The sequence below is a fragment of the Ptychodera flava genome, chromosome 7 (assembly GCF_041260155.1).
Source record: "Ptychodera flava strain L36383 chromosome 7, AS_Pfla_20210202, whole genome shotgun sequence".
Classification (NCBI taxonomy): Eukaryota; Metazoa; Hemichordata; class Enteropneusta; family Ptychoderidae; genus Ptychodera; species Ptychodera flava.
The window spans coordinates 40,610,421-40,717,688 of record NC_091934.1 but is presented as its reverse complement, the minus strand read 5'-3'; the positions used below and the strand labels follow the sequence as shown (position 1 = coordinate 40,717,688).

At 37.3% G+C, this 107,268-nt stretch overlaps 4 protein-coding genes across 7 annotated transcripts; 3 read left to right on the top strand and 1 right to left on the bottom strand.

The window, feature by feature from the left end:
- Window positions 1-5,584: 5,584 nt before the first annotated feature.
- On the bottom strand, window positions 5,585-50,172 carry LOC139137559 (cilia- and flagella-associated protein 74-like). 4 transcript variants are annotated; one of them, XM_070705726.1, is made up of 36 exons: window positions 50,057-50,172; window positions 46,588-46,762; window positions 45,243-45,383; window positions 43,550-43,753; window positions 42,677-42,850; window positions 42,089-42,199; window positions 41,264-41,366; window positions 40,803-40,960; window positions 39,615-39,861; window positions 38,724-38,891; window positions 38,030-38,209; window positions 34,901-35,019; window positions 34,273-34,339; window positions 33,779-33,868; window positions 31,873-31,996; window positions 30,716-30,765; window positions 30,128-30,314; window positions 29,167-29,322; window positions 28,306-28,508; window positions 27,134-27,384; window positions 26,390-26,477; window positions 25,647-25,820; window positions 24,281-24,414; window positions 22,180-22,456; window positions 21,048-21,206; window positions 19,654-19,677; window positions 16,964-17,118; window positions 16,339-16,464; window positions 15,309-15,474; window positions 14,218-14,337; window positions 13,594-13,749; window positions 12,563-12,758; window positions 10,406-10,621; window positions 9,574-9,704; window positions 6,851-6,985; window positions 5,585-6,381 (listed from the first exon to the last, which is right to left on the bottom strand). In XM_070705726.1, exons 2-36 carry the CDS (start codon window positions 46,731-46,733, stop codon window positions 6,283-6,285), a joined length of 5,235 nt encoding a protein of 1,744 aa, XP_070561827.1. In that variant the 5' UTR covers window positions 46,734-46,762; window positions 50,057-50,172; the 3' UTR covers window positions 5,585-6,282. The 4 variants fall into 4 exon arrangements, with proteins under 4 accessions (XP_070561827.1, XP_070561826.1, XP_070561829.1 ...); XM_070705725.1 differs by having other exon boundaries at window positions 50,021-50,160; XM_070705728.1 differs by lacking the exon at window positions 19,654-19,677.
- Window positions 50,173-52,927: 2,755 nt separating this feature from the next.
- LOC139137558 (uncharacterized oxidoreductase YrbE-like) lies at window positions 52,928-68,037 on the top strand. The gene is made up of 8 exons (XM_070705724.1): window positions 52,928-53,256; window positions 56,550-56,754; window positions 58,890-58,960; window positions 63,325-63,433; window positions 64,270-64,394; window positions 64,948-65,171; window positions 65,662-65,827; window positions 66,303-68,037. The coding sequence occupies exons 1-8, from the start codon at window positions 53,244-53,246 to the stop codon at window positions 66,458-66,460; spliced, it is 1,071 nt and encodes a 356-aa protein (XP_070561825.1). The 5' UTR covers window positions 52,928-53,243; the 3' UTR covers window positions 66,461-68,037.
- A 4,793-nt stretch (window positions 68,038-72,830) lies between these two features.
- LOC139137556 (uncharacterized oxidoreductase YrbE-like) lies at window positions 72,831-90,386 on the top strand. Its single transcript, XM_070705721.1, has 8 exons — window positions 72,831-73,083; window positions 74,506-74,710; window positions 77,815-77,885; window positions 79,968-80,076; window positions 82,330-82,457; window positions 87,242-87,465; window positions 88,032-88,197; window positions 88,365-90,386. Exons 1-8 carry the CDS (start codon window positions 73,068-73,070, stop codon window positions 88,520-88,522), a joined length of 1,077 nt encoding a protein of 358 aa, XP_070561822.1. The 5' UTR covers window positions 72,831-73,067; the 3' UTR covers window positions 88,523-90,386.
- A 2,856-nt stretch (window positions 90,387-93,242) lies between these two features.
- Window positions 93,243-97,127, top strand: LOC139137555 (uncharacterized). The gene is made up of 2 exons (XM_070705720.1): window positions 93,243-93,459; window positions 94,883-97,127. Exon 2 carries the CDS (start codon window positions 94,910-94,912, stop codon window positions 96,326-96,328), a length of 1,419 nt encoding a protein of 472 aa, XP_070561821.1. The 5' UTR covers window positions 93,243-93,459; window positions 94,883-94,909; the 3' UTR covers window positions 96,329-97,127.
- Window positions 97,128-107,268: the final 10,141 nt, after the last annotated feature.

Sequence of the window (107,268 nt, the reverse complement as noted above, 5' to 3'; positions counted from 1 at the left end):
ATTATGTAGCAAAATTTGGCTTGCAAATCCCAGTTGTTGAAGTTTTCATTGTTGACTGCTATCGAGTCTAACAATTTTGTCGTGATTGTGTATGACATGGACAACACATGATATAATGAAATTCGTCCTCAACTGAGTTAGTATCACACCTATTACAAATTCTGTCCTCAGCTTTTAGTTTTGGTCTCATGTGTCTACCTTTCTCAATCATCAGATTATGGTCACTTATTCTCAGCTTGGTAATGTATTTTCTGTCATTTTTATCCTTGATACAGCTTAAATACTTTTCCATTTTAAAATCTGTTTTAAACTTTCTATAAATGCGTAATTTGTTATTCTCTCCTGATGATGTCTTTTCTGCATTAACTTCATTTTTCCATTTTAAAATGGAAAAAGTAGCCTATTTGTTATGATAATAATTGGAAAAATCATCACAAATATAATGCCTAATCGACCTGTGGTTTCAATAGCTGCCGTCGCGGCTATCGATAGCGGTCTGATCCGTGCATATTGTTTAGCACTAGAAGTTCAGCTTATGCATGCAAAACTGTGAAATCGCGGAAGGCTTTTCTGAATAACCATGCGTCGGGCGGGAGATATGGTTTCCGTGTTGGAAAGTTGTGCACAGCTCCGTATAGGCCTAACTACGTTTGCAATAGGAGTTCACCGGTACCACAATTCAACTCTTACTCGGTATTAGCTCCATGATAGAGCGACCAGAATTGTATAAAGATATAAAGATGGTTTTAGCTTTACATTTAGCCCTTTCAATTACTGTTTCCAACTGTTTGCAAATCGACTGACGATGGGATACATGCGTTTGTCTACCCATAGACGTCCATAGTCTGGTCTACCGTACGTCCACGCTTACTTTGGAGATCGGAAGGTTCATTCGCCTTTGATCATAAACAGTCAAGGGGAAGACTCATTTCCTTTAATGTTTCAAAGTGTTATTTGTTAAAACTATAATTACTTGAAACGGAGGGTCAGCAAGTTGAGAGAAAGCTATTACTGCTATTACCTATGTCTTTGTTCAATTGTTAGAGAATACCGTGATTAAGAAAAAATAAAGACGATTGTTTTGAAGTAATTTGCAGTCCTCATTCATCCTGATAACAATCCCTGAATAATCTTACCAACATTGGTTCTGGTGGTGGGTCCATTTTTACCTGATTTTTGCTGACAGAAAGGCAACTACTTTATTAACATGATTCCATCGATCTTGTCTTTAAGTCTACGGATATGTCGAAGGCTGTTGCATGTTACTGATAACACTGTTTGCTGCAATTTGAAGGTATTGACAGTAATCTTTATTGTACTGCAGGTCATAAGTTAATTTATGCAAAGTAATATGCAAATTATTATGCTAATTAGACACCCCTTTGACAAAAATTTCCGTGGAGAACCCTGAAAAGTGAATGTGTGGTATCGAAAAGTGAATGAGTGATATCGAAAAGTGAATGAGTGATATCGAACAGTGGATGGATAGTTTCGAAAACTGGTTTGAGTAGTGTCAAAATCTGAAGTGAGTGGTATCGATAAGGGACTGGTCAGTGTCTTCGGGCCTGGGGGGGGGGCGCGTGGATTATTTTTTGCCGACGTCAAAGAGTGCACAAGAGTGGCTGACCCCCCTATTCCAAATTTTGAAAACAGGGTGACCCCCCCTATTCCAAATTTCGAAAACAGGGTGACCCCCCCCCCGCACGCGACAACTGTAAAACAAAAGGTGGACAACAAATTTTATATATATATATATATATAATATATATATATATATATAGATATATATATATATATATAATTATATATATACATATATATATTATATATATATATAATATATATATATATATATATATATATATAGTTGACATGTCAGTTGTAAGATAGGAATTTCAAAGTGTCAATCTTAAAGTTTGAATACAGTACATTTTGAATGAGCTGTTAATTTATTTCACATTTTCTATGCTTAACCAGATGTCCTGAACAGAAATGGATGTCATTCATTAATATCAGAGAGGAAAAAGCAGTAAATCAAAAATTTTGATGGATGTTAAGACTTGCCAGCCATCAAATTAAATCTCCTGTCGAGCCATAGAGAGGCATTTTAGCCAAATCTGATGTGTGCAGTGTCTGAGATGACCTTTTCTTGTAACATTGAAACCATAAAAGCACAGCTAATAATGACAAAAACTGCCTTTTTTAACTGTTATTTTGGTCATAAAAAAGCATCATTCTACAGAAAACCTGAGACACAAAGGAAAACAGTTGCATCAATGAGAACGAAAGATATCTTGTCATTTTTCCATCTCTAAAATATTAAAGTCACTGTACCAAATACCGGGTATATATTGTGAAATATTTGTGCATGTTGCTTTCTCATACTGAATTGTCATAGAGAGAACAGAAAAGTATCAGGAATTTGTCTTGCTTATCATATGAAATGTAGATTTCATAACGGTACACCTTCACTTAGCAAACATCAAGATATCTCTGGCATATATCTCTGATTTATTAAAGTATGGCGCCCGAAGGGCACGGAGAAAAATATGAAACATCCTGATATCTCTGATATACAGTATATGTCTTGTATATTAAAGTCATGCACAGGAAGGGCGTACTGAAAAATGTCTGATATATTTAAGTAATGCGCTCGAAGAGCATGCTGAAAAATATTGAACATACAGATATCTCTGATATATGTATGCCTGATATGTTAAAGTTGGGCGTGCTGAAAAATATGTCTGATTATTAAAGTTACGCGCCCGAAGGGCTCGCCGAAAAATTCGACTGAATGATGAAATTTGAGGCTGACACGATGCATTTTAGGCAATGATGAGCCTGTGTCGAAATTCAAAAACACACTGACCCCCCCTATTGGGCATTTCAAAAACATGGTGACCCCCCCTGTCACCAAAGTCAAAAACAGGGGACCCCCTGGCTGAAGAAACTGACCAGTCCCTAAGTGAATGAGTGGTATCGAACAGTGAATGGGTAGGCCTAGTATCGAAATGTGAAGTAGTGATATCGAACAGTGGATGGGTAGTTCGAAAATGGTTGAGTAGTGTCAAAATTTAAATGAGTGGTATCGAAAAGTGAATGAGTAATATCGAAAAGTGAATGGGTAGTATCGAAATGTGAATGAGTGGTATCGAAAAGTGGATGGGTAGTTTCGAAAACTGGTTGAGTAGTGTCAAAATCTGAATGAGTGGTATCGAAAAGTGAATGGGTAGTATCGAAATGTGAATGAGTGGTATCGAACAGTGGATGGGTAGTTTCGAAAAACTGTTGAGTAGTGTCAAAATCTGAATGAGTGGTATCGATAAGTGAATGAGTGGTATTGAAAAGTGGATGGGTAGTTTGAAAAACTGGTTGAGTAGTGTCAAAATCTGAATGAGTGGTATCGAAAAGTGAATGAGTGGTATCGAAAAGTGAATGAGTGGTATCGAAAAGTGAAGTGCTAATTTTGGCATGAATCACACTCCATAATAACAAGTCAGTGCAACTTCTGAGGCTAGCTGTGGGTCCATAGCTGTGTGTTTTCGGACGGGATTCCTGCCTTTTACGGGCTGGTTTTGACTTTTCACGATTGGTGGCGGGGTTAAAATCGTGAAAAGTCAAAACCAGCCCGTAAAAGGCAGGAATCCCGTCCGAAAACACCACAGCTATGGACCCACAGCTACTTCTGAGGCAAGTTTTGGAACAACTTTACAAACCAATTACACAAGTGTGGCAACATTTAGATCAATTTCACTGTCCATTCTTATCTGCATACCAGTGTAAGACGAAAACATGACGACACAGATCGGGATTAACGAGTTGACACCGGCATGGCAGCGACCGGTGACGGCAGCGTTGTTTGTGGGCATAAACATGCAATGAGGTATACTCTGTGTGTCATCGGACGGAATCTTTCGAGCTCGCCTGGTCGTAAACTTGTGTGATATTTTGAAAAGCCACGGAATCTCTGAGAATGAGAATTACTGTTTCGATCGTGTCGTTGCATTTACTTCATAAATCTATTTGTAAATATTCTGAATAACTCTGAATACTATGGCTATCCGTCGCTAGCACAATGAAAGTTATGTCCACCGTACCGATGGCCTACTTACCTTGGCATCCGTAAAGCGCGAGACAATGATTGACAGGTTCACGTGACAGAATCCGTATGTCTGGTTGGTGGAGATACCATTTGATGTAGCAATTTCAGCTTGATGGGATTTATGAATGAAAGTATCTCCTGGGTAACGGGCCGCTTTACTCTTATATGAAAGTAATCCGTGTAAGTAAAACACAAATCGCGACGAAATTCATGCAATTTGTTACGATAATTTTGATCCATCTACGTCAAAAGAAAAATAAGAAGACTGTTCATGTGATAAATATATATCCCATGGTACTTTCGGCGAGAAGTTGTGCGGCTCCGCGAAAAACACTCGTATACGATGACGTCAAACAGAGAAAAATACCATGGGATTATATATAATTATGTCTCAGCAGAAGTATCTAAATAGCGATCAGAACCATTTACTTAGTGATATACATATCTAAATCATTTAGAGAAATATAGAATAATTCAGAGGTCTTTAGTTTCCTAGCACATTCGGTTGACATGTTCTCTGAAATTGTCAAAGTATAGAGAGGAGAACTGCCAATAGTCAAATTGGTTAAATACCAGTGGGAGGTCATGAGGGGTTTTGAGTTTGATAATATGGTCAGCTCAAATGTAAGTCTTAACTTTTGCAGTTAACAGCACCCATTAGGTTGATTTTTATGTGGTTTAATGCGAGGAATAGTGTGATTTTGAAACTTACCACAGCCCTTTGTAAAACTTCAGCGATGTATCCTTGGAGAGTGAAGGGAGGAAGGGAATGGATAGTCCTCACACTTTGTAATCTAAACCCTGGGCGCTCATCAGGTACCCATGTACTGTTGATACACCAAGCGTACACAATGCCTGGTCTAAACTTTGTCAAGTCATAATTGGAGCTAACAATGAAGTAATCACCTTTTAAGTCTGCATATGAGAGTACCAACTTTTTGTGAGAACAGCAACTTTTTAAGAGGGAGGGCCATGCCAAGATACCATCAAAGCTTACAAGAACTTACTTGAAGTTAACGTATTATGGGATGCAAATATTGCTTTGGTATACAGGTCAAAATTTCAAGAAGAAATTGAGAAATCAGGAAAATTGGGTACACACAAACTCTGACCTGCAAAATAGTAATCACTTTGGAATTTTTGGTAGGAAGTTCTTGTGAACATCTTGTTTTCGAATGTAACAATGTCAAATAGAATTAACAACCAGAATACAGAATTGTTATCATTGTAATGCACTTATCCTTTCCTGAAGTTGTCATCTCACTGTAGGGTTGTAGTCTGGGTACATTCTTTTGATGAATTTTCAAAGTAAAATGTCTATAGACTTTGACATGCAGATTAACATGTAAAGAAATCTTTTGGTCCTCCATAGACATCACTAAAATTTGGCTGCTGGGAAATTTTGCACACCTTGTCTGTAACGCATCACACCATCACAAGAATACATTCTATTATGAATAATTAAAATGACATGAAACCCAATACTGTGAAATAAATGGTTTTTATTTCCAAAAACTTATTCTCTTCACTCAGAAATCATTATTACTTCAATAAACTATAGAAAACAATGAACAGTTCAAAATCTGAAGAAAATTACACAATGACTTCAATAAATTTTTACATTGTTAGTGAGTTACTTTGATGTGATATGATGCACTGTAGGCAATAATAGTAAAATCCTATGGTTATGAATAGGGAGTTATTCTTCATGAAAACCAAACACGAATAGGAGATAAATTTCACAAAATCCAGAAACGTTCATGGTTTCATAATCATACTGCATTTGTGCTCCATTGGGTAAAAAAAAACACGACAAAGTTGTGAGTATGGAATGCTTACCACCCCTGTGTTATGTTATGGTTTACTCCAGTTGTTCTAAATGAAGAGGACGGACTCAGAAAACAGGATGGACTTAATTTATTGCAAAACAGGGATGTGTCAGTGTGTGTTATTATAATGAACTCCTCCAGGAAATTGTCATTCACATACCATGGTCCAGATATTCACATCGCGGCAAGTGCAGGATTTCTTAAAGTTTGTTATTTTGAACAGAGTGAAAATACAGGGAGACCAAGCTAATGTTTGCTGTTCTGGCATTGAATGAAAGTGAACTATCACATCTCTTTGTACACAGATATACGCATTAAATATTACAAAAATTTACAGTATGTAGAAAAAGTTCACTCAGAGACCACCATGGCTCGGAGTAGGACATTAAATCTTTCAGCAATATCTCCTTTCATGTTAAGTACAATGCTTGCTTCCACTGTGGCATTGGGCTGGAAAAGAAATAGAAAAAAAACCATTAAGTCAGCATTGACATTAACAATGGAAATGGTAGCTGCAAAGATGGTCAATACTGAGATATATTTACCCAGGTTGGTATTGACAATCACCATGGAAAAAGTTTGGAAATGGCAAATATCAGGACAGTCAATGTTACTGTAACTCTCAAGATTCAGTAACTTTCAAAATTCATTGGATAAAAATTCAGAGATTGTTCACCATGGAACAAAGAGTGTGTTCAGTCTAATTTCTTATCAGACAAAACAAATCCTTGCTCACTAAATAATTTCAAGAATTGCCACTTCGAGGTTATTGTCTCATGATACACATTGATTATTCCTCAGAGCTGACTCAGTGTTTCTTAACCTGTTCACCCCCATTCCCTGTAAACAGGTCCAAACTTGCCATTGACAACAATGAGTTTGGGCCAAACCATGGTGGTGCAGGGGTTAAGTCACTTACATCATGTCCAGGTTGGGGAACCCATGTGAAATTGACCGTCTTAGTTGCGCCGGCTTCAACCATGCCTTTCTGGTTGTCTATCTGAAATCCCTTGGCTGTAATTGCATTGATGTTGTCAAATATGAACTCTCCATTCTGAAAGGAAAAATATTGTATCGTACTTTGTTAATATTGATATCAGTGTTTGTTTCAGCCCTGTAAAGGTGAGACAGGATTCATCACAGGTTTTTATGTACAAAATATGGAGGCAATGATGGAGACATTAGAATGGCTGACATTTGAGCAAAGATCACAGACTCATCTTAATCTGAGTGAGGAACAGTGTTCCCTCTAAGGTTTCCAGGGGGTGCGCAACTTGAGATACACCTAATTGCCTCACAGCTGGGTCCGTTCATGTATATGCTTATTTATTGAGGTATGTCACAACGTACAATGAACGTTGGTGGCAACTGCGCCACCAACGGGCGCTAAACTCAAAACGCGGAAGTAAAATCTACGCTGAGATCGCACATTTCGCGTGAGTTATCGTTTCCGAAACTAATACCGATTGAAATGACTGAGACTAAGGTTGCGCAAAACATGAGATTTCACTGCGAGAGCATCTGAGACATTGCGCAATTAGTGCGCAAATATGCCTTAGCGGGAACACTGGGGAGGAACACCTGGGGAGGGGAGGAGGCAGAACAAAGCTGTCTTGAAATAGAGAACATTGTAACAGTAAAGCTGATTGAGGGATGGAGATCAGGTAAGAGTGGCACTGTGTCTGTAATGATTTGAACATCATTCAGAGTCTAGCTCAAACTATGGAAGAAACTCTGGCCAGTTTGTATAAGAAGGTTAAGCTCGATGCAGAGAAAACGGCTGTGATGTGTAAATTTTACATCTGAATATTTAACAAGGAAATGATGCAGTAGACACTAGCGCACTGTTTAAGTTGCATCAAGGAAGAATGTCATCATCGTGTTGAAAACTATCACTGGGTGGAGTGGAAGATTTTATGGCAGCTTTGCCTGTTTAGATACTAGCAAAACAAGTGGTAACCTTCTCATCATGGCTGTGTGGAATGATCCCATTGTTTTCAATAGAGCGGTTGATTCCACATACATTGAGATGGGGGTGCTGGGTCTTATATTGACCTCGGAAAGATGTAAAAGACTAAAGTACCTGTTACCAGTTTACACAAACCACCACTTTAAAGATGAAACCTTTACATGAAGTAAGTATCATGTTAATGACATGACGTAACTATTACAGGGACAATGTGATCACTTTTTGACATGATGTTGTTTGCTTTTGTTCTGTGTAAGAAGTTTAATATGTTGTTAAATATAGTAAAGTTTCATGAAGAAATGGTAAACCTATTATTTCTTGCTCACAAACACAACATAAAAACACTTCAACAACCCAGATTGTTGTGTGGACCAAATATTATATAAGTCATTGGAGTATTTCTGTAATAAATAACTCTTCTGAAGTATAATAGCAGAGACTGGGCAGCCAGAGACGTAAATGGCCAGAAACACATGAATAGGACCAAAATGATCAAAATTACGTCAAAAAATGTCATGTCTGTCCCTGTAATAGATAGCACAAAGATGAGAGATGAAATTGAAGAACCATAGTACTATGACTCCCAGACAAAAGACAACCATCAATCCTTTGATGTGACATGGACTGTTAACATAACTCTCTTTTGTTAAACTGACTCTGTCTCTCTCCTGTTTTCTTGATACCAATTCAGGATATCATGCATTTTTCAGCATCAAATCAGTAATCTGTCTTTGACATGCAAAAATATCAATGTGCAGATGTCATATCTATATCATGCAAATTGTTCCTGGTTCAAACATTCTATTTCTGCCATGCATAACGTAGATATTTGAATCTAAAATCAAGCCTTCTGAGGCTTTCTTATATGAGCATCTGAACAGAAACATCTTAAAATATAATCTTCTGATAGGAAACAACACGTTTTACATCTATTCATGTCTCTGTAGCACTGATTTCAAATTCTTTGTGGAATACAGACAACTGCTACACCATAGACAGTCTCACTTCAACTGTCTATGGTTACACCAGTGATTCTTAGGCAGCAACACATGAAGAGATGCCATGAACTTTGACCTTAACTGACATGCAAATTTCTGATCTTTGACCCTAAATAACTGCAACATCAAATCAGTGTATGATAGTATTACATGCAATATTTTGAATAATGTGAAAAACACACACTTCAAACCTTGTTAGCATATGAATTACTGTAACATTTCACGACATATTATCATATTTTGAAATATTTTATTACTATTAATGAAATGAGGTTCACACAAGACAGGTTACAAAATGGTCAGGGTAATTTTTTCACTGCTTCTTCCATAGTTTTTTGGTGCAACAATGACGTTTCAGATCAGTTGTATTGTTCAGTGTTTTCCACTTCAAGAAATCAAATTGGAATTGTTAAAAAAAAAATTTTATTTATGAGAGACAATAACACATTAAGCAGTGAAAAATCCCCAAACCATTGAAATAACGTATATTTACTGGGAAAACATTACAACATGCATGAAAAGAGTTATATTATTAGTACCACACACATGCACTTTTTGTATAAAAGATCAGAAACATGCAGAGTTGTACCAAGAGTCTAGAGACACACAGTCAGTATTTATCAGAGTTAAATTTACAGTCACACATATCGATTTATCTGAATTTTCACTATAAACCTTTTTCTGACTGACAGCCATAGTGCGTATGCACCCAATTTCTATGGATCTAGTTGCTGGTTGGTGTCCCTCTTCCTTGCCGACACTCCGGAATGTCAGGAGAACCGGTACTGCCTGTGGTTTGGCCTCACCTGTTGGAACAGAAAGTCACACAAACACACATCATTTCATGGTATAAACATTATACGGGAAGTATCTTCATTTGAAAATGTTCCATTGTCAGCATAGCTAACATTGAAATGTATCAACTATGGAAATTAAAAACAATCTTTCTTAGTATACAATCTCTGCTTTCTACTTTTCACCGTTCCTTACAAATGTGCCTAAAATTTCATTGTCCACTGATTTGAAAAATACAACGGGAACTAACAAATATTAATTTACGCTCTGTGCTGTCGGGAGATATTTCTTTCTTTCTGTTTGACAAGATGTTATGAACACTTGACATAATATTCATACAGCACGGACATACATGTAAATCAAAATTTATAGCATAGTGGGCGACTTAGTTCCATGAAATTGGACTATTTTGAAAAAATAACTCTTCAAATCGTTGTGAACTCCTTTCTATATACCCTGCTGGAGTGTTCATCTGATGAGAAAACTGTTCAGCTTGGAAGCACAGTGATATGCAATCTAAACACAAACAAAAGAATCTGACGCCATTTTATATTAAGAATAAATAAACGATGTGAAATTGATGTCTGACTGTTATTCTCAATCAAGTTTTAATGCCTGTCAAGTACAATATATATTTCACAGCATAATTTTTCGGAATAATTTTCTATGGAGCGAATAATTGAATTAAAGGGGCCAAAGGGGCAATTTTTACCTTCTTCCTCTTCTGGTAATGGGCCTGCAGCGAGGGACTCCACACATGGAGTAATCTCATCACCCCCTAAGACATACATGGTATGTTCCCTGGATTTACCAATCAGGTGGATGACATGTGACTCGTCTTGTCCAAATAAGGAAAGCCTTGCCCCATCTGAGAAGTAGTCGCTGGAATGATCCGGTGCAAAGGTAACCGTGATTTCCTGGTTGCCACCTGTCAGTTTCAATGCAAAGAACTCATTTACTTGACATAAATGGCGAGTTGGTTGTTTTGAAAATGTAGATGATCAAAGGGTGAGAAATACAGATGACTATTGTGTAATGAACAGGCTACCAAACAAATGTGGCACCACACAAATGAATTAGACGATCAGTCTATGATGTGGGTACTGATTTAAAAGCTAGGGCTTGAAAGACCTACCCCGGAATGAATAGAACCTGCTGTGTTCTACAGATTCAGTACACCCAAAGATCACATGACGGTGGTATAAAAAATTTGTGTGTATTAACACAGATGGAAATACACTTATTGCATGTGCGTTTGTGCACGTGGTTTTGTTTGCACCATGGTCCATTCGAATTCTGGTATAACCTGTTACAACCTTGACTGATTCAGTCCACTCCTCTGTAAACTAGGCTAACCATACAGTAATAAACAGTGAGAAAATTAATGGGCAAGTGTCTATAATTCAGTGTCATTACACAAGTGATCATTTCCATTTTAATAGCTTACATGCGAGCAAGCTTTGTAAAAGACAAAAATCTTTGTTTGATAGCAATGTAGCCAACACACATTGACAAAATACTTTATCCTGGTATTAATCAGCCTCTCAATATATTTTCAGTGTAAGGATCTAGAATCAGTGTTCTGTCATATTGGTAATGACTTGTTTTTTGTCCACTGTTTTACAGTGGATTACTTCATACTTGAGAGGTAGGACAATGAGAGTTTGTGTTGGATCAGTGGTGTCAGAGGCTCAGTCATTGGATTGTGGGGTACCCCAGGGCTCTGTCCTTGGTCCTGTTCTTTTCAGTCTATACACGACACCCCTTCAGGACATTATTACAAGACATGGTTTAGAAACAATGTTCTACGCTGATGACTCCCAGCTTTATATTACTTGTTCTCATGCTTCTGTCCCCATTTCACAAATTGAAAATTGCATCGAGGAGATACGTCAGTGGATGTGTAACAACATGTTGGCTCTGAATGACAGTAAGACAGAGGTTATTAGATTTTCCTCAAAGTTTAGCAATCTGGGACGATCACGAACTTGTAATATACAGGTTGGTGAAATCAGCATCATTCCTCTCCTGTAGTTCGTAACCTTGGTGTAATTCTAGATGCATCAGCATCCATGTCAGCCCATGTTAACAATATTTGTAAATCCGCTGCATTTGCTCTATGGAAAATTGGTAAAATACGCAAACTTCTAGATAGTAATTCCACTGAAAAATTAGTTCATGCATTCATAACATCCAGGCTTGATTATTGTAACAGTTTGCTTTTTGGCTTACCACATTATCAACTCAAGAAATTACAATTGGTTCAAAATTCTGCTGCACGTTTGGTCACACTGACTAAGAAAGCACATCATATTCAACCTGTTCTGTATAGTTTACACTGGCTTCCGGTTCATAAGCGTATCGAGTTTAAACTTTTATGTTTAACTTACAAAGTTTTACATGACATTGCTCCTCTGTATTTGAAAGAACTTTTAAATATCCGTGTTCCTGGTCGCACTCTTCGGTCGACTGCTGAGGGTGCACTAAGTTTGCATCAGCCAATTGGTAAAACTACTTTTTATGGTTATAGGTCATTTGCTATTTCAGCTCCACAGTTGTGGAATAAGCTTCCATCTGAGTTCCGCTGTTTTAACGACTATGATGTTTTTAAATCTCATGTCAAAACTTACCTTTTTAAAGATTGTTTTTATTAGTATTTTAAATCTGTAATTTTTTAAACTTTAGCTTGGTATGTTCTGCGCCTTGAGGTGTTGTTTTTACACGGAAGGCGTTTTTAAAGAAATAAATATTATTATTATTATTATTATTATTATTAAATTTGCATATTTATGTACAATTAAAGTCAAGAAATATGACAAATCTATAGTTTTCCTTGCCAGTGCAAAAAATTAGTTGAACACTGTTGTACCTGGTGCTATGACCCCTTCCACTGGTGTGCAATCAAAGACACTCCTTCCGTTGAAGTTTGCCGTCCCAACCAAGGATTTCATCTTCTCATCTCTCTTAATGAACAGTGGCAGTCCTTGCTGATCTACGTGTTTCGTCAGTGACAAGCTGTCCATTTTGATGGCATAACTCACAGACAGTGAAGAGGTGTTCTCAATCTGGTCAAACAGAACGGTATCATTGTCATGAATAGAAGTGATTGACAAGACTGAAGAACAGTGGATCCATACTGACTAGATTGTACATGTTAACATAATGCTAGGGGGGGGGGGGGTCAAGTGGATTCATGATGTATAATAGGCTTCCCTATCAAAAGCCTAATGTTTTTATGGTGAAGATAGGGCCCAGTGATGTTTGGTACACATATCCACACAAAGTTTGAAACATTGTAAAAATTTCTCCATCAAGCACATTAATAATTACCCAATGCTATAACGAATGATACATGTATATTTTGACATGGAATGGAAAAGACTGACTCTCTATCATCTCATAAGTTGTAAAGACAACAACTGGACTTGGAAGCCACAACCCTTCTGTCTCCTTGTATGGTTGTATACTAGAGGTAACCCAGTACAATGACATAGGAACACTGGTATCGTTTTAACACCGGCAAGACTGCAGTGTGCTGTATCTGAGTCTGTTATTGCATACTGGGGCCACCAATATTTGAATTGCCCATTACTTTTGTTTTTAAATAACATGAAGGTAAGAGTGTGACTACTATTTTTCTCTTATTCATAGAGTTCCCCCATTGCTTGTGTCAAGTAGTAGATTATCATTTACGCTTATTTGCATGACTTCACATCAATAAATTTGGATGTCCTAAATGCTGACAACTCCTCAAGCTTTTAATAAAATGAAAACTGAATGTTCCTACTGCCGTCCTGAGTAAACCAGGACTCATAAGCTGATATTACTCCCTTGACACAATAACCTCTCAAAATGCTTGAATCACCATGGTGACATTCTAGTTCACATTCTAAACCTCACCTTAAATGTCTCTACATTTTCTTCACCAGCCAGGACATAGCCCATGTCTAACAGACCATCCTGGACACTAAGGCTGACCTTGGGGCTCACCCCTTGACCTTGAAGGGTGATGGGCAGGGTGGAGGTCGGGCAGCGGATCTCCAACACTTCATAGAACTTCAACAAAACAATTTGCAAAGTTGAGTACAAAAGATATTGTGACATATATTGGTAAACAATATTCTTCATGGTTTGAAATTGGTGAATTTTTCTGAAATTGTATATGTTATTGCCGTAGGGAAAATCAAAATTCAATCATGGTTGTGACTTTAAAGAAAAGAAAGTTTCTATATCTATTATTCATCTTTCCATCTACATAGCATGAATTAATCCATGCTGTGTTTGTATGGCATGATGAATTTTACACTGGATAAAGTGGGGGAAAGGCTGGCTTAATAGTTTACATAGCACAAGATAAAATATCATGTAATGGGGTGGAGTACCTTCAGGGCCACTGTGTCATCAACTCTTGTGAATTCAGTTTCATGTAGGACATGAGATTTCAGCTTGGTTACCTAGATCACATGGACAAATTTAATACATATACAGTCCCTTGGTGGGTACTGCAACATAGACTGTACTCACCACTTTGCCTTGCTTTGGAGTAAATGAAATCAGCAATGTGTGTGTGGCATCGGGTTGTAATGGACGGAGAGCATTAAGCAGTACAAAGGGACCAACTGTGTCCAACATGGAAGATTTCAACTGATGTTCTTGTCAAGGAAAAATGTCAGTAACATTAAAATTACTAATGCAACGTCAACTTTCAATCTCTTTTCTCTCACTCTGTATACAACATTACATTATTCATTTCTCAAGGTATGTATCTAATAATTAATGCATAGTTGTGTCATGTGAATGCGAATCTTTTAAAAAGATTTAATGTCACAACTTAAAAGTCTGAGACATCCTCATTGATTTGAGTTTACTGATTAATAGCATGAAGTGCTGTATACTATTGTTACTGAGATTTAAGGTAGAACGCACCTAGGGGACAGACGTTCGAGACTCTCAAACTTTTACAATTCTCTTCTTCTGATATACCACATGTGGGGGTTCATTTTAAAGCTCTTGGTGAAAGAAAACTTTACATCGGCTTAGTTTTTCGGAAATTTGAAAATTTTTATTTTTCTCTATAGAGTTAACACAGGGATGGCGGCCATTTTGAATTTCTAATATTGGTAAATCTTGGGTAATTTGTTTCTCTAGTACCAAAATTTGCACGGTGACCCCCTATTTTTATTCTTGATTTTGAAAGAGAATGATTAAAAGATTCCTTGAGGAAAGTTAGAGCAAAAGTTTAAGTCTTTCACTTTCGAGGTGCATACTAGCTGTACGGTACTGTAGTGCAATATTACCAGTAACTAACAGATAATGGTAACTGATTTTATAGTATTTGCATATAATAATTTGTGTCTATTTGGCAATTTCAGTGAAAGATGTCTATTGACATCTATAAAATGGCAAAGTCTCCTTAAAAGGGAAATGTCCTTTATGGACCAATAAACTACCATTCAACTTGTAACTTTTGATTTGGAAAAATCTGTTCTGAATAGAGTGGTGTCTGATAGGATATATTTCTTTTTAAATTCAATTCTAAACTGTAAGTCTCTCTAACAAGATGGTGGATCATATTAGCCATTTTCACTCTAAAGTGTGAAAATTGAAAAGGATACATCCAATTGTTGGTCTGATATGTTCTGTATGGTAATTGACTTGATAATATTCTGACCAATGGAGACTTCGCCAAAGTCTGTTGTTGTCCTTCCATGGTTTGAGATGACAACCACCGATGGTTTGACAGTTGGACAGTGGACTTCTAGGTACAAAGTGTTATGAACACTGTAACAGAAAATATCGCATTAAGCATGTGTACAAGAATGTGTAAGTTTATGTTAAACTGCCTAAGATTCACTCAATCCTGTTATTTACAGGAAATTTGTATTCAGAGTCTTCACTCTCAGCTTAATAAAACTTAAAGAAGAATGTATCTTGGGGACAGATACTCAGACTCTCAACTTTTACAATATTCTTTTTGTCTACCACTTGTGGGCACTCATTTTGAAGCTTGCGGAGAAAGTAAAGTTTTAATCAGCTCAGTTTTGTGAAAATCAGGAATTTTCATAGAGAAAACACGGGGATTGCGGCTATTTTGAATTTTGTATATCGGTAAATATTGGGTGATTTGTATCTCTAGTACCAAACTTTGCATAGTAACCCCTGATTGTTATTCTTGATTTTGAAAGAAAATGGTTGATTATGAAAGTTTTGGCAAAATTTTTGAGGTGCAAAGTCCCTTCAAGAACAAATATTATGAATATTTACTACACATCTCATGAATGTACACAATGTGTTTGGGAATATACCAGTGTTGTCCATGGTTTAGGAACACTGGCAATATTTCTAATGTTCCCTGATATGATTGCTTTGAAATACAGTAGGGAACCCCAGAAACATGACAGGGGAAATGCAAGTAAAATTTACCAGCTTAACATTAACATGGGCACAAGAGTCACCCATCTATTTGCGGAGGAATCACCATTCACAACAAATTTATATAGTACTGAAATTTTCAATTGCGTCGCTCTTTCGCCTCTACAGACATATGTAGTAATGACTAAGGATTAAGTTAGATGATGTGCTACAGTCTTGCATGAAAGAGAAACATTACTAGAGCTGACACCGTTCATGGTTGCACAAACCTACCTGTACGGTAAAGTTCCTGGATCCCCTGGACTTCCGGAAGCTACAAAGCATGGAATGGAATAACTGCTAAAATTGCCACGGTAATTCCGCAACAAGGAACCTCTGGCTGCTGCAAAGTCATCAGAACTGAGGGGGACAGAAGAAAGAGGACAGGAGTTAAAATCTAGATCAGATGTGATCACATTTTTGTAGACAGTCTTTCAAACTGCATATATATATGTATTCATTGGATCTTGACATTGCCAATGTAAAGTACTGTGAACTCTTGGTCGTGACATTAAAAGTATGAACTGAAATTCAAAACTGAAGGTTTGTATGTGACAATATGTCATTGTCAATGGTACAGACCCTACTTTAAGTCATTGACTATCCACTGAATAACTGTGGTGCTAATATGCATATGAAAGGCACAAGGACCTTTATTGAGTTTTCTATGCGGGCAATCCCCATCCACAGATAGATAAATGTCTGACTTTAGATCTTCAGGTCAATACCAGGATCAATTTTGTCAAATATCTTATTTTCTCACTTAGACTAAATGTTTAATTTATTTTGGATCACGATCTGACTTACTTGAGTCATTATCAATCTTACACAAGTCAATATAGAATTTACTTGGACTTACACTGGGTCAATATCTTCAGGATTTGGTGGTGTGACTGGTCTAGGTCCTGACATGGATGACGGACTCTGCAGAGATTTACCACCTGGTGTTTTACCAGGTGACTTGCTGGTTGCTCCAGGACCACCCTTCTTACCACCACCTCCCTTCTTACCCTTCTGAGGAAACAAAATGGAATAACCCAAAATGAGTTGACTAGGAATGGCATAAAACATTTATTGTGATGGGTAGTAGCTGTAACTTTGGACGTTTCATCTGTATTTTTGTGACAAATTAGAACTTTTAATGGGACTAATGTTACTCTTATAGCTGAAGTACGAACTATTCTGTTCAAATATTGGGTAAGACTGAAAAATGTTTGGTCTACACAAAAATATATCACACATCAACATGATGCAAGGGGGCCCAATTTTCATTAGTATGGAAAGGTCCCTTTAGGAAACTGATTTATTTTCATTAGGAAGATTGGGCCTACTGCTCTTTAGATGCACAGAATAGTATTACAATATCATTTTCAACATTCTATCAAAAAAAATTTGAATCCTGACTTCAATTACAATTGTACCACATACATGATCAGAAGATTTCTGGATGTTCAGTGGTTGATATTTTGAGAAACAAAACTGGGAACAAAATGGCTGCCTGGTGGCCATATTAGATTGTATCACAAAACCAATCAACGTGCATATGTATGCCATAGTTTATCATCAAAGTTTAAGAGAACTCAACCAGGGCATATCTAAGATATCTGCATGGACAAATGGGCACATGTGTCCACTAAAAAATATTGTAGTCCACAAATTTGATGAAAATCTAGAAACATATCAAAGGTTAAAGCTACTATCCCTCCAAGTATGTAAATGATCAATGTATCATTTTGATGAAGTAAATTTAATAAGTGCTTCAGGCTTAAAAGGCATAACTGCATTTCTTCTGAAACTAACAACACAAATTTGCCTCCACAAACATAACAGTCTAGTCAACATTGTATTAGTAATGAAAAGAGCTTGTTGTTATTTACAAGTGAGCTTATTAACTAGATGTATAACATACATGTATTGACAATAAAACATACTCCTTACAGTACAGTTACTATATTATTTAATTTTTATATCACAGTGTATTCTAACTCCTTTGTAACATAATTCATTTTTCTCCATAGACATGACTATATTACAAAATCTTTAGATGCAGATAGATGCAGATACAGAAAGATTACAACAATGAAGTACAAAAATGTAAAGGTAGATACAGAATGTGACGCAAGTATTTGTAAATTACTGGTACTTCTAACAAAAACTTTCATAATTTTGAACAAGTTATTATGACAATCACAATCATTTGAATTTGTTTAAAACTTTAGGGATTAATATGCTATAAATCATATTTTGTAACTGACTCTAGAGAAATAGAGATTGGCATGACACATTTTGTAGACAGAATATTGGGAATTATCGCGATTTATTTAAACTGAGACTTTGAGTGTTGATATTAGTGAGACAGTTTAATTAGAAACTTGCTGTGAGGTTTTGGGAAAGCCAGTTTTCAGATTAGTTAATCAGCTTTTCACTCAAACAATTTTGGCTTTCTTTTATCAATCATTAGCACGGCATAGCAGCTATTTTTGGTAAAGCTATCAATTACTATTTGCATGGAGATTGTATAAAATCAGGCATGAGAGATGACTGGCCAGCTTTATATTTCTAGTCTTTCTAAAATACAATAACCTTGAACCAAAGCTTGAGCTTGAAATCATATTGCTAAGACATGTGTATTTGACCCCGATGTGACATTTGCCACCAAATCACAGTTAAAGTTCAAAGGGCAAAGTTCAATGATTATAACACCTTAAGTTACGCTTAGACCACAGAAAATGAGGTTTTGCTTTGAATTCAAGGCGATGTGTTTCGCTTCTCAAGTACAAGCTAGTCTGAAGTCTTGCTCTGCATTTTTGCAATAAAAATGTTCACCATAGCATACATTGAGATTTCTGTGAGCACCTGTACACAGCTTTTTTTTAGTATTTTGCTGTTTCAAACAAAGCTATAAACCACAATGTGTTAATAACCTTTCAACCCTTGTTTCCATGTGGTGTAAGAGTTCACATCAATAGAACCCAGCACTTTTGTTGTTCATCCCCCTGTTGATTTTGGTATGGACCACTTGGTGAACAAGTCATTTTCAATGACACAGTCCCCACTTGGTTGATGAATTTGGAAATCATTGAGGGAAATGATGGTCTTATTGGATTGTGTCACAAAACAAATCAATGTGCATATGTATGACATGGGGAGTAATTCTTGTACCAAGTTTGAAAGAAATCGCAGGAATCTATCAGAAATTTGCATGGATGGATGCATGGACAAACGCACAGACATAACCAAATCTATAAGTACCCCCAGACTTCTTTGTCCTTGGGGACTGAAAACTTTCAAGTATGGTACAATACCACAGTGGATACAAGGGGTGACTGGTTTATTGAGCTGGTTAATATTTCAAAACATTTATTAGCATTTTTCTAAAAAATCAACAAATAAAATGAAAATGGTTAGTATTGTGAATTGATTAACACAGCAAATGGGCAGCTGGAATAGTCAGGGTTTATTTTGTAATCCTAGAAACCAGAAAAGAAGAAACACGCATTACAGAGTGTAATTAGGCAAGTGACGGAACTGCACTGCAAGCCCACCAACCTTTCCTTTAGAATCACCATCATCCTTTGAAAGCAAAGAATACAAGAATAGATGAGGACAGAATGAACAAAATTGAGAGAGGGATTAAGAGAATGAGAGAGAAAGATCAAAAGACAAAGATTGGGAGTGAGAGATTGAGAGATCAAGAGAGATTGAGAATTGGAGAGATCAAGACGGAGATCATGATCCAGAGATTGAGAGATAGAGAGAGAGAGAGAGAGAGAGAGAGAGAGAGAGAGAGAGAGAGAGAGGGAGAGTGTAGGGGGTGTCACATAGAAGAGAATCTGCCATTAAAAGTGTCCACAATCAAGTTACAACTGAGTTTTTTCCAGTCAAACAGTCCAAACAAAATGCATTATGGATGAAAAACTGTAAATTCGTCATATAAAATTTTGAAATAGTAACAAGTTTCTTGCTTCAACATTCAATGATGAGTAAAGGGAAACCAATACAAAAGTTGCTCCAACTATTGTCAGCCTTTTGTATCCTCTCCATGACTGTAGACTGGACACTTCTAATAGACAGATGAAGTGAATACCAAAATAATATAATTCTCAGATATGAGTATAAAGATGAAAATTTATTACCAGTTTATGACAGTGAAGATAATGCATGCATTTAAATCTCAAATTAACAGGTAAGTTTTCCATCTATCCACGCAAAACTTACACTTCATCCATTATTGTAAAATTCAACATTCTTTCTAAAAAAGGGGCAAATCGTAGACGTTAGAGTGAGGTAAATTGTTTTCCACTGTGCTGTTTGTAAATTTGAAGGATTAATGTACCACCCCATGACTCAATATTAAATGTGGAATGTGGCATTTGGTGAAAATGAGTTCATCTGGATGCAAGAAGTGTTCATATTATATTGTGTGTACTGATGAATTAATTGATTTGATGAATTAATTGATTTGAAGGGATAAAGTTGCTGTTTTTGGTGTTTTCTACATCATGAAATAACTTTTTATATAAAGTAGTACATAAAATAATTTTGAACGATACATGAAATCATCGTGGGTGTAAAATATAACCTTAACAATTTGTAACATTGGAAACTAGAAATTGTATTATTTCATTTGTCTGTTCTGTTTGTAGCCAATTCTGCAGGAATATTTTAGTGACCCATCTTTAAGCATGTTTTACCCCTTACCCCATCAGGGGTTTGTCCAGTTCTATTGTTTTAAATGGTAAAGCTTGACCTCTGCACTAGAAAATGTGGGTGACAGGCTGAAATGTTATCACCTATGTACACTGCTTTTCAAACAATACCAAACTGATCAAAATGATTTCAAAAGGACAGCATCTTTTTCCCATAAAAAAAGCTGAGAAACATGTTACATAACAGGGCACATCATATTGGATAGTATAGCTGTAGATTGTGTGATAACTCACCTCAGCAGCAGCTTCAGCGCTCCTAATTGCGGCTAGCTGGGCATCTTCAAATTCCTTTCTAGCTTTAGCTTCTAGGTTTCTAGTGATCATTCTAACAGCTTCATCTACGACGGCTCGATCAGTCAGAATCGGCGTGAACTTCACTGAGACGCAACATTTCTGCCGTGATAATCACAGATACATCAGTGATTTTCACACAGAGTACATACATACATACATACATACATACATACATACATACATACATTACAGTTGCGATCTAACGCAGATTATATTACCTTGCCCTGCCCTTTGCATTTTGATTGGTCGACCTGAACCACGTCATTGACCACATATACACAGTAATGGTTTGTTTACATGCCCGTGAATATGAATAATAAGATTAACAACTCAAAATATCGTAACTTTACAGCTCAAACGTAAATCATAATCAATCACAAAATAAAATGGAGCACTTGTAGGTCAAGCTGAGATACTTTTTTCTGAAAACATCTCTGGATTTGCCAATTTTTTACAGTGCGCGTGACAGTGCGTAGCGTATTGCTCAGTTTCAGGGGCCCAGTTGTCGTTTGCTCCTGCAATTTTCGGAAATTTTGACGGTTTTCTTGGGTTCGCTGATAATATAATGGAAATAACAGACTCCGCGCTGACCATACGTTTATTTATGGACGCTGGCTCGGAGGAAAGCCAAATCAAGGGGCTTGGCAAGCCTCGCCCGTTAATTTTTGGCTTTCCTCTCGCCCTTGCCCACAAATAAACGTTACCGTAATGGTCAGAGCGTCACCCATTATTTCTATATTATAAGGCAAGTCTGATGAATACCAGGATTACACTTTAACCATATTGTAATAAAACACCATATCACGTTTCTACTATAAATTGTGATGGGCATCCTAGATAGGACACTACCATACAATATGGCCGATCAGATCAACTACTACCAGGTGTGTTTATTGAAGGTAGTACGTGCCTAGACGTTGAAAGACACAAAAACAACATGGTGAATATTTCATTGACTAAGCATGCTTCAAAATGAGCCAACACCGATGATAGACCAGAAGAGTATAGCAAAATGTGAGAGCTGAATGTGTCCCAGAAATGCATTTTACTGTAAATTTTTTCACAAACTTACCTTGCCAGGCATGACTGTCGCCACTCTCGGAGTAATCGTCAATGGTGTGTCTTCTGGTACAACAAATTCAAATGATGTTGGCCCAACCGGTGCTATCTCTCCCTTCCCAATCCTTGGGACAGGATGGGTAAATTCATTAGCACTGGTGTGGGAATTGACCACATAGAACGAGGCGAAGGAAGTGTCGCACAGTGCAGTGGCTGCAAAATGGATGACTGTGTTGGATAGTTCTAGAGGTGGATGGACTCCGACAGCTTTGCACTGGATTTTGAAATCCCTGTGAGCGAAATAAAGTTTACAACATGGTGAGTTGATCATTTCACAATGCATACTGCATGTTTGCAAAGGTAAGGTGCACAAATGATAGCTTGATAATTCAATGTCCATGCCTGTTTATATCACATTTGCATGTTAGCTCAATATTGCAAACCCACATACATACCTGTTTATATCATATTTGCATGTTAGCTCAATATTGCAAACCAACATACATACCTGTTTATATCATACTTGCATGTTAGCTCAATATTGCAAACCCACATTCATACTTGTCTATACCATATTTGCATGTTAGTTCAATTTGCAGTGTTTTTGCCCAGAGTGCGTTCTTGCGTCTTTTGACGCAAAATTAGCAACAATGTCCCGCAAAAATACCGGACATGGGTCACAGGGACGCACTAAAATCAGGGCTAGAATTGTAAGTCCAGCGTCCTCAGACAGACTACATGTTTAGCTATTAAATTACACACTTGATAGCCCGTACAGTTATTGCTTCTCTATTGAGAAAATGAAACATGTAAAATTTAGTCTATTTTTTTCGTCACAATGTAAACACTTTTGAAAAATCAGTTAGTCTGTTACAGTCTATGATTCATGGTATGAGCAAGGCGATGTGCGTCCACTCGCCCTGCAGCCTTGGGGACAAAAATCAAATGCCGGTGCATCACACGGAATGGTTCTACTCCGGAATAAAAAGGACGCGATGCGTACGCCGTTCTACATACTCAGTACGCCCAAATAATCACGTGATGCCGGTACAAACAAACCCACATGTGTACTGAACGCGTATGGAAATACACGTACGTCTGTGCGCGTTTGCGCACATGGCTTTGTTTGTACCGTGGTCGATTCGAATTCCGGGTTTGGCCTATTGACTGCACATGTATTTGGTGTACTTGAAGCTCGTGACTTCATCTAAAAATATCATCAACCCCCCATTTTTTGTTGAAACATTTTATGCCTGACTTTCAAAGTAGTAATTTGCCTTAAATTTCCCCGAAGGAGTCTCATAAAATTCTCCGATCGTCTGCAAGCCAGCCCACCTGGAGATCGAGGTCACGCTGAATTCGTTATATAGTCAAGACCCCCTAGCTCGATTGTAGCTGATCTTAACAAGAACCACCTAGCTTGTCAAAACAGCGTTATGGCTATGTGCTATTGCTATCATGATGATCAAGGAGTTTTCCCACATACCCGGTATTTGTTTTCAAACTATATTTTTTGCAATTTTCAGGGAAAAATGTCAGTCATTGGAGCAATTATAAAAAGAAGAGAACTTTATAGCAGTAATAAAAAACCCAGGTTACAATGTGCATCAAACTATTGTCTTCAACCACTTCTAGTTCTGGATTCATAAGTGTAATGAAACATTCTTCTTTATTTCTGTTAAACACAATGCAGGATCCCCGTAAAAGAAAAATGCGCATGAAATTGATTTTATCATGATGATGTCTTTTTTACGATTCAAAACTGTAAATATAACCAGTTAAAATGACTTTGTCACAAACCATTATAGGAGACGTCCAGCGAATCTTAATTTTACAATGAATGTATGTATTCATGATATCAATTTTTTGATTGAAAACAGCAGCCCTACATGTTTACAAAACCTTTCTGCCTTGGTGACTTGACTTTGCTTTGCGTTCTTCGCTCACACATTGACCCCCATTGTAGCTTTAATGTCCCCCTATTTTAACAATCGTGGGACACTGTGTCCCACCTTTACAATTCCTGGGCAAAACACTGATATTGCAAACTCACATACATACCTGTTTATACCAGATTTGCATGTCAGCTGAATATTGCAAACTCACATACATACCTGTTTATACCAGATTTGCATGTTAGCTCAAAGTTGTACTCCTTAGCTTTCTTAGCATTGAATATGATATCCAGCTCTAAGGTCTCAATGGGTAACAATGTACCAAAGCCATCATTGGGTTGTACGTCAACATACTGAAATAAAGCAGACAGAAACATTGAGTTTAGGGCCTTAAATGCACTGCAATCATTGTCAAAGAGAAGGAATTATGTTTTCTCCATCTACAGAAAATGGTTTTAATAGTACTGTACATATAGGATGGATACTACAAGGAAAGTTATATCATCACATCCCTCTATCCATAGTTACATGGAAATCCATGAAATATACTGAAGAACTGTACAAAATAAATATACAACTTGCAGTTGATAGCTGGTGGCAGATCAAAAAGTACTGAGGCTTTGACCATCTATAATGTTTTTAACTAAATTGATTTTTTAATGGCGGCGCCTCCCTTTAAAAGGACGCGAAGCTATGGCAGCGTTCATTGTGTAAGTGGACACCAAACAGGCAACACGTGGGCACACGCTCCAGAAAATGCCACTTTTTAGTTTTCCCCCGCCGCAAAAACGCAGACAGACTGCCAAGCGGTCAGCGCGAAGTTGCTGCCGATCGAACTCTGTGGTTATATTCAAAGTCTAATGCGACTGGAAGACAATTTTTAGGAAATTCGAGCGTTTGTGGTGGGGAATCAATGACCGTTGGCGATTTGAACCGACCGTCAATCAAACGCTTGTATAAACTCTGTTTGCAGGATTAGCAAAGGTGACAAAAGGTTGAGATCAGTTTGTGTAATTAATGTTATAGAAATCAAACATCGTACTGGCCAAGTGTTTGACTGGGAGGAGAACTCCACTAATGCGAGAACCTGGGATTGAAAAGTGATTTTTTAATGTCCATGGTATGTTCACTGCCTCCCTCTATGTAAATTCCTTGCCTGCTTTCAAGAAAACTTTTCTACATCACTGCTATTTAGAGTACAGAACAAATGCTATCAGAGTTTCATCTCATATTTAATATATGACTTTTTGAGGCAAAACATTTTTATCAAAATTCATATGGTATGATATTTCCGAGGACCCTCACAGCCCCTTGTTGGTAATACTGTTTAGCCCTGTCCTACCCTCAGATTACAGTAACTCGGCTCAACAAACTGGCCCAGCCCTGGTTTCCCAAGATGCTTGCCCTCAGGCTGGCTTAGCCGGGTTGTTTAGGGCATATCAGTGTAGGTAAGTGATAAAAAGCAGTGTAGTGAACAGGAACTATGAAAGAGTCTAACAGTATGGTAATTCTGCTAAGAATTCATCCACCGGTATGTTGTCCAATTCAAGCAAGATCAGTTGACGTGAAAGTTGTTGATACTCACATCAGGTAGATTGACAAATCCAAAGCTCTGTGAAAGGATAGACTTGTTGGTTAGCTTCACCGTGGTAACCACAGATTCATAGATGCTACAGAAACCAAAGTCAATGAACTCTGTATCAAACTCCAAGTCTGATGTCGTCACAACTGCATGCACTATGAACGGTACTGGAGCGGTCTGAAAAACAATAATAGAAAATATTCATTATTTCTGTGAAGTAGCAGTTCTACAGGAATACAGGAGACAGAACTTTACTGAGGCATTTACCAGAATATAGTGTTCCAATTAGTTTCTGGTTTATAGTATGCTAAGTAACAGAGTTTTGGCAGTGCACAGATAATTTGAAACTCAAAATAAATTTAAACAAATCAATGCAAAAATAATATGACAAAACACTATTTATCATTTCCTCAAAAACATGTAAATTTTCACCAGCTATAAATATCAAAATCATATTTTCAGTATTATCTGAGTTGAAATAGCGGAGCTAGGTTTTACTACACGTGACTCTTTCACCAAAATTTACCCACTGTAGAGGTCTACACATCGGAATGAAAATGACAGGAATGTACCATGAAGTCTTTCTTATATGTAAACAGGTCCACAAACACAATTGATAACAATGAGTTTGGGCCAAACCATTGTGGTGAAAGGGTTAACATGAGTAACTTTCAGTCATAACTATCTAAATTGTGACCTGACAATAATTCTTTACGGTGGCAAAGAAACATCTATATTTCACTTACCTGATCAGCTACTCTGATGGTCATGGGTGCTTCAAGTACACCGGTTTCCTTGTCAAAATATCGTCCGCCTTCTTCAATCAAAGAGTGCCTGGGCAGAAATCAGAGGAACAATAGAAGTGTAACTGCAAGCTCACAACATCAGCATTCATTCAAAATGCATGAAACTTCACTGAAACTCAGTTTTCTAGGGTTATAATGAACAAAAATGTCCTCTTAATCAAAAGTGATTTAAATGTAAATGCTGTGCCTGAAAAGAGTTGAAATTTCATACCATTGGTGAAAGAATAAATAATGTTGTTCATTGTAAAATATCGAAAGCAATAACAATGTAAGTTTCCTTGATATTCCTTTGCTATGTTTTCCTTGGGTGAACTTCTTTGTCTTACACAATAGAAGACAAGGATGTTCAACTTCAAGGGAATTCTAAATCGCTGGGACTGAGATTGTCTTCCTTACACAGCATGAACTGCAATGTGCATATGCTGCAAGGGTAAAGGATTTTTCTCATTTGTGCAGAAAATGATTTCTAACGTGATTTATTTGTAGTTACATAAAACAAAACTTGGGAAGGTACGCTGATAAACACAGTACTTTTACTAAATTATGGGAATATATCAAATATATCCACTTCTACTGAATAATTGACATTTCATATTTTTCCTTTCAAAAGTTGCTTCACATGAGGAATGCATTCATAAAATCAGACAAATCTCAAGAAATCAAAGATCATCTGAAGGAGCTCACCTTGGTAGAAATTTCATTTGAGCAGAGAATTGTGACTGTGCTTGGATGTATCCTGTCTTTGGTAACAACTCCAAGTGATTTCTAAGTTCTTTACAGACTTCAAATCGGAGTCTCAGAGCAGTGGTAGCTCTGTTGTTAACTACGATAGAATCCTGATAAAGTCTGTCAAACATACAGATCTTCAGATCCACGTTCTGTCTCTCAACCCACACCGGCACATCAATGGCTAGAGCTGTTGCTTTCACTGATATCTGTGAATTATAGAAAACACAACCTTTATAAGTCAATCTTCTGCAACCTTGTTCACTTTTGATATTTTTTTACTCACTTCCATGAAACTTTGCCTCCAACCCAACATTAAAGGGACAAAGTCGGCCATTTTTCATGAATTTGTTTTATGCAAAATACTACTATTTGACATGTTGAAAGATACTGAATGAATGGGTGATCATGCATACATGTATATTCGACCCTGGTTTTAGTCAAGATAAACAAAACCATTGCGAAAATGAATTAATGGTCATGACCATTAATTCATCTTCACCATGGTTTCATTGATCATGTCTAAAACCGGGGTCGAATATATGCATGGTCACCCATTCATTCAGTATCTTTCAACATGTCAAACAATATACGTAGTATTTCACATCAAACAAAATTCATGAAAAATGGTCGGACTTTGTCCCTTTAACTTTACTCCTTGTGAAATTATAAAATGTTAGAAGAGATTCATCATCTCAGAAATTCAAATCACACACAAGGAAGTTTGACCCAATCAAGCAATTACATCATGCCCCATAGTGTGCTCAACTTTGTACTTTTTTGCTAACAACACTCAAGTCACAAAAATACAACTGTGTCATTCATAAAATGCCAGTATTTGTTTCTGTGGCAGATTTCAGAAATTCACTGTGATTTCTCCTGCTATACAACTAACAATGTACAAAAGTTAGGGACCAAATTTCAATTGAAATCTTGAAAGGTATCCATAACAGTAAAAAATATTATTTTTATTTTGCAGTTATTGAAAGAAATACAATGGAGAAAATTGAGGTTGTTTCAAGGATAACTTAATTGTCGGCAGAATTGTGTTGTGTAACTAGTATGTAATACATACATATTCAGTACACAGAACAGTATTATGGGCTGTTCAAGATTTGTCTTGTACTTACATTTTCTGAAAGAGGATCTGAAAACCTGATTTCAAAATCTGTCTCCACTTTGCCAGGGATAGTTGGGGCAAAGATGACTTCCAGTTTGACAGATGAGAATGGTGCGATGTAACCGATGGCTACTGTCCCAACCTTCATCCCATCCAAGTTGGAAATGTCTTCCAGGTCGTCTGGACCAAGTGAAACACTGCCGGTACTAACATCTGTTGAAAACCACAAACATTCATTGAGAAACCAAATAAGTGCTTGTTCTATTTCATTTCTAAATTGACACCAAGAAGGCCAAAAGAAGGGTAAGGGTTTGTTTCTCATGCTGTCACATAGAGATTGTGTCAGCTTCATAAAACTGACAGTGAACAGCCCACAGCAGAGAAGGTCTATGAGTTCACATGTGCGATTGTCAAATTTTGCTTTGACATAATTTTTTGCACATCAGAATTACCACTGCATGTAAATCTTCCTGTTTTGTTGCCTTTATGAGGCAAGTTGGAATTCATAACCTCAAAACAATGTTGTTAAATTTATGACCTCAAGAACAGCAAAGTAAATCCTGACTCACCACATCATTCATGTACAAGACCTTTGATGAGAAACAAATCTACTGTTTTATCTTTTTGTTTGTTTGTTTGTTTGTTTGTTTGTTTTTTCTTTCCTTGATAGTTAAAGAAATGTAAACACAGTATAATATTTCAGATGCTCTCTATGCTGGTCACTGAACAAGTGTAAGTAGCAGTGATACAACTTTGTTGAAAAGGTCACTGCTGACTCTTGGATATTAGATAAATTTCTTGACAAAGACATAGAGATGATACATTTGTTAGGATGAATTCACAAGGAATTATCCCAACATTATTGACTTACCATCTCTGTCTTCACCATCAGTGATCTGTGTCTGTACCTCACTCTTCCCACTCTTAGCAGAGCTTGGTTTTTCCTCCAGGCCTTTCTCACTCCCTGCAGTTTCATCTTTTTCTTTCTCTTCTGGTTCCTGTTTGCCTTCATCATCAGCAGCTTCATCTGTAACAGAAAGGATGAGAACTTGTCAGTTGTCTGTTTCAGAGTGGATGATAGTTTTACTGGTAATTGATCTGACTTCATAAATGAAACTTTGCAAGTCAGGAAAACAAGGACACGTCCTAACATTCTTGTAAAGTTCAAATACTTGATGGTGTTAATGTTCATGTTATGTGCATCAAAAATCAGCATGTTAAAAAGAAGTGTGTGAAATTGCATTTTCTTAAATGGTGAATCACAGGAATCTGATGATTCGTTTATAAGGTTGTCACTATCTTTGTTCTGCTTGTTAAACAATGTCTTAATCTACTCTAAGTGTCATATCAAAAAGCCTACCGTAGTGTTCATCTTCTCAAACATGTTATTGTTGACAATGACATATTTTTCCACACCATGATTTATTTGTCACCAATAACATTTCATAATTTACAAATCATGTTGGCAAGGCTAACATTTTCAGTTCATATGAAATGTACTTTACCATGAGTAAGAAGAAAATAATAAATTCCCGAACAAAAATAATGAAAATGTCAACAGTTTAAGCCATTTTCCCTTTTTTGACAAGCAACTATTAAGGAGAGCTGTTTGAGCTTTGAGATTTCACACTTTAAGAATGATTGAGATTCATTTACCCTTTCATCACAATGGTTTGACCCAAACCATTGTTATCGATGATGATGGTGGACCGTTTTACAGGAAATGGGGGTGAACAGGTTAGAGTTGACATTATAATTTGCAATACTACTAACATTACAAATTTCATTGACCAATGATAACCTCTAGGAATACTGTAGAATGACTAACTTACTTTCAGGCTGTGGGGCTCCACTAACAGTCCCTCCTTCTTCCTGTATGGTTGTTGGAGCTCCGTGTTCCGATGGTTCCGGTGTCTTTTCATCCTTCTCCGAGACTCCATCTCCTTCCTTTGGAGCATCTTCCTTGTCTACTTCTTCCTTGGCAATGGTGCTGGCAGATTTCTCTGTATCAACTCCAGTCTGATGGGGAAAAAAATAAAAATACAAACTTTGCTATAGAGAGTTTATATTAGAGATTCATACATCCTATTGACGTGTATTAATTGAACAAGAAATGCCATACAATAGACCCCTCAAATAAAAACAACTGAATAAACTATCAAAAATTGATGATTGAAGTTCTCTTGATGTGTGCAGGCCTCAATGAATCATTAATGGTACAGAAATTTTAACAATGTTCAAAATATGCGCTCATTTTATGTTAAATTACATGTACTTAAATACAAAAAAAATAGCTACATAAACTGAGCACAATGCCATAGGTTTTTGTATCATCTTAGTCAAGTTGTTTAGTTTAATAACTGAGCAATTGATATTACTGCCATTATCAAAGAATGAAATCATTGAACTAGTGTACATACCATACCACCGATGGACGCCATTGCTGATGTCATAGTTGTGGGTCTCATTCCTAGTTTGATGGTAAAAGTACAGAAACAGTAAGCTTGGGTTATACATGAATAAAGTGTGTGGTTATAATCAGACTGAGACCATGTCTCCTGTCTATTACCTTGGCAACGAGGCATACAGAGCTTCTGGACACATTTGGCATGAGTGCAGGTTATAGGAAACAAATCTTTGGACACAAACTTAAAGGGTTTTCTTGGGAAGCATCTAGGTATGTACTGCATCCCACACTCAACACGAATGACTCCCTAGGTTAGTAGTGATTAATGTATAACACTGTCTGTGTTCACTCATCTTCATTCTCGCTCATCTATTCCTATTGTGAACTTAAGGTAGTATGCACATCGAAAATGAAAGACTTTGCTCAAACTTTCCTCAAGGAACCATCCAACCATTCTCTTTAAAAGTCAGGAATAAAAATTGGGAGTCGCCATGCAAATTTTGGTACTGGAGAAACAAATTACCCAAGATTTACCGATATTAGAAATTCAAATGGCCACCTGACACCTGTGTAAACTCTATGGAGAAAAATTAAAATTTTCGAATTTCGAAAAACTAAGCCGGTGAAAAGTTTTCTTACACTGAGAGCTTTAACATGAACCCCAACATGTGGTATAACAGAAGAAAATCGTAAAAGTTTGAGAGTCCAAATGTTGGTCCCCGAGGTGCGTTCTTTCTACCTTAAAAACAGTCTTCTTGTGAAGTATCACCAATAATACTAGTGCATGCTGTGTATCTTTTGTAAATTGTTTAAATTGAGCCACATTCATCCAATTTTTAAAGATAGGGAAAGCATTCAAGACTCATGATGGTTATTTAATGTAATCACACACATGAATGTATCAAGACATCAACAAGGGAAGGCAAAGTTGTAAGTCTTAATGAACAAAATTACTTTAAAACATAAGATCAATTGCGAATGTACATCAGATGTGGAATGCCTAAATTTGATATTTGCTATTCTGACTTGTAGCCTTATTATGGGATATAAATTTGTACATGTTTAGCTTACTTTACAATTGATATACATTATTTAATGATAATCATATTTCACACTACTTTATTTTATTCTTGTGCAGCCAACTTACATGAATCACGGCAAAGTATTTACCTGTAGTTTTCACAAATTCAAACTTTGTGCCAAGAGCTCCTTTGTTTGTCAGCATTATACTTTTCTTCAGTGTCTCACCAATGACTTGAGTGCTGAAGTCAATCAGGTCTTTGTCAACAGACAGCTGCACATTGAGAAAAAAAGAACATGGTTATCTTATATTTATTTACAAAGATTTCAGAGAATTCTCATAAACTGATTAATATTCATCTAAATTCTCTACATGATTCTCAAACAAATTACAATCTAATTCAAGTTCTGTTATAGAACATTGTTTGATAATTACTGATGTTTGCACACAACATGGAGAGCTGATGGGTTAACCTTTTGAACCTTGACCCCCTGATGCCCTATGACATGACATAGAGATTTTCATTCAATGTGGATTCAAAGGGTTAGACAGGTATACCTACAGGATGTTTTATTTTGAATAACTGTATTAAAGGGGAAATTTACCCTGAAAATTAATTTTGGAATATTAAACCTATATGGTCATTGAAAGGCTTTCGAGTCGATTTTATTCACTTTCACTCACTGGCTAACAAACAGCGGTGTACTAAAATACCGGAAGTGACGTCGTAAACTTGGTCATTGAAGCAGTCGACGTATGCAACTGTAAGCTTTTCCACTTAGCCTACAGTGTATAGAATGGCTACAGAATATAGGGGCCAAGCACTCGGTGTCGATGTTTAAGTCAAGCAGAAATAAAGTTTTCTGCGAATATCACTTTCAGAAGGGCTGCTTTTAGCGAAAGTTGCAAGTCCAACTACTGAACTACAAGCCTAAAAGAAAACTGCCCGGGGCATATCCAGGCCCAAGTGCTTTGCTTGTACATAGGGGGACTGTACGTATGCTCAGGCACTAGAAACGGAACGCTGTAGACAGGACTGCCGGTTCTAGAATAATCATGGCTACATCAGGGTGTTCTGTAACTTTCATGTCGATGTCTTTAGAGCATTGGCATTACTTCGGTGTCGGCATGATTTCACAGCGATTGGGTTGACAATTGACAGGCATGATTGATCGCCGAGAGTAATTTGAACTTCGTCATCGGAGCTAGAATATTCACTTCCCGAACTCGAGTCGCTGTAACTTTCTGACGATGTCAGTCTTGGATCATCGATTGCTTGTTCAGGTTTGAAGTTATTACCGATTATCTTCGCCATTATGATTTTCAGTCGAGCGCTGAAGTTTGCATACCGCGTACGCGTATACTCCACTTGGCGTAGAAGAGCTTGGTTATAAGTGACCTCGCTTTGAACCCGCTGTGACTAGCAAGTTTGGTACGTCACTTCCGGTTTCCGTGCGTTCAGTTTGTGGCCACTGCGCTAATACGCGCAAGTGAAAGTGACTGAAACCAATGCTAGTTTGCTTATTTTTCACTAAATAACGACCTGATTACCTAAGAAAGTCTGGGTAAATTTCCCCTTTAAAGGAATTCAGTCACATGTATTTGAGGTGGCTAGTCATTGATATTCAATTGGAGGACCAACCAAAAATTTACTGCAAAAATGATGTTCCGATACTCCTCTTACCACACATGTTGTCTGAAATTTGTGTTCACTGAGTAACTTAAATGTTTCTTTTAGTTTTGGGAATCTATGCAAGACTCTTCAACAACCTTGCGTTGAATATTCAAAGCTTTCACACCAGCACACATTAATTTATTTATTTCATTTGATCCATCATGCGGCACGTGAACTCCCAATTACAGGATGAGGTACTTTAAACCCACTACCAAATGGAGTATTGAGAAGTAAGTATCTTTTATTGAAATCTTGAGCAAGTATTTCTATTGGAATAACACTCATATAGAGAGGCCATCTTTGTACACACACAAATATCATTTGAAATGAAAATAAAGGGCAATAGGTAGACTGCAATGAGGTCCTTTGGTCATACTTACATCACATTTCTTTGTGCTACAGATCAGAGGTATTGAGAAAGGTCCAGTCTGAGCCAGGAAACTGACCTCTCCTTGCAAGTCTTCATTGATCTAGATGAAAGAAGAAGTACAGCTTGGTCCAATCTTGTAGGCAAGTATCTAATTTTGAAGTTATCAAATATTAAAATAGCAAGCGATCTGGGTGAAAATGATTCTGAAGTTTGTAACAAATATGTAAATTTGTAATAAACAAGTCATACAAAAAGAAAATAATGGATGCTTTACATTCACACTGTTAAAATTGTAACTGTTATTTGTGTGTTAAAATACTGGTTTTGTGCCTTTTATTTTTCAGAATAATATATTTGGGATTTTATCATACTGCTCATAGTAAATTCCTCCTTGGATTTCATACACCGAGTGCCATACTTTTTTAAGAGTATTGCTTTAAACAGTTCAATACACAAAATTTCCCATAGAAGTGTCAAGTTTTACAGGATGTCTGACTGACTCACCATAGGTTTGAATGTGACAAGCATCTCACATGTCAGACCAGCCGACATCTGACCAGGTGGGTCGAAGCTGAAACAGAAAACAAACAAGCAAATCAAATCAAGAACTTACAACGTCAGTGTACTAGCTGCAGACAACTGGTGGCGATAGAAATTACTTGCATTACGCAAGAACTTACACTGAATTTAACCACCTTGATCAACTTTGCTTGTTGTTGAAACACTTTAGCTTTATGAACCCACTCTCCTTCTTAAGCCCCATTGTGTTAAAATAGTATTTATAAATCTAAGTTCAGGAAGCCTGGGAGGAGCAATTCACTTTGAATGTGTGTTATAGTTATCCAGAGATATCACACAGAACTCCTCAATCTCAGATTCTTTGTGTATCCAGTTGTAGCATTGCAGTTCATTTGTGTGACCAAACAAGGCAATGAAAACATAAAAGAGATTAAATAACAAAGTAATGTAATAGTTCTTAATGTATGAGATTTTTAATATTCCATAGAAAAAATACTGTGTAACCGAACACATAAACCATAACTACCACTATTACGTCACTTTTTTAGGTTACATTCTGTGTTTTATAACAATTGCTAATAATTGTATACAAATTAGCATAATTTGTACTTACTACACATTGACAAAGTTCTTCAGATGCTCTGATATATCAATCAGTTTGAGAAAATTGACGCTGTAGGATACATTTGTCAAAATCACTTTCTTCTTGTAGGTTTTACCAACATCGAAATCCTGAAAAATTAAAAAAAAGGAATAATGAATCTGATGGAAAGAGTTAGACAATGACAATGGTTTCAATATATATGTATGATATAACTTAATGCATGTAAAAACTGTAACATGATCTATCAAAATTTGTTGTATCAAGTTCGGACTGGGCCAACACTATTACAGACGAGAAAAGGCTTCATCTTGATAATGTATCAAACTTTTCTGTTTTGGCCAAATTTCCATAAATTTCACCATAATCCCGTTCCATAGATGACACACTACTCTGTAAACAGTCAACAAATATTCATAAAGTTTCATGGACTCATAATGACTATATTTGACTTTATTTTTCCATAATGTCTCATTTTCCAAAGTCTTGTCAGTCTTTCAGGTTCCTTTGCATGGGGGCTGGAGGCCTAACATGCAATGAATGAGACATAACTTTTGCATTATTCTACAATATTTCACCTTTTGATCATATGCAAACATGTTTTTCAGGAAACAACATGTTGTCACATTTCACGCTTGTATTGGACCTTTGTGTAATCTGGAAGGTTCTAATGAATTATTTACTCATTACTGTGAAAACACCACTGCAAACAGTTTTACCTAAATTTGATACCTCAGGGAAAATAGCTGCCATTTTTCATCAGATCTGCACAATTTTTATTCCACAAAATTAATGCCTTATCTTACTCTTTCCAAAGAATAATGAAAACATACTGTACTCATTATTCCAATGATAACGGTAATTCAAGGACCCACTATGAGACTGGTTAGTAAGACATAAATTTAGATATATTTGAAGCATGCCACTCAACAGAGGTGTCTACACTGTAGCAGTCTGTTGTTACGATATCTCAGTTTAAATTTCTGACCTTATGCCCAGGTACGTGTAGTGCCATATAATATTCAAATTAAACCTCTTGCTGTAGGGAAAGTGCAACATTAGCTTGTAAGCACGTCACCACGAAATTTAGAAAAAAATTTGTTTTGTTGATCAAGAGTTTTCAATCAAAGTGGTTGATTCATTCCAAAGAACAGGAATGTAATTTATGGGGGATTAGGAACACAGATGTCACCATCTGTGGTACTGTGATGTGGTTATGCCTATTTGTGAGATAATGTTATGTATTTTCATAAATGTCAGATACATAAGTGTTTGGTGGCAGCTGTAGGATCACAGTTGACGCAACGCCTGTCAAATCACCATGCACGGATGGATCAGTATGGATCTGGTCTTGCTGAATGGACAATGTAGCATTGTCTTGTTGATTCCTACTTGCCTTAAAGGTCTGGTGAAATGCCCATGTTGCAAAATCACAGAAATACAGTTGATGGTCTATAAAACAGTTACATTCATTTCTTTTTTCGTTTAGCGCGCGTGATTATGAAATATGGCAAAAGAAAAATGCAATGTGGGCGTGTCCCCCGAGCCTCTCCAGTCGACTTTTTTCGGCTTTCCGAAGTTTGCCCGACGCCGTATCTCATAACGGGAATAAAGTATTTCACACCTCCGTAAGCTCCCTACGGGGGGTAACTTCTAGGGTTTCCGCTTACATGATCAGGACAGTGTCCTCCTTCACTATGGGAGAACGTTGTTCTTTTGGTGGCTGTGACAGCGGCAAGAACATGAACGGCTCAACTGTAAACTTTTTCAAGTTCCCGTCAAGTGTTGAGTGTTTGAACCATAATGTGCTTGTCTCTGCTGGTTCGTACGATCGGCCACGGTCCCTTGGCTGAGCCTGCCTCGCTACTCGCTACACAGAAGGTTGGGACCGCAATGCAAATCAACAGCATGAACACCAACACTGAACGTTGTGACTGCCATTAAAATGCACTTGTCTTCAACACGGAACGTCGGGAACGCAATGCAAATCGACAGTAACTTAAAACGTAAATGGGACCGTGATTAAAATGCACTATAACTACAAATCAGCTGCATGAACAGCAACACTGAATAGACTACCATTAAAACGAACAACAATACGGAACGTAGAGATCGCGATACAAATCATGGAGGTAGAGTCCTTCATGATACAAATCGACAGCAACACGGAACGCGTCGTTGGGACGGCAATTGAAGAACAACGGGGAATACCGGGCCACGAGGACCGCGATGCAAATCGCCGCAACATGGAATGTTGAAGACTGTGATTAAAATGCACAACAAAGAACATCGAGACCGCAATGTAAATCAACTGCAACACCGATCCTTGTTGCCTCGATTAAAATGCGTATGTCTGCTATGTATAGCAAAAGTTTCAATTCTCGCGAGCGAGCGTTCCTATGCCCGCTGTACACTAGACAAAATGACGTCAAATTTATCGCGAGGGCTCGATTGCGTGTGTCTAAGTTTCAATTCTCGCGAGAGCCATTTATGCATGCTGTACACTAGACTAAATGACGTCAAATCTCTCGCGAGACTTGGCTCGATTGCAAATACGTACGACGGAAAGAACGCAATAATACGGAAGTAGACACAGTTTTTGCGAATCGCCGAGAGAGAAGCGCAGATTAAACAAAAGACTAAAAAACCAACGTTTTTTCTTTATTTTACCATATTTTTTAAACAAAATCAGTTTCGCCGCTGTGGCGAATTAGGATCGATTTTTTTTCGCCACTTCGGATTTCGATTCGCATTGGCGAACGTGGCAAATGGGCAGCGCGAACACTGGAGCTGCCTGTTTTGTTAGCGGATACCGGGCAGAGATAAGGCGGCGTTGGACCGCTATTCGATGTAAATGAACACACCTGTGACGTCACAGACGGCCAACTATTATCCCCGCTATGGGCGTGACCTGAGTGTCGCAAATGACCCCATGAAAGCCGCGCATAGAAATATCAAAAAAATTAACACTTGCGCGTACTTTTAGGTTGCAATTCTGTTGCGAGTGTAATAGTATTGACCCCCTGGAAGATATTCAGTCACACGAACGGGACCATTTCACCAGACCTTTAAAACTGTTCAAGGTGGATCATGTTTACCATAGAATTGTCAGACCATCGCTGATTAGAATATAACACTTACCTTGAAGTGGATCACATCTGGTTTGCTGTAAAAAGGACACCCTTTGAACTCTTTGCCGGCTGCTACTTGTTTCTTAACAACTCCGGATCTGTGCTTTTCCAGGGCTTCCGTCATGATGGCCCTTTCCATTTTGCTTTGATAGTGAGTCAAATTAAACTTCTGTTCTTCATCCTTAGGCACCTGGAAATGAGACAAGGTTTCAATAGGTGTCAACTGCAAGGCTTGCAACATCAAAGCAAAACAACCTCAACTGCTTAAGATAAATGCCTCGTATGTGGTGCTTTTTTGTGATCAAATGCAAAGTGAAGGACTACAGAAACAAATTACCTAAAATTTACCGCTATTTAATATTCAAAATGAGCACTATAGTCTGTGTTATTAAACTCTATCAGGGAATTTGAAATTTCTGAGTTTCATCAAAACAAGACCATGACAACTTCATTCACCCTTATAGGTTTCAAGATGAATCTGAACAAACAGCAAACAAGAAAAGTATTGACAAATGCAGGTGAACAAAAATTTGCCTCTGATGCACATTCTACCTTGAGGAAACACAAATTCAATAAATGGATGTGGACTTTTATATTATTTCACGGCAAGTAACATGAAGACCCATCTATGTTTGACTGACTTTTACCATCTTTGCACCACAACAAAGTCTCTAAGAAAGCTGATAAAATTCAACCCCTCTTACCTTGTAGGCTTTATGTCTTTGATCCCAGAGTCCCTTGAACTCTGGTTTAGCCAATGTTTCATCCCTATCTTCACTGTCACTTCCCTTCTCATCACGACTTGTCACTCCATAGGGACTGAAATCATCATCATCATCTGAAGACACTGTGGTCAGTTTACTGCTTGGTTTCTGGGTAAATACAAATCAAAGAGAAAAAAAGTCTATTTATATGTACTCCAATCATCAAAGAGAAAAAAGTCTATTTATATGCACTCTAATCATCAAAGAGAAAAAAGTCTATTTATATGCACTCTAATCTTCTTCTTTTGGAATCTCCAAGTGCACACTCTCTCCTATTAAATCATTTTTAACATTTTTTTAATAAATTTCTCTGCCTGAATTCTACACCAGTATACATAAATGTATTTAAAAAATAATTTTTTGCATCAATGTTGCATAGTAATGGCTTGCAACTGTTTGCTTATTTTGACATAAACATTGTTCTATCAAATGATAACCATTTGATTATCATTTACAGATTTACCATATGTCACTGTTATGCCATGGAAACTCTATGCCCAATACAAAATCACCATTTTGCTCTGAGATGTTTGTTGTTCAAACACCTATTCACAATTTAAACATAAAGTATCATACACACATGTTAGTAATTTATCACGTTAATGGAAAGTTTAAATCACAATTTTCATCCTTGGATCATTACACTCCCACACTTTTGTTGAGGAGAGGCTGGAGGTGTTTTGAGTCCAAACGAATCAAGTTTCATTTGCTATGCATGTGTTCTACTTATCCATGGTCCCCTGGTCTTGCTATCGTTCTGTGCAGACAGTAATTTTAAATTTACCAGAGAAGGAACTCATTATTTCAATTATTGTAAAATTTTTAACTTACATGAACTGGGGCAGCCTCTTCCACATCAGCACAATATTCCATTGATGACGATCCACTAGTTTCATGGATAATTCCAATCCTTGCCTTGCGTCTTGGACGTCCAAGTCGTTTAGCTCTCTCTCTGTCACGTTTTGATTCAGGCCACAGCTGAGGGTATTGCTGCATGCGTTTCTTCATCTGTTTTTCCTCCTTCAGAATTCGGGAAACGATGTCAACCTGCTTGTCTCTCTGGTCTTCATCAAACTCTCTGCATTACACAATGTCAAATCATGAAATGGAGTGGATGTTTTTTCTGACCCCGAAACTTCATTTCCCTCTTTTACATTTCAACAAATATCAGTACAAAAATATTGATGTTCCAAACTTCGCTTGTGAAAGGATTAACCCATTCACCATGATGGTCTGGCCCAGACTCATTGTTATTAATGGTGTGTGTGGACATATTTACTGGGAATAGGGGGTGAGCATCAAGAATCATTCACAGGTTTCATTTATTGCAATAGACATACTTCAATAGTACCATGTTGATATAGTCAAAGTAACTATTGTACAGCACTCTCAATTTTCTCCATCTTTATAATCTGTACAAAACTTGTACACAAAAATTTACTTTTCTTTCAAACTTAACACATTTCATTTCTCACAATGCTAAGCCTTGAATCTGTGTGATGCTACAATTTTTACCTGTTCATCTTTTTTCCCCCCCTTTTTTTTTTATTGACTTTAAGAGAAAAAAAATTTCCGGAAAGAAAACCCAACATAAAACAAAAAAGTAGGACAGTGCTTTGGTTTTACATCTCAAAAAATTGATTATTCAATTTGCAAAATAGACTTAATTTTGACCATTTTATATCCGTGTCATCCTTATCAAAAAATTTTAATTTATATTTGTGTTTTTCTACTGTTATTCTTTCTTGTACCCATGTTCTAAATTTATGTTTATCTTTATCATTTCTATGGTACATGTACATGTTATGTTGGAAGTTTATAAACCATAAAATGTGGAAAAGTAGCATATGTATTGATCTGTCATATGGAATAAAACCTGATCGACACTGAAGGTAAAGCATGTTGTTCTTTTTATTGGTATCAAGGATACAGCTTAGACTAATGGCATGAAATTCATAAAGCTTGACAAGGTAGTCTCGTGCTTGCTTTTAAATTTGACAATTTCCCCCTGGGACTTACTGTTGGTCTATTTCAAAGTTTCTGAGTCTTTTCCTTCTGAGTAAGATTTCATCAGGATTTTCACCACTTTCCAGCAGTTCATGTCTCTCATTGTCTTCCGCCTCTGCAGCTTGCCTGGCCAAGTAACGATCGCGCGCCTGGATGGCTCTCAAGTTCTCCTGCGTATCAAACGGAACAGTTGTTCAAAAAGAATGTTTCTTAATTTGTTGTTGTTTTTTATTAAAGACACAAACAATGCTGCTGAACTCTTCATCATTGGTCATAAAAAGTCAAGGATCAACTAGAAATTTCATATTTTGGGAAAAATTATTAAATGATTAGAAAGGTATGATGTAGAAGACAAAGGCAAATTCAAGAAGCAGATATTACTGTACAATTTTGTTTTGAAATACCTGATATTTAATAAATGTACAGGATGAATAAAGTAAACTATGATACTGCCTCTGATGAAAGCAACTTACCCTGTTAGCTCCAATGTTTTGCTTCAATGAGAGTATGGTTTGCATTCTCTGTTCCATTTCAAAACGGTTTCTTTCCTCTTCTTCAGCTTCTTCTCGTCTCACCCTGTATGCAAACACATGGACGATCATTACATCATAAAGGGAGAATGTGACTGGGGACAGATATTCTGACTCTCAAACCTTTACAGTACTTTACACAGTTTGAGTGTGAACTCAATTCTGAAGCTTGGTGAGCAAATGAAGATTTCACCGTCTTGTGTTTTTGAAGTTAAGAAAACTTTTTACAATAGTTGCCATTTTGAATTTCAAATATTAGTAAATTGTGCGTAATTTGCTTAGAACTATTGCACGGTGACGAATGATTGAAGAGTAATTCACAGTTTCCTTCTGCAGTGGAAAGTTGGAGAAAAATCAAAAATTTCAGTTTTAAGGTACTGATTACTTTATATCAACAGTTTGTTTTGTCTTATTGCTTTTGATAGGGTGGTTTGGTCTCCATCTATTTATAATGTATGGCATACTCTACCATTATGGATAGCTTATAAATAAATTAGGAATACTTTGATAGTTTCAATGACCTGAATATTGAATTTTTCAGAGTAGTTTCTGTGGCAATAATGGCATATCAGTTTATTGTGCCTTGGTTTATTCCAAAAGTAATTCTAGGGCAAAGTGTTCTGTTGCTGTCTTGAAATATTCTGATACCCATGAATTCATCAATATTTATCTTCATTTCTTATTACCAATTAAACATTAAAATTTGTGAAATAAGCATACAATGAATCTATGCAATATGAATTCTTGAGCTGAGTGAAATCAACATACTTGGCTAGTGTTTCTTTCAGGTACTTGCTAGCAGCTTCTCTACTTCTCCTTGCAGCGACGATGGCCTGGCGATGTTTCCTGTCTCTCTCTCGCAGTGCAGCGATGTGATCCCTGAAAACATATATTGCATGGCATTATGGCAACTGACAAGCATCCATGGATGAAACTTTTCATGTGGACAAAATATGATGATAAAGTATATTTTTATGTGTTGGCTTAATGCAATGAGTGTCATCTTTAGTAGGAAGGAGAATGTCATAGAGTCAATTTTCACAAGCAACAATGGTGATTGTAATCAATTATGTCTCTGATTTAAAACTGTACACATCTTCTTCAAGATGGTGAATGGTATGTGACATATGAGAAAATGTAATCATTGCCGCTATCTTTCATATGAGACGAGAAGTGTTGGGAGAGTACAAACTGAAAGGTGTTAAGTTGCCATAACGAAGGGGAAATATTGGGGAGAAAAATCTTGGCCCAACTTAGTTGGCTGCAATATTTTATACATTTAGACTCAGGTTAAGGTGATCATCGAGTATGTATGTGTTACAAACCAGAATACTGATTGTATTTCAAATTACTCACTTGTCCCTGTTCTTTTTCCTCCTCTCGGCTTGTAAGACTTTCAGAGTTTCCTTCTTTGCTCTTTGAGCTGCAATATCCGTTCTCTCTTTTTGCCACTTCTCTTCGTCTTTCTGCAGGTCCTCCTCCACCAGCAGAAACTTGCCTTGCTCCACCTGCACTTTGGCGAGCTCAAATCTGCAAGTAATGGAAGGGATATATATTCCAAGCAGTTGTCAAAATTTACTCTGTCATGTCAAAATGGCTTGAAGGCGATGAAGTAGAGAGGTACCTTAAAGGTATACTTCACCTGTTCCAAGCCACAGTTACCATGGAAAGAGAAAATCTAACCAATCACAGATTTTAAGTGGGTGGCCGCATTTTGAACAAAGTGCCCTCACATGGCGATTTTGAATACCAAGGAATGCCCCTTTGATCATATATGGGCATATTTAGATTACAGGTGACTGTATACCTTTAATGAGTCTATATAGACATTGCATTTGAATACAGTAAATCTGATCATGATCATAAGCCTGCTTTAGACAGATATTCATGTGAAGTATATTTGCTTGCATTTGTATTTCAAACATTTGTAAATTTTCAGTAATGGTTTTCTCTAATCCAACATTTTGCAAGGTGACCACTGATTATTATTCTTGAAAGAGAAAAGTTTGTAAAAAAGTTTAAACATTCTGTTTTCAAGGTGCTCTATATCACAGAGAAAAATAATTTTCGATATTCCTTCTAGGTGCACATTACTGAAGACAAAAATTATTTTTAGTATTCCTTTATCAATCACTCTTGTGTACATGTATTTGTCTCTCCCTGTCCAAAGTATCAACTCAATCTAACTAATTTATTTGACACTGAAAGAATTCAAAGAGAAAGGCTTACTCTGCCTGCTCTAGTTTCTGTGCTATCTCTTTCTCCATAGCTTCCTCAGCTTCAAGTTCAATGCAAAGCTTTTCATGCTTTGACCTCAATCTGTAAACAGCAGCCATGTTGTTAGCTTCTTCCTCCTCCTGGATAGAGTTATAGACTTCATCTCGCTCCTTCTCAAGGGCTTCAACTTTATCTCTACATGTCTTTAGCTCCTCTCTGGAAGTGAAAACACAGAACATACCATTATTGGTTAATATAGAATCACAGATGAGGGTGTTACTAATGTTATTGCTACATTTCACATTTTACTGTACGGATAACCACAATATACAAAACATTATAGTTTCCAATAATGCTACATTTCATTTATAATACTTTGCACTTAACGATAAAAAGAACAAACACTAATTATTTTAAGAATGAGTACTTTCACACAGATGCCTATCATAAAAGTGTCTGGTGACACATATACCATTAGGTATTCAACCTTACATAATGCTTTTCCTATTTCTCACCGTGAAGGTCCAATTATACCAGGAAGATATTTTGACTATATGGAGGTATGGTGCAACTGTTTCAGGATACTGGACACCACACAAGGAGGGACTGTGATTCCGTTGCTACAATTACAAATTGGGAATTTAGTATAGGATTGAGGGCAGACTTATATAGATGACTATCACGGAAATTCTTCATTCCATCTGGAGCTGTAGATATCGGTAAGATCAGTGCAAACACACTATAACCATCTATCACCAAGTGCCAAGAACAGAACTAGTACAGGTTTCCTGATGATAAGTAGAGCTAATGGTGTTCAGCCTTATTAATGAATGACGAAGTAGTCTTCTATCAGGGATTTAACCCTTTCAGGTCTGACTTTCTTTGAAATTACCAGAACTACCCCTTCATATGGGGTTTGAGGCTTTAAACGGTTAAGAGTCTTTGGGAAGGGCATGTTATAAAATGTAGCAACATCAAGGAATACATCCAATTGTTATTTTTGATCCAGACTTCTCAAATCAATTTACTATTAACATTGTTGCCTGGTTTTCAATAGGAACCAACAAATTCATGTGGTCAGGGAGTACTAGCAGCACACCACTGTTTTGCCTCATTTTGGGACGATTACTTCTTCCACTTTAGCAGGTAGGGCATGAAATGCTGAAGTGTAGAAATCCTACAATCTTGCACCCTACATGAAAGACTGGTATGTCCATTTAGTGGACATCCCGTAACTGCAAATGTTAAATGCTTTGAGCACCAAAGTCAATTTTTGTGGCCCTTATAAAATACCTCAGTCAATTTTTGTCAGATTTTTGCCAAAATTTTGATAAAAAACTGTGGCCAATGAAATGTCGTGTCCATTTTGTCAAAAATTATCAAACAAATTACAGAAAAGTTCATATAAATTGGTAAAATGTTGCACTAAAATTTTGGCAGGAAAAATACAGCACTCAAAGGGTTAAACTGGGATTTTGTCAGGAGCTCCAAATAATACTGATCATCTGATGGTGTCAGTGATTCCCTAGGTTACTAACAATTCAAAAAAATCTTCGTGTCCACTAATCTTCAGTCTTGCCTTTCATTCTTTGAAGGATTGTTGTTCTACCTACATGTGTATTGTGTACTGGAAACGGCAAAAGTGGAAGGGTTCATCCAAAGCAACAATCCAAATCAAACAGAAAATAAGATGAGATAACTTTACCTTGTTTTGGTGACCAGGTACTCAGTGTCCAGTACTTTTTCACTGAGCTGATCCAAGTGTCTCCTGAGAGCCATCATGCGTAACTTTTCTTGCCTGGTGATTTTCTGTTGTGACGTCAAAGGGTAGTCATTTTCATCAGGGCTGTAGAAAATCAAAAGCAGTAAAGTTGTTACTGTAATTAATTTAACAATTAATGACTGCTTCAATAGACCTATCACCAATTGTTTTTTCAGATACATATACATTATTTTATAATGCTGTAATGTAATGCTGAAAATTTATCCTTTCAATTTGACCACTGAGGCACCAGATTGACACTGTTGGGAGGTTACCAGCATTTTCTTGCAATGTGAGTTGGAATTTCAACAGATTAGTTTTGATGCAATAAAACGTTTCTTCTGCTTGCCAAAAGCACAGATCCACCTCATCTTTCTTTCTCATGTTTACTAGCAATCCATCTTTGTAGCTGATGTTGAACAAACTTGAAAATTATGTCCTTGAAAAATAAATAAACGGTATTCCGGTTTAGGTGTATACTTATAAGTGACAATGAAAAGTTGGAAAATGTAGAATAAAATAACTACAGTAGTTTTTGATTTGAGTCAATCATCATAGTCTGCATCAAAAAAGGATATTCACAAGTTGAGTCTCTGAACTGGAAGTGCAAGAAGAAGTTGCATTCAGATTTCCAGAACTACTTAGACCACCCAACGTGAAAGCCTCTTTCATACTTAGAGCCCGGTGCTGACTTTTCCAAAAATCTAGCAAACATATTTTTATAAATTGCAATTTCAAAGGAGAACAAAAGACAGAAACACCTCATAATCTTCTTAACACCTTAGTTAATTCTGATCCCGGGTCTTTTCGACCCAGGGTTTAAGCCATGTTCTTTCCACACTATTGTTTTAGGTAATGCTGGAAAGACAAGGCTGACACAAATGAACAGTGCCTGTACGTCCACTGGCATTTCTGATGTTCAAATACAGTTTCCACTCTCCTATCTATGAGCCACACAAGCAGACCTCAAATAATTACACTATGCTGTTTGTAATTTTGTCTTTGGTCATGTCTTTGGTCTTCCTTGCTGTTTGAGTCAAGTTTAGAAGCATTTGAAAGCTGATTACAATACAGGAGCCAGGAACGCTGGGTTGGCCACTTTTAACTACTGAATATTGCTTGATTTTCATTGCCTCTGGAGACAACCCACAATGCTCCATTCTGCCTCCTTGTTGGACACGTATCTTTGTCCAAAATGGATTTTCTCATCCCTGAAATAGTTGCAACAGTACCATAATTTAATACTCAGTGAAAAAGACTCTTCTGATAGTTCAAATTCAATACATACCCAGTCATTGATGTTTCATCACTGTACGACCAGAGTTCGGGATCGCTCTCGTATTCCAGTGGAGTTTCCTCGGACTCCATGAAGTAGCGTGATGGCTGGAAGTCATCTGGAACATCTGGAGACTGTAGGTCTGAACTGTCCTCCATTTTTGATCACTTAGAGATCACCCAATAAACTAAAAGTAATTGAAATAATACTTCATTTTAGCCTATTTATTGACATTTATATATACATGAAAAAAACAAAGGTCACCTTCACTGGTTACTTTCTTGATCCACTGTAGTCTAAGTAGATTACCATGGCTGTGTATAATAATGGTCCTGACTATCAGGGAGGTTTCTGTTACTACAGGTCCATGTTTGGTCAGTTGGTGGGAGTCAATGAGGGACAAGAGTGTAACACAGATCTCTTTTATCAAGTATCTTTGAAATGGTTTCTGTGCATTCTTTATTCATGATTTTATTTTTCTTTTCATTGAGCCTCTAATTTGGGCAAGCATGGTCCCTCTAGGTACTTCTGTAAATAAAGAATGCTTAGATCTCATTACCATGATGTTATTATAACCAGGTTTTGTCTGGGTATTTGGGTCGGACAGCAAGCTACTTTACTGCAGCTACAGCAAGACACACTAGAACAAACGAGGGATTTTCTCCGATCAGGAGAAAAATTGACCGCCTGATCAGGAGAATTTCTCCTGATACAGAGACTTTCTTTGATAGAGTAGTTCTGCGCAATTTAATAGTCATTTGCACATTTAGAAAAGTGTACCAGTATGTTGATCATTATCAAATTTTAGGGTGGGTTTACCACTGTTCTGAAAAAGTTCACTATTGTATATTTTTCACATTTATTCAATAATAGTGATACCCTCTGTAGGAAAGGCATACAGCAAATTGTCACTTTATATGAAAAATGTATTTCCAAAGTGTGGATCAACTCAATTTGCACTTTTTAACGTCAAAGTAATGTCCCAGAATTCATTCATTAACATTTTGAAACTGTTACTGAGATTTCTGTCATTTTTGAGAAACATAGGGCCAAAGTCCCTGAAGCTACTATAGACATGGATACAAAATTAAGTATTTCCTGACTGTATGAAATTATCTCACTAAGGTCATCCTAGAGACCTGTAAACCAAATATTAAAGCTGTCTGACGAGCGGTTTCAAAAAACAAGCGACCCAACAGTCGACAGAGCTCTGCTGTGTTATGTAGAGAATAACTTTTAGTGACACATGTATTGATGAAGAAGGTGGATATCTTTGATAGCTCATTTCAGGATGGCCTGACCAAAATGGCAAAATTTGCAAAAATACAAAATTGAAGATTTCATCATTATTTCAATATATTACAATAAGATAAAGCCTAGCAACCTGTATACCAAATATCAAAGCTATCAGATAAGTAACTTTTGAGAAACAAATATTTTGACCAAAAATGGCAAAAATTGACCCAAAAATACAAAAATTGAAGATTTCATCAAATTTCAATAAATCACACTAAGACAACCCCTAGGCACCTGTATACCAAATATCAAAGGCATCAGACAAGTAGTTTTTGAGAAACACATTTTTTGACCAAAAATGGCAAAAATTGCACAAAAAATACAAAATTGCAGATTTCATCATATATTCAATATATCATATTTAGTTCGTCTGTAGGCACCTGTATATCAAATATCAAAGCTGCCAGACGAGCGATTTTGATGAAATAAAGTTTTGACCAAAAATGACAAAAAAATTCCTTAACAATACAGATTTGCATATTTCATCACAATTTGAACAAATCTGAGTTGGGTTTTTCCCAGGGACCTGTATACCAAATAACAAAGCTGTCTGACCAGCATTTATGAAGAAGAAGATGATTTTTTACCAAAAACGCCTTTTTGGTGCTAATTTGCATATTTTCAACAATATCAAAAAATAAAAAAAAAGCGGTTTCTCATAATCATATTGTTCATCTACACATCAAATATCAAATCAGTAAGTACTGTGGTTCTCGAGATATTTGAGTGGACGGTCGCCTCACAAACGGACATACATACATACATACAGACTTACATACACACAGGACTGGTTCCCAGACACTTCGCACCAAAACCACTTCGCACCATACCATCTCGTCCCACACCATTTCGCACCAAAACCACTTCGCACCAAAACAACCTCATACCAAAACCACTTCGCCCCAAAAGTCACGTCGCCCCAAACCATTTCGTCCCAAAACAACTGAAACAATGTTACTTTGCCCCAAACTTATCGCCAACCGGCAAAGCTGAAAATAACCAACCACTACCATCGAAGTTTTCATAACCTTTCTGTCATCCCAGGACTGAAATCTTGAAGTGTACAAATTTCGAGGAAATACGCGCACCGCACCTGAGTTGTAGCATTGAGTAGTTTTCGTGTTTCTTTTTTCTAATGTACCTTTTATGGTTACATGCAACAATAAATGGGTCGTGGTAGCCAAAATGTCCTGACACATTAATGCTTCCAAGTTGCAGGTAAAAACAACGTTATGATACGTCGTGGCATCGTTGTTTTAGGACGAGTTGATGGTACAATACTTGGGGCGAAGTGGTTTTATTTCGAGGTGGTACTTGGGGCGAAGTGGCGTTGGACGAAGTAGTACTTGGGACGAGGTGGTTTTGGTGCGAAATGGTTTTGGGACGAAGTTGTGTGGGGCGAAGTGGTTTTGGTGCGAAGTGTCTTGACCCCTACAGACTGACGCCGGACGGATACCCATCCCAATAGCTTCTCTAGACTGTAGTCTATAGTAGCTAAAAACTGTCACCAAGTAGCTGTATCTAAATACATGTAATATTAACATTTGCATTAACATTTCTGAGAAGTCTCCCGATCGGGAGTTTTCGCCGATTGGGTGAGAATCCCCCTTTTGGTCCAGTGTACCTTGCTGAGCTTTGAGGTGGTGTGCTACCTCCTCCATAAAGACTGATGTGATGTTATCATGGAGAATTACCTTCATGGATCTATCTATCGTTGCAATGGTGCCTTTCTTAGACTCGATGAACGATGCTAAAGCAATCGCTGATACATTTAAACAAACTGGCATGTGTATTTTGGTGGTAAATTACTCGAAAATTTTAATTTGGGATGCCTGCGTGCAGGTCATCCGGCGTTGCGCGTTGGGATCGTCGGCGTGCATTTCGTTCGCCCGTGTTGTTCGCAGATTCAGCAAAATTCGTGCCCTCGAAACTTTATAGGAAGATGCGACTTATTACAAAGCACTCACTACCTGACACAGCTTACAGGTTTCATACATTCACGATCTGTACTTGTCGACAAAAATGCACACTACAAACTACAGTGCACCATCCTGCATGCCTAGCCGTAAACTTTGAAGTGAACAAATTTCACTGTAATTGAAACTTCCTTCAAGAAAGAGCGTTTCCAATGTTACCGTTGGCTACGTACCTTTGATACTAATGCGATTAAGTGATAAATACACACCCGAAAAATCACCAGAGTAAAAATGTTGGCTACTATTTCCAGGTCTCGGCTAATGTTTTGGTTGTATGATGAGCTCCGCCATGTTGATAGCAACCAAATCTCATGAAGTAATCTCGGTGAGAACGAGACTTCGTCTCCTTGGAGCGCCACCTATGGTCATCCACGGAATGAAGCCCGGGCACCCAAGGTGGTGAGGCTGCGTTCGCAAATAATGGCAAGGGGGGAGGGCTGCAGGAATCGCGATTGAATTTTTTTTTTCAGGTCACACTAAAATCCCTCAAAACATTCAAATCCCCCCTCTATATGAGCAATTTTTTCAAGTTCCCCAAACTATCACATATAGCCGCATATTTAGGGAGCATGTAGTTATTATGGCCAGGGGTGGGCCGGCAAATTCTTCCTGGGCATCGTTCAAAATAAGTGAACCCCCTACCCATTGCACCAACAAATTGATGACCCCTCTTTTAACATGGCAAAAATTTCATGACCACCCCCCCCCCCACCCCACCCCCATCGCTTGAGTAAGCTGCACACACAAACACCTCTTGGGGGCATGATAGAATCAAAAAAAAGATTCCCAGATTTTTTCAAATGACCCTCCTTACATGCTCACAAGTTGTTAATGTTCACATTTCCCTTCTGACTTGCTATAATTTTTAAATTACCCCTCAAAGGGATTGGACAGAAATTACAGGTGGATTGCATTATATTTTTGCGCAAGCGTATGTGTACAAAATTTTGATATTTGGATTTAATTGATAATCGGCTGTTGACAATGTTGATTCACTATACATGGTAGTCTATGAGAAAACTATGTAATACTTTTTCAATACAAAACTATATCTATGCACCATTTATAGATATTTGATAATTGACCTAATTGTACTTCATTGGAATAGGGTTGTTACAACTGGTATGTGGACAAAACTTTGAATTTAGAATTTCACCAACAATGTTCATCCACTATACATGGGAGTCTATGATAAAATTGTGAATAATTTTTTTCCAATGAAAAACTTGCTATACTTGTGCATATACTGATGTTCAATAATTAACATAATTTTACTTGATTAGAATACAATGGTGCATATTATATGTACAAGAAATCTAATTTTGGAATTTCACTGAAAATGTTCATCCACTATGAGGAAGCTATGAACAATTTTTTTAAATACAAAAATAGGTAAACCTGTGTATTTATGTACTCTCAATTATTAATATTAATGTACTTGATACGACTATGGCGGTAATAAATGGATTTGTTCGCCAGAAATTGGATTTTGGAATTTCACTGAAATGTAGATTCACTGTACATGGGAGTCTATGAGGAAACTGTGAACAATGTTTTTTCCAAAACAAAAGTAGGTAAATTTATGTATTTATGTACTCTCGATTATTAATATTAATGTACTTGATTAGACTATAGTGGTTACAAATGGATATGTGTGCAAGAAATTGGATTTTAGAAATTTACCGAAATGTTGATTCACAATACATGGTAGTCTATGAGGAGACTATGAATAATTGTTTTCCAATACAAAACTATCTAAATCTGTGTATTTATAGACGTTTGATAATTCATTTTAAAGTACTTAGTTAGACTAGGATGGTTAAAGGTTGATATGTGTGCAAGAAATTGGATTTTGGAATTTCACCAAAATGTTGATTCACTATACATTGGAGTCTATGAGAAACTGTGAATAATTTTTTTACAATGCTTAACTAAATTAATTTGTGCTTTTATAGGTGTTTGATATTGATACAAATGTACTTGATTCAAATAGGGTATTTGAAAGTTCAGATGTTGACAACAAGTATGATATTGGAATTTCACCTAAAATATGATTCACCTAAAAGTATAATTTCACTTTTCATGGTACTATTACTATACAGGTAACTGTTAAATAATTTCCCTGACAAAACTTGCTATATCTCTAATATGTAAGTAATAGGAATTGTTCATTGCCCTCAGTGAGCTTGATTTACAATAAGACAAGCCTCAGAATTCCCAAGTAAAAATGTTCATGTGACAGATAATTATACTTTTGTTCAGATTTAATAGAATGAAATCATGCAGCGAATCATTTTTATCTCCCAGAATTTTTCTGAACACTAAAACTGCTTGACGGGACGGATACTTATGAAAATTAAGTGACCCCCCCCCCCTCTGAGCTGTTGGAAAAATACATGACCCCCCCCCCTTTGCAGTTTTCAAATTTAATGTGACCCTCCGGATTTTGCCAGCCCATCCCCGGCCGTAATAACTGAACGCTCCCTTAAACTCTACAAGTCTAGTCGTAATATTGCAATAGAGTTCCGTGGCGTGTAGGAGCTACCGTATAATCGTATATCTTTGTGTCATTCGCGACTTGCCATACGCATATCGACAGGATGCAATGCAGGCGCGAAAATCGAAATTTAATATTTCAAAAAAGCATCTGTGAAATTTTTCCTGCTCGCCGAGGAAGTCTCTTGGTAGCTACTTGCTGCGAAAACGAGCCCTGCCACTCCTTGACGTGTTCTGCTTGGAGTGGGGCAATGAATGACCAAGCTACCCGAGTGGCAGAGGCTACGGATTCGCAGCAAGGTAGCTACATGGTTTGAACCGTGATCTTGTGTTTTCATATGGCTGGCTGGGTATCCCCAAACAGAGATGTTGACCCCGAGATCTACATTTGAAAAGAAAAGGTCATGGTTTTCATAATAAAGGGCGGGAACTTTGTCGATTGACGCGTAGATCAAATGGCATGATTGGCTGTATGTTCTGAATACTAATTTATGTAGACTTTTTATGCAAATGACCAACTCCTAACATGGTTAATCGAGCAGACTGTTACTAATATATCATGTACATAAGCACTGCACAGCACTGCAGATAGGTTACTGTGCACTGCACTGTGCGAAACTGACTGGATCGCTACACTGGTAGAGCAGGGTCAGCAACAAAATCGCTATATTTTGTTGGGTGGTTTTACAACCGATCTTCACAGATAGTTAATCTTGGCTTCGATTTCACTTTATTTTAAGCGACCAGCTCACTGTGCTGCGTCTATTGCCATCGATATTAGGCATACGTCGAGTTCGAGTTCAATATTCAGGGGTCATAACCAAGGACACAGATCAGCGGACGGACGCTACTGACTAAATTAATTTGGATAAACTCAGACAGGGTAATTAATTCCCAGCGATGGAAATAAGAGGTGAGCGCAAATTCTAGTAATCTACAGTATTTATATTTTTAGGTCATGGATGTCGTCAGTTCTTTCACAGTGCGCACTCCCACCACTATATAGTTAGCAGGACCTTGGACTAACTACACGACTGGTTTTTTCCACGAGTTCTAGTATGTTCTGTAAACTAGCGACTGTACAGTCGACGGCGCCTGCGTAGTACATTATGAGTTGATCGGTACGGCGCGGTGGCGCTTAAATCGAAGTGCGTGTGAGAAACACAAAAGCTTAAACTTCTCGCGTTTCTTACAGCGTAAATATGATTTAAATTTCGAATGTGTAGACAATTGAAATTTAAAAGTCAATTACACAATGTTTAAAATAAACGAGATATTAGCCTGAAAACTAAAACGTTTGTTAGATAGCTGTTCTGACTTGTCAATTAGGTCATCAGTGATAATTTACTTGACTTTTTTACTTTGTCCTGTAGTACTAAAACTTGCATATTTGGCAAAGGTTGAACTGGCATCGCCAATACGCAACTTTAAGCAAAGGTGTCCGTGCAAGTGTATATGGCATATAAGAATTCATGAAATTGCTACCAAAGTCAAAAGTGGGTTAATTTTTCAAACATTTTCTCACTGAAGGAGGGGAGTATAATGTCTGCAAATTTTGCGCTCTTATATTTCTCTGTATGTGCAAAAAATTTGTTGCGGTTCCATAGCCCTGCCACACCCTTGCTGGTTGTGTGGGGTCCCCCCGAGAATGACACTTTAACCCTTTCACCCCAGTTACCTGTATACAGGTCCAAACTTTACCATAGAATACAATGGATTTGGGACAAACCATGGTGGTGAAAGGGTTAAAGTAATAGCAAATTTTCAAGTTTGCACGAAAATTATGGGAAGGGAATTCAATACGTGAACTGTAACAGTGTTGTAAGTCCAACAGTTTCACTGTAGAAAGTTTGTTTTTGAATGGAGGATCACATCTACAATTTTTTATTATTTCTTCAAATGATGAGTATTGCCAATGTCACAACAAACAGCCTGTGATTGCAGCTTCAGCATGCATGGTTGCGACTCTGTTGAACCAACCCAGGCTGTCAAGTGTCTTTATAAACTGCTATTCCCATTGTTCTACAAAGAGCTGTCAGAAGAGTTTCTGCAGACAATATGAATTGTTGACCAGACGATCCTGTTGTTATGCAAATAAGTACAATACAGATAGTACAGTTCAAGGCTGTCATCACCAACCTTGTTTGTACCATAGACCCCAGAGGAAATTTTCTCTGGGGTCTATGTTTGTACAATATGTAAAAATGACCTTATGTATGCATCAGATATGGACTAGTTAGCATGGAATTTAGCATAGCTTACAATAACATAAACTGTGAACTTTGAGTTTACCTGATGGCATGGGCTGTCGTGGATAATCGCATCAGTTCAACAAACAAGATATTTTGTTAGATCAAAACCTCCCCTATAAAATGAAACATCAAAAGCCAATATTGTGAATGTCATTTACAGAATAAACTGTAACATTTTGCGAAAGTTTATTATAATATAGTCTCCCTCAGACCGTACAGCATTGTCAATTATTGGTATTACCATGAAGATCCGGTGGTTGGCTCCAAGGTGTAATCAATAAACTAAAAGGACAAACAATCAAAAAGGCAAAACAGCTATCACCAAAGTGAGTGCTAAAGTATTGTACTGAAGTCAACTCCCCTGCCCTCCCAAAATAAATTGGTGTTTGAACTGCTGTGCGACAATCTGAAACAGTCCTATAGCTTAATTGTCAGATAGAATTTGATGAGCCTGTAAGTCACTGGTTGCGACTATGGGTAGTGTATGATAAGAGTTTTACTGGCTTTTTGTATTGTTTGTCAAAAAAGGTTTCTCAACAATGAGGGCTGATTTGAAATTTTATCACAATTTCAATTATGCAAAAATATGTCTCAAATATTTGTCTATGATTTTAAATTTTTGACATGACTTTTGAAAATTGTTAATACATTTAAGCAGTGACAATAATTTTTCTTCTTACCACAAGCATGATATCAATAATAAATATGAGTCACATATGTCAACATAGGGTTCTGACTGCCAACTTCAGCAATATACGGTATAATACCCCGGATCAAAATTGAAAATTTCATCTGAATTTCTACTGGTAGTCAATATTAAACACACATGATGGTAAATTTGGGAACAAGCAATGGATTACTACACTTTAAAAAGTTAATCAAACTACCAGTATAAAATGTAGTACATGTTAAACAAACACCTGTCTCGCTAGCATTCTTTTTATAGTTTTTGTAAATGTTCAATTACTTTTCTATGAAGAATCTTTCAAAAATAGGAGATGTATTTTCTGACAAATTTAACTTCCATTTTGAAAGATTCTTTCTGACAAATTTCCTAGCTTTCATCTTAGATGAAAGCTGAGAAATTTGTCCGAGAATAAACTTCCTTTTGAAACAGAATGAAAGGCCAATGAAGTACAACTATATTAACACTGTTTTCAGTATAGTCTGTCCATATTGACTTGTTATGGATTGAAAGTCATGCCATGAAAACAATGTTAATGGTTGCACACTCATTAAACGTCCTTATAACAAAATTTAGTCCATATACATTTACATTAATACTGAAGGATGTTTATTTTTATCACTGACCGACCTCAAAACTGAACTGTCAAAGTCAACATAGGAATATTTCTCTAAGTATTGGTCCAGCCAGGTCTAGGGTACTTATAAATGTGATATAATTGAATAAGAATGACTTGGAGGCATCATGGTGTATGCTGTCTCTCAAGGACAATGCAAAATTCACAAAACCTTTTTTATTTTGTTGGTGCTTGACTGCAAACAATTTGAGTTGGCAGCTTTCCTTTGTGTAATGGTGAAGTGCGCCCTCGAGTTTCAAGCTGTAATTGATATTTCTTTCATCATGGCTGCTTTGCCATTTGATTTGACTAAAACAGTAATATGCTCATTAAACATGTAGTATAAGAGACCAGGCTTTTATTTCAGGCTGTTCAAGCCCAACATTACCGTCTTACGTCGAGCACTTTAATTTGGAATTTGAACAGAAACGGTAAAATGTAGCTCTAGCCTCCAGTACGACTTGATCAGCAAGCTAAGTATTGCTAGCAGGGCTATCAATGCGGCCTGACTTATTGTTCTGATGATCAACCTCGGTCTAGGTCAGACAGTCAAGGACAACTTTAATAGTGTACCACACAGAGTAGCTTAGTATTCCTACAGTAGTTTTCGTCCCTGAATTTCTATCTTTTTTCCTCTACTCTATATCTAAAAGACAGGCCAGTTGGTTTTGCCATATTTGGTTTAGGTAGAGCTGGTACCATTCACTTCAAAAACGTTGTCGCCAACCATCGTGCCGCTGTGAGATGGATCATCGAAGAAGATGTGGAGACAGCCAATAGAACAGTCAAGCAATATTTCCTGGATGACACCAGGGTGGTCGACAGCCGAGGAATGGCAGCCGTCCTGGGAGATAATAGGTATGTGTTGTTCTAAAACAAATTTAAAGTAGTCGTCTGAAGTGTGTATACACGCTCTTTTAATTGGCTTTTGCCAAGGTTAAGCAAAAACTGAACTCTTTTGTGATTGATTGTTTGAAAATCAACTTAATGTATGACAGAGTTTATACAGCCCAAAAAATGTTCAAATCAACCACAGACCACTTAGCTCTTTGTTTCACTCAACTCAAAGGTATACTGTCACCTGTTCCAATTTTGCCACATTTACCATGGAAAGAGAAAATCTAACCAATCACAGATTTTAAGTGGGTGGCCGCTTTTTAAAAACAGCGCCCTAACACGGGCATTTTGAATACTAAGGAACGCCCCTTTGACCATATATGGATATATTTAGATTACAGGTGACTATATACCTATAGATGTTTTTAAACTCTATAAATTCCTCCTAGGTCTCTTCGTTTACAGCTTGATTCACAAGCATTCACCACATACATTATCAGATTACTTCAGTGTCAGTTGTCACGACTATAATACTAGAAATTGTCAACTTCAAAACCTACGTCCATATCATGCAATGACAAATTCAGGCCAGTTTGCCGTTTGTTTTTCTGAAGCAAGAGTTTGGAACGACATTTCCGTCCACATTAAGTCCACAAACTCTTTACATCAAACAAACTTTCAGACAACATTTGATCAATCAGTAACAGGCTTCACTTTTGCCATTTAGTAATTTAGTGATTTACTACAATGTTGTTATTAAATCAGTGCTTTTCTTGTTTTTATTTAAAGAACTATTTGTTACTTTTATTATGAGCCCTCTTTGCTAACTTTGAGTTTCGGACAATTTATCATGACGGGGTTTTGGCTAGACTAGCTGTAAGCCATTTCCCGACTCCCCATTTACCCTTTACTTTGTTATTTTCTCCCTCTCGATTTCATGCATTATACAACTGCCTTTTCATATCAGGTAAACAAACCATTTACATATGTTTTGTGATCTTTTAACCAAGCCAGAATGTATAATAAGTTCTACAAAATCGAAAATTTCTTGCCATAAATGAGATAGAAAGTTTACTTTCAATTTGTATCAAGTGTTGTGTATTAAGCTACTGGAAGAACAGAGAGATCGTTTACTGTCAAGTTGGTATCATGAGATGTAGAATAGCCAAAATACAATGAGTTTTGAAGGGAAAAAGGGTAAAAAGTATTTTACTTTTCATGTATCTTCGATTTAAAAAGTGAAAAAGTTAATATCAAAATGATTAGATTTTTGAGTTTTACCTGATTATTGAAATAAATAGAAAAGGAGACCATGTTACACATTTGGAGAGGAAACCAACTTTACAAATCAAGTGGTGTGACTAAAAAAATTTACATTTGAAAACTAGGGGTTCTTGAGTCATGAATAATTGCCAGACAGTGGAATTTACAACGAGACGAATTTGTATTGTTTCAGCAGACACTGCTTGGCATGTCAAAAAACCAGTTGCTCGTCATTTCCCACAGCGTGTTCAAACATAGTTTGCTATTTGGTCTAATCAATGCTGACAAAATGTACTAGTTTTATAATGGCTTCATATTTAATGAGCCGTAAGTAGATATGAAACAGCGACTGTTTCAAAGATAAAAAACCATTGCTTTGTTGCCAACTCTACTGGGTCTCTTAATGAGGAGATTTTTTATTATTTTTAACACTCAAATCAGGTCATTACTATACAGACATGAAAATAACAAAAATAGGAATGTTCACACACAGTTATAATTCTAACATATACAGCAATGTACGTTACAATAATATAATCATGAAGCCATTGCTACACATATACATACAGAAGTGCATGGTCTTTCTTTATGTTTAATATTTTTCCTGCAAACATAAAGCTGATATAGCTACATTTAACCCAAATCAATATAGGAAGATCAGAAACACCACCTTTTCTTCTCAAGCCTGATCACATTGTCTACTGGAAAATGATGTACATGTATACGTGGTGTGCACCAATCTCTGTGTGTGAATTTGACTATCATCAATATACTGTATCATTGGTATATTGAAGTAACGTTGTTTTATATGTATAAAACTTGTTAATATCCATTAATAACGTGAAATATCAGCAAAATTTTGATTCAATTTCAACTTTTTGTTTTTTTTGTAGAGTCGATGCAGTTATAGTTTGCACACCTACCCATACGCATGAAAAGATTGTACGAGCTGCTCTCAAAGCAGGTATTTGTAACTTCATTTAATATGCATTTGTTGAGAAACACTTTACTTTTGGTTGAATTCTTCAAGTTTCAATGAAAAATACACAGGAACTAGGCTGCAAACAGAACTTTTTGTAAAATTACAGACTTTGCATGTACATAGCCATGTTCTTTTCACAGCTTGCCATATACTGAAAGACACGTCATGAAAACAGTGGTTGCACTCATTAAATGTCCTTCAAACAAAACTAAATCCATATACATGTACATTAATAGTGAAGGACGTTTATTTTTGTATATGTGTAATCACTGACCTTACAACTGAACTGTGGTGGCGCTCTTACAATGCCCACTTAACCCTTTCACCACCATGGTTTATCCCAAACCATTGTTTTCTATGGTAAAGTTGGACCTGTATACAGGGAACTGGGGTGAAAGGGTTAAACCTCTGCTGCAGGTTACTGATGCAGCACTGAATGTAATTCTTTTGAATGTTGGGTGGCAACCTTAGGCGGTACGGGACAACTGTAGAGGAATAGACAGGTCAGCCCACAGGCCCTGGGGAGGTGGGGCTACGGCAACAATGTGTTATTTAGTGTCCCATATTTGTTTCGCAGACTCATGGTATCCAGATTTCAGTGTGCTATAGTTCGAGTTCTTGTGTGAGCCTGTAATGGGATTTTCTTGATTATCGCAACCTAGGCGTTAGGGCATCTAGCAAATTTTAATTGGACTAATTAAGTTGGTAATTTTACGGGCAGGAGTTTTACGTTGTTAACTGCACTAGCATAACAAAAGTATAACTGTATACTTTAATGTCGCTTAAGTTATGGGAAAGTCATGACACAATAAACCATGAAATTACACTATCTTATTCCTTTGTTAGCAGTAACCATAATAGTCCCTCCACACATAAACCATTGTACTTTCACTGTTCTCAAATCTGTGAATTATGAGGTAGATTACTACCTGTTGACTAATAGGGTGATCAAAGTGGGAATATAGTGAGGGCGCCCCCAGTGTTTGAAAAGTGCTCAACTGTATGTATGCGTATGCAACATCAAATACTACTCTGGTTTAATACTTGTGTATACTAAATATCAAGCTTGGTTTACCATTTCTCATTGTCTTGCTTTCATGAATAGTGGCCATTTTGAATTTCAAAAGCGCTACAAAAACTAGGCAATATCTATGGTATCATCTTTACACAGTAGCCGCTTTACTTACTGATCAGGTACAACAATGGTCTAAAATTACCATATGGAAATTTTTGGCAAGGAGGTTGGGGAGTGGGATGCAGAGGCTATATTATATAAGAAGAAATTTTCAAACTTTCGTCAAATTACATTCAGTCTACTGAAAATTTTGAAAAAAATTGTACATGTAGTGCGTCTATGTTGAATCTCAGAAGGCAAAAATAACTTGCATAGCATGTGTAACATTGTCTGCATAAGTTGCTGTCTGGTAAATCCATGCACTTGCTGGGTCAGTATACTAAAGCTATGTAGTCCAACACAGTGTGAAGAAACTCAGTGATAAAACTTACAATGGATTGGTCACTGCTTGAAATTCAAGGGTGAATAGCTGCAACTTCTGATAATGTTTTAATTATTTTCTTTCTATAAACAAACACATTTTCTTATCTTTTTCTGTAAAGTATACAGAAATACAAAGTATTATCCTGCCGACATAACTCACAATGTATAATATTGCAATGCCATTGTTGACAAATGAAATCCAGTCCAGAGTAGAATTTTGGTTGCCAACAGTAACATAGACTGTATTGACACATAAATACAACATGATTGTAAGATTGGAACTAAAACTGAAAACTCCTTTATACAAACAGAATAAAAATAATGGAAAATGCATCAAAGTTACAGCTGATTAAGCTATAAAGTGTGTGGAATATAGTTTCTGGATATTCTAAACATTGAGGCCTTGAAAAGTGTTTTTGCTGTTTCTTACCGTGATTTGTCCGTTGGTTTCCACGATGAAGCTGTTAAACCTACAGAAAGTAAAACTCATTAACCTTCGAGTGCCAATGTCAATTTTTGTGGCCTGTAGAGAATATAACCAAAACAATTTTTTGAGGTCCCAACATTCTTTTTTCAGATATTTCCTAAAATGTTTACATCAAAAACTGTATTATGAAAAGTGCCGTCCATTTGGTCCAACATTATTAAAAGAATTACAGAAAAATTATTAAAAAGTGGTAAAATTTTAAAAAAAAATTTTTTACAAAAATTTTGGTAGGAAAAATTTCAATACGCATCGGGTTAAAGCTCCATAAGCTGTAACTTTTTACATTTTCTCTTATTTTTGTTTTCAATGATGACTTACTTAATAATTGTCCTACCAAATAACACAGAATCACAAATTAGTTTGGGATCACAATACGTACCGTACACCAACAACGAGCGATTTTATATTGCCAATTTCCATTCTGGTCCAGACTGGAATACAACGTTGTTGACATCTGGCACTTTGCGCGGCTGACATTTTAGCAGCTGTGCATCGGTGGGGGAGATAATTTACGATTTATTTTTATTGAAATACATCATTTTAAAAGAACTGAACATATTTTATTGACGTTTTAACATGTTTTTACTTAACAAACAAATAGGTAAAAATAGGTAAAAGTTACAGCTTATGGGGCTTTAATATTACATAACAGGGCTCCCCTAAGTCACCAAAATGATTAGCCAACTCATTAGCCAAATCAAAAATCTTGTAGCCACTTTGAGCAACTTTTAGCCAATTTATGATCTCAATTAAGCGTGGCAATTACAACTTTCTCCGCATTCAGGAGTTCCTAATTTTACAAATCGAGATGTTTTGTATGATGTTCCTGATATTTTTTACATTAAAGAAATATTTGTTCAGTTTGTATTGAATGATCTGTGTTTTTATGACATTTCCAGGATAGAAATACTTTTTCATTTCAGATGGTAAACTTTTACCACCAGAAATAAAGTAAGGTATCAGTTGAATTCTAAAAATCTGGTAGCAAAGTGAAGTGTATATTACAACAGGTACAGAACATTTCTACAGCATTCATTTAGTGTAAAAAATATGATAGCTTGTCATAAGCTACAAGCCTCTCATGCGGCAAATTTATGCAGTCCTCCATAAACAAAATGTTTTAGCCACAAGAATAAAAAAAATGGTGCAGGAGAAAGCATTTAGTAGCACACTGGCAGTGTAGATACACTTGGCCCCGGTGTTACTTGTATGTGACAGTTGTGATCAAGCAGGCTGAATAGCATTTGAGTATGAGTATTTTTCTTGAGACCAAAGGGTTTGGCCAAACACAACTCTTGTAAAACAAGACACAATGATATATGTTCATTTAAATTACTCACTGTTTGAGAGTATATATTGTTTTAATGAATATGATAACATTTTAACACAGATATATTTTCACTTGATATTTTGATATCATCAAGAAATGTCTGGTGATGTTTACTTCTACATCATTAAACTGGTCGAATCTGCAAAAATATTAAAATAATTCAGAATCACATAATTTCTTGTATAAGTTATAGCAGTTTGAAATAGACCGAATTAACAATTTTAATGAATTGTTGCTTTAATGATTATATGCAAAATTGCAATTCACAAACGTGATGATTTGACAATGGATATGCTTACTGCAATTACTGTTGACAATATCCCTTTGCGATGACTCTTAATAAATTTAATTTAAAACTGACAGTCAAGCTGAATGCCATTTAAATTGGAAGACACCAAAATTACCTTTTACCTATTGACCCACCCTAGGTGGCCCTTTTAAACCATAATTGTACACTAAAGGGGTCTTCATGCATGACATCACATGATGAGATGACCTAGACTTGACCTTTCAGAAAACCTCAGTTTTTCTCCTCTTCCTTTGTATTATTGCTCCGTTTGTGAAATTTCCCTTTTAAATTACGGTTTTTACTATCAAACTGAGTAGTTGCAGGCCAAATTTTGATTCTAGCAAAGTAGGTAAAACTTCTAGATAGACTGAAGGACGAACGGGACTCACGGAGGCAAAACAAAGCCTCTATGTACCCCAGACGGAACAGCAACAATGTCTGCTCCACGTACCAGGGAATTTGTAACTTTGTAGAAAGGAGAGTAAACTGTTTCAATACATTGCAACTTTGTAGGAAGGAGGGTAAACTGTTTCAACATCTTACAACATTGTTAGCTGTAGTCTTTTGTTGAGGTGCCATGGCACCTGGGCAGGAAAAATTCATTAGCCCCTATGTTCGCCAAACTGGAATTTTTGTAGCCATTTTTAACTTTCTTTCGCATTTGGCGAATTGGCGAATAGGTAGCGGGAGCCCTGCATAACAAACACACTGATCAGAGTCTTTTTTTTCTATATAAATCCAGGAAAATCAGTATTCTGTGAAAAACCCATTGCTGCTACAATTGAATCTGTCCAGAGCTGTTATGATGACGCAGAGAAATACAACAGAGTTCTGTATTGTGCTTTCAATAGGTAAGATGCCTTTTGTGAAAATGTCAAATCTAATGCAAGAGGGAATTTACCTTTCTACTCCCAATTCCGAATGTTGAGGTCCAACTTTACCACAGAAAACAATAAGATTGGGCCAAACCATGACAGTAAAAGGGTTTATATGTTTTCTATAGCTGGGTCTCTGTATAGCGAAAAAGGGGTACACAGTTTAAATATCAAATTTATTAAATCTTGGATGTTATTGGTCATTCTGTTTCTGTATACTTGTGATACTTTTACACCATAGCAATAGAATTCATTTCGTCAGAATGTATCACTTCATTGAGAATCTAAATAAAAAGGATATAATATATATATATATATATATATATATATATATATATATATATATATATATATATATATATGTTCGACTGTGGTTTTTCAGGTGTCCCCAGTGTTGTCGGTGGCGTGGTTATGATAAATTCGTTTGTAGGATATTACACACGTACCAATCTTCTGGTTCAAATAGTTTATTATAACAGCACAACGTTTCGTCCTAAAAGTAGGACTTCCTCAGGTGCTACAGATCAAAAAGTTTCAACACGGAGTAAGTCACAGTGATATTTAACGTACAAAAGTTACATGTCGGAGAAAATACTAAGTGACAGTATGGTGAAAATACAGGAGTTGTTTCTTACCTATTTGAATGGCTCAGATGTTGAATGGCAATTGGGGAGAATGTATATATATATATATATATATATATATATATATATATATATATATATATATATATATATATATATATATATATATATATATATATATAAACATACACCATTAAGTCATTACAATTACACTTCCGTTTCTAACAGGCGATTTGATCCTGCAACACGAAATATAAACCATCGTGTTAAAGCCGGTGAAATAGGACAACTGCAGCAGATCAAGGTCATTAGCCGTGAACTTTTCCCACCAGTGGCATATCTAAAGGTGTCAGGTGAGAAGGTGACAGCAATCTGGACAAAAACAACACTCACTATCCTCTTGATGTAACTGAGACTTATTAAGTCATTCATCCTGAGGCCCTAAAGATAAATTTTCTTTGCCTATTGCGTGCATCGCTTTGAGATCTTTCTTTCATTGTATTAGGTATTGTATGTTCGGAAATGGTCTTTTCAATGATGCCCAACAAATGGCTAAGACACGATCTTCCAGGAATCATTAATGATTCAAGATTGGGATACTCAATGTATAAATCAAGGTTAATGTCATGGCAACATACAGCCAAAAAAGAGAAAACAGCATTTTGTAGTAAGTGAAAAAAAAATTTTTTTTAAATGTTGCAAGCAGATTTTCTGACATCTTATGATATTGAGTTGACTGTATTTTATAATGATCACAAAATTCATTTCGAAAATGTAGATGCAGGCAGTTTACCCATATCGCTGAAGTGATTCTCTTGCGAATTGTTCATTGTGTCTTTGTGTTAATATTGTCTCCCACTGCATTGTATCATAAAAATACGAACATGCAATTTATCTCCTTTGCAGGTGGCATCTTTCACGATTCAAGTGTCCACGATCTTGACAAGGTCTGTTGGATTGTAGGAGAGAGTCCCTCCATGGTTTATGCACAAGGGCATGCCTTCAACGCCGATGTTGCAGCTATGAACGATATTGATACAGTAGCCATTGTTATGAAGTTTCCATGTGGCGTCCTAGCACATATTGACATCAGCAGACATGCCTCTTATGGATATGACCAGAGACTTGAGGTATTACATGTCATGTTGTCTGTGATATAACTTGTGGGAGATACGCAGTCTTGAGAAGCTGAAAAGCGCGAGTTGAGATGTTATTTTGACACCTATACTTTGCAATGTTTTTGTTAAACTTAGGGACAAAGTCACCCTTTTTTGACCTTGTGTGATCTCAAGAAGACTTGGAATACTTGCATAAAGTCACTTAGGGTACAAATGACAACAGTACATAACTTCAAAAGTGTCAAAAATTACACCTTTACTGAATGTAAATAGATGATTTTGTTTGTGACATATCAAGACAAAATGGATTTTTCCTTTTCCGACTGAACTTGTCAGAAGAGCTAACCTGTATGTGCATGTGTCACAAATATCCAATAAATTGTGGACAAATGAATTTCACTCTGCATAAGAATTCATTTGTCGACAAAAATGTCACATATTGTGTAGCAGAATTTGTGGTGTTAAGCAATGCTCAAACTTTTTATTTTGCGTTTTGGTTCAGGTTTTTGGAAGTAAAGGTATGCTTGAAACACACAACACCAGACCATATGAAGTAACCAGTCATGTTTCAGCCGGAACTGTCGACGACAAAATCCACACATCATTTGTTGAAAGATATGACCAGAGTTACAAATTAGAACTGGAGCACTTTTTGGACATTTTAACAGGTTTGTAACCATCATAATCGAGTGTATGCAGTCATCAACAAAATAGTATCCCATAGGAATCCTACAGGCCAGCGCTGTACAAGTCTGTGGTACAGCCATTGCAACTGGGTATTTGCAGCATTTTTGGGGTAATAAAACATAATCCAATGTGTATCCTAGTGTTCTGTATACTAGAAATCCCATAGGAATTCTATTAGACAGTAGTAGTAGGATACTTAGGGGTATATTGGTATATGTGTAAAATCTGATCGCTTTTGTTCCAAAATGAGCTTACAATACAAACATATCAAAGTATAAGATACAAATTTCTATTTATAGCATTGCTTTTAATAACGCAAAAGTGTGCAGCTATATTCATAAGATGCCAAAGTCAGCTAGGTTACATTCTGACATTCAGTGTCATGTCGGTTGACCCATGCAATCCTACTTATTGATTCTTATTGCAGTATGTGTCTTCAATTTTTTGTCTTTGTAGGAAAAGAAACTCAAGTGGAAATTACCAGCAAGGATACTATTCTGTGTTCTCTGCTGGCCGAGGCCTGTTCACAGTCATACAAACAGGGAAAACCAATACATATCATCAATGAAAGAATGGTGAATGATAATGATAATATTATAGGGCACGAGTTATAATGAAGCATAAACCACACCATGGGACAGTATACTATGTGATTTTGACAAGTTGCGGACATGTGCACAAGCGATAACTGGTCAAAACTGAGTGGTATAGCCAGTACTTTGCTGTATGAAATTGAAAATTTAGGCGTGAAACATCAAAATGGGGATCTTTCTCTAGCTGAGAGCTAGTGCCTGTTCCAACTGTGTAATATTGCCAATATAGCACAGTGATTTCCACATCTCAACCAGTATATTGATGGTGCAAATACAGCGATCTGATTGGTCGAGACGCGAAAAGAACCGTGGTATATTGGCGATATACCACGGCCGGCATGCGCACTAGCTCTCGGCTTGAGAAAAGTCCTTTTATTACATTCCACGCCAGAATTTCAATATACTGCTATGATATAATAGCAATAAATCACACCCAGCGACAGTATACCACTAGATTTGACCAGTTCACGACATATATACACTCGCTATCGCTCGTGCATATATGTCGTGAACTGGTCAAAATCTCATGGTATACCATCGCTGGGTGTGCTTTATTGCTTAAATATATCATACCATAGTATTAAAGGGTTAAACCATTGTTGATGATGGTCAAGGCTACAGAGAAACATTTTGTGGAACAAATCTCTCTAGACACAGTTCTGAGAGACTGCCAACAAAGGAAGGAAAAAAGAGTTCTCATAGAGGCTATTAGTGGCTACAACTCAACCAACTTTGAAAACTAACTTGAAATAACTTTGAAGTAACTTTTCTTGCACTACTAGATATTCTTTTTCAGAAATTGTTTTCTTTTATGCCAGGGTTATAAACCTACATTAGTGCATATTTTGAATATATTCAGTGTTCTCCCTAGGACTTTTTTACAAGAGGGCGAAGACGTGGTGCGAAGCACGACAAGCGACCGCGTAAGCGGTCGCGGGGGGAGGTCAGGAGGGGGGTGTCCCCCTCCTGCCGTTGGAGCTTTTGAAAAACAGAGATTAAAATGGTGTTATTTGATGGCACTTGGGGAGTATTTATTTCAGATTTTTTCGTATAAAAAACTCAAAGGAAAGAAATCTAAGACGGTGTTCCACAACTTTTATTCCAGTTCAGTGATTTCAATGAAGATTACATTTTTTGAAAACGAAAACATAAGCTTAGCGACAGACATACATTTATTCTTATCACCATAGCACTCACGTGTTCTCATCCTCCGGCGGAGCCTAAAATAGGTCGTTTTGCTTTGGAAGGAATACACAAGCGAAATTCTAACCTCCTAAAAAAACTTCAGTGTACTCTGCTGTCCTTGGTTCGGCTCAAGCTCCTGGGCATGTTTACTCAGCTATAAAGTCGGTTACCTAATGCACGGTCCCTATGGAGGGACCGTGGCTAACGATACGTTACGGCCTGAGCCATGCAAACATGGCTGCCATCGATGAGTTGCACATGGGCTTATGATCTCGGATGACATCACAAACTCGCGAGATTTGCAAGATCGATGAGAATTACGTTTGCAGCCTGCAGGATCGACGATCACGCTTGCATTTTGCTTGTAAATCACTGTCAACTTTTTTCCCGTACATTTTATTGTTTTATTTTTCAAAAAAAAATAATCTTTTTCATTTCTGGCAAGGGGCGCGCTCGGAATTTACAAGAGGGCGCCACGCCCCTGTTACCTTATTCAGGGAGAACACTGATATTTACCTATAAGGTTCAGGAGCTATAATTTTGTTTTATTACTGAACAACTCAGCATTGCACTTTAAATCGGCCAGTATGTAAAGTTGCCCATGAATGCTAGGCCATAACACACAGTTTGTGGCCATATATTACAGGCATATGGTGATTACCATCTTGTTCCAACAAATGATGTCTCTGCATAACCCATCTGATGCTTAAAATGCAACATAGTAGTACTTATTTATGCAAAATGCATTAATGAGTATAAATTTTGCAAATGATCTAATGACTTTATCAATGGTGCAAGTTGATTAAAACCTTTTATCATAAGATTTTAGTACATACCTCATGTTTTATATTGCAAAATTGCAGGAAAAGGATGAATTTTTCATCCAGATTAATTTCACTATTTTTGCTGACAGATGAAATCTGCTAAATTAAATCCAAGTGAAAATGTTAAAACACGACAGATTGTATTTTTTTACCTGAAAAACCAGTTAATATTAATCCCTGTTAAAAAATCTAAAATGTCAAAATAATGAAATTAAATCACCTTGAAAATCAACAATTTCACATAATGACAGTTGCGATGGCCACAAGCTGAATTCTGGGTTATTGTGCTGGTACAGGAGAGACATCATTTGTCAATGCACAGAGAATCGTGTGTTATAGGTGAGCTAGCTGTGAAATATCAAACATATGTTAAGAATTATGAACTTAAAGAGCTATTATTAAGTGATTAATATATCCTCAGTGGACAGATAAGTAGACTTATCATATATTTGTTTGTATTTATTTACACAAATAACATGTGATACAAACAATTATGAATTCTGATCTATCCATCTCCGTAGATGTAGGTGGTGGTGATATAAAAAAATCAGGACACAGGTTATTTATAGCCAATTTTCTGACTTATACAAGTACAGTAAGTTATATGTATCTTTAAGATGTGGTGAATGTTGCTATCATCAGTAGAACAAAATTATGGTGAATCAGTGATATATGTTGTATTACCCTTGTGTTGTCATGGTCAAATTGAATATTAAAGGTCCAACAGCAATTTTTTACAAATGAAATATTGGAAATTGAATTATTTTGGTATCAGATTTTGGACAGTGCACGCTGTGACCAGTAGTTTGCACCAAAGTGCTTGTGTGTTGTTTCGTTTGTGTGTTTGAATATATCACACAAAATATGAACCAGAAATAGTATATCCAGTATAGTAAAGGTATTGTGCAATGAGAAGGGTCTCCATTCCCACGGACCCAAAGGTCCTATAGAATTACTCTTTCCATTTAACTCTCTCAGGCTGTTTGTGAAGTGGGTAACGTAGATTCAATGGATCAGGCAAATATCAGCCGTACAACACGGTAGCTCCAATATCTGTGAACACTGACTTTATTTCTTTTTACTAAAACATGGAAGGGTAAAATATTATCTGTGGGTCCACAGATGTGCTGGTGGTTTTCTGATGGTTTTTCCATCTTTTACGCCCCATCAGGTGGGGTGAGTCATCAAAGTCAAAATCAGCACAGAAACTTTTATAAAAGAAACATCAAAAACTATCAGTACAGCTATGGACCCACAGCCAGGTAAAATGTTTACTAGAAACTATTTTTGAACTTATTCCTGTATTTGCAAGTGATATATTTTATAGAGATATGTCTTTGCTTTTTTAATCGATCTCTATTTTATTATATAAATTTAACTGACTTTTGGATGTACTCTTTTCAATGAGAGTTTACTTGTGGAGGAATTTAAACCTATAGTTGTCTATATGGTTTACCATTTAGACAATAATGATTTTTTTCTTGACAGTCTGGCTGTGCTAATCATGCCATATAGCTTACTCAATTTCAGAAAGGTGTTAAATTTTATCTCTGCCTATGCTGTGACAAATTGTACTTTGTTTGGCTTGCATGCGAAGGGATTCATTGAAATGATTAGGTACATAATTGTAGACCACATTCGAGATTTTGAAGAGATTTCTTGCTCATTAGGGTGGCACAATTAAAATCTATTGATAGGTATAGCATTTGGTATAGAGCCCAAGATTTTTTTCTCAAAATGCCTCTATGAACTTTTTTGGTGATAATTTTGAATGTTATTGGTTCTTTTTATATAAAACATGAATAAAATTTCATGACAGGGAATATCATCTCCGCTTTGCTGTCAATATACTCAGTATACATGAATGTATTTACATTTTATTGTATTTTTCAAACGAGATTAAAGTCTATATATAAAAGAACTTCCTGTTGCCTACTGACAGCTTGCAACCACCACGCCCCCATGCAATAATCTGCTCTCTTGCCCCTACCAATAAGTTTGCTCTTCTACCCCCCACCCATAATCCACTCTTCTACCCCCCACCCAATAATCCACTCTTCCACACAGCTTCAATCATGGCATTCTGGGGCAGCCAACCTGACAGATTTGAGAATGTTTGACTTTTATGAGTTTTAAGGTGGTTGGAAAGGCTAGAGCGTCAGTTATAAACTTCAACAAAACTATTGAAATATAAAAGTCAACATAAGTCAACATTCTCTGTGGAACAAAAAAAACTAGACATTTGGGCACAAAGGCATTGCAGAGTTACAGCCTGTTGAAACTTCTGAAAAACTGACCAAATAAGAAGAAGTTGGGGAGTCCTTAGTGTATTAACTATGGTAGAGGTCCCCTAGCTTTTAATAAAATGTTTAAAAAGGGAAAGTCATTATTTGCTGTTTTTCAGGAAAGTTTGACAAGGCGGTGCTTGCATTCAGAGTGAGTGACTGCTATTGTAAATGCATTTTTAGATTCTTTGAGTGTCAAAGAGGTGTCAAAAGTGAGATTTACCAAAAAGACTGCTCTTTGACTTCAAAAGAGGGGTGTATATATGGCTTGTTTTCAACATTTTTGACAGAATAACAGTTTTCCTACATAATTATATACCAATTTAATCCAACCTTTGAAATGAGATATGGACATGGAATTTTTACAGCCTATTAACAAGGTTACAGATAAGATATGTATGGCACAATTTTCCTGTATTTGAAGTACTTTTTGAAAAATCATATTTTGAAATTTGAAAGAATTTTTAATAATTTTTTGATATGTAAACCCATGTAAAATCATAAAAACAAATTTTATTTACAAATCCTGCCATACAAATCTTACAATTAATAGTGTCAACATATTTATAACTAATTTGGTAATATTAATACTATCCAATTATTATTAAATGCAAATATGTAAAAAAGATATGAAAAATTAAATTTTAATATTTACTGGTGTCATATTTCAAAATCATGGCTGCAAATATACAATTTTTACATTCTTTGGAGGAAGTATAATCAAGGGAGTTATCCTGAAAATTTGAACTAAATATCTTGATTCTAACGCTTGAAACTTGACATTAACTCTGAGAAAAGAATTGGTGCAAAAATAGCCTTTCCAGCCACCTTAACACGTAAATTATGCTGCTCAAATTACACTACTGCTTCACCCAGAATTTTTTTTCAACTTTTGAATTGTGGCATGTTTTCTACTTCCCTCTCGGAGAAATCTTTAGACAAAAGGATTTCGCTGTCTTGTCACTGAGAGAAATAAATGCCTCAAATGGGAAATTTTTCTATTTTTTTCATTTTTTAATGCAAAGAAATGCATTCTGCTTATGTACCATAGATGCATGCAAGAAAAGTTCTTGGGGTTTCCTGTGTTTCAAAGTTAATGTAATGCATTTGTTTAAATTCAGGGTGTGACATGTTTTGAAAGACAAAAGGAATCATATTTAAGCAAATTATTAGGACAATTAGAAAGATCTATTTTACGGCGAATTCTTGCACCCTTGGCTACCCTTGTCATATGGCATTGTGTATGAATGTGGTAGTTCCAGAAACATCCAATACTTGGGTGAGTGCAGAAAGCACTTTGTGTACACTAAATAATTTTGTTGACAAGTCATCACATTATTGTAAAGAACAACAATGGACACACCGAGCTGGCTATGCAAGCCAAATTGAATAGTTCTATGCAAAAATATGATACACTGTGTAGTAACTTTCACCGTAAACTGAACATGGGTAATGGTGTCACTTGTATATTTTTGTACATATTATGAACTAAATAAGGGTTTCCAGAGGGTTGTTTTTAGAAGCAGATTAAAATGTGTAAAATATGATTTTCTTATCAGAATCATAATTTATTTGTAGTCATAATTATAACAACAATGGGGTTTCAAGAAGGTATTTACACAAAAGAGACGAAATTGTTTGTAAAAAAAGCAAGAGTTTATTGTACTGTAACATTCATATTAATAATTTATTAATATTCATAAATAATTTTTGATCATAAAAGTAAAAATCAACACAAATAATGACTAATTAGCCTGTGGTGTGTTGAGATCAAAAGTTTAATTGACAGATTCCATAGATTCTTTTCCCCAAAAATCTTCCAACCCCCCCCTATCAAATGGTCCGCCCCTTAGCGTCTTACTAGTAATTGGAGAGATGTAGAAATACATGGAGGGACTAGGACTGTGACAGCATCAAAACGATGCGTGGATTTCGTACTTGTCCATGTACTCTATGGCACACTCTCGCATGTAAATATTTCTCTTCTTGTATAATACATGTATATACACATCTGTTCCGTTTGAAATTCAAATAACATGCAAATCGTTTTAAAACTACGTAGTACATAAGCTCGACATACCTACTCGAACTGGTTGGAACCAGAATAGGAGAGTGAGGCTTCTCAGCATGCTTTACCCTTGGCACAAAAACGTTTCAAGGTTGTTTACGATGACGACATCGATCACGTGACCAAGTATCAGCAAATCATGTATCACCGGCACAGTACAGGTCATATAATTTCAATCTAGGGCTACGGAACGCATCGCCGCTATTAAACTCACACAAAACAACGATCGCCATCAGAGAAAGAAGACGTCCAAACACAAAGACGTAATGGAAGTCTGTAAAGGTGAGTACCGTTATGTTTTTATCGCTCACAGTATCATGTTGTCGCGCCAGAAGCGTGGCTTCAACGTTCAACCAGCGGAATTATGACGCGCCCGTCGTCATCGCTGTGCACTTCCTGAATATCTGAATATCATGTGAAGTGAAAATTCCGTGTTTTTCACACCAAGCAAGGCAAATGAAGGAACGGCTATGGTTTGTTCTTATATTATACTAATACCACCACCACGCGGACACCACCAGTTGGCAGTTAGCAATTTTCTCAGGACGTGACCGCATGATAACGTAAATACACGTGAAACTTACAGCTCGAAAGACAGTGATATATGTATTTTTTCCACCTAAATGATGATTTCCCTTTCAAAAAGCAGCAGGAGTGGCCGGCAAACAAAATGTACTCGAAAAGTTCGTCTACCTTCATGAAATTGTAAAACAAGTGCGCAACAGTAAAAGTACGGTCAGCGGTCACCAGTTGTTGTTTACGTCCGGCATATTGTCATCATGTGATGAATTGTCAAAGGCCGGGTTGTCATTCAAAGTAGGTGCGTCAAGTCATCTAACCAATCAGCAAAGCTCATATTGACACACCCTCAGATCAGTTGCACCTTAGGCTGAGTTTTCAGTGACAAACCAAGAGGCTCGTTAATCCGTGTGGGTGTGTCATGTCATTTTAGCCAATCAGTGGAGCTCCTGAAGGTGACACCTTGAAGCGCTCAGGTTGAAGTTTTTGTGAACATTGTCACTGATGTAAAGCTTATCCATATGATTAATATCCATCTGTTTCTCTCAAAGTACCTCAACAATAATTTTCCCATAAATTGACTAACCACTTGTCCCTATGTATGAAAACACGAAAAATTATTTCATCATTAGATTTGTCCTTGGAGGTTGTCAAATTATGAAAAGAAATATAGCACATATTGGAAATATCGTTGCCATCTCATTCTCTCATGTCTGGAACAATTTCATGAATCAAGGAGACATCATTGTTTTAATCTGATGATTTGTTGTAGCTTGTCATCTAGTTATTGTGTATAAAAATCTTGAGAATTTAGAGTAAAATGAAGTTGGCTTCCCACAGTCTGTGAATAGAATATTGTTTACTCCAAGTCAGATCAGCCATTTTCAGAATAGTTCTCATGCAAAACACACTCTGCGGCAGGGATCTAGACTCTACCCTCTCTGACGCAGAAGTGGTAAGTCTACTGAGGGCGCCCTGCAACACCGGTCTCGTCTATCATGCATGGAGTGTAACCAGACACGGACATGCCAGGTTACTGACAGGACTGGATGAAATGAAAAAACTGAATCCGCCGAGCCATACATTTAAGCACACGTGCTGTCCATTCATGTGATAGGTTTCATTACAGGTTTCAACCCTTGGCAATCTCAAAGTAACACACAAGATTTCAAAATTCTTACACAGACAGGCAAGTTGGTATCGCCATCTTTGGCCTCGGAAGAGCTGGAGGCATACATTTCAAGAATATCGTTGCTAATTATCGCACGAGCTTGAAGTGGATTGTGGAGGAAGACTTGGAGAAAGCACACACTATGGTAAAAAAATATTTTCTCGATGACACAAGAGTATCAGACAGTAAAGATATAACCCCTGTTTTGGAAGACAATTGGTAAGTGTCATAAACGTCAATGATGTTCTCTGAGACACGTGGCAGGTATGCTTTTAGATCATGAGTTACGTCACAGCTGGCAGAGCATACATGTAGGTATCAGTCTTGATGCATTTGCCAGGAATTAAGGTAGAATGCGCCCCTGGGATAGATATTTGGACTCTCAACTTTCACAGCTCTTTCTTAATCTACCACTTGTGGGGGTTCATATTAAAGCTCTTGGAGTAAGAAAACTGATTACCTTCTTATTTTCACAAATTAAAAAACTTTAGTTTTCTCCATAGAGTTAACACAGGGATGGAGGCCATTTTGAATTTCAAATATCGGTAAATCTTGGGTAGTTGTTTCTCTGGTACCAAAATTTGCACGGTGAACCCCTATTTTTATTCTTGATTTTGAAAGGGAATCGAATGGTTGTAAGATTCCTTGATGAAAACTTGAGCAAAGTTTAAGTCTTTCACTTTTGAGGTGCATACTACCTTCAGTCTAACAGTACTCATTTAATCTTTGGTGGTGCTAGCAATTAGCAATGTGCACAAAATATTTGGAAAAACCTACATGACTATAATTTTATAAGAGTGTAGGTAAATATGATCTAGAAAGAATATGTGACTCTTAAGTGAAAAAACAACACAAAAAGATGAATAAAGGAATTAAATAACTTAATGCATGTTTTAACTGTCTTCCCTGTTGAGAGCTAAAGATGGCTCTCTCAAAACAACCCTTCTGTCGACTTGGCTCAAATAAAAGCATACCTGTTGCTTTATCAACTGTAACCACTGTTCTTATTAGAGTCATCATAGCATAGCAGTTCTTTTCCTTTTTGGATTATGAACACTGTATAAATGCATGACCATTGATCACTTTTTAATCAATATTTATTGTCTTGGAAAATTAAAAGCTATGCTATAGGACATTTCTAGGTAGAACACTGGTGAAATAACACACATACTTACAGAACAGTAGAGGTTAGGGTTATATGGAGTGTTGTCATTGTCAAGATGTGTGAAAATGGCAAGTGAGCCACCTCTAAGATGGTTTGGTTTGGAGAAGATGGAGGGACAGATTAATATTCAGCATGTTTGATAAATGAATATTTATAGAATGAAAGGGAGAATAAATAGATATGGATAAATAGACAGTGAATTCTATATGGCTTGTGATTGGCTGGATGAATTTGAGATGAGCAGTGCTTAGATCTGGCTATAGATCAGTGTAGATAGAAAAGACACCAAGCGGAATATAAAGCAGGTTTCTTCATAAGTATGTGTTTCTGTGTCGTAGCTTGTTCACGGCCATCTCTTAAGAAGTGTCTCGATCAATTTCTTTAAGGTGGTGTCTAGGGTTGTGTTTATTTATGTCACAATCTTTCTTATGCATCATTTGAAAAGACATCAACTGATTAAAGATACAAGGACCTAGGAGTGTGTACTTTAAGAACACTAAATCAGTGTTTTCTCTGCATGTTTATTGAAAGGGCCAATTTCTTTCCCATACAACACAATGAGGGGACAGAATTGACATTTGAGGGGGCAGTCACTGTTGATGTGAATTTTGCCTTCCTAGGAAGCGCTTCCTCGATATCATTACGATCGTCATCCAGTTCAGTTGTGTCGTATTTGTCATATGCAGCACATATTCATAAACATCGACATGATGACGTTTGTCAGCTTTTGATGTGCTCGGCCGCTCTCTATCTTCTGTCTAATTGTCACCTACAAGTTTCCCCGACTCAGGATTTGACATATATGTTCCCTCGGACACGATTCGGTCCGAATTTGGGGGGCTTAAATCCATGAAAATATGCACCGATCCCCATGCGCCGATCAAACGATGGTGTTGCATTGCTATACACGTGCCTACACAATGCTAAAGCTCGAATTTTCCCAACTTCCATCGTTGATACACACAGTTCGCTGTACTATGCACTTTGGTCACCCTAATATGTCAGTATATGTGGACGTCTTTGCTTGCTGTGTTCTGTGCGCGATTTTCGCGCAGTCAGTGACATTTTCAGGGCAGACAATGACTCGAAATGCGCAATTTGCGCAATCGCGCAGTCGAGAGAAAACCCTGCTAAATCTTAGGATATTTTTGTATTTTTTTCAAGTTTTAAAATTTCTTTCAAACTCAATGTTGTTGTAGTTGTTGTAGTTGTTGTTTTGTTTGTTTTAGAGGTGAGAGGTGCCAAAATGCCTCCGAACTGTTTCCAGATATTGTCTTGTGTTTGTATTGTTTGTGGATCAGTGATTTCAAAATGGTGTTATATGAATCTTTTATTTTGAAATCTGTCATGAATGATTTACATTTTGTTAAAATGATGTGTCAAAAGATGGTGGTGAAATATGTTTCCGCCAGATGAGGAAGCAAAAGTGTGTAGTATCAATATATCAGAGAGATTAGTTGCATTTGAATGTTTGTTGCTGGTTTCAGTACAGTATAGTCTGCTTGACTACTAACCTCTATTGTCACAAAATAGTTTATTGATTTTTTTTTATCAAACTGACATAATTAAATCTTGTTCTCAGAGGAATATTTCAATTTTTTGCAGCCAGTACAATCAAATATTTGCAACTTAAGTTTTCTGTACACATTGCAATGTCTTAGGAATTAAAACTGCTGAACTGTATCTGCCTGAATATAGAAATTCTCAACATACGAATTATTAGTGATATTTTTTCATTGATAAATAGACTTCTCACAGATTTCGACCAAGTGCCACTGAGAACATGAATTCATGACCCTTCTACCTTACACTGCAGAAGTGTCACCATGCCAGTGAAGTCTTGGTTTTCGTTGAGTTTGAGAAAAAAAATTGCTTGGATACTATTGGGGATTATGGGGAACAATGATGCATGGTCATCCATGGAAAGATTTTTATTGTCGACGCAGAAATTATTTTTGCCCCCTCGTGTGACCCGTGTGATACAGTTGTCAAGTCAAGTCCCCGTACAACTATATCATACAATAAATCACCTTTGCAGTGTAAAAAAAATTCTGATTTTTTTTTATTTTCATGACCATTGAACTTCGGGGAACCTCTCAGGGGAATGGGGTTGGGCCCCTGAAACAATGCTCAGCAGTATGTTCTGTTTAAATTACAGTGTTGATGCCGTTGTTGTTTGCACGCCCACTCATACACACGAACAGATTGTGCGAGCAGCACTCAAAGCAGGTATAATCTGAATTTCCGAGATGCTTCTCGTACCTGGGAATATCAAACTGGCTGGCCGCCAGCTTGTGGTAGAAATCAAAATATTTTTCTTTTATTGATCTTTCGTGTGGAATTTACAACAGAGTGAATCGTATGTATATCTCTTTAAAGTCAAAGTTAGGCCAAAAAAAATCAGTTTCTTTCTCATACCTAGTTGTGATATGTAAATGGGATTTTTTCCCTCCTGGAAAGAGTTGACCAGAGAGTGCCACGTATGGTAGAAACATCAACGTTGAGATAGAAGACCATTTGTATATGCTCAGTTGAATTTGTCAATTTTTGATTCGGATTCTGGCAAGCTTGAATATATGCAGGGATGTACATACTTATGCCCTGGATAAAGCATTTGCAAGGCTGCAAACATACCAGCCTTTTTGTTGCAGTGTATTGAAAATCTGATTGTACATGCACATTGATTCATTTTGAAGAAACATATCAAAAGGAAAAGGAAAGCATTATTTGCCAGCTATTGAGTTATTTGCAAAAAGAAACATCTTGGAGCATCATCGCCAGTAACTTGAGAAATTTGCAGTCAGTATAGCTACAGCTTGTGGGATTGTGAGTGTTGAATAGGAAAAGTACCTTTAAATAGAATTTGTATCAACAAACTGCTGTATTTTTAGCAATATTTTTTTCAAAACAGACAAATTATACAGCTGATAGCAGAGCTTGATATCTGATTCTGCTGGACAAAATATTAAACCTTTTGATCAAGACTGTTCTTTGCCATCGTGTGCACTCAGTGAAACTTTGCATAAAGCTGCTGACAATGTGAATTTCCATGCCATCACTGGATCAGGGGAGCTGTCTTTACATCACCTATGCAAAATACAACGAGAATCAAACTGATATTTTTTTGGCCTAATAGCTGTAGTGAAAATGAATTCAAGTTAGAAAACGATTCGATGAAGCACTAGCTAAATTAAAGTGTTAAAAGGCGTGTGTGGGGTCAGGAAATGAAAATATTTGCAGTTAAAATTTCAACAACAGCAACAACTAATTTGAAAGGTACTATTTTCAAATGAAATTGAATGAAAGTTTACATCAATTTTAAACTTCACCCTGTGTAACAGTATTTTAAAGTATTATTTGGTAGCCTTATTTTTGATGATGTACCTCTCTCGTACTGTCAACTTCTCATCTTTAATTTGCATTTCAAGGGAGACCAGAAGCCTTTCACTCAAAGGCAGACAGAATTGAATGAATGTTGACTTAAATTTCACCGCAGATAGCTATATTTTATCCCTCTGTATGAGGTTCCCACATCTTCATCAATAATTTCTTCTCCAATATTAACTTTTTAAGTCTGTGACTGACTTTTCATGGGGAACCTTTCAAACCTGGTTGCGGTTACTCAGGGCCAAAGATTTTCTTACTTTTGAGACTAGAATCTTGTCTATTCTTGCAAAACGGCAAATAAAAATATTGTTGGGGCAGTCATTTATATTCATCAATAATTATTTATGTGGATTTGCCAATTTAGCTGTCAGGACATGTTTTACTAGTTAAACTGATGAGTGATGGAAATATTTCAGTGAGTGTGAATTGTTTCAGCTAGTGCAGCAGTGTGTTCTCCTTAGGATATCTGGATGCTTTGCAAACTCCTGAAAAAGCACCAACGTCATCATTTATCTGCAGTTATTTCCAGTGAACAAAAAAAATTACATTTCAATCTTAAGCTTTTTGTTGAAATGATTGACATCGATTGGTATGTCATCATCTGACTGAAAACCTATACAGAGTGGTATTGATTGCAAAATAGACTCATCATAAGTTAACTGCAGTGAACCAGCAAGAATTCTGAACTCAACCATAAAAATAAGACAAACAATGGAAGTTTGAAAATGTCCCAAGGAGAACATCGTTGTTTTGAGAGAGTAGATTTCTTCTGTCTCATAACTGTTGTTTTAGTTCTTTTAATGATAATAATGCTTAACTCAGACTTCCATTAAAAAAGAAGCGTTTTAAACCTGTCCATAACTACAATGAAAGTGTTGTTAATTCTCTCTTGGTTTCCTTTCGTTTCTTTCAACATTAAATCAGGAAAAGCAGTTTTCTGTGAAAAGCCAATTGCTCGCACTGTTGAAGGTACACAGGGTTGCTATGATGATGCAGAGAAATATGGTATAGCTCTATATTGTGCATTGAACAGGTAGGCTTTCCAGTGTTTCAAGTGCTGGAATTTTAAATAGTTTTTCAACCCATTGGTATACAATGTTGCTGTTGGCCTTTAAAAATATGCACAGTAGCCGCACCACTGTGTCTTACCCATAACATATTCATGTGCACCTCTGCCAATCGAATATTTGAAAAATATCTTAAGGTTGAATGTGCCTCAGGAACACTGAGATATTTGAACCGTCAAACTTTTTAGCTCCGCTGTCAGCGACGCGGAGCTTATCAAATAGGTTGATTATCCGTCGTCGTCCGTCGTCTGGCGTCCGTCGTCCGTCGTAGTCCGTCCACAATTGCCTTCTCCTCTGACACCACAAGTCGAATTGCTTTGAAATTTTATATGCAGTTCACTTGGGGTGACCTCACTTCAGTTTGTTCAAATCATGGTGAAATTTGCATATTTGTATTTTTGGGGCATTTTTTGGTGTTTTTGGTAAAAAAATCTTCTTCTCTGAAATCGCTCGTCCGATTGCTTTGAAATTTGATATGCAGTTTGCTTAGGGTGACTTAAATCAGATTTGTTAAAATGGTGGTGAAATTTGCATATTTGTATTTTTAAGGCAATTTTTGTCATTTTTGGTAAAAAAATCTTTAAAAATCTTCATCTTCAAAACTACCAGTCAGATAGCTTTTATATTTGGTACATATGTCCCTAGGGATGATCTATTTCAGATTTGTTCAAATTGTGCAGAAATATGCAAATTTGCATTTTTAAGGCAATTTTTGTCATTTTTGGTCAAAAAATGTATTTCTCAAAAAGTACTGGTCTGACAGTTTTGAAATTTGGTATACAGGTTTCTATAGATAAACTAAGTAATATATATTGAATTTCTGATGAAATCTGTAACTTTGTATTTTTGGGGCAATTTTTGCCATTTTTGGTCAAAAAATGTGTATTTCCAAAACTACTCACCTGATAGCTTTGAAATTCGGTATACAGGTTCCTACAGATGAACTAAATGATATTTGTGGAAACAATGATGAAATCTTCAATTTTGTAATTTTGGGGAAATTTTTGCCATTTTTGGTCCAAAAATGTGTTCCTCAAAAAGTATTGGTCTGATAGCTTTGAAATTTGGTTTACAGCTTTCTACAGATAAGCTTAGTAATATATATTGAATTTCTGATGAAATCTGTAATTTTGTATTTTTTGAGCAATTTTTGCCATTTTTGGTCAAAAAATGTGTATTTCCAAAACTACTTATCTGATAGCTTTGAAATTTGGTATACAGGTTTCCATAGATGAACTAAATGATATTTATTGAAATAATGATGACATCTGCAATTTTGAATTTTAGGGCAATTTTTCTCATTTTTGGTCAAAAAATGCGTTTCTCGAAAAGTACTGGTCTAACAGCTTTGAAATTTGGTATACAGGTTTCTATATATGAACTAAGTGTGATATTTTGAAATTATGATGAAATCTGCAATTTTTATTTTTTGGGGCAATTGTTGCCACTTTGGTCAGAATATTTTATTCTCAAAAACTACTCATCAGATAGCTTTGGTTGACATGTTCTTAGGGATGATCGAATGTGATATATTCAAAGTATGATGAAATCTTCAATTTTGTATTTTTGCAGCTTATTTTAGCCACTTTTTTCTGGCCACTGCATTGAGTTATCAAAGATTTCCACCTTCTTCATCAACATGTGTCAAAAATAGTTATTCTGTACATAAACACAGCGGAGCTATATCGGCCGCTAGGTCGCTTTTAAAATATTCTTTTGGCCTAGTGGCACATTTTGATGCTTGTAGAGTTAGAAAAGTTTTCACAGGCTTAGTTTTGTGAAAATCGGGAATTTCGCTTTTTCCCATAGAGGTAACACAGAAATGGTGGCCATTTTGAATTTCAAATCGGTAAATATTGGGTAATTTGTTTTTCTGGTACAAAAATTTGCATTGGGACCCCCAATTTTTATTCTTGATTTTGAAAGACAGTGGTTTAACATTTGTTCGATGAAAGTTTGAGCAAAAGTTTACATGTTAGTCTTTCATTTTCAAAGGGCAAAGTACCACCTTAATGTAAACCAGCAGTTTGTATCTATTGCATCAACCTTTTCCCCAATTCCCTGTAAATAGATCCCAGCTACTATTTAGAACAAAAGTTAGGGGCCAATCCATGACTCTGAAAGGGCTATACAAAGTTCAAGTATTAAATCTTTGTTCAGTAGCGATTGTCTCTCATCAGTATCAAACTTAAACTCGTATGCATTTTCTCACTATGTAGACGATTTGACCCAGCAATACGTAGTGTCGTTCAACGAGTCAAGGCCGGAGAGATTGGACAAATTCATCAAATCAAGACCACAAGCAGAGATGCACCGCTTCCTCCACTGTCATATCTTAAGATTTCAGGTAAGATTATAGAAACTCAGACCCTACTTGATGCACCTTCAGTAGTGTTTTTGCAAAGGCTTTGGAAGATAGACACATGATTTGGGAACCCCAGTAGCATTTCTAATGTCCCCGAGTGTGATTGCTTTCAGACACATTTATGATTGGGTAACTCTAGTCAAAGTTACTTGGGTACTGCCCTTTAAAGAAAGACACCATACTGCTCACTTTCACCAATGTCGACTGTTGTTTTGTAACAAGGCGCACAGAAGATTGTAGGCGTGAAACTTAGTGTGTGGACTATGCACATGTAATTCTACTAAAAAATCTTAGCCTTAATGTTCTATCTGTGTGCTGAGTTGAAGGTGTGCTTTTTATTACAGCAAAAGAAAGCCAGCTGTGCAGAATGTGTTGTCATGACACCTGTAATTGCTGCAAATTATTGTGCCTAAATTTTAGTGGACAATCCAGTAAACAAATCAACATGAAAGGCGCCACTTGATTTCACGTTTGTGGCAGTGACTGAGTAATTAGGTGTAAAAGTGGCTGGTATGAGTTTTAATCGGGGGTAGTCAATTCACATAACTTTTACAGGTTATTTTTGTTAGCTCATATTTGGTATTTATCATACATGCTGTGCCTGTATTGCCATTTTTCTATTGTTCAGACGGGACTGATATGAGCCCATATTTTAACTAGTGAAAATACGAATTATATTTTCACTGTAACCGAACTACTTACAGCGACGCGTACGCGTGACCTTCGCTGTATGCATGACCTTCGTTGGTATATAAAACAGCTGAGCGAATAAGACAAATGACAATCCGAAACGTCATTATGATTATGGTCAAAATTCTATTGTTTGCAGTCACTTCATGGGCATTGCACTTAGGCACAAGTACAGTTGTACCAAAAACATACAAACAAATGTATTGAAAAATTGTATAATTTGCCGACACCTGTCAATTCACGGCCGGTCCCGTGGCGGTGCAGTGTTTTCGTGTCGTCTACGCTGCTGAAGATTACACCATGGATATGTATGATTACACGTAATGATATCGGTTGACAGAGCATCATGATAGCATCGCTTTACGACAAGTTTCCTGTTGATAGGCTTAAAGTATCTGGGCAGTGAATTACATCGTTTACAGTCGTAAATGGGCCACGAAAATCCAACCGCACTGAAAATACTCGCGACAGACAAGGTTGAAGGTGCACATGATATTTCCGATTTGTACCTGTCAGTGCACAGGCCATGATCGTGTCTGGTGGCACCGATGCGGTGCGGGTTTCAGATACAATGTACCATCTAGGGAAAGTCAAACTTTCGCTTAAACTTAGTTTAGTTCTATTTAGGCAAGCCAGGAACGAAAATATACGAGCAGACGACGGAAATACCTTTGAAATGTTTTATTCGTACGGCAACAAAATCACGAACGAGTTACGACACTACAGCTTACTGTGTACTCACTTCATGTTTTCACTAATCCGCTTACTGAGATGGTAAATTCGGCATATTTGACGTCTGGGAACATGTATAATTCTTCGAGATAAACTGACTGGTACGGGTATTATATCCACTGTATGTGCATTCATAGACGTCGCAGAGCTGCTTGCTCTCTGTGCTCTCACAGCTGTTCATACTCTATAGAGTTTGAGCGTGGCGCGAGTATTTTGACCCGATTTTGGCGGCCTCATAACTTTCACACAGGGATGACGTTATGTATCAAAACACGAAAACACACTCATTTTACAAACTCTCGCCTATGTTTTACATCCACTGTCATTTTAAACAAAATATAAATCTTCTTCAAATTGTGAAAACCTGTGTCGGACATCGTAATATCTAAATTGTTTGCTTTAAAAGTGCTCCATAAACCCTCCTTTGAAGTGGAATGGCCCAATAGCGGAATAATATCAAGAAGTGATACGGTTGTCATCACTCCTTAGCAACCAACTTTTTATAAGTACAGCCTGGAGGAAGCAAGGTCGATTTCAAGTTGATTTCGTCGCTAATTTCGAAGCGTCTGTAGGAAAACAGTCATAACCAAAGCATGCATGTATGATAAAGGGGTTATTACACGAAGTTTAGGCGATACCGCGTCGTATTCTCGTGATGTGTCCGTATTTTGACTCGTTGCTGCGCAACTCGTCAAAATACGGACACATCACTCGAATACGACGCGGTATCGCCCAAACTTCGTGTAATAACCCCTAAGTATATAAATACCAAAAAGAGCTTATATGGTGAGTCGGTGGTGTCTGTATGTATGTATGTATGTGCGGATGTATGTCCGTCACACGCAAAGGCTCCTAAACCGCCATACCTACCATCTCAGTATTTGGTGTACAGGTAGACCAAGGGGTTGAGATGTGATGTTGTTCAAATGAACATGTCAGTGTCAATATGCAAATGAGGTAAGAAAAAGGGAAATCCTGCAAATGTGCTGGAGTGGTGGCATGTCAGTGACTGAAAGAGGATACTTCACCAGGGCTGTCAATGTTTTTCAGAATAGAAGGGTACAAGTGAAAGAACAGGAGGGTACAGCCTTGTGCGGAGCGAAGCGGAGCAAGGCGTGCGCGCAAGTGAACGCGGGGGGAGGCCAGGAGGGGGGTGTCCCCCCTCCTGAAGCTGAAGCTTTTCTAATTATTCATCTTCAATTGGTGGCCTGTGGTGGCACTTTTGAGGGCAATTTACTGTCAAGTTTATTATAACTGAAGTATAAAAAGTAACATGAAATTGAATCTTGTGAAATAAATTATGGAAGACAAACAGAAGTATTACAGAGTTTATATGTTTATTGATACACCAGGTTATTATTATTTGCCTACAAATTGTGTTGAATTACAACCTGCTTAATAAAGATCATAATATGAACCATAATCAGAATCACTGGAGTACTCATCTAAGCCCAAGGCTTGTATGGCAGTACCAGCTGACAATACCTCAATATTGTGTGATTCTCAGGCTGATGAAACAGTAGCTTCAGAAACTACGTTTATAAAAACTATTTCTTCAGATGTAGCTTTAGAAACTACACCTGCAGAAACTATTTCTTAAGAAACAACATCTGCAGAAAGTAATTCAATAATTGTAATACGTTCCCATTCAAAAACAGCTAATCGTATTAGAATTTTAAAAAATCTTGTCCCCACTGCAAAACTGATGTCATAACGTCACGACAAAAAATTTCGACCAGCATCTGGTTGATACTGCTGTAATTTTATTTTGTCTGTTTCAAGACCTCTCCTCAGAGTTACCGGCTATGAATTTCCAGTGTGAAAATTTACAAATGTAATATGGTAAATATGAGACCATTGGCAGAGACAATATGAGTAGACGCTACGTCATACAAACAATTACAATACTCAAGTTTACATCCTCCGCTAATGAAATTGCGTGGCTTCGTTGTCCGTCGGCCTCTCAATCGACAAGATTGGGAGTTTATTTACGTAGTAAATCCTTGCGCGTGAAAGTTAACGATCAAATATTTTCTCCTGATGACTATCATAGTATCTATTCTGATATCCCTCACAGTAGTCAGAGTTTTGTCGAAACCCACGCCTGCCAAGTGGATCGGCTCACTACATGCATGTGTAAGTCCATATTCAAAACATGGTTTACCGCCACACGTACGTGCAAGATACCGCGAAAGTATATAGTCAAGCCTAGCTAAATTTTGTGATTGCCCTAAACATTAAAAAATGTTGGTCTTGGTAAATGATTTTGAAGGATCGGAATACCGATATTTGCTTTTGAGGAAAGATCATAGGTCGGAAAATATTTATCAAACTTCAATAGTCGGGTCTTCGAACCAACCACAGTACACAGCATGTACTACCGTAATAAATTTCATCATAGACAGTGGAGGGGGGAAGACGGACGCGTCTCTGCCAGAACGGCGGCTTGGTGCAAACATAGACCTTTCCGTTTTTAAAGTCTATGGTGCAAACAAATTCAGTGGTAGTCAAAACTCACTAAAAATTATGTCAATCCCCACAAAGTTTGTTTTGTGTTGAGTACACGATTCTTACTCATTGTAAAGAGTGTTCACGATCTGCAAACGGGAAAACAAATCAAAAATTCCAGTCGCTAAATACACGTAATGCTATGGCATTTTGCTCAGACGCGGCGTGAAATCTACATTGCATGCTATACCATTGATGGATTGAAACCCCGATCACTGAAATTCCTCACAAAAATAAAATGATTTACAAATATTGACATTACTTTTATATCCAGAGCTAGGTGAGCCTCTCGGGGTCTTTTTGGACCCATAAATCCAACGTGGCTGTCGACTTTCGTAGCCATATCGATCGTGTACGTCCGAAAACCAATCAGAACACGTAAAGCTTTTTGACAGTACCGATTGAAATTGATTGAAACCAATCAGAAATCAGCTACCAACGAGCCTTAGGGGCTGCGCCTCTGTAGCACAGCGCAGCCAACGGTAGAATTTGGACAGGAAAGAATTCATAACGTGTGTAAAGATCATTATTGCAGGCCTTGAAACAGGCGGCGGCAAGACCTGTGTCAGACGGCGATTTGCCGCCGGTGACCGGCTATAATTGACAGCCCTGCTTCACTGACTGAAGGTGACCTTGATTTTAATAGTGAAACATAGCTCAGAGGGTTAGCCCAAACCCATTGTTATCAATTGTGAGTATGGACCTGTTTACAGGGAATTGGGATGGAACAGGTCAAATACAGTTGAATCTGTAGGCGTTTATGTTTTTAATACTAAAACAATTAGATATCACCAATAACATTTTCATTCCAAAACTGTTTTTGTTGTCTTTTCTAGGTGGCATATTCCATGACTGTATTGTACATGATCTTGATATGATTTGCTGGATAGTTGGTGAGACTCCATCCACAGTGTATGCCCAGGCTCACTGCTTCAACGCAGATATTGCTGCTATGGATGATGTTGATACTGTAGCAGTCATCCTAAAGTTTCCTTGCGGCACCCTCGCACAGATCGACATCAGCAGACATGCTGCATATGGATATGATCAAAGGCTGGAAGTGAGTTTTTCAGTGCCTCCGTACAAAACAATCTGATCCATTGTATATAATTAACATCTTACCTATATCATCACTATTTCTGTGTCGTAGGTCTAACAATGCAATCATGAACAACAGCGTTCATTCGAACGATAAGAGCAAAAAGGTTGGCCATGGCTAAGCATATAGAAAGAGTTCATTGACAAGTAAAACTGGCTATAATGCATGTGTGTTTTTCATTAGAACACAAAGTCCAACACGTCAGGAGATTCTTTATACATGTGCTCAAGCTTTCTTTATCCTATTCCCCTGTATAAAGGCCTTAATTTGCAAAAGAACAACTAGGGTCATACCCAAACTTTGCAGCAAAGTTTAACTTGTTCACCCCCAATTCCCCATAAACAGGTCCACCGTAACAATTGATACAATGTGTATGGACCAAACCATGCACATGAAAGGGTTAATTAAAGCTAGCTTCCTTCATAAGTTATAAAAATATCAATCTGCTCCATACATAATGTTGAATATACACATCTGTATTCAAACCCAATATATGCTGATATTGTTGATTCTCACATTGTTTGCAGGTCTTTGGAAGTGAGGGAATGTTACACACGAGCAATTCCAAACCACTTGAGGTGTCCAGCCATGGACACAGGGGAACCCTGGTTGATAAAATCCACGGCTCATTTCCAGAAAGATATGAACAGAGCTATCTACTAGAAATGGAACATTTCTTAGATGTTGTCACAGGTTTGTATTCCATGAAATAAATTAAAATTTTTACTCAATTTTATGGATATTTGTAGTATAAAGCAAAATTGATTTCATGTACATAACAAGCTCAATATAAACATTACATAATGTAACTGTAATGAGTGCTTCTAAAGTTTAATTTCTCCCTTTGTCCTTTATTTCAGGTGTTGAAAGCAAAATTGAAATCACAAGAGAGGACACTGCCTTGTCGTCGTTACTAGCTGAAGCTTGTGAACAGTCTTACAGACTTGGCAAACCAATACACATAGCGGACGGCAAAATGACAGACATGAATGGTTTTAAGAAGAACGGATTTTACTAGACTGTCAGAATTATTGATTTTACTATTGACTAGAAGTATTTGTGCTATTTAGACCAAATTTGAGGAATATTTACGATTTTTCACAGCAAAAGGAGCACAAAGATTTTGTCTTTCTGTTGAAATTCTATCTTTATGTAAATTAATCAGTGAAATATGATAAAAATGTACATCAGCATTTGCTGATATGTTAATAGTGCTGTACCTGCCTTGGGCAATGAAGTCAGAGTTATTACAAGCAGTGAACATAGGGTAGCATACATCTCACAAACGAGAGACTTAAACTTACACCTAGACTTCCTCAAGTGACTTTAAACCATGCTCTTTCATAAATCAAGAACAAAAATCACGGATCACTGTGCAAAGTTTGGTAATAGAGAAACAAACATTTACTGACTCTTGAAATTCAATATGGCCGCCATCCCTGTGTTAGTGTGTGGGAAAAAATTGAAATTTTCGATGTTTCACAAAAATTGATATTGATGTATTACACTACACACTATGATAGTGTAAAAATGAACTTTTACACAATAGCATTTTGATGTTGTTTACATGTTTGGCAACAGGGTTTCATAGATCTGTAACAAGATGCTCATAGATTACTCAAGTATAAAAATTTCATAACAATATTTCTGCACTTGAAGCAACAAAATTATAATGCTAAAAATTGTGACTGTATCCCTTGTAAAGCGAAATCATTGATGTGGAAAGTGATTCCTTTGCATTCAAGTTTAAGCTGACAACTCACCAGGGCAATGTGTTACGAAATCTACCTGGCATTAATAGTCATCCCTTGTCTGACTCACATAAATGTTGTCGAAAGTCTGCCTCCACCCAGGACATGCCCCAAAAACGTAAAATTTAAAATATTTGTACCATAACAAAAATTGTATATTTCACCGCCAGACAATGATATACACTTCAGTCATGTATGGGCATTTGATAAACAAGGCACTCCACTGGAGTTGAGTATCAGTGGACGGTTCACCGAATACAGGGCTGATTTTCAACAAAGTTTAACTTCTCATATTTTGAATTAAAAATGGAATCTCTCTAAGAGAGGACCATTGATAATTTTAGGAAATCAGTTATCGGATGTGGCTGCATCACGGAAAACTTTCCGTTATGTGATCAGATTAGAGTGGTGACTAAATCTCTGAAAACAACTCACTTTGAAAATGGATCACTGAGAGGGTCTCAGTCAGTTGCCCTTCAGTGTGTTGACATGGTTTTAGTTAATTTTGTATGACACTGAGATTTATTTGAATTCATCGGGGAAGGGGTGGATTAGGGGCTGTCTCACCTGCCTGTAATTTCAATTGCTGCCATGTAGGCACTTAATGACTTGCAATGAATTGCTCAAGACTGAAGACTTTTCACTTTGCAGTCCAGAAATTGGCTTTTCTGAAAGCAACCATTTACTCTTACAGTGCATTACAGCAGATCTTTTTGCCTGATCAGTGTTTGCAGTTATGGGTTCCACCGGGTGTGAAATGTTTGAAAAGACAAGTTTCTGTAAATTTGCACCTTCATCAGTCTCATAATTAATCAGGCAGGTCTGCTGTGTTCACATATGGTATGCAACATCAGTAGCTCCACAAAGAGTTGTATGGCTATGTACTTTGTGTGCATGCCCCAACTCCCCCCACCTCCCCTGTGAAATTCAATGATTGATTTCTCTATATACAGGTGACACAATTTATTTTGAGCTGAAGATTTACTTAGACAATTATGTCTTACAAGAGGCTTTCTAGTTATCAGCTATTGACTGTTGGCGTTTATCTGCACTGCCAATGTTGATCTTGCTTTGACAAATAGCACACACTTTATCAAATGATAATAAATATCACGTAGATATATATCATAATCTATTCGTTCTGGTCATTCTCTTTAGTAAATCTGATGTGAATTGACAGATGCACGCATACCATAAGACAATTGACTTCCTGGAGAATTGTTTTGGAACTGGTTTCATATCAAATTCAGTTGTGCTTTAAAGGTATACAGTCACCCGTAATCTAAATATGCCCATATATGGTCAAAGGGGCGTTCCTTGGTATTCAAAATGCGCATGGGAGGGCGCTGTTTTAAAAGTGGCCACCCGCTTAAAATCTGTGACTGGTTAGATTTTTCTCTTTCCATGGTAACTGGCAAAATTGAAACAGGTGACAGTATACCTTTAAGGAAAGCAATGTACTGGAACAGTGAACTGGTTCCTCATTGAATCATTTATGTGAAAAATTCACTGCTATCGTGCATTTCAAAATTACCTGACAAGCTGGACAAATTATTATCGGCATACTTATAAACTCTCAGCCGCGTTCAAGAAACCTTCCCTAATCTAGTCATAGCGCCCCCAACGGTGCTTACCAGTAGTCGTGAGCTAAAATTTTAGCCAGCGGTAGACTCGAATGGGACAGGGGACCAGAGTGTCGGAGTAGGCTTTTTGAGCATTCAACTTCAGTGACAATGCATCAATAGGGCCAATTAAAATTGTAGACATAACTATAAGTGCAACATTCAGACATGCTTATTTAATTTTATTCACCACTCACTCGTTGTGTATGTCAAATATCGTATGACTACCTCGGCGATGTCTGTGATATCAACCTCAGTCTTCGTCCTCGGTTGATATCATGGACATCGCCTCAGTAGTCAAACGATATTTATACTTATCAACCTCACAGCATAGTTTACAGCACTCACTTAAGTTGCTTTAAACCTTATTTGTAATAAGTGGCCTTATCAATATGTCTCAAGAAAAAAAAGATATGATATTCAAACCAAACTTTATCCGAATAAATATAATGTTTACATTCACGATAGGAGGCTAACATATTGTTTCCTCTAGGCATCACTTTTATCCCATCTGGACATTTTAAAAAAGCAAGACTTTCTTTAAAAACAAAGCTCTGCGTTCTTTATTTGCTTTTATGAAAACCTTTAATTCTCAAAATGGGACACTAGTGGTGGTACAACTGCATCTTTTTAACTTGAGGCGGGGAGTTATTTATATAGAAAAGCAAGTTCAAAAAGATTTAGTGATTATTTTCTGAAACCTAACGGTGAATTTGAGATTGTTCAGATGAAAACATGCAAACACATTCTTGGTGTCAATAAAAGTGCATGCATCCATGCTTGTTTGGGAGAGCTTGGGCGTCTCCAACTTCTGCTATATATTATCATTAATGTGATTAAATATTGGAGTCGTTTAGAAAGCCTTGAAAACAATATTTTCCTTGCTGTAGCTTTTGAACTTGAAAACAAATTGCATGAGAAGGGTAAATCTACATTTTTAGACTTTTTAAAAATCTGTCTTTGCATTCTTGTTCACACTTAATGAGAGTGAAGAATTGTAAATTGTCTACAGTTATTAGGACTGTAAAACATTCCTTGAAAGCAAAGTTTGTTGATGTCTGGAAGAAAGCCATAGAAAGTAATGAGAAACTACATATTTATTGTAAGATTAAAACTTTTTTGAATATGAGAAGTGTCTGTCTCTTGTTCAAAATCCTTTTGATAGAATAGCGTTGAAAAAACAAGAATTTCAAATCATATTTTCCCAGTTGAAATCGGTCACAATAAGAATAACTTTAGACACCTTAGACTTTGTATTTTATGCAAAAGAGATGTTGGAGATTAATTTCATCGTATTATGATTTGTCAAAGTATCCCTGCACAAGGTTTAAGAGATACTTACTGTAATTCTATTTTTGAGATTCAGGCTCAGCTAAAACATTTTGACAAGATGTCCTTTTTCAAATACACAATGTCTCGTTCCGATGATTCATTTGTGCATATTACTGCAAAGTTCTTTAAAGAGCTTTTGGAAGCTTATAATATGTAATATTGAGATGGTTTTTTCATCTCTTTCTTGCGAAGTTTTTTCAATCCTGTAACTCTTTTGTTTTGTATTTCATTTTATGCCAATGTCACGTATGTGTACACGGCTAACACTGTAGGGAAAATTGCGAGACTAGAGCGAGAAAACGACGCTTTCTCGCAATCAGTGAGAATCTGTTCACTTATTCTCACCGCTGTCGGTGAAAAAAATTTAATCTCCACTGGAGATTGGTAAGAAATGCACTCCTTGGCGAGAGTCAAGTGTGAAAACAAATTCTCACCGGTGAGAATGGAAATTCTCACCAAGTACAGTGAGAATTGAAATTCTGATTTTTGCCAATGAATGGGGAGTCTTGCTGATTCTCGCCAATGAACGGCGAGTCTTGATGATTCTCGCCAGTGAATTTCAATTCTCACTGTACTTGGTGAGAATTCTATTCTCACCGGTGAGAATTTGTTCTCACACTTGATTTTCGCCAATGAGTGCATTTCTCACCAATCTCCAGTGGAGATTAAAATTTTCTCACCGACAGCGGTGAGAATAAGAACAGATTCTCACTGATTGCGAGAAAGCGTCATTTTCTCGCTCTAGTCTCGCAATTTTGTCCTATAGTGTCAATAAATATAGGTGCTTATAAATGCTAGGTTTTCCAACACTAAAACCGTATAAAATAACCAATTAATTATATTTTCGACACTCTACCGCTAGCGAGCCGTACCTGGCACAAATCTATTGTCGTTACATAACGATTTGCATGGTTGCTTCCCGTCAAAGGAACCTGGTTTCTCTCTGTTGGCTGAACAGTGACAACAATTAAACCATCCGTGTTCATGTCCTTGTTGGTGTGATACGCCTGCATTGTTATAGTCTGTATTCGCACAAGGAAGCTGGAGAGTTCAACACTATTACTACCATCGCGGAGTGACACTGCCGCGGGCAAAGGTCATGTGACCAGTGGCCGCACGAGACTTTCACTTTTCACAGTCCACAAACTGACTCCACAGGGCTGTGCACATCAAGCTGATTGCCGCAGTAACATCAGTGGCGAACCGTGGACCCACTGTGTACGAGATTCCCAACTTCTTGCCATAATCGGGTAGGTGATACCTTTTTGACCAAATCCTGAACAACTAGTTTTAGCGAAGCCCTTCAACTTTTTTTCATCCTTTAGAACATACATGTATTGCTGAAAGGACGGAATTACACAAACATCAATTATTTAACACGAATTACCTGTCTTCACCATCGACGCCATGTAGTCACTTATTAAGTATTTGTAAATCCGATTTGGGAATTGTAACCTCGTGGATCGAGACACGGACAGAGATTTGGGTAGAGAAAAAATACTATATAGTATAGTAACTCGGAGATTTGAACGATTAAGAAAAACCATTACATAAGATGCCGTGTGAGGTAATTGTGACAACAAATTTGTCCACATCTTGACTCCGCGCTCCCTTGCGTTCGTATGGCTTATTACAAAGTATGCCAAAAAGCTCGGCGAGCGATAATATATGATTAAACGAAGTTGCTGACGAAAACGTGACTTTGCTTATGGATAAAGTTTGTTCCTACATCCTGGCGTTAACAGGGAACTTGAAGATAATGCCAGTTTCCTTACCTTGAAACATCATTGGCTTCATTTAGCCCCTCGAATCGTACAGATAGTTTTTGTACAGAAAATATCCTGCTGTTTGTAGCATTGGTTGAGTCAAACATACCAACGCATGCGCGTTAAATTATCCGGAAAATTCAACGAAAAACCATCTTTTAAATTAAAACGTCATTCAGAGAACAAAGACATCATCTAAAGGAGGAAATGAAGCAGTAAGAAAAAAATTGAAATTAATGAACAGTTTACTTATCTAAGACAGCTAGCTCAAAAATACGAATGTACTTCGCTTCCCTGACGATTATTTTTGATTGAAAATTAGCTTTTTGAATGCCCCTGAATTTGCGCCGTTCCTAAAAGCAAAGGATCGCTGAGACCGATCGATAATAAGAACACATCCGATGAGGTAAACCAACATTGAGCAGGTACTTGTGGGGAAATCGGGCAAAATCATTTGTCATTGGGAAAAACTGGTATAGAATACTTGAATAGAGGATAGTCATTTTTCAAGAACGATCATTCATTGCAAAAGGGTGATCAGAACAAAAGTATGTACGCTCCCTTTCAGAAGTTTGAGGTCATCAAAGAAAAGGCAAACCGCATCTTCAATGGCATCAAAATTTCATAAAACGTTCAAGCATTATAGCCATGTTTTGGAAACAGCAGCTAGTCCTTGTCTGTCAATTACAAGATGAATGATCGAGTTCATCATTGTCTTCTCTGTCAAGAGATGCACAACAGATAGATACGCTATTAGTGCTTACAATACCACGTCAATGTACCTAACTAGTATTGTGCTCCCGACATGCCAAAAGCTGACTCAACCAAAGCTTACTCAAATCAGAAAGACTGATACATTTTGCAGAAAGTCTTATAAGCCCTAATCTTTGCTTTCTTTATATTACAGATCGATTGTCGTCGCTTGACAGCGAAAATGGTGATTCACGCTTTGCTTATCATCAGCGTCGTAGGTGCTGCATTAGGATTGACAGAGGATGAAATCGCAGCATTTGGAAGTCTGGGAACAGTGGAGCATAACACTGGCCTGACTGGCAGCATCACCATCACCGCAGATGGGGCAACTCTGATCGTTCGGGCCAACGGTATCCCAGACACTGACACGGGAGATTTTCTGGGATTGAATCAAAATTCAATCTTAGAGCAAGAATACGAGTACCGTATTCCAGCCGAGCCATCGATTGCAGACGAACCAAGCTGTCTGCCCATGGGACCTATTGGTTTTGCGACAAATGGAGTGCCTTTCTTCAACCCCTTTACGGCAGAGGGTTATAATGCTGTCGACGGCCCCTTCAAGGAGATCTTTGACCAATGTGATGGCCATCCCGACCCGCACGGGCGCTACCACTACCACAGGATTCCTGACAGCTGCTTTCTAACGGGAATGACCACAGCAGAACTGTCGGGAATAGTTGGTGTTGCATTGGACGGTTTTCCTGTATACGGTCCCTTGGACGAAAGTGGCGCTGAGCTAGCAGAAGATGATTTGGATGACTGTGGTGGACGATACGTGGACGGAAAGTATCGTTATCATGTGACGTCGTTCTATCCATATTGGATTGGATGCTATAAAGGTAACATTCTTCCCGACAGCGGACTTCGAACGAATGGACGGGAATGTTACTTCGCCAGCTCCGAAAACTTCAACGGGACAGCAGATCGCTGGCCAATCGAGTGCATGTCTGACGAAATGTTGAATGGTGGTGCAGGAATGCAACAGCCAGGGATGCAGCAACCAGGAATGCAGCAACCAGGGATGCAGCAACCAGGGATGCAACAACCAGGAATGCAGCAACCAGGGATGCAGCCACCAGGAACAGTGCAACCAGGGATGCAGCAACCAGGAATGCAACAACCAGGAATGCAACAGCCAGGAATGCAGCAACCAGGGATGCAGCAACCAGGAACAGCGCAACCAGGGATGCAGCAACCAGGAATGCAACAACCAGGAATGCAGCAACCAGGTATGCAGCAACCAGGAACAGCGCAACCAGGGATGCAGCAACCAGGAATGCAGCAACCAGGAATGCAACAACCAGGAATGCAACAACCAGGAATGCAGCAACCAGGAATGCAGCAACCAGGGATGCAGCAGCCAGGGATGCAGCCACCAGGAACACCGCAACCAGGGATGCAGCAACCGGGTGGGCAACATGGTAGAACGAATTGCCCAACATCAACGTACACTCCTCCAAAAGGAGAACCCGTTCCGACTCGTGCTTCTGGTGTACAAAATCAGGGTCAAACCAACGACGGAAGTGTCGCAGCAGCTTCATTCGTTAACGCAAACATAGTCTTACTTTTCATGATGTATCTCTTGGTCAGACTTGTATAACTTCTGAGCATGCTCCGTGTTAATTTTCGCTAATTGTCTCGCGTGCAGATGACCGACATAGTAGTCTGTATATAAGTATCCGTTTGCTGACAAGAGAAGCTATTTCTTCTGAAAAAATATTTATGATTTTATTCTATTTACCAGTACGTCTTTTACAATTGTTTATTCGCATTGTAAACGTCCTCATGAAAAAATATAATTTCATTTTTGAAGTTGTAATAACACGATTGGAACTAATTTGGGATAATTGGATGGTGAAGTAATGTCGATTTAATCTGGAAGTGTAAGCTCGTCTGTTTTTCTTTTCAAGTCACACACTTGTTTTTATGAGTAATTTGTAATATCGGAACATTCAACTTTAGGGCACCTAACATTTTTGAGAAATTTGAAAATTATAAAGATCCAATTATCCAAAATTAGTTCCAATCGTGTTTAATTTATTTACTACGGTTATCACGTGACCCTGGTCAATCTCTTGTGCATATAGTTGAAGCCCTCAACCCTATCCCTTCAATATCGACATAGACGTTCTCTTACGGGCCGGATGAAAAAGCCGCTACTGGTGTCAGCTACATAAATGCAGCTTCGTGGCGCACTGCTCTGTTCGTAAATCTTGTAAAGTTCAGATATTATAATTTTGATAAACAATGGTGGTATTGATCACAGCAAAGACAATGTTGAAACTTGAAGACTTTGACAGCACCAGTAATCTAATACAGATTTCTTTATTGTAATGATACGTGTCATCACCAAGAAATCAAAAGTTGGAATAAAGTGATAAAGTTTGGTCTTATAATAATAAAGATTTAATTTGTTTTTTAAATTGACGAAATGGACACAAAGCCAAGCCAATCATTGTGATTTGTCTTGAAACATTGTGTCACGTTCTCTCGACACAAAATGTTGCCCAACATTTTGAACGAATTACCCTCAACACGGTATTAGTCACATCATTTGAATACTTGTAATTTCTGTCGTCAAAATTACGAATTAAGGTAGAAGGCTCCTCGGGGGCATATATACGGATTATCGAAATTTTACAATATTTTTCTGGTCTTTGGTCATTTTTGAAGCTCTTGCAGTGCACGAAGATTTCGCCGGCTTATTTCTGTGAAAATCGAAAATTTAACTTTCACTATGTATGATGGAGTTAACACATGATGGATGGCAGCCATTTTGAATTTCAAATATCGGTAAATTCGAGATATTGGATTCTCCAATACCAAACTTTCAAGGCGACTCAGAATTTTATTCTTGATTTTGAATGAGAATGGTTGAAAGTTTTCTTGCGGAAAATTTTAGCAAAAGTTCCTAAACACAGGTAACTGTCATTTGCAAACGCAACACATGTTGCGAATAATATTATGCAATCGTATCACACCACAGGCGGCCCAGTCACTATTAATAAGCTTATTATTGAGTTTTTCTCACTGTTTTCTCTATCAGTTCCTGTCCTTTTCTTCATCACAGTCCCTCCATGGATATAGGGACTATGTCGTCATGCTCTGACTGATCGAAGTAAATAAAATAAAATAAATGGTTATATAACCTAACCTAGTCTCTTGACTCTTTATTCATTTTACACCCCATTACAAGGACGTTTATTTCTCATATACACATCTTGTAATTAATTAGTCAACACAACTAATTATGCTAATCCGTGGACTTATCAAGGGTTGGTCAACATTGGAAAGATAGACATGTAAATGAAAACCTTTCCTATCTTTCGCGATGTTGACCAACCCATAAAATCCCTGATAACTCCACGGATTAGCATAATTAGTTGTGTTGACTAATTAATTACAAGATGTGTGTATATGAAAGATAAACGTCCTTGTAATGGGGTGTAAAACAAATAAAGAGTCAAGCGGCTAGGTTAGGTCTTATTGTCATTTATTTTATTCACTACGATCAGTCAGAGCATGAAGAAAAGGAGAGGAACTGATAGAGAAAATTGAGAAAAACTCAATAATAAGCTCATTAATGGTGTCTGGGCCGCCTCTGATCACACACGTTGACACATGAAACGACTAACATACAGGTGTTAATAATGGCATAACACATTGTACATCATAATTGCGTCGAAAAGACATTTCACATTGATTTTCTGGACTTAAACACTAAATTCTTCTTAAAGGAAAAAAGCGGAAGAAACATTGTGAATGACAGCCAAAAAGCAGAAAAAGACACATTTGATCACTAAATCACCACCGAAGTCACTGAAAGAATTTCTGCTTCCAGGGTCCACACATCCATTTCATTTGTTGCATGTTGGTTGAGCGGTCGGTCAGAAGGCCAACAGGTAAGACCAAGGGTTTCACACACCACCAAGACTTGCCTTTAGGCCTCGTCGATCGGCTTTGCCCGGGACCGCTAATCCAACCCATGCTACGATCGCCTGATTCAGTAGCCTAGACCCTCAGGCTGTTCCTTCGCGTTGGCCTGGTGCCTCCGACCACTGTAGTGCACACTCGTGGTGTGTGGACGAAGGCCAAAAGCAGAGCCTGGGATCCAGGCTACTGTTTCAGGGACTCATGTTAGGGAGCTTTCAGTAATTACAGGGGGGTGGGGGTGGGCCGGGGGAATTTCGCAAACACCTGTACCGTAAAATGTGACCCTTCCCCTATCCTCCTGTCTAAAATGTGACCCTCCATCTTGTCCGACATTCTAAAACTTGACCCTCCCCCCAAAAAAACCACTGCGGTATTCTCCCCGGGAATAACCAAATCAGTGTCAGCTAATTTACATAACAATTGGTTCAATTGTTATGTTAGGGACAAATTACAGAGGGGAGGGCTGGTGTTTTTGGAGGGACAGTCGCAATACCCGAATCACTACTTCCAAATGAAGGCCGTGTTTGCAATGAATTGTGGGAAATAAAGCTTAGGTCACGGGGTCATTCGTGCCAAAGTGCCGGCGGCGTCCCTAGATACCCCATAGGGCGCCATTGTTTTGCAGCAAATTCAAAGTTGCAGTGAATCACGGTAAGCTATTTTTCGTTATTTAAACACAAAACACGAAAATTTACCAACATTGTCGAAACATCAACAACGTACAAACCTCTCTGTATCAGTATTTTTTTGTGTTTAACCCCAGCGAAAAATGAAATTCTCACTGATTGCGCTCCGCTGTGTGCGTAAGTCAGTTTGCACTGTCGTCTGCTTCAAGTTCAACCGCCATCATATTACATGTATAAGACTGCGGTTGCTGACAGTTCAGAGGACCTTAGATTTCATATCAGAAAGAAAGGAGCCATATCGAACTTAATATAACATATAAACATAATCCTAGCTTTACAATAAGTCGATTGAGTGTTTCTTGGTCATGAACATTCATTCTGAGTCCTGTACTGTTTACATATAGGCCTAAGTTTAGTAAGCTTATACTGTAGGCTATACATACTTGCGGTCGCGATCCCTCATTAATTTGATAAGTAGACATGCCAAAAGATGGAATAAATCTCTGAACGCATCATTCAATATGTTTTTTCAGATGTCACACAGAAACTGTGCCGTTTATGGGTGTGCCAACAGTGTCTATCACCTCAATAAATGGAAGGACGGCGTTTGTGAAATACACGGCTGTAACCGTGGCACTCGCTCCTGCTCGTGTACACCACCATTCACCTTGTTTCCTTTCCCTACTGTGTCTCGGGATCCAGATGCTAGAGCACGCTGGGTTAGAATGATAAATAGGCAGGGCTCTCGTGGAAGTGTTTGGCAACCAAACTATAATTCAAGGGTGTGTTCCAAACACTTTGTTTGCGGAGAACCGACCACTCTTCATCCCGACCCTACTCTGGATTTAGGCTATGATTTGCCGGTAGTTCCAACACGACGGGCCCCGCCGAACAGAACGCCATATGTGCCAGAGAAAAAGCGGAAAATGAAAACGATACATGCAGAAGAAGTAACCAACGTCATTCAAGCTAACAACGTCGATGGAGACCGTCAGGACGAAAATGACAGTGCCAGTGCCGAACTACCCGACGCAAAGCACAATGCAAACTTACCTTTAAATCATGATGAGAACTCTCAGTGTGACGATGACAATTATGATCCAATGCGTTATCATAACTATGACAATACTTGCACTCAATGCCGGATCAAATCCAAAAAAATATCAAATCTCAAAATCTTAATTTCAAAACTAAAGAAACGGATTATTCAATATGAGGGTAAGCTAGTCGAAAAGGAAATTAAGTCACGCAAATTTGGTTATGACCGAAATGATAGCGATAGTAAATGTAAGTTTTATACGGGTATCGAAAATATAGCAACATTTCAAGCTTTATATTGTAGAAATTAAGGGACTGTTCCCAAAACTTTACTGGAAAGGGCCTGTAAAATTATCCTCCAAGGTGCCACGCCGTTTTTCAAAGTCACCGAAGAAGTTTGGCCCATCAAGGAAGTTAACAGGGAAGGATGAATTTTTACTCTTCCTTATGAAAATCAGGCTAGGTCTCCTGCATAGGGATCTAGGTTATCGGTTTGGTATTTCCCCTAACACAGTCAGTAAGATTTTTTTAACTTGGCTTAGATTCTTATCCAGAGAGTGGGGTTGTATGTTATTTAATCCCCCTAGATATGTAGTGTGGCAGCATCTCCCCAAGAAATTTTCAAATGTCCAATTTAAAAATTGCCGTCACATAATTGACTGTACAGAGATTTTTATTGAAAGCCCCTCGAGATTTGCGTATCCAAGCTGCTACCTGGTCCGACTATAAGCATCACCATACAATTAAATACTTGCTCAAATATTGTCCAGACGGGGGCTTTTAATTTTGTATCCTGTGGTTGGGGTGGCCAGACTGCCATTTCGTCAAACACTTCAGCTTCCTCGACATTATCGAAGCACAAGACATGGCCATAGAGTAATGGCAGATAGGTGATTTCAAATAGCCGACGAACTTGTCATTCGCCATACTCATTTATACATAAACCGAGCTGTAGGGGAACAGAGCAAATGTCCAAGGCCGATGTTCAAAAAACAAAGAAAATCGCAAATCGGAGGATATATATTGAAATGGCAATCGGGAGATTGAAAACGTTTCGGATCTTAAAACATGAATTGCCTGTTACATTGGTCCATCATTTAGATGATATTATAACATGCTGCGCCGCCCTGTGTAATATTTACCCCTTTGTGTAAATAATCATTTTGTAGATATTGCAATTAAACCAGTTTTGACATGATATTTATAATTGTACTTGCAGATAATTCCATATAGAGAAAAAAAAAATAAAAATATATATATATATATATATATATATATATATATATATAATATTATATATATTGTCTGTCTGTCTGTCTGTCTGTCTGTTTGTACACTCACGCGCATAAGTTAGTCAATAGGTCAAAACACATTCAATTTAAACAATCTAACGTCTCACCGTCTTTTAATTTACGTACTTAAGAGCCAAAATATATTGTGATTTCTGGAGAAACTAAGAAAATTATCCCTTTTTTTCTGAAATCATTACAGAATATCAATTTATCAGAACAGCCTATATTATAAATTACACGACTGGCAAAGCCATGTTTTACCTATTTTGCGAAGATGTTCCTTGGAACAAATGAGGCACACTTTAAATGCACCCACATATTACAACTATGACATTGAATACTACGTTGAGTAAACATATCAATATCTTCTTCTTCAAAGCAAACTTCCGAACACATTGGACATACAATCATTTGGTCTTCAAGGGCAGATCTCTTGTTTGGCCGCCATGAAGTTGAAACGATGGTGGCGCGTACACTAGAAAGGCCCGGTCGAACTTAACTCTGCAGCTCAATGTCATTTGCACATGATTGAAGAGCGCAATTAATTCGACATGTGATAACTTTTACAGCTAGATATTTAAAGAAAAAGTAATCAAGTCTTTCGACCATATTAAACCAGCAGCTTCGATCAAAACATATCCTCTCAAGATGATAACCATGTGACGTGAACACGAAACTATCACACCATTTGTGACCAGTGACCCCCGTTTGTCCTTGGACCTGAGCATAATAGGCATGATTGTGCTTCAGCATAGTTTTGCCATCCACCATTACAAGATAGTCTGGTTTGCCAACCTTGGGAGTTGTATGGGCAATACTTCTAGGACACTTTATTTCCACATGTCCCTGTCCACAGCATTTACAAGAAACTATCAAATCTGGGGTGCCCCCTAAGTATGGTCGATTCTTATCGATAAATATCCCACATTCTCTAGTTGTAACCTCATTATGCTCCTTACTCATGATTTCAATGTACTTTTGTTTTGCAATTGGTTCCATGTTGCGACCATATTTCAGTGCAGGTAAGTCTGGATTAATCGGTTTATATCCCATGAGCTTAACTACCAAATTTTGTGTTTCTTTCGATCGGTTTGATTTCTCATTTCTTATGGTATTAATTTTTGTGAAAACGGAATAGAAATTAGAAGCTGTAATCCTACCAATTCTTACTTCATGCCACATAGCACTTTCATTTTGTAAACTTGTGTTTTTTTCAATAAAATTAAGATCTTCATCAGAATACTTTGGAAATGAATAAGAAAGGCACGTAAATTAGTTTCTACACTGTGTTCTTTGTTGACAGTAACTTTAGCGAGATCTGTCAAGTTGATAATCCCTGTACAATCATAATCTGCGTCGAGTGTATCAATTTGGTCCCCGACACCAGACAAGTCACTCTAGGCATTATTAGTGCTTTGAACATTGTTCACAGATACTTTTTCAAACATAGTCAATAAACATGCATTGGAAACAGTCTGACGAAGTCGATTGTGGAGATCGTTTTTCATCATTTGCAGGTTGGTACCTCTCAGGAAGTGGAAAAAATAAGCACTTTCTTGTGTCGACGAGGGTTCTCTTTACAGTTCCTGAAACAGAACAAAAATGTAGACGAGATATTTCAAAATAAATCGTATATGATAGACATATAAGCTAACCAAAATATGAAAAATGTCAATTTATAAAACTGTCTGGTCGAGTGATAAATGACAAAATACATTAAGTGAAAGCAACTTCGAACTCACATAAAATACATTATTTTCATAACCTGTCAAAAGCGCAACAAATCTATTCTCTACAAATATATTCTCTATTTACCGACATTTCTCTCTGTGACATTTCACAAGATTGTGTGCGTTATAAGTCCGAACAAAAAAACTGTGCTGTTCCGATAACCGATCTACCCTATTTTTTACCTGCCGACCCCAAACTTTTAAAACTACGTAAGATGAAATACCCCGTAAAATCACGCGTTCGTTATTTGGCATTTGATTATTGCTTGAACGAGCATGTCTTTTGTTTTTTTCCTTCTATGAATGTGATACATTTTTCTGGAAATGTTGTAGCCAGCGTTTGACCGCCCTGAACCGCTGAAATGCATATTTAAAACAAAATATTTTGGAAAAAAAACTCCTGCCGACCTATCTCCCTATTTTTGGAAACCATGTTATCGGAACCTCACAATTTTTTTTGGCATAATACATTACATAACATGAGTGGGTGATACAGTGCACCTGGTGGCAAAACAACTTAAGCCATAATGTGTTATCGGTAGGCAGCCTACATTTGTCAGAAATAGCAGAGAGAGAGAGAGAGAGAGAGAGAGAGAGAGAGAGAGGAGAGAGAGAGAGAGAGAGAGAGAGATACCACCAGAACTACTATGTAATAATTAATATGACAACTGAAGCAACAACGATCACGTGATTATTTTACTAACCTTTAGCATTATATTTGGCTTGTTTGAAGTTCATTTCCTGTACTCTCATAGGATTTATGTCTGTTTTCTTTTTAGGTACGTTCCATCTGCAGTTTACTTCGGTGCATGTTAGGTTGTCATTCCAGTCCTATTAGCGGCTTCTACTCTGAAGAGCAAAGCGGTCACGTGGCTACAAGTCTCACCAAGACTTAAATTTAGAGAGAGAAAAAATGAAAAATTACATTCAATAGCCATCTATTTTACTTTTTATTTGATATTTCGTGCATGAGCCCACATAGCTGCTAAAGATACACTCTGGAGGATGAGGAGAAAACGTTTTTCTCTTTGTCTGTGTTCAAACTGATGCTTACTCGTTGGTTTATAAATATTCTATCCATTAACTATATATATATATATATATATATATATATATATATATATATATATATATATATATATATATACATACATTATATATATGTATCCTTTAATCATTTTGATTAAGAAAAACAGTTCGTATTCCCATAAGCAGTGATCAGTATGATTTCAGTGATTTGCACACTTACCCAGCGGTACAGGTGCAATATGCAGAATGGATCGACCCGTCCATCTTTACACAAATCCAACAGTCATGTGGAGGACAGCCAATTCGTTGAGATGGTGTGCACTTTCCACGCAAAAAACACATACTCCTTATCAGCAGAAGTGTCAAGGATGAAAATTTCTTTCATCCAGTCCGCGTGAAAGTACCGAAAAGCTTTGCCCTCTTTATATTCATTTAACATTCGTTTTGTTAGGTCAATGTTTCTGCCAGGGTGATCGATCATGACAAATTGACATATGTCATTGAAATAGACAGGGGGCCACTTTTTCATGCCACCCTCTGATTCTCCTAGCCAGCCACTTTCCAAGCCACTTTCATGGTAAGAGGATCGGCTAGTTGACCTGTCGTCGGTGTAGAAAGCAGAGTGAAGTACTCTTTCTGCTTTTCTTTGAGAAGTTCTAGCTGGCTCTTCAGGACTGGCAATTCCATCTCCCAGGCCGCATACGCTCTTGCAACGAGCATTGCCTTAGTTCCATCTTTTTTCAGTCCTCTCTTGCCAATGTACTGCTGAAGTGCGCTTACAGTCCAAGTTTCAAAATCTTCTGGTGTCGTAGTTGTTTGACACTGTGGCAATCGTTCTTCCATGTTTGTAATCATATCTAGAAATAAAAGAGAGACATGTACCTATAATGGCGCACCTATACGTATACAGGACACAATACCCGTGCTGGAAAGAGTTGGGTCCAAAACCCTCTAACATTCAGAGATTTATTCGATCTCTAAATATGTCTACTTTATCGTATTGCTGAGGGATCGCGACTGCTGTAGCGCCGTTCGAGGGTAACCGTACGTAAACAGGACCCGGAATGTTCATGACTAAACCAAGAAACAGTCAATCGACTCATTGTAAATCTAGGATTATGTATATATATTATATTAAGTTCGATATGGCTCCTTTCTTTTGATATGAAATTTAAGGTCCTCTGAACTGTCAGCAACCGCAGTCTTATGGCGGTTGAACTTGAAGCAGACGACAGTGCAAACCGCACACAGCGGAGCGCAATCAGTGAGAATTTCTTTTTTCGCTAGGGTTAAACAAAAAAAATACTGATACAGAGAGGTTTGTACGTTGTTGATGTTTCGACAATGTTGGTAAATTTCGTGTTTTGTATTTAAATAACGAAAAATCGCTTACCGTGATCACTGCAACTTTGAATTTGCCGCAAAACAATGGCGCCCTATGGGGTAACTAGGGACGCCGCCGGCACTTTGGCACGAATGACCCCGTGACCTAAGCTTTTATTTCCATAATTCATTGTAAACATGGCTTCGCTTTGAAAGTAGTGATTCGGGTATTATCACGCAAGAATTTTTGAAGAGATATGGTATTTCATACATTTTAGGAAGGGTCACCATATTTTGTGCAACTATAAGAAGGCAAGTTGTGGCTGATTTAGTGTTTCATCCAAAAATATCAAATCATAATACATGGAGTCTATCAGGCAAATTATTGACAATTTACCCCCACAAAACATGCTATAGTCTGTATTTTATATATGTTTGATAATGTATTTAAATGTACTTTGCTTGAATAGGGAAGTAAAATGAAAATTTGTGTACAAGAAATTGATTTCTGAATTTCATCTAAAAAGTTGGTTCACTATCCATGGTGTCTATGATGAAATGATGAATAGTTATTTTTGCAATACAAAAATAAGTACATCTTTGCATTTGTGTACTCTTGATTATTGATATTAATTTTTTTGATTAGACTAGAGTGGTTACAAGTCAATGGTTGTGCAAGAAATATGTTTTTGGAATTTCACCAAAATGTCCATACACTATGCATAGGGGTCTATGATGAAACTACGAATAATTTTTTTCAGTACAAAATTAGATAAATATGTGCCTTTATTTATGGTTGATTATTTAGATTATTGTTCTTGATTAGACTAGAGTGGTTGCAAGTCTATGGTTGTGTAAGAAATTTGATTTTGGAATTTCACCAATGTGTCAATTCACTATGCATTGGGGTCTATAAGTGTGTGCTATTTTGTTGGTGATTTCCTTTTCAGGAACTATCACACGGACAATCAAAGTTTTGGCCATAATATCAGCTTCTGTCAAAAGTGACCCTCCCCCCAAGATAGATTTATAAAAAGTGACCCTCCCCTTGAACTGTTTTCTAAAAAGTGACCCTCCCCCCAATTCCCCCGGCCCACCCCCCTGTAATTACTGAAGGCTCCCTTAGATATTTATGAACCGACCATCAGATCTTGAGAGTGGTGCACAGGATGCAGAAATGGATATCACGGTCCACTGTTTCGAACTTTACACGGGTATATATACTTTTCTTACTGCAAATGTAAATATTTTAGTCCCCGACTTTCGCATGAACATAAAACGGGCAAGTGGCTGCAACATTCCTACCAATTTCCACTTTGACTATTCTCTCAAGATTTTATGATATATCCCTGATGCGTTATCAGCAACAAATATTCACAGCTTAAGATAGTCTTCAAAACTTTTTGTATTTGCCATAGTAACCCCCTTCGCTAAAATCGCTTATTATGAATCTGTCGCATTCTGAAGCGTCATCCCACATCAAATCAGATGACTGTAGTACAGAGATACTTATTAAGTGTCAGCTGCAATGGGTCAGAATAGCGGTCACAAAGGTATATAGTGGTTACG

Excerpts from the sequence above, each read along its gene's own strand:
- LOC139137559 (XM_070705726.1), bottom strand. The coding sequence starts at position 46,733 with ATGGAGGACAGTTCAGACCTACAGTCTCCAGATGTTCCAGATGACTTC. Across the intron at positions 13,750-14,217 it reads CTCCAAAGCAAGGCAAAGTG|TTCTATGAAGTGTTGGAGAT; the intron begins GTGAGTACAGTC and ends GTTTTGTTGAAG. Across the intron at positions 10,622-12,562 it reads GGAAGGGGTCATAGCACCAG|GTGGCAACCAGGAAATCACG; the intron begins GTACAACAGTGT and ends TGAAACTGACAG.
- LOC139137558 (XM_070705724.1), top strand. Across the intron at positions 58,961-63,324 it reads ACGAGCTGCTCTCAAAGCAG|GAAAATCAGTATTCTGTGAA; the intron begins GTATTTGTAACT and ends ATATAAATCCAG. Across the intron at positions 65,828-66,302 it reads CTTTTTGGACATTTTAACAG|GAAAAGAAACTCAAGTGGAA; the intron begins GTTTGTAACCAT and ends TTGTCTTTGTAG.
- LOC139137556 (XM_070705721.1), top strand. Across the intron at positions 80,077-82,329 it reads CTATATTGTGCATTGAACAG|ACGATTTGACCCAGCAATAC; the intron begins GTAGGCTTTCCA and ends CTCACTATGTAG. Across the intron at positions 88,198-88,364 it reads TTTCTTAGATGTTGTCACAG|GTGTTGAAAGCAAAATTGAA; the intron begins GTTTGTATTCCA and ends CCTTTATTTCAG.
- LOC139137555 (XM_070705720.1), top strand. The coding sequence starts at position 94,910 with ATGGTGATTCACGCTTTGCTTATCATCAGCGTCGTAGGTGCTGCATTA.